At 46.0% G+C, this 121896-nt stretch overlaps 5 protein-coding genes and 1 pseudogene across 8 annotated transcripts; 3 read left to right on the top strand and 3 right to left on the bottom strand.

The window, feature by feature from the left end:
• Positions 1-2640: 2640 nt before the first annotated feature.
• On the bottom strand, positions 2641-33873 carry EIF4E (eukaryotic translation initiation factor 4E). 2 transcript variants are annotated; one of them, XM_080590362.1, is made up of 9 exons: positions 33815-33873; positions 33629-33695; positions 28954-29094; positions 14842-14948; positions 12540-12635; positions 10528-10591; positions 8490-8603; positions 5856-5995; positions 2641-3847 (listed from the first exon to the last, which is right to left on the bottom strand). In XM_080590362.1, the coding sequence occupies exons 3-9, from the start codon at positions 29017-29019 to the stop codon at positions 3733-3735; spliced, it is 702 nt and encodes a 233-aa protein (XP_080446488.1). In that variant the 5' UTR covers positions 29020-29094; positions 33629-33695; positions 33815-33873; the 3' UTR covers positions 2641-3732. The 2 variants fall into 2 exon arrangements, with proteins under 2 accessions (XP_080446488.1, XP_080446487.1); XM_080590361.1 differs by lacking the exons at positions 28954-29094; positions 33629-33695; positions 33815-33873 and adding an exon at positions 23473-23623.
• Positions 33874-33968: 95 nt separating this feature from the next.
• Positions 33969-60549, top strand: METAP1 (methionyl aminopeptidase 1). 2 transcript variants are annotated; one of them, XM_080590357.1, is made up of 11 exons: positions 33969-34166; positions 43023-43074; positions 45985-46094; positions 47405-47465; positions 48730-48821; positions 49648-49731; positions 51103-51241; positions 52190-52321; positions 54913-55056; positions 56726-56791; positions 58045-60549. In XM_080590357.1, the coding sequence occupies exons 1-11, from the start codon at positions 34053-34055 to the stop codon at positions 58203-58205; spliced, it is 1155 nt and encodes a 384-aa protein (XP_080446483.1). In that variant the 5' UTR covers positions 33969-34052; the 3' UTR covers positions 58206-60549. The 2 variants fall into 2 exon arrangements, with proteins under 2 accessions (XP_080446483.1, XP_080446482.1); XM_080590356.1 differs by having other exon boundaries at positions 33970-34166; positions 45982-46094.
• A 2347-nt stretch (positions 60550-62896) lies between these two features.
• Positions 62897-72259, bottom strand: LOC308194419 (alcohol dehydrogenase class-3). The gene is made up of 9 exons (XM_080590355.1): positions 72201-72259; positions 70492-70593; positions 69747-69888; positions 69077-69164; positions 67721-67940; positions 66878-67138; positions 65943-66078; positions 65098-65236; positions 62897-63248 (listed from the first exon to the last, which is right to left on the bottom strand). Exons 1-9 carry the CDS (start codon positions 72210-72212, stop codon positions 63224-63226), a joined length of 1125 nt encoding a protein of 374 aa, XP_080446481.1. The 5' UTR covers positions 72213-72259; the 3' UTR covers positions 62897-63223.
• Positions 72260-82159: 9900 nt separating this feature from the next.
• Positions 82160-87881, top strand: LOC308194421 (alcohol dehydrogenase 1-like). The gene is made up of 9 exons (XM_080590358.1): positions 82160-82802; positions 83619-83720; positions 84328-84469; positions 84761-84848; positions 84957-85176; positions 85296-85556; positions 85858-85993; positions 86527-86665; positions 87229-87881. The coding sequence occupies exons 1-9, from the start codon at positions 82785-82787 to the stop codon at positions 87251-87253; spliced, it is 1131 nt and encodes a 376-aa protein (XP_080446484.1). The 5' UTR covers positions 82160-82784; the 3' UTR covers positions 87254-87881.
• Positions 87882-94976: 7095 nt separating this feature from the next.
• On the top strand, positions 94977-100843 carry LOC308194423 (alcohol dehydrogenase 1-like; annotated as a pseudogene). The gene is made up of 9 exons (XR_013956131.1): positions 94977-95975; positions 96792-96893; positions 97293-97434; positions 97726-97813; positions 97922-98141; positions 98261-98521; positions 98823-98958; positions 99489-99627; positions 100191-100843. The product of XR_013956131.1 is annotated as an alcohol dehydrogenase 1-like (transcript).
• Positions 100844-110978: 10135 nt separating this feature from the next.
• LOC308194422 (alcohol dehydrogenase 1-like) lies at positions 110979-115804 on the bottom strand. Its single transcript, XM_080590359.1, has 9 exons — positions 115503-115804; positions 114585-114686; positions 114045-114186; positions 113666-113753; positions 113338-113557; positions 112958-113218; positions 112521-112656; positions 112195-112333; positions 110979-111631 (listed from the first exon to the last, which is right to left on the bottom strand). The coding sequence occupies exons 1-9, from the start codon at positions 115518-115520 to the stop codon at positions 111607-111609; spliced, it is 1131 nt and encodes a 376-aa protein (XP_080446485.1). The 5' UTR covers positions 115521-115804; the 3' UTR covers positions 110979-111606.
• Between the last annotated feature and the right edge of the window lie 6092 nt (positions 115805-121896).

Here is a 121896-nt window from a genome sequence, read left to right as displayed (position 1 = left end):
TACGTAAGAACTTTACTGTAAGACCCGATTAAATGCTAGTCACTCAAAATTGTAGAAACCACTGACTGTTCTTAAGAGGGCAATGGATTCACAGGGAAGTCATCTAAAACTTCATGGGTAGGCAGTCTGAAAGCCCTATGGATTTAACTTGTAAGCTCAACTACGTTGTTTAGTACTCCACAGTGCAGAATGTTCTTCAAAAAAATCTAGTTTTAAATCCATCAGGCCCAGACTTACATGTACAAGAGAAAATGCATGTCACTTTACTAGGCTGAGACAATGCTTTTGGCTTTTAGTAAGGGTCCCATGGAGTCCAGAGAATTTTTCCAAGCCTTTCTGTAGGAAAAGGTAACATTACATTGGATGGAAGCTTTGAGTTCAGTCTAAGGTTTGCTAAAAACTACTAATTCAAACTCCCAGAATTTGGGCAGCTCATTAAAAATTAAGTTTTCTAAGCTACAGACAGCCTGAAACACAAGACAGTGACAGCGCAGCTGGACAAGGGACAATGAAAAGCACTGCATGTTCCAAGACTTACAGTACGCCCAGATGCTGTTAATTCACACATTCCTCATCTTTCCCCCCTTCTTCCCAGGCTATATTTTGGCACTTTCTTACACCTCTTTGAATACAGCAATAGTTTTTTCTTTCCTTGTTTTACTGGTTCTGTACCATATAAAAACACTTCAGAATTGATGCTTCAGACATTTCTTCTTCAGTCTCCTCAGGCTTACTGCAAGAAATTGACAACAGCTACCCATTTACCTAAAAGTTTAATGACATTAAATATTTTGTACAAAACTAGGCATGTAAACAAACTTATGTTTACTACCTCTTTGTTTTATAAGCCTGTGGCTATTTTATTAATACACAGATTGGACAGCTCTCAGCTTTCTCCCACAGTATCCTATAGAACACAAACACCACCATTATATTCAGAAGAACATTATGCAGCACAAAGCTATTTGCAAGTTCAAGAGAACAAGGTTCATGGTCACTTGTTTTTTCTGGCAAGAAGTCACAGGCATCAGTTAGATATTTGATAAAGCAAGTATGTAATTTAATTTTCACTCGAGTCTCCTAGAAACACAGCAATTACTATTTGAGCAACCTCAGCTCAACCTACTGCAAGTTTTCAAATTATGGTGCAAGTCAGCTGTCTGCTTAAATAGGCACAGGCTCAGAAACCTGAGACCACACTGAAAATACCATCAACCACCTTTCTAGATGAACAAAACGCAGCTACCCTGAACAATATTCAGTCTTGTAGTGAAATTAAACAAAAACAATACTCTATCCTTTTCACAAGAGCACTTGGTTTAAACTCAAAGTTCTTTACAAAAGGACAGCACTACCTACGTTTTTGAATTATGCTCTTTTTAGCAAGCCTAGCTACAGCGCTCCCAAATTACAGAGAGCTAGACAAGAAGTTACGTATAGCTAGACAATCTAATGTTACCACTCAGGAAACCAGTTTATCTTAACTTTTCCAAGCATACAAACGTCACTGATTTAGGATGCACACTAGCTTATTAGGAAATGTCAAAGCTGTTTAAGTATTACTTAGCTTGAGGTTGATGATACAGAACAGCAATAGTTTACAGAAACTTTGAGCTTACTTTAATTGAAGAGATGACTAACTGGAGCAGTAAGTTGGAAGACAGGTAGGGCCTACTACAGCCTATGAATGGTCCTATCAAACAAACCCACCTTGCTTAGCACTCCTGCAGAATCAGGGCAGGCAACCAGTTACACCAGAACCCACAGAAACCAGCTTACAAACAGCCTAACAGCTCTGCACCTCCAACATCCATCCTGGTTAGTGACCAATACTGAAGGCATAGTATCATTAGATATAGATACCTACTCTACGCGTTTCTTCGAAATAGATATAAGATATTCAGAAGCTAACGTAATGCCTTTTTGGTATCACCTAATGCTCTACTTAACATATTTCTTAAAAAAAACGTGCAAGAAAGTGTTTAAGTCTATCTATGCAAGTAGAAACACTTCAGTGCCTTAATCAGAGGCAGATTTAAAAGCCTGATTAAACTAAAGCTTCATTACCGCAGTGACTAAACTTGCTTTGAGTTATCACTTAATGACCAAAAAAACTCATACGCACCTGCTTTTAAGTTTAACTAGAGAGCTATATAGCCCTGGCAAGATCCTAAAGGACTAAAAATTAGGATATTAACAACAGCATTAATTTGCTGTATACTCTACTTTTATAAAGAAAAAGCTTCTTACACTGTACTCAAAACAAGAAGTTAACACCATGGCCTCCTCCAAAATTTCCCCCTAATGCTGCATGTCAAACAAACCTATATCTCCCATGGGATCTTTCAGACCAACAAAAGTTTTGTTTCATAGCAAGACATGCGTAATAGCAAACTACCTAGTTCCTCATACTTCCGCTTTGCAGCCACGTCTCTATCTTGTGCGCTTTGCTTGTACTTCATATACTTAGAGTCATTCACTTCAGTGCTTTTAGTGTAGTTACCAGCTTCAACCAAACTGCCAAGTACCTTCAAATTTCTTGGTACGCACCAAAGTCAAAAGAGAAACAGCGCAAACCATAATCAATTAGACCAACCACTAAGAAAAAACAGTAGCCACATCAATATCATTTCACTTTCGTTTAGGGTGCTAGCTAAGATTTATTAAGTTTCAATAAACTATAGCTCCAGACTTATCTTTCTTGGAAGACACTACAACAGAAGCCACAGCAGAGACCGCCTTGTCACAAGAAGTACAAATACTTGCTGTACAGATGGAGGAAAAAAAAGGACAAATCTAGTTGTCTAAAAGACAATTCACTGTACACATTTTATTTACAGTTTTGTACACTGTCTTAATATGAATGGGACCGCTTTTCTACTTGAGCCATTTTAACCAAAGCAAAATAACCTAAGTAATACAAAGTGTTAAAATACAGCATAAGATACAAAAACAGACATACTATTTCTAGTAAGGAATGTAAATTATGGTGTTACATTAAAAAAATCCACAATTATGTTTAGGAAATCACACAAACAGATCACTGATTTGACTGAAATGCATGAATTTGTATCAAAGCTTTGATGTTACAAAAAACCAAAAATTACCAAAGAATGCACAAAATTAATGTTTATTCCACCTTTGTCATATTCCCAGATTCTTCACCAATGTTACATGAGCAAAAACAACTGAAATCAAAATATCACTAATGTTATCAAATAGGGAAAACAAATAAATTAATCTAGCAGCCATCAGCATAGGTTACAGCAAAAGTGATGCTGTATAAAAAAATGCTAGAAAACTGTATGCACCATACTCTTTTCCAAACCAGCAAAATGTTACTGCATACAATGCAAATGTAAAACAGAGTAATTTCCTGCAGGTACAGAAATGCAACTTTTCTGAATACTGTGGATAAACAAATGTTTTTTTTTGTAATAGTAATGTTTCTACCAAGCTATCACAGAGTGGGCCAGGAAAACATTTATGACTCAGGGGGGTGAAGTGTACTAAAATTCTGATTGGTAATGGTTACTTCAGCCAAAATAGAAAAAATTGAACACAGAAGTACAAGACAAAGGCGAATGAGACTTCTCACAAATCTTAGCAACATTTAGATGGAAATCAAATTTAAATGTAGTCCACTCTGCTTTTGAAGAGGCTTTGGTTCAGCTCCCAAATCTCGATTGCTTGACGCAGTCTCCTATGAAAGAATACTCAGAAGGTGTCTTCTTAAACAACAAACCTATTTTTAGTGGTGGAGCCGCTCTTAGTAGCTGTGTCTGCATGGGACTGGTAACCAATCACTATCTTTGGAGGAAGTCCTAATCTTTCCTTGTATACTCTCCTGGAGAACAGAAACAGAACAACAGTTTAAACACAATTCTTAGGAAGGAATTAGTAACAGGACACCTGTTTTCAAGATCTGCTGACACTTCTATGAGAAAATAGTTACCTATTTAGAATCATTTTCTCAGGTATAAAGACTTTAAACAATTTTTCTAGCTTGTTGCATCAAAAAAATCAGCTTACAGTTCTGTATGAACAATAACTTACCATATAAGTTAGGACAAGCTCTTGTCAAAAGAAATATGGTACATAAATATCAAGCACAGGGATTCTGCTGCATTTACGTGAATATTATTAGTATCATCAAGCCATAATCCCACACACACAAGCAAAAGAGCTATGAAAAAGTCAAGGCCCACAGTTCCAGAGGTGATAAAGTAACCTAAATCAAATTAAAAAGCAATTCCCTGGAACACAGTTTGTTACCACTATACACATCACTTGAACAGACTTGCTGTCTTTTCTTTAACTACCTAGAGAAAGCAGGACCCTCCCCCCCCAGCCTCCAGTTCATTACAGCACTGCCATGGGCAGCTACCCAACGAGCTCTAGGAAAAAGCTCAGCTTGGATCTTTGGACTTCAGAGACAGAGGCAGTAGTAGCCCCTTACACGCTGTGTTGCTTAGAAAAGAGTAAGAGATGCAAGCCACTAATGGCTCTAGGTTGCAAGCTCTGACTAAACCACAGTCTGCAGCTGAACAGGCTTGTTCTAACAAAGTTATACACAAAGTTAATTATTTTAACTTACCCTGATCATAATGGGGCAGTTTACAGGACCATAACCTACTCCAATTTTAACTGTTAAATAAAAGCTAGATGTAGCGTCTTTGGCAACGTGACAGCAGGTAGTGGACTGTGTAGTGTCAAGTCTGCGTCAGTTTGCAAAAATCTCAACTTTTGCAGTTCGTTCTCTAACAGAGGTATCTTAGCTGTTTTGTTAATCATTAATGCCATTCTAAAAAGTGCACTCTGATAACCTTACATCAAACCTCGCAGATATTTTCTACCAGCAGAAGAGGTGTACCACAGTAGTTTGTCTATTGTTAATATTGTTAATTACCGTTCACGTCTGAACAAGATTGTACTGCCATTGAATTGTCACTGTGAGACTGACCTCACCAGATTCTGAGGTGCCCAAGGAGGGATGTGTCAGAAGAGCCACCCAATACGTGAGAAGTGTTAGCAAGCTGCTATGCCTGACAGTTAAAGTTTGGCCTAAGACTGATTTGCTGAACTGGAAAGAGCCACTGGAAATATTCAAGAGGCCTTCAATGACAAATTTAACACTAGCTAACTTTGAAGCATTAATACCACAGGAAAAGGAATCCATTGGCTTTAGCAATACTTACTAAATAGAAGAATACCATAGCATGTATCTTCCATAGTAGAGATACATGATAATCTGAGATGGGTATGGTCTTTTACCTACAAAGACTAGAGCATACTATTACACATGCCAAATAACCTATGAAACCCAGCATCATTTTATTTGCTTTATATTTAAACAGACAAAAGAGACAGGAAAACATCTGTAGAGTTTTCTAGCACATCACTATCCAGCTATTCTCCTCCTTCAAATGTAAGGACATCCTGGTAAGTTTAAGACTTACAGCGACCTTCATCTCCTATTTCCAAGCATTGCTTTCCCAATAATAAGCTTACCAACGCTCTATAGTTAGTTGTTAGCCACTGCATGCTGCAACAGAATCTGCGCTATTTACAGGCACTACTTATGATGCCTCATTCTGAAACAAAAATCTTCTGCTAAGATTTGTGTTCAATTCTTGATCATTTCTAAGCTACAGCAAATAGAGTACAGTGGTGCAAAGTTCCTATGTAGGCCCATAAAAACTACAGAAAGCAAGCAATTTTTTACTGAGTTACTTGAATTTGGAGTACAGCTCTGCTCAGGTTACATTTGCCAAAAGCACACATTTAACCAAGTTAACTGGCTTTAAATGCATTGTTACTTCACATTTATCCAAGACGCAAGTGGCATTACTTACCCTATATGCGTAACAGCATCCCTGTTTTCACATTCAGTTGTCCATATTGCTATTTTATCACCCTTAGTTCTAACATTAACAACAGCACCGCACACATCATCGCTGTAGTCATCAAATGACTCCCCAATAAGGCACAGCAGCTACAAAATAAAGATTAACCATTAAAGTAGCAGTTCAAAGTCGGAATCCCACTTCACAGACAAAACACTGTGTACAAGAAGGACTTCGAGGAATATTATGTTTTACTGCTCATAGCCACGTGCCATGGAACAATAACCTTCTAGTTATCAGAGTATCGTATTAAAATTTCAAGCATTACAAGCAATTGTTAACTCAGTTGCAGTAGGGTATCTTCCTCAAGTTTTTCTCCTGTCCTGACACCTGCAAGTTCTGAGAGATGATCATTTATGTCTCCCACTCTCCCAAGCCAAAAACATTAAGAATTAAAGGAATATATTCTTCTTTCTAAAGTACACTTGACACACAGGTAGACAAATCTGAAGTTTTAGTAGTTTACATTCATTACCTGGGAAGAACCTGTGTAAAACTATTTGGGCAATGTGGCAGCTATACAAGATCCAACTTCAATTCTGAAATGTATCAATTCAAAGGCAGAGTCAGACACCACTTTTCATCTAAGTTGCAATCTAATGAAGCATTATTTCCTATCAACACACTGAAGAAGCTTCAACGCTCCCACAGACTCTGAAGTGGGCATCAGTCATTGTGAACAGCGTAGTGCACTTGCAACAATACAAGCATATGAATTACACAAGAATATCCCCACAGATTTCTAATGGCATTGGAAACGGCAAAGGCTGTAACACCTCAGGAACCTCAGATTAAGTTATGTCACTATGCAACTGTGAAAGCGATGCTTAAAGTTTTCACCTTTCAAATCATACAACAAGCAATTTTTAGATATTCAAAGCTGAACTTCTTGTAGTTATCCTTCTGCACACTGAAGTATTTATCGCCAAACGAATACTTGTTTGCTTCACTCGCACATTACACGTTAAGTATACTGCCATTACATTCATTTTCTAGAATTGCTTATGACATTTGGAAATTCAACACTCTTGCAACATATTGAACAAAGCAGGTCTTTCAGCACCCCAGAGCTGCAATGGCTGACTTCATCCAGGCAACAGAAAGTTACGTTTAACTACACACACTTTAAATGTTACACCCAACTGCAGCATGCACATATTCACTGAGTAATGAAAGCCATAAATGTTTAAGGCTAAACCACTCATAAACATTCAAAAATACTCATCAACAGCCTTGGCAGATATATACGCTAAGACGACCACCACACTGAATAAGCACTACAGTCAAGGACATTTTTCATGAACGCTATACAAGAGGAAAAGTCTTCAAGTGATGTTTAGTTTACAGTTAATGGTAAAGATTCTTAGACTTTAATAAATATTTGTTCCAGAGGGAAGCGGTAAAGGAAGAGGCTTTGATTTTTACTGGAGATAGTTACAAATAGTTACTGGAATTAGAAGTGACAGGATTGTTCTAGAGCATTTATCAGTCACCTGGCTATTTGGGCTGTGCCATTACTTGTTAGTGCATAAAAAGCAAAGCCTAAGTCTATACGGACTGTATGTTTCCAATCCACATGAAGTGGCTTTGAAGAGTCAGAATGACAGATATTCAGGTGGAAAGCCCAAATGCATATAGCCCGAGTCTTGTCTATTCATGTAGAATCATAGTGCCCAGTAGTATGATGCCCATCATCCTTTCCTCAAATCACAATTACAGTGAGTAGAAATATCCTAAATGCTCCTGTATTTGGACATCTTTGCTTTGATCCTGAAGGCCATTCTTCCCTTTCAAGAGGTAGAATGCTTTCCTCTCAAACAAACAATCAGGGAAGAAGAGTAAAAAAAAAAACAAAACTATTTCTATGAAATTGCTTTGCATTATACTGCCTGTAAGAGATGCCCCTAGAACTCAGACCTTGTTAGCATCTTTTAGACTACTCTTAGCTGTTTCCTAGATAGTACAGTTGTATTCTTTTCCACAATACATCTACTGCAACACGTATCATCTCTAGAAATATATTTAATCTTCAAAAAAAATCTACCCCAGAACAGATAGTAAAAGTACTTCTTTCCCATTGCTACAGTATACAGGAAGATTTTGCTATTCCTTCTTACCCTAGTGTTAGGACAAGTACAGAAAGAAGAAAAAACAAATCTGAAACTTGTTTCAGCAAAACCAAAACCTGGAAACCATCCACTGGTAAGAGTATTTGTAAAACAAACCATTATCCTTGAGCAGTTAAAATAAGTTTGGGAGTTACGTTCAAGACAAAGTATTACTGATAGCTCTGCAAATATGTCTAGTATACTCTGCAGGAAAAAGTTAGTACAATCATCCTTATCACTGCCCTTTGTAAGAAAGTATTCAGTAACATACAACTACACTGAGCATCAATTGGGAAAAATTGGAAAAAAATCATGCTTCAAGTACAGCCTGTCAATAAAATACAGCCTGCATGTGGATGCTCTGCTGGCAGGAAATTCAAAGTTCATAGTGGCAAACAGCAATAACAGAGCAGTTAAGGTGTTAACTATAAATAAAAGTTTCCTCAGTTGTGACTTTTAAGGCCATAATGCTTACTGTCTCTAGCCAGAAGCGATCAAGGTCACTTCGTCTCTGCTGCTTGGTTAGTGTAATTAGCCATCGGCCTCCTCGCTTGTTTTTCTCATCTTCCCACATGGGTTCAATCCCATCCTGCAAATAACAGTCAGAAGTTAAATCAGATTTGGTTTGCATTTTTCATCAGGAATAACCAAAAGACCAGTGAGAGCTGAAACTGCACGAGAAGAAAAGAAGCGTATAGTTTAAGATTACATACCTGTCCAAAAATGGTCTCATACCAATACCAAAGCTCCACAACAGCTTAAAAAGTACACTTTCTCTAGTGATTTTTTTTTTGTTTCTACAGAAGATTCACAGCTCATGCAGAAGTTCTGGCCACAAAGTATTGCATTAAAAAAAAAAAACTGCAGGAACAGGCAAAGTCAAACACTTACTTTGTCCTCTCTGAAACCAGATAAAATTAGCAGCTACTTTCTGGAGTCCTTATTTTAAATCTTGGACTCGGTGCAACATTGGCCAAGTGCTTCACTTACGTGATGATTACTTTGCTGAAAGATACCCTGGCAGGCTATCTCAATGACTTCCTGCACACACAGGCTGGGAATAAGAGGGTTTTAATTGCTAGGACCACAAAAAAATCAGCAGACCATTTAGAAGCAAGTCGCAGTCTCATTCATGCTTTCCCAATGGCCTGCACTGAATTTAATGACTCTGGATGCACCGATCCAGCAAAGAAGCTAGTTGCCACTCCCACACCAGCAGCTACACTGCTCTTCAGGAAAGTTACTCATTAAAAAAGAAGGTAAATGTCTAGACAGAAATTCAGATAAGAAGTGGCTATTGAGAGCTGCACTACAGAACTTCAGCTGCACATCAATTAAGTGTTCAACATACAGGATGGAGCGGTGCCAGTTCACTTTCTCAAATTTAACACCCTCACTGGCAGCTGCAGAGCTCAAACTTCATCACCTTTAAGAGGAACTCTTATGAGGTCACCACTGAAGGACAACAGCAGATCACTCATAAGCCCACAACAGCTGCCAATTTTATACCTGTTCCACACACTTATTAATAATTAAGTTTTTGCTGATAATATGCAAACAGAATAGACGCACATAAAGACAAGTTTAGGATTCAGACAAAAACATAAGCATGACCCATCTGAAGGGCCCACTGTTTAACATTTACCGGTAACGTTTCTCAGTCACCAAAACCACTGTTACCTCCCAAACCCAAGCATCACCATCTCTTCACTGCCTCAAGCTGCTGGGATTTACAAATTGCATACAACCTAATGAGGAGGCCCAGCCAGTGGCTATGTTTCGTAAGGAAAGGAGGAACAAGGCATCAGTACTTACAGGATCATTTACGTATCGGAATCCAGAAAGGTAGCTGTATGTTAGAAGCACTTGGTAGAGATTAGGATTTAATTTAGAGCTCCAGATAAGATGCCCACTCCAGACAAGAGGCAGGACTTCACATGTAATTTCTCCTCAGCATTTCCTATTTCTAGCTTGAACACTGTCAGGATGCTTTAACTGCCAGCCTCATGTACAATTTCCTATTTCATGCATAAGGAATATAGCACTTAACAGGTGCTGCGAAAATTAATTATAGGAATGTTGTGCACCTGGCTAGGAGCATTCATGCAGAATACCATAGAACATTGCAATCTTGCATAGAGCTCACACATCTTAACTCACTTCACGTGACATTAACTGACAGAGCTGGAAAATCCTTTCCCATCATACAAATTGAGACTTAATTATTCACACAAACAGACCTAGAGTGATGACAAACATAGCTGCAGATTAAAAAGTCTTCATGTTACATGTTAAAGGAATTACTTGCATTTTCAGAACCACTGACTAACCATCTGATTTTCAGAGGGCATGTGTTTGAGAGTTCATAAAAATTAACACTTCCAGGACATCTCCAGCTATGCTCCTACATGTCTGAAGCAAAACATTTGAAAACATTTCAACAGTGTCTTGCTTAGTTGCAAAACTATCGACCAACATCCACAACTCAAGAAAAAAATGGTTAGCAAGCATACCTTAAAGAGCGAGTAGTCACAACCAGGCATTAAATTACTAGAGAGCTGGATATGGTTGTATAAACTATTGGAGGGAAAAAAGCAGGATTAAAAACTAAGCATTACTTTAAAATACAAAATTTTAAGAAGAAATTAAGACATATAACAATAAAAATACAAGAATGAAACATCATTATAGTTATTTCAGACGTAACTCTATTACCTGAGTATTTTTCAGCAGTATAAAAGCATTAGCTCTAAGATGTTCTGGGCTTACAGAAGCAGAATAGAACCTGGTTTATCAACACTTGCTGGGTTCTTATACCATAGTATTTTCCAGAAGTACCATTCCTTCTTCTAAACTTCCTTTTGACGATTATTAGAAACTTAACTCACTGAACTTTCACGGCAACAAAGAAAGTTCTGTGTGCATGCGTATTCTATACCCATAGATGAAATAAGGATAACAATGTACACTTCTAAGGCTACTCTCTCTGCAGAGTTATTTTAAGATGAACATTCAACTTGATCTCTGGTTGAAGACTGTAGGTTAGGTCTGAGAGTTCAAATTGAAATAACTCGAACGGCAAGAACAGGTGACTGAATGAACAAACCAAAGGATACTCAAAATTAAATTCACAGCTATACAATTCAGAGCAAAAAGGCCAAAAGGGCATACAGTCTCTTCTTCTAGCAAGGAGTGGCATGCTTTTGTTTCCTGCACTGTTAAGGTCTGACTTCAGAAAAAGGCCCGTGCACATCACAGCAAATTGCAGTCCAAGACCGACTAACATTCGGTCATGGTCCAGCGCTAAAAAGGAAACTAATTGCTGTGATATCCTAACAACTAGGAATCGGGCACAGGAATTTAAAGAGCAAGTTAGGGATTTACCAGCTTTCCTCCTAAGTTCACATTAACCTTAATTTCTCCCCAAAACACACCTAATTCCCAGTCTGACCACTAGGGAGGCATAAATTCTCAGTTGCTGGTGACTGACTTTATACCTAGACCAGAGTTATCTAAAACCTTAATTTTCCAGAGCGGTCTTGATTATGACCTCAAAAACTTACACGTAACCAACTTTACTGATGAACTTAAAATGATCTGACCTCTCATCACATACCCTGCAAATTACTATTTACACAACCATCAGTCTCCCCCATAGCAGGAATGCACAAGCTGGTTGCAAGAACAGAATCCCACTGCTCTCCCTCTGACTACACTGATACTTGTTCAACATCTTCATCTGTTTCTTCCCTGATGGTGCTAATTTCACTGATGAGTTTAATTATTCCACACTTCAAGACACCCTCTCTCCTTTACTGATGGCATCTGAAAGAACATACGCAACAAGAGCCTTAGGAACCCTAACACTCAAGGTAGCACATAGCACCTAACGAAGATAGAGTATGAAGTACATTTTTCTATTCTCAGTCTCACGCCACTTACACAGAAGATTTTTTTCCCCATATTCCATCATTTCGGAAGGCAACGCCTTCCAAGTCAGCCACCTGAATTTAACTGAAGCAAGCGTTTGGAAAGCGCAGTGCTCCCTTCACAGGCTTTGTTCCTGCTCTTTGAGCCTATCTAATTGTTTTTGCAGACTTGCAATTCAGAATGAAAGTAGCTTCTTCTTTAACCTCTAATAAAATTCTTCCAAGGATGCCATTAATTTTCAGTCTTCCAAGCACTATGCTCCAGATTCAGAAATTCTTGCATATTTGAGGTGAGCCAGCTATGAGAATTTAATGAGTTTACAAATTCAAGTTAGTATGTAGAAAATCACGTGTGTATTATTTACGTCACGTATACCATGTGTAAGCAGTGTTATCAGCATTACAAAGTGCATTTGAAATAAAGAACTTCTCCAACTGCACTTAGTTCAAAGACCCCACCTTCAACGTTGTAAACAAATTTCATCTATATCCGAGGAATTGCAATTAATGGAGTACTTTCTTTGTATGTTTTGACTTTGGTATAAAACTTTGCTAATATATGCCAGCAGCGTGCAGATTGCAAAACCTTTACTTACGCCCAGAAGTCTTCAACAGTATCAAACTTGGAGATCAGACGAAGATTTGCTTGCCAAGTTTTGCTCTTGTCATTTTTAAAAAACCAGAGTGCCCATCTAAAGGGGAAAAGAACATAAAAAAATAGCATCTAGAAATTTAAGCACATTACAAATAAAATTCAGTATTGTGTATTATTATATCCAAATCTCAAGAGATTAGCGTGGAAGCCAATTTTCATCAATAAGCTACACGAAAAACCTCAGTTCTCAAATCTAACTCTGCAAGTCAACAGTATTTGTGTTTAAGTTACGAGAATCATGGTAGAATTGATCACTCCCATTCAGGTATGTACTTCAAATACCTTTGGATCATTTCTGTGACTCAACTTCTAAGCCGCAGATGTTTCTCCTCATTGCCACTGGTTAACTACAGTCTCCTACCACAAATAACCAATTATGATCTAAACCACCATCAACTAGTCAAACCAGGAACACAGCTCCCTTTCCCATAATTTCTTTAGGGAAGTTACAAAACATAATTTTAATAATTCCATAGTTTTAAATATGACATGAAAGTTTCCCAAGCACTCATATACTAAGAGAACATAAAGAAGGAATCTGCTTTAAGCTCGTTGCTAACGGCAACCATCTGTACAAAATCACCAACTTTAGCTCTATTTCAAGAGTTTAGAATTATAGACATGAAGATTAAATTAACATTTCCACCCCATTTTCTTCAACATCATCTCCACTGAGTACAACACGTAGCATAAACTGAACCCTTACACTCAAAGATGTTCTTTAAGAATCTAAAGTGCACTGTCTAAAATGCTGGAACAGGATACCTGAAGAGGCATTTAATAAAACAGGTTTATTTTTCATTTTGATCATTTCAGTAGTCTTGAGCTCACTCAAGTTAGCACTAGAGTAGATTTATCTTCCCAGAGTACTCCTGAAGTTACCTGCTGTCAATCTGTTGTTTTGTGGCCTTTCCTGACACTTCAAACCTTGTCTTAGAAGTTTACCACTTTCTAGTAACAACCCCGTGACCACTTATAAGACAGTGTCAGCGACAATTTAAGCAAAGCACTTACAGGAAAAATAGGAAGGATAAAAGTAGACAGGAGAGAATAAGGGAAAAATGAAACGCACGCAGCACAGCACTGTAGTGCAGCATGATTCTCCACGTTTGCTCAACACTTACAGAAGAGAAATGAGTAAGGGGGCCACTTGGCAGCATGCTCAGTTCGGGGCAGTACTTATCAACAGTAAGTACTGAGGACTCCACAGCAGCTCCTCAGCTCTGCAGCTTACTTCAGTTTGGGGAAAACTACCTCCTAGCTGCTCTGCTTGAAGTGTACACGTTCTCCTGGAGTCGCTTCTGCGCACATTTAAAGGAATTCACCCTGTTAAGCTTAAAGAGATTGCTTTCCTGCAGGAAGATAGTCCAAGTGCAGGTTTATCAAGAAGCTTTGTACTTGAGAAGTCCTCATTGTCTCTACAGCAAAGTCATAAAGCAGTAGCAGCTTACTAATTTAAGAAGCACCTGTTTTTGCATGCTGAACACAGAATTTAGTAAGGAGGGCTTAGATTTTTCAGCATCTTTACTTTCAACTGCCGCTCCATGTTTTCCTCATTAAACAGGAGAATTCAAGTACCTTGCAGCTTTCTCTTTAATGAGACTTTGACACAAACGCATGCATTACTACTTCGCAGGGTTTCTTCTGCTGAGCTTCCTACAGGTAATGACATTGTAACTGCAGACACCAACCACGCAGATGATCCAAGGCTAATAATAAGCTCTTAGGCTGACTCAGTTTCTACAACTTCCTGTTCTAAATGAGAGAAAAGTCGTAAGATGTGAAGAAGCCAGCCCAAGAAGAAATATGAGAAGCCTTTACAACTGCACCTTAATTGCCAGAAGTATGAGGCAGAACAGAAGGACCTTCAGGTCTGCTCAGCAATAACTTCATCTCAGGCATCAGCTTCTTAAAACGTATCAGACAACAAAAGCAGCAAGATCTCCACTTGCCTCCGCCTAAATAGGAAGCCTGTACTTTCTCATTACCTATCTGCTGCAGAAGTTCCTTGCTGCAGTATGAAAACTTAGAAAAGATTTCAACTTCCATGGTAGCACTCTGAAAAGGCTCTAAATTCAAACAGGATCAGATTACATTTTCTCTACACCCTCATTCATTGCAAAGATCTTCAAAACACACTCAAAATGCTGCTAGAAAACAAGTAAGGTAAACAAGACATTTGGAAAGCCACAGACATTCTTCCATCTTTGGCAAGTTTTCCGTCACGCTTCTGTACTATTTACCTGTTTTGTAGTGGATGCTTAATATACTGTTCAGGGCTGGCAACCTCCTGAGTAGGTGCTGGCTCGGTTTTTTCCTCTTCTGAAGGCTGAGGGTTGGGAGTGGTTTCCTGTTTGAAGAAAGGAGATTAATAAGTCCCTTCTCAATTTTTATTGAGGTACCTCAGTTCTTTCAAGTAACTTTAAGACTGCTAAAGCTAAAAATTCCCTCTAATTCATCTCGGACTGGGGGGGACAAATCACACCACAGCAGCAGAATTTGCATCCCTTTATTCTTCGCCATCTGAACGGGTCCAATAATACTAGCTGCACGAATTCACGCTCTGCTCTCCATTGACTTGCTTCCTACACCATTCGTTTCCATCTCTGTTTACTTAACACACTTAGCGCTGTCTCAAATTAAGATGAGTTATTTCAGGAATACACAGTATGGTACGTTATATAGAATATGCGCCTCTAAATTAATTCCCAGAACAATCATGTTTCAGAATGAAAATGTGAATTTTCGGATCAGACAAAGCATCACTGGAAACAGACATACAGTCCTTGCTTATTTAGCAAAAAAAAGGTGTTATTACAAGTCTGAGACGTGACCAGAACTTTCAGGTCTGAAATCAGGTATCATACAAAATGGCAGGTAGCTATCTTTATTTCAATATCACTGCTAACAAAGCTTCAGGCACCAAACATACGTGTCTAAATTATTAGCTCTTGAACACCAAACCGAAATTTAATTACACATATGCTTTACCACAGATTAGGCTGATTCCATGTATTATTTTCTCAAATCTCCAGAGAGTACTAGAGATGTCAAATATACTTTAACACGAAGAAGTGAAATAATATATTCCCTTTGCATGTGAAACCCCTCAAGCTTGTCACTCGAGAAACCACCGTGTCAGGTTTGAAATTCTAATGCCATTCCTTCAGAGCAGGAAACAAAGCGTTTTTGTGAGGCCAACGCTCCCCCAGTTACCATCATCTCTCCCTAATCTGCAGTCCGCACTAGAATATTGCCGACAAGAAATGAGGAATGAAGCTCATTTCCTACAGCTACCAGGAAAAAAAAAAAGCCCATAGAGCTGCACACAAACCACTTCGGTATATATAAATATAAGCCAGTATTAACTACAGCAGGTCCAAAGACTCTAGACATTCCTTAGAGCAGCAACACAAAAGTAGTACTTAAAACTGAACTTAATCTTTGTGGTCTTAAAAGAATAAAGCAGCATACGAGTGGATTAAGGAAATTAGCGGATTAAATCAGTCATCTAATTAAGGGAGCAATTTCCAGTTTATCATCACCGAAGCTGCTGAAAAGTGGAACGGATTTCAAGTGATAAAACCAACACTTCTTAACCTTCACAGGACCAGTTGGCAAACTCTTCAGGTCACATCTAGAGATCTGGCTTAACACGAATTTTCCTTTCATTATCAATGTATCAAGTACCATTAATTAAGCACAGCAGTACGTTTTACTTCAGAGAAATTACAGTTAAGCTCGGGAAAGAAAACCCAAACATGCTTAGTTTAACTAGCAAAGATCTCAGTTCAAAAGCTAACCATAATTTCTGTCACATTTGAGAATGCCTTCGTACACCCCCATGCTCACAGTGAAAAGACTGAAATGAGACGGGCCTAACAGGGGCAGCGACAATTAGGATACTGCTCTGATTTACTCAGTACAAGGGGCAGGTAGTAATGTTTCCTGCCTCTTACGAGAAGAAATGCTTTCTCAAGATTCCCTAATGAGAGCCATCACTGACAAACCCACAGACGCACAGTGTTAAGCAATCTGTCAAATCTTCAGTGTTACAAAAAACTAAACAGCTCTGCAAAAAAGAATTAAAATTTGAAGCACTTGCTGACGCTCTATCTGAATAAAATTCCTAGTGTTAGCCCCGTCTATTTTAATTTGATGCAATCAGATATACACCTTCTCCCTTAAGCACACACGGGATGGTCAATGCACAGCGGCTGTGAAATACACCTAAGAGGTATTTCAGTACCTCCCTTTCAGTTACAGCTTGCATCATACTACAAGAGGTCAAGACATTACCAATAACTACAGGTTAAGTGCTGCCCCATCTGTGACTTAGAAGAGTTAGAGAAAATAGATGTGTAAAAAAAAAATCAGAAGAATCTTATTGGTGTTTTAGAAGTAAACTAAACACAGGATTTTGTGATAATGCTTGTTTTCATTCAGTGTGACATCTAATATTTGGAATTGATTTAGAAGTGCTATTGCACTGAAGATTTACATCCCAAGGACTCTGACAGGTGCAGAGCAACTTCCAAAAAACGCTTTCAGTTGAAAATCTCACTCACATTTGCTCAGAAGATAGCTGTCACCATACAAAGGGTGGATCCTCATGTCTCCCTGGTCACTCCTCTAGAAGTACAACAATCTAAACTGAAAGAATCGATACAAAACTATCGCCATTATTATTATCGCTATTATTAGCCCTGCACATGCTCAATTTCACATTTTTTAATACAAGGCAGTATTAGAAAGAATTAAGGTAGCACCTGCAGACAACACAAGAACCTGACAAGCCCCAGTGCCTGCCCTGTGTACCGATGGTCACCCTTCACAGGTGAACATTTCGGGCTCTTGCCCAAAACAGCACATGACAGCTTGCTGCCACGGCTCAGGATTACACAGCTCCCCTCAAGAACAGAGCCAGCCAGAGGAGGAATTTTTTGAGACCAGGCTGCCCACTGAGGATAGGCACAGCTGCACACACCATAAACTCAGGAACAGGTGTGAAGCTGCAAGCAGAGCTTTCTGGTTGGTCCCAGACAGAAGCTTAAAGCAGCTAATTCGTGCTACCACTTATTTCCCTGTGCTGTCAAACAGAAAACAATTTTTAGCTATTTAACCATACCAGCTCCCATGTCTTTTCATCTCGCATTTATCTCCTCATTCTGACCAAACAAATATTTGTACAGCAAAGCATTTCTCATTAATCAAATACAAAGCATGCAAGTTCACTAACTGGCAAAGTCCCTTCCTTGCGCCCAACCTCTTTCCAGGCACTGAAATTCAACAGCAAGCCCCAAGCAAGCACCTAACACACGTTTTCAATGATTCTGTGGAGACAGCATCACTTAAAGTTATGCTGTATCCATTTTTAACAACTTACACCTTGAAATCTTGCAGTTGCTACACTACTAACTTAAAACCAGACCATCTCTGCCAGCAGTTTCTGGATTTCCAGATTAAAATTCATTCGTAATATTTTATTCTTGCTCATAACCAATGCATCTTTTAACCTAAAATTGACTTTGCGTCTACTATTAAGCTAAGCCATCACTGGGTTTGCTGCTTTTAAAGCAGACGTAATAAAAACAGGTAGCACTACCAGCTAAACTGGAAAGCTTCATACGGCCAATCCTGCTCCTCACGCACAATACAGCACGTAATTAAGAGTGACATTTATTCACTACCCACATGCTTTTTGATGTAGGAATGAGCCTGCAGAAGTCTATGAAACATTCGCCTACTCAGCATTTAATGACTGTGCGTATCTGCACGTTACTTGCCTTCTGACACTTGTCGCTTTAATTGCTGTTACTCATTCCTTCTCCGCGGCGCGTAATGGCCAACATATCAAAGGAAGGTGTGCGTGTCACGGGGACAGGAAGTAAGGCTACTTACTGAAAAGCTGCGTAATCAGGTTTGGCTATTTAAGAGAATCGACTAGCTCTACCAGGTCTCACCCCGTGTTTTCAGGTGCTGCCCAGACCTCATTCTGGTCGTTTAACAACCTACAGGCGTTGGTCAGGAAGTCCAGTTAGAAGAGACGTTCGTGCCCCAGCAGGATGCCACTTCGCACTGCTAGGCATTCCTGCTGAAAGTTAAGAGAATTCAGCTTGTGGAAGAAGCCTGTGAAGTTTTCTTGCATTAAACCAAGACAAGTTACACCCAAGAGGTTCCACCTCCTTGTTTAGGGTTTCCAGCAGAACAAGAGAAATGCACGTTCCGGTCAGCAGGCGTCTAGGTCAAAAGCACATCAGTTATCTCCTGGTGCTTACTGCAGATAACTGCTACTACACTGCACTTAGGATAACAATTCACAGAGTACAAAAACCGAGACCTATTTATATCGAATATTCTGGACAAAAAAAGGGATTTAAGCCCACCCACAAATAAGTATGCATTGTAAGAAAACAAAATAAACGCTGTATTCTTACGAGCAACAGGAACCGAAGGACTGATACCCAACTCTTAGGAAGAATATACAGAGGTAAAAATCCTATGTGGTATGCATATTACTAGATGGCATAAAGGTACCAACAGCAACCTACTTACAAATTAAGCACTGTTAAATAGCTTTCCAGACACCACGACAAATAAATTCTAGGTATGACATAACCAAGGCCTAATAGGGAGCAACTATCCTAACAGCTTACGCTATTACTTAGAACACCACGGATTTTTAGAAGGGCATTCACTGTTAGAACACAAATTACGACATGATTTTAACAGTGACATCCCACCAAATTAGAACAGAAATGCAACACGTGTACAGGAGGACAGGAACAAGAGACTGAAGTAGAAGAGTCACACACTTCCTCCAGAGTTCGAAGGACACGCTTTGTTTTACAGAAAATATAATCTTGGCTTTTAAAAGCAGCGAAAGATTACAGCCCTTTCGACTTCTGAAACACTGGTTACATATACTTAAAAGTATCCATCAGATTTTCAACGTGTAACTCACAATCTTATGACTGGAATTAGTCGAAAGGTTACACCATAGATCAAAACATTTCAGTGTCTTTTTTTCTACCTGTATAAGCAGGCTGCCCTTGTGCTACCGTATCTCATGCCAGTCTGCACACTGCTGCTGCCCTGGCTACTGGAACATGAAATCTACAGGTGGAATAAGATGACTTGTAACACCTAACACTAAATTATATGAGACACTCAGTCAAGAAAACAAAAGCTTCCAAAAAAATGCAGAGAAGAGTTCAGGTGACTCGAGGAACAAGGGCCATCTGTAAAACTTCTCATCTCCCTTCATCCCCACTTCTGCAACAGACACAAGCACACCCCAAATTCCTGTGAGCACACCGAGCCACTCTTACAACCAACTGGAATTGAACATTGGCTGAAAAATTAAGACAATCAATTTTCAGAAATGAATTTAAAACTATTTTATAGCATACGGATGCTTAGGAGATCACTCATCAACCACAAAAAGAAAAACAAAGTCCTGGACATATCACTGGTATGCCCGATTACTGTAAAGCATGAAATGCACACAAGGTACTTGGACAAACAGCACTGGATGCGAGAAAAACTGAGTGCTATTTAAAAGATTATTCATTTGAACAACTGTTCTGCACATCTAGAAAAAAAACACTTTTAAAACGGTAAAACTTCACTGTCTTACATCCACTATATAATAAATGACAAAGTGTCATTTGCAAGCATTAAAAAACCACCTACAGTACACAGCACATTTAAATCCGTAGACCACACTTGTAATACCTTTACAGCACGAACAATTTAAAACAGACCAGGTTTTAGGACTTTAGGAATGAGTGGCTACTTAAAAGTTTCTAGTTTAAAAATAGCTTTAAAGAAAGATTCATTTCATTGAGGAAAAAGTCATTAATTCCCTTTTAAAATCTGTATTTCCCTTTCACACTGCAGGCCGTCTACCAGCATCCTGCATCTGATTTCCCTCTGTCCCCTCAAAATTCACACTGATCTTTACAAAGCTGCTGAAGGGGTCACATTTTGTCACCAAAATTTCCCATACCCTCCACACCTGCAGGTAGTATCAGAAGAAGCAACACGATTCAGTCTCATATGCTATTTTTATGCGTTAGCTTGAAATAAGTTTGAAATTTTATATGCTCTGTGAAATACACTTGTTCATGAATTGCTTTCAGAAAAATGTTTATCTCGGTTACAAATCATCTAACGCCTTCCTTCTTTTACAGTACTATAGGAAGCTTTGTATTCAGTCAGAAAGGGAATTTACAGTTAGGAAGTCAGCTTGTTATTGAAACTCTCAACCAGCACCCGAGATACATTTATCCTGCATTTCAGAAACATGCAGGAACAAGCATTCACTGTACTACACCTGAATACCGTACTGATTTCAGCCACAGCAGGTCACTGACATCACTTCAGCAGAAAGACCTGCTTAAGAATAAGTCTGAAGTTCAACCTGACCTGCATTTAATTTACATACTAACTGTCTGTCACTAATACAAAATAAATACCTTTCAGCATACCTATTTCAGGAGTTATTTTGAACTTCCTAGAACGTCCAGGCTCTACACCACTATGTCTGTAACCCCTCAGAAGTAGTATTATTTCATTTAAAGAAGGAGCAGTTTAGCTTTGAGCCCTACCTATTGATGACTAGTTGTATAAACAATCACTTTTCAAGTTATACGTAACTTGAGTTTCACCTGCATACCTTAGCCTTGAAATGGGGAATTAAGTTCTTAAGAACTGCACTTGCCCAGGTGTAAAGGTAACTGTCACAAAACAAAGCAAATAAGCGCGATGCCCATTTCCAATGTGAGCGATAAGGGATCAGGTGCTCCCATCTGAGTTACTTCCACACAATTTATCCCCACTTGCAAGTTAGCCTCCGCATCGCTACATTTTAGAGTCACCTTTGGTAAACTACTGTTTACTAAAGCGTTACTATTGGTTTTGTTGTTGACTTTGTGGACTTCTGCACGGTGTTATCTTATCACATTTACTCCTCAAAGGCTACAAATACAAGCACACTAATAGGAGACACTTCTGCATATTCTGGCAAATTAATCTGGAACAGTCTTAAAAGAGCAATCATCTGGATAGCACAAGATAAGCTGACAGCCTTAACCTTTCAGTTTTGCAGAGGTTCAAGTTTTCCCTGCAGTGGGGATATAAACCCCTCTGCAGTGGGTTTATATTTACCTAGAACAATCTTCCTGTTCTTCACAACTTCCATGGAATTCCTTACAGTACCCTAACCTCAAGTCTCAATGTTCCTAAATAGCTTCAATGGTTTTTCCAGCCTCTTAACTAGACATAAAATGCATGTTACATTTGAGAACACGCACGTTCTATGAACATCGCTGATTTTAGCAGGACCCTGCATTTAAAAAGAAATGCATTAATGAGTGCTCTGCATTGGCAGAGATACATCTTCACACTAGGGAAGCATTACAGAGGGCTAAGAGGGACAGCTGATACTGCCCTTTTCTTTCACTCCCTAGCCTATTTTCCCCTTTAACTTAATTGGCGAATTGAGGTTACCTTGCAGTTGCACAAAATACTTCTTGCAGTAACTTCTATCATGTTTGCTAAAAAAGTCATCTCTACAAACCTAGGTCCAGATTTTGAAGGTCTGCAAGAATGCTCCCTGTGATCACATGGTAATCAAATCCCTAAACACACACACAACTAAGCTGTTCAATTGAAAATCGCACAGTATTTTTGCAACATCAAGCATCTATGATCTCAGTTACAATGTAGGTCTAACTCGAAGCGTAGGTAGGAGACTTGTGAGCCACCTGAAAGGATAATAAACAGAAATTATTTAAGTAAATTTGAAAATAAACAAGTACGGCTGATATTTGTTTCTTTAAGTCAAGTATACTTTAAATAAAGCAGAATATTCAACCCCTGTGTTACTAAGTGTTTCCCTATCCTCTAGTTTTACTGGGGCAGCACAGCAACTACTGCACAATAAAGTGGATCTGGGGAAGCAAACTTGTTGGGAAATAGTTTAGTAAAATTAGTTATTTTGGGCTAAATAAGGCCCCAGGTGTAGTTTGACATACGATCACATACTTGTGTAAAAATCAATGCAGACAATAGTGTGGAGACAGGCTTGTGCCAGCACCCCGGCCAAGAAAAGTCAAAGCCATGCCTTTAGCGTCACTTCAATTTCTTATGGCCATCAAACTTCCAAGTTATTTACCACAGCACCTGCTGAGCTCCACGACCATCGCTGAGCACCGAGCTGCCGCAAAGGCCTCACCTTTGGGAACGGGGGCCATAACCCAACGATCGCATTTTGGACACAAAACCAAGTGCTTGACCCCGGCCGGCGAGCAGGGGAAGGCTGCTGCTGGCCATTTACCTCACTGCGGGGACGACTCATAACGATCCTTTTGAGAACTGTCAAGCGATTTACAAACGCTGGCGAACTTCAACCTTTCTCGTAAGTAAAAATCGGGGCTCTTGATTTGTTACGGGGGGAAAATCGTGAGAATCAACCCGCTGGAGCACAAGACCACCTCCCTTACAAAAGGTAATAAATTTTTACGTAAGAGCGGCACTGACGGAGCCCCCACCCCCCCCTCTCTCCACACCCGGGGGTCCCCATCCCGGGGTGCCCCCAGACGGCGGGGGGACCCCAACGCGAAGCCCGCCCCCCCCCCCGCCCGCTGCCATGCGGGGCCGCCCGCCCGCCCGCCCGCCGCCGCCGCAACATGGCCACCCCCGCCGCGCCGCGTGAGCCGCCCGGCGCCGCCCGCACCCCCCGGCCCCGGCCCCGGCTCCCACCGGGGAGAAGCGGCGGCGGCGGCCGGGGGAGGCTGAGGAGGAGGAGGCTGAGGAGGAGGAGGCTGAGGGGAGGGAGGGAGGGAGGCGCGCGGCGGCGCAGCGCTCACCGGCTCCACGGTCGCCATCTTAGGTCGGTCCGGCCGCACCAGCCCTGCGGGGCGGGGAAGGGGGAAGGAGGAAAAAAAAAGCTCCCGACGCCATTGGCCGGCCGGCGTCACGTGGGCCCGGCGGCCGCTCGGGGAAGGGGGGAAGGCTGGCGCCGCCGGGAGCCGGGCGCGGCGCGGTGGCCGATGGGAGTTGTAGGCGCGGAGCCCCCGCGTGCTGCCGCGTGGGGAGAGGCGGGAGGCGGCCCGGGGGGTGGGGGTGAGGGCTTCGTGAGCCCCGGCTGAGGCGCTCGGTGCTATAAATCGCTCAGCGGAGGCCAGCCCAGTGCTTTGGATCGCCTGCCTCACTTGTTCTGCGTGCCTCATTTGTTCCATGTGCCCAACGTGCGCTGTTTTGTTCTGCCTTTTGCTCCTCCACATGGTGGATGCGCACCAACATGGTGGGGCTCGCTGAATCAGTCATTACGGTTGGAAAAGCCCTCCAAGATCACCTGGTCCAACCATCCCCCTACCACCAACATCACCCACTAAACCATGTCCCTAAGCACCAGGTCCAACTTCTCCTTGAACACCCCCAGGGACGGTGACTCCACCACCTCCCTGGGCAGCCCGTCCCAATGCCTGACTGCTCTTCCTGAGAAGGAATGTCTCCTCACTTCCAACCTGAACCTCCCCTGGCACAACTTGAGGCCATTCCCTCTAGTCCTATCGCTAGTTACCTGTGAGAAGAGGCCGAGGTGTGCTGGAGAAGGGAAGGGAGGAGTGCTTTCCACCCAAAGAATGAGCCAGGTTTGACAATTAGGGATGCTGGATGCTTAAAGGTTAAGAGTAAGCTGGCAAGCCCTGGACACCTGGTCCGATCACCTAGATCAGGGACTTGGTCAAAGCATGCTGCAGGTCCCCCAAAGCTCGTGTGTGACGGGAACAGAAGCCAGCAATGTCCATCCACTTCTGTTCCCAGCACAGAAATGAAATGTGCCCAGGGTGTGCAGGCGGGGAAGGCACTGGCACATAACGCTACCAATTGAGCACTTTGCTGGCAGATGAAGCACAGAAAATCACGGCTGGCAGACATGTGTCTCTGTCTGGCACAAAACAGACTCTCCGCAGTAATTCAGAGTGTCAGGAATCGTGCCTAGCTCCACGGACGTGCCTGCACAGGGGCACGGGCTGCCAGGGCACTGCGTTGCTTAAGGACAGCTCCAGACGGCTCCCGCCCTCCTGGGGACATTGGTCTTTGTATCCCTAAGCCCCTCCGGCAGTTTAAAGCACTGCGAGGCACACTGGGGCATGCCGTCCTCCAGCCACATGTCTACCACTTGGTGGGCCACCGAACATTTTGGGTTTTAGCAGGTCATGCTTGCACATGAGCTGTGTCTTACAGATGTGTCATATTCCCTTGGTATCTGAAACTACAGAGGCAGGCTGACATCCAGCATTTGTGTGTCAGTAACAACCATAAAGCTAGTTTACTAAAGGGCTGTGTTTCTGGGAGAGCAATCGTGTTTGTTCCTGTGCTCAGAAGATAATATGTCTAAATACAGAATCCTTAGAGATGGGGTCCTCTTAAAGAGAGGAGAAGACATAGGTGAAAGGGCTCTCATTTAAAAACTGAAAGGTCTTGACATTTTGCTGATGTTTTGCTTTTTGTTCCACTATTTTAGCCGTCTCAGTCCCATTCCACTGCCAGTTAGAAGTGTATTTCTAACCACAACTACAGGGGTTGCAGCACCTATATTTTCCCCACCCCTTGGCCCTTGATTAAATAAATTAGGAGTCCTGAGAAATTTATTCCAACCGCTGTGGAAGAAAAACATTGCTTTGCTGTGTGCAAATAGCAGGGTTCAGGTTCTCACAAAATGAGACCTACCACAGCTCAGATTTTTGATGGTTTCACAGGAGATCAAAAGATGTCAAGGTTCCAGCACCCCTAATTTACAAGGAGGGTCTAAAAATTAAATGGAACGATTTTTAGAAATAAGATCTTCACACAATACAGCAGAGCCCATATTTTAGACTGCTGTTCATGATTAAAAATGACACCCAATCAGATGAGCAGTAGAAACACAGCAGTATGAGAGGGATAACACTATGTTTGAGCTCTGAGTTGGTTCCATGGTAAAAGTCTGTAGCAGTGCAGAATTCCTGTGAGCCTCCAGAGAGAGACATTTCAGTTTCCTTCCAAAATGTTCCTGTCACAGAAAGTCTGGTATAGGATCTGCACATCTCCGTTCTGCTTTACCTGCTAGACTTTGTTAGCAAGTAGGGTGTTTTCAGGCTTTGAGACTAAGTTCATTCATGCACATTCATGCAGCATCCCTTTTCTCAGGAACCTAGAAGTGGAGCTACAACTAGAGGAACGGAGGGTTTGTAATTATAGTGGTTAGAATGCTTTCAGTTCCCCCTAGAAATATACCTTTGAAAGCCCTCTGCCTTGAAATCACTTTCCAGAACTAGCACAGTACTGCTCGTCTCATGAGAGAGAGGAAGTAAGACATTACAGTGTTAAGAAAAGAGCAGGTTAAGGAAGGTTACAGAGGGACTGAGCTGCACTTTACTCAGCATTATGACTTAGAAACGGGTATTTAAGGAAGGTGTTGGGAATAGGTGAGAAAAACAGCTGTTTAGCTGTTGTTAAGTAATGTGAGATTGGAAATAAATACTCCAGATGCTGCAGCTAGGCTTGCATTCCCTTATCTGCTCCAAGCAGGTGAGTTCCTTGTACATGCAGTGAGGCTATACAAGCCACTCTTTTCAACATGCAGGTTGACTTCAGGGAATTCAGTACATTTGTAAGGCAGAATTTTCCTCTATGAAGTCATGTTTCTACCAAGTCAATCATACTTATCCAGGTATTCAGCCTGTCAGGCCCCCTATCTTCCATGCAACTCTTTTTACAAGTTGACGTTATATTTGGCATCCTGCATACAACGGGTATCGTTCCATTTTTAAAAGTGTAGTTACACACACCTGCTAGTAACTTCCCTCTGGTCCTAATGGTTTCTTACCGTTCATTTTATCAGATTTGTCCACTCTGTCTTCAAAATCCCTTCCATTTCCAGGAAGGTGAAACTACTGGTGAGTTTCTCACCAAGGTTTCCAGTTTCCTCCTGGTGAAAACTGACTCAAATAGTTTACAAACTTCTCTGCAGTGGCATGTTTTCTTTGAGTACTCCTGTTAATACCATGGTTATCGATTTGTACAGCAGAATTCTGGAAGGCTTCCTGTCTCTAATGACTGAAGAAAGATTTATTATTAGCATTGATTCCTTTTGGAAGGAGCCAATCTTACTGTTTTCTTTCATCTAATCTGCAGGAATCTATGTTTCCTTCTACTTTTTTTTTTTTTCTTGGAGTATTACTGAACATTTTTAAAAGATGTCTTCTTGTGTCTAACAACCTTCCTTATCCTGCTGTTTACCTATGCTGTCTCCCCTTTGTGCGTTCTCAACCCTTCCTTAATAATCCAAGCGTCTATAGACCTTTTGTTTCCAACACATGTATTTTATATCTAGACATAACATTTGTACAATCTACATACAAGCAATGAAGTCTCCTGTACATGTTGTACATCCTTCTCTTGCTGAACAAGCCGCTTTTCCTTGGCATTTCATTATTAGTAAAACTGAGCCAACATTGGGTTAGTTAACTACAGAACAACTCAGTCATTTTTTGTACTCTTCTATAATCTCCCTCTTTAGGCCTGATGTTAATCTCTGCAGATACAATTTCATTTCTAATAATGAGTTTGTTAATTGGATTGATCGGAAGAGCTGCTTTTCCAAACCCAAACTGTTTTTTACGGGGAGGTGTACTTCCTGTCACTCCAATATCTTGACAACAGACAAAAAAAAAATTGCCTGGCTCTAACTCCCATGGGGGCAGTGGTACTTTGAGACTGTTTCTGGAAGAATGTTTCTAGAAGTGCAAGTAAATCCAAGTCCACAGATACACTGGGCCAGCAGAAAAGTACCAGGAAGGGCTTAAAGTACTCAGGCAAATGCCTTGGCTTTAGAACTAAGGATTTTCTTTATGGGACTCCAGACAGAGGGTGTGTATGTGAATGTTTTAATAAAACAATATCTATCACTAGCAAAACCAGTACACAGTCCTGAAGAGAGGCCGTGGTCTCCAAGTCAAGGTTAGTTTAGGGTATAACATTCGACACCTAAAGGTGGTTTAGGGTATCATATTTGATTGCTGTTTCTTTATTACTAGGAGAAGCAATAAAGCTGTCTTCTCCTATATTTCCTTGTGGATCACCGAATAGTCATCGTTTATCATCAAAATGTTTTGGAACAGTAAGTTTTCTGCTGCATTCTTTCTGCCATTGAATTCACGTTAGTGTTATGATTTGGTTTTTATTTAATCAAGGGAGAGGGCTCAATGAAGTAGTGTGTTATCTGCCACCTGGTGTCTCTAAATAAAAACACAACAAAAATATATTGATGTTCTTAATCTTTTATAATACTGTTTTAAAAATAAATACTGAACAGAAATTTCACAAGAAAATAACTTGGGCATGTCTTCCTAGTGATAAAACAGAAATCTAGTACAAAAATAATTCTCTGTATGATGTAGAATGTTAACTCATGGTGGCAAAAGAACATTACCTATTAATTTTGTACATTTAGAAGGTATGTCAATACATTCAGAAGCATTAATTCCTCGCCTTGTGACATGCTCTTGATTTTATATGCTTTATAATGTTTGGTTCCTAGTAATTGTTTACAGACTGTTTAACATGAATATGGTAATTAATGAGCCTTCCTATATATTTGCCTAATATGCTGCTAGACAGATCTGATATTCCATTTTACTTGTTTGGCAACCATGCACATGCTTTGACTGCCTCTGTTTTAATCCTGCCTTTAAGCCTCTTAACATAGATAAAGATAATCCATCCAGAATCCTCTTCCTTGCTGATCATTTTCTCTTCAGCTTTGTTTAACTGTGTGTTTTCATTCTCAATGAACCAAGTGTACAGAACTATGGTTTAGAGCCTTAAGTATCATTTTACTGAAATGTGAATGTGTGGTAACCACCAAATGATACTGATGTCATATTGCATATGGCTGTGTTTGTTTTTCTTATGAGAATGCAGCATTAACCATATAAAGCCCCCTAAAAGACAGGTATGCATACTAGCAGTTTTGAATAAGATAGATAAATATAGTACAACGGAGTTCAGAACATGGCCAAGCAAACAAGTAAGCACATGTTGTGATTTGGTACACATTTTTCTTTGATTTGTTGAGTTAAAGAGGTGCAATGCCTCTAAAGATGACAACAGAAGTTATCCAGCAACTTATAGCAATGAGAGGATTATGAATTACAGTAGTCTTTTCTTTGAATTCATTGACATACGTAAGCAAGATCCTCAAAGTGGCATGGCTACCTTGCACAGTGACATCGTCTTCAAACTAAAAGGAAAATCAACACACAAGGCAAAGAGGTATCATAGTTACATCCACAAAATCATACCTTTTGACGTTGCTTTAGGAAACAAAAGAATGGTCTGAAGTAAAGAAGTGTTAAATGCCTCTTCATTAATCCTTGCGCACTTCAGAGCTCCATCAGTTTTCAGTGGGAATTTAAGTAGCCGTTAGGAACTTCTGTTTCATTCTGCAAAGCATGGCATCAAAGTCAGAGGCATGCAAGCGTAAGCTCTAATTGACTTTCACACCTGTATCTCACTGATTTGAGTGGAAATGCATCAGATCACGCACATCACTGATCTCATCATCTTAGTTTGTTTCTGAAACCTAAAAATAGAAAAAAGTTGTAATGTCTCATAAGCATTGTCCATGCTATCTAAAGTGGAAAGAAAATATTGTTAGTATTTTACTGCTGCTAAGTCTTTTTCTTTATGACCTTGACTTCAGTGACAAAAGCTGTATGAAATCCACATTGATATCAGTATAAGATTCCTGTTGAATTCACTGGACCAGAACTTCACGACTTTTCTTACATTACCATACTACAGAATAAAAGTCTTTCTCACCTCAAGAAACATCTACGGATTCTTCCAAATATCATCAGCGGTGGACTTGTTCTCTTTAAAACCTTTAACTTGGTGGTTAAATAGGAATGCTTTTTATAAAGTATCATTTTATTAAAAAAGATGTAACTTGTTTTCCTTTGTTCTTGTTATATGAGAAACAACAGGTTTCATATACATAGACTGAAAGTTGCTAAGCTTATTGGATACCTGAAAAGTGTTCTTGAATTCAGAGAAAACCATTCTTAAATCACAGCAGAAATTTTGATTCACTGTATGAACACTGCAAAAGGCAGCATTTACTTATTCAAACATAATGAAACTGAAGGATGTGCAGGATCTTCCTTTCAACCACAACTAGAGAAGACACTCTTGGAACTGCCTCTGAATACACCTGCTCCATTACGAATTGTGGTTGCAGTGGGCCTTTCAGTAACTTAATTTGCATCCCCTCTAATGGAAGGAACAAGATTGATTCAGGGGGTTACAATAAATGGCAGCATCTTTTGGCCCACAGAATTAGGCAGACTTTGAAATCCCACATCATTTTTCTTTAAAAAGGAAAAAACGGAGACAGATACTGTTTTAATGAAACTCCGTTAATTTACAAAGAATGTTTATAAAGTCTTTTTTTTTTTTTTTTGTGGTCATCTTTCAAATATTTGTGCTTGTGTGCATTTGTGATGGTTTTGCTATTTCTCTTTCTTACATGCACATACGGATACGTGGAACTGTTGCATTTGGTATGGGAATCCCAGTAAGTGCCTGCGCCATCTGGCCAAGCCATAGTTCATATTTGCATGTGGTCTAGTGCCTGGGTGGTATTTTTTTCATTGTTTCAGCTATCACTAAACAAAGAGTCATTTAATTGGGTCTTCAATGAGCCTAAACAGAAGACTGCTACTATACCCAAGAGCTTCAGTGGGAAAGCACAATTGCCCACCCCCTACTACCACAACGTACAGAAGCAAAATGACAAGGGGATCCATGAGCTAAGGCACTCTCTTAATTAAGTAATGTCAAATTCAGTGGCCATTTTCTTCCTAACCAGCAGCTGTCTCAGTTGCCAGCTGCGCCTGCTTTTCTGCAGCGACTATGTGACCCATGAGACACTGCTGACCTCTCCTCCTGCCCTTGTTTGCTAACCTCACTCACCCAGCCCTGCACCACTTTGGAGGAGTTCTGAGGACAGCAGGAATACAGCGTGGACATAAATCAAGGATCACGAATGGGCTATACAATTTCCAACCCACACGCACCTCTGTGTGTGTTTGTGCGTGACACCGGGGGACAGGCAGCTAGAAGGTGACATGAAAAGCCTGACAGAGAAAAAAGAGCTGTGCTCAAGTAGGGTCACAGCAAAGGTCAGTGAAATTCCCTGGTGAGAGTAAGCGTACCACCAGATAACGGGAAACGGCAGTGGATGGGCCTCCAGGAGGCGTGAATCAGTTCACTTATCAAATCAGAAAATCAGGGCCAAATTGGGAAATCAAAAGCACTGAAACACCACATACGCCATATAATTTTCGTATGGGGAAAATAAGATAGGGCTGTTTAAAAAGCCCTAAAATCACAACAAAAAAAAATCTTAGGCCAAATCTTTCAGAATTTGCTATTCAAGGTTGATCCACAAATGTGGTTTGTGTTATCTCCAAACACTGAGGAGAACAAATAAGTAACTTCATCAGTTCCTCAGTGAGGGAGCTCACTGTTCTAACTACATACATTTTAAAAATTATTAACTTATGCATCATTGGCTTCTCCAAGTAAGCAGTGAAACACTATGCTTTTATTTTGAGCTTCAGAAATGCAGGAAATAAATGAAACGAAGTAGCAGAAGGAACCCTGTCTACTAGCTAGAAAGGGGGTCCTCTTTTATTTTCCTAACCTGCATCATTGTCAACCGCTACAAAATCAGCACAAGCATACACTGACATGATCCCAGTAAGGGTACTGAGAGATACAATTTACTCCCATTTGTGAAGTTATACTCAGACATGAAATTAAATGTGATTTAAATACTCATAAGACGTAGTGAAGTATGCAAAATTACTAATGATGATTATAGTGAAATCTCATCAAGAAGCAAAAGATGGCATTTGAGCGGAGCACACTGGACTAGATCAATCAGAGCGCTTCAGGTTTTTTATACCATGCCAGTGACTTACAGTACTTGTAAACCCTGCTTAGCCAGGTAAACGATGCCTACAGCTCCTTAGGGTTCTTTACATGGCATGAAGTGGCAACTCAGGTGTACAAAGGCATCTGTTCTACGTTGCTTGATAGCTTGATTTGCTGGTTACTTGGCAAAGAAGCACTGATTTTTCATGGGCTGTACACATTGCAATACCTGCTAGCAACATTTATCATGTAAGAGTGATTCTGCCCAATCAATAACATTCTGCTTTAAAAAGGTTAAACCATGACTTTAATAATGGTTTCGACTTGGAATGTGCGAAGTCGGGTTGTGAATGTGTCCTTTAAAGATACTTCATGACGTTGGTTGGTCATTGGTAGCCTATCTCCAGAATCTGGACCTAAATGCTGGCACAACATGAGCTGCATAAATCAATACATAGCTATTTCTACCTGTTGAAGAAAATAAGAGTTGTAATCTTTGTATTTTAAAAGCTTCCTAGGAACATTTACTAATTCACTCTCACACTATTCTCTTTCCACAAAAAAATAGGCTGATATAAATATTATCGATGCTAGAGAAATGAAGGCAAGGATTGTCAGAAGAATTCACAAAGACAAGTGCCCACCTGCAATTACAGCTCAGTAATAGGATATTCCTTTGGTAGTTTGACTGTGCTAGCGCAAGTATTTATCACACAGCAAACCAGGATTAAATCCTGTGTTATCTGTCGCTTGGTCCTGTAACCAGCTGGACTACTTAGTCCATTTTTACCTACTGACATAAGAAAGCAAGTACATCTGTGTGAATACACTTACTCTGATAAACTAGTAGGATATGGTTTTTTGTTTGTTTGGAGTTAGTAAATGAAAACTTTCACTTAACCTCTATGCCTACGCTTTTATTATTATTAAAAAACAGTTCCAGAACACCAAAGGGAATAGAACACAGTATAATTGCAGAAAATCCTGAAATTCTAGCTTGGATTTTGATTTGCACTGTCTGGGAAGTTATCTGGATGCCAGGAAATGGGAATATTTTGTGTACCAAGATCAGGAAATAAATCACTGCCGTTTCATTGAACTCAGTGAAGTTGAAGCAGGCTTCATTACACTGCAAGAGAATCTGATCCTGCAGTTTTGACTGAAATAACAGGCTGTGCTTGCCAGCTAGTGGGAAGACAATAGAGATTTGAACAAGGAGTGGGATCCCAGCACTAATGGCTGGATCTAGCAAATATGTGCTCTGAAGTCTTTTGCAGTGATTCTCCTACTCAACAGACATCTCGCTGTGTTCGTTATAGAAAGCAACTTCCTCTTGACATACAAACCAGTAAGAAGTGTCTCCCATTGATGTTAGAGATATTTTAGTACATACGGAGAATAGTTTTGACATTGATATTCAGAGAACATAAACACGATTAGCTCTATAGGCACAGGTAGTATCTTTTTTGAGATCAACTCATGTAAATGGGAGAATAGATGGGACTAATACATAATAACATATGTATTACTCAAAGATTTTATGTGATATAAACAGATCATTTATCTTTAATCTTTCTCTTTCCAGGAAGAAAACTAGAATTCTTCTGGTAATACCGCTGTGACTCTGCAGACTATTTTTCTAATTTTAATTACTGCCCTACTGAATATCGAATGCGACAGCTTTTTCCCTCCAAATGAGAGCTACGAACACAAGGAATTATTATAGACTACAGAGTCCGACAGACTAAAATCACATACCATAATAAAAAATTTAAGAAGTTATGACCAAAGAATCAAACCGAAAATATAGCCTCACTGGTGAAAAACACAAGGATTAAGGGCCAGGAGCCTCCTTCTTCCTCAGAGCTGGAAACACATGCAGTTGACTCAAGCGCACGTTTCAGGAGAAGCTATACAAAATGTCCAGCACACGCATCTTTGGATCCTGATGAGTAAGGAATGGCAACACCATCCCTTATCAAAAATGCTCTTTACAAATTAATTGTGTGGATGTGGGAGCCTGGTTTCTGCTCTTACCTTTGCCACCGCTTTGCTGGGTGATTTTGTCACTGAGTCGCCAGTCGCTGCGGTTCCAGAAGCCCACCTGCAAGACACACAGGGGCAGCACCTCCACACACCCCCAGTTATTTTTATTTTTCGTTATTTCGGGGGCACCTGGCCGCACGCACGGCGGGACCCCCGTGGGCTAACCCCACCACCTACCTGCCCCTCAGGGCCGCCCGTCGCGGCCGTTACCGCCCTGCGCCGCCGTGGGGCGACCCCGGGAGGAGAAGGGAAGGGAAGGGAAGGGAAGGGAAGGGAAGGGAAGGGAAGGGAAGGGAAGGGAAGGGAAGGGAAGGGAAGGGAAGGGAAGGAGGGCGGCACAGCGGCGGCTCCGCCCGCCCCAAGCCGGCAGCTCCTCCCTCAGCTCGCCGCGCCGCGCCTGTGGCAGGCGGGCAGCATGGCGGCCGTGGAGAGCCGCGTCTGCGAGACGGCCGGCTGCAGCAGCGAGGCCAAGCTGCAGTGCCCCACCTGCCTCAAGCTGGGCATCCAGGGCTCCTACTTCTGCTCTCAGGTGAGGGCAGAGCCCCCCCTTCCCCCCGCGGCGGGGGAATATGGAGGTGGGGGTGTGCGTGTGTGGGGTGTGGGGGGGACCCGTGTGCGGGAGCTCGGGGCTCGCCGCCGCCCCGGGGCTGCTCCCGCTGGGGGAGCGGGGCGCCTCTTCCTTCCTCGTCCCCCGGAGGGTCCCCCCGGGGGTCCCCCCTTGGTTTTGGGGGCTCGGCGGGGCGAAACGAGGCGTGCTCCTGGCGTCCCGCCCCGTGTGCCTCTGCGGCTGCAGCAGCCCCGGCTCGGGAGTCGCGGGGCTGTGGCAGAGACTTGTTGCTCTGCCGAGCGGATTTTCGGTGTCCTCTGGCGAGGTGAGGGGCTCCGAGGGAGGCGGTTCGGTGCCCTACTTTTTATGTGCTTTTAAACGCCTCTGGATGGTTTGCTTTAAGGCTGCCAGACGGGGAGATTCAGGTTAGGCCAGTTGTCATTTAACCATCAACTTCTGCTAAATGTGTTCTGCAGGCCTCAGCTATCCTCATTATTACCTTGGTGGTGATATGGTTAGGTCCATTATTTAAAGAGAAAGGGCTGCCTGATGTCTGAGCATGTCTTTTTTATTTATTTTATTTTAATCACTTGAAAACGCAGAGCAAAATACGTATCTCAAGACTTTGAGCCTTCTGTATGTGCTGTTCCTCTCAGCATCAAGTGAGGAGCTACGATCCAGAGATCGACGGTGCAGCTCCCTGGAAGAAGTATAATTTGGGGTAAAATCATCGAAGTTTTGTAGATATCAGAAGCGTTTAATCGCATCAGCTAGAGTAACTTCCTGATTGAGCAAAAAAAAAAAAAAAAGTCACTTCTGAGTCAGGACACAAACCGGTAGTTAGCGTTTGCATAGGACCTGGGGAAAGCTTTCCACGTGCACCTCACACGCCCACTGCGCGGCTCCTGGGACTTCCCCCTCGAGCCCAAACTGCACCGACTGCAACCCCAAATTGCTGCGGCGGTTCTGTACCTTCGGTTCCCGCGTGGTGCTTCTGGGCGCTTGGTAGGGTTTGCTGGGCGTTTCACCGCGCGTTTTGACGTGCCTGACGTAAAGCTCGTCGTAAACGCACCTTCAGCACGTGCAGGTGTCAGCTGGTGATGACATTGCCACTTCCAACGGCCCGAACAGGCCTGCGTGGGAAGTTCTAGTGATCTCCTCACTCCCCTCTATCCCGTCCCCAGCTCAGCACGTTTATACAGAACGTGGAGATTCTGGTTGTCTATGTATTAGGTTTAATTCTTTTGAAATAGCTGCTACTGCTGTAAGGTAAAATTACCGGAAATATTTATTGGCTTGTTAAAATAGGCTGCTGGATAACTGACTACTTGTAAAGCTGTCTTGTCTGGGCAATAAAATACTGAACTGGGAATCCCGCTTTTCTTAGTTCTGGGAGACCTTGGGTGTTTTGTTTCTCCTCATTCCCTTGATCAGTCAAGTAGGGAGGCATAGCTATTCCCCAAATGAAAGGTACTTTGAAATTTTGGGGTGAAGTGTCTCACAGAAGAGAGAAGGAAGCTAACAGCTGTCCGTTTCCACGATGTGCAAAAGATGTCACGCACGAAGAGAGGAGTCCTCATGTTCAGCCCACAGTGAGGAGCTTCGGTCCCCCTTAGTCTTCTGTATCATCCGATGGAGGAGATGTCATCTTGGGGGCACTAGGTACCATCAGGAAGGTAGGTGAGGTGCCGCTGACAACTGGCTGGCTGTTTATACACGCACTGAGAGGCTTATCATTGCTCAGCAGGAAATTTTCAAAACCAGGAAATTTTCTCTGAACTTCCAGCGAGTTTCAGCCAATAGTGCTGGAATGGTTAGCGTTTGGGAAACTTTTCCAAAGGTTTCTCCTAAGCGGTTTCCTTTCCATTGAGGCATTACACACATGAAAAACTGTTTGATAAGCTAGTAAGTGGAACTGGGATGTTAACTCCATGGCGCAGCCTGCATACCTAAAGGCCTGTTCCTGTCCCCTCCCTCCAAGGCTGCAGGTTTCCACCCATTCCATTAAGCTGGACCTGAGTCTTTGGTGAGCCATTACGTGCGTTTTTAGGATTTCACTTTTTTTTTTTTTAATGGAGCAACAGCAGTTGCATTAAGTTTTCTGCTAATTCAGCTTCCCACGGCTTTGTGCTGCAGGATCAGAGAACACCGGTGCTTCAGGACGGTGCAGCCTGAGGGCAGGCATGTCCATTGCACCCAGTTTGGCATAGCTGGAAAGTCAGCCCCTCCTTTTTGAACACAGAGGTGTCAGCTACACCCATGCTGCGTGCTACGGTAATTAACCTGCTTGAAGCCTGCAATAGCTTGTTCATACAGCCAAAGCTCCGATAAGAGCTAAAATCAAATTTGTGGGAGTTCATTTCTCTAGTGCTGAGAATAAACTATAGAAAAGTGTGAACTACTCTAAAAGGTTGATAATGTTTTGGATTGTAAGTAGCAATTTGTTAAGAAGAACTAAAGTGGGTAGCATAGGACTGAGAATCTTAGTGTAGTGAGGAAGTAATCTTAGGATTTATTAAACATTATTTTTCAGCACTGCACATAGAGAATTGGAGTGAACTTTTCATGTAAATTGTACCAGGACAGCGATTTCCCTGGTGGATTTATCATTTGTGCTTATCCTTTCCTCGGTAAAGGGCATTATTCTAGTCATTTGTTTTCCCCCTTCTATATCAAAAAGAGGACATCTCAACAACATGCCCTGGAAATGCTTTCTCTGAAGTAATGTGACATCCTCGGAAAAGCCTTCGAGCCACGCCATTTGACCTGGGAGTGGGGTGTTGTGCACCTTGTCACCTGGGCACGCCGTTGAATGCTGGGCTTGGGGTGGGTTGGGGTGGAAAAGGGGCTGAGGATGCCGAGTTCTGCCCTAACAGTGGGGTTTTGAACTGGTAACAGAGGCGAGGTAAAGACAGCTCTTAGTAGCAGAGGAACTTTAGTAGTGTGTTGAATGCTGGCATTTTTTTTTCTTCCTTTCAGTCCAAGGGATAATGAGAGGGAATATTCTACTGAGGAATTCTGTCTGCTATTAACCTTTGATATCGTCTTCATTTAGCCTAGTAAATCAGGTCCTGTCGCCACCAGCTATCTTTCACTGTCTTGCTTTCTCTTTTGTAGAGACTTGCAACAGCATTGCATGGGTTTATCAGCATAATAGACTCAATTACTGTATCTCCTGAATGTAGAAATAACACAGATGTCCAGCGTGGCATCTCAAGTGTGGTGTTGCTCTTAGTAAGATGAATTTGCAGTTGCAAAATCTGCCTTGTTAGGTACGTGTCACTTGTGTGTAAATTATATGTAGCGTACACAAATAGTTGGTGCTTAAATGCACAATTTGTATTTCTTACATGACTTCTGCAAGCTGCTGAATGATAAATGGAGAAGTAGTAAAAATTCTTGAGATCTCCAGTTACTACTTTCCTATGAGCCTTCTATTTATAAATTGATGTCTTACTAATAATTTTGTGTTGCTTTGATGAAAAATTCCTCTCTCATACTAGTTGTGTCTGTGTAGGTGTCTCGGACTAAACAGAGCCGCCTGAGATTTTCTGTCGGAATGGACGGGATCCTGATGCGGGGCGGTTTCCCCATCCCAATTCAGAAGTATCTATTTCCAGGCACAAAATGGAATCCTTCCCCCGTTGTAAATTCAGTGCCCCGTGCTGCCTTTTTTTCCTCTCTGAGATGTGGAGGCCACAGGCGGCTTCTCTGAGCTGTGCACCCTGCAGCATCTCTCAGGCAGTGGTGGGTACCCGCTGGGGTGCTCCTTCCAGCTGGGACAGGGGCTGACTTTTTAAATCTCGGTGATGGGAAAGAAGCTCTGCTTTGTTCCCTTGGTGGCTTTGCTTATTGGCTTATTCCTTTCTGGGAGGGATGTTGTCACTGGTATTCAGACCTGGGCCCTTGACAGCGTTGAGTTCTCAAGGTCACAGTAATTTAAGAAAAATTGGGATCTTGAAGAGAGCAGTGGTCCCCCCACATACGCTTTGCTGTTTCCTTTCACCTTCAGTGTGCTTGGGTTGGGCAGCAGGGAGCTGTGGGCCTAGAGGAAAGTATTTTCTGCCCTCTCTCGTGTCAGACCATAGGACATAAGTGCCATATTTCATTCTTGGTTTGCTGTTCTTTGCTGCGCCTAAAATAGGCTAGAACCTGCTGCTTGGATCCAACTGCAACAGATATGGCTTTCTTTTGGTATAAATGGCACTCTGCAGATGCTCCCTTCTAGGTCTTTTGACAGATTCCCGTTGCCAGGAAGCTGACATTTTTATCTGCTTGTAAATCACCAGAAATCCCTGTGCCTGTGGTCAGCGCCTGGTTATTGTTGAGACACGAATGCAGAGCGCTCGTAACTTGTTGAAGGTCAGCTTCAGGCTCCCAGGCAGGCTGTCTGAGCTGGGTTCGATGGACCGAAAGGCCCGTCCAGTTTGAATTTCTCTTGCTGGTTGTTCCTTCACTGCTCCCAGAAGCCCCACGTGTACCTCAATGGTTGAAGAGCTGTGAAATCCAGTCCCTTCCTCCAAGGAAGGGCTGAAATCCTGTCACCTGGGAGCCAGGAGTCTCGGGCTGAGATCGGGCTTAGATGAAAGGCAAGCAAGCTCTGCTGGTACCATGATGCTGCGTGTAGGTGCTTCCCTCGAACCTGCAAGCATACTTTCAGCTCATCTGGAAAACAGACTAGTCCCAGGTGCTGCCCAGGTGTGTTGAGTTCTGCAGGCAGCTTTTCAGGCCAGCGGCAGCATCTTCTGGTCTCGTACGGCACCTAGAAGAACAGAGCCTGGCGTGCTAAAAGGCGCCTGTTTCAACATCTAACGCAGTAGCAATCGCGCCCCTCGAGGCACTTGTATTTACGGATAAGATGTAAGGCTAATCTGTGTCGTATTACATACACAGCACCGATAACCTGATATTTTTCTTAAGCTAAATGCCACACTTAAGGGTTTTGTTTGGTTTGGTTTGCATACCTTAAAGGTGGTTTGGTTAAAAACTAGTTCTCGTTAAGTAAAATCACGCGATCTTGGATTAAGCCCGAGACAATTTTACGTTCCAGAGGGCACTTTAAAATTGTATTTAAAAAAAAAAAATCGCTCGGAATATTTTTAAATGCACCGTACTGCTTGGCACCGTTTCCTAGACGTTTGCCTAACTATTACAACTCAGGGTATAATGACATGCAGAGTGCCAGCCAGTCTGTCCCCACAGTCTCAATTCCAGCTGTCTTTTTTGCTCTGGAATATGTCTTTCTGGAAATTCAGCTCCGTGCCTCTAAATGGTGAGCACAGTGAAGTCAGGAATGAGCTGGAGTTCCCAGAAGCTGTCCGGCGCTGGGATTTGGGCAGTCTCGGCGTACCTGCTGTCAGGTGTGTCTGCAACATTGGATGCCAGGTTGTGTAAAGCAGCAGTACCCGAGGGGACGGGGAGCCTGGGGAGAAAAGCACCAGCCCTAAGGATGGAAATCGCTGCCGGGGAGCTGGCAGAGCGCGCTTCGGGCGAGCTGCTGCCTTGCAAGGATTGTTCAGAAACCCAAGAAATGAGGATGTCTTGAATTCTGTGTTGCCCACGCTGCTTCCTGTACTTGGGCAGTTTATTTAAAGCTAGTTTGGGTATGTCTGTGCCGCACAGAGGTTTGTAGTGTAGATATAGCCTAATCTTGGTCCATTAACCCCCCTTTTCTTCTCTGGCATTTGACATCTGTTATGTTTTTCTGCCTCTTAATACAGTTGCATGGATTCCTGGTTTCCTGCTGGTACTGTAAAAATTACAATTAAAATTTGAGAAAAAAAATCTTGCAAAGTAGCTCAGTAACTAATTTAAAGGATGTTTTTTTTGTTGTTTTTCTTTCAATGGCTGATTTTTTTTAAGCCGAAGGCATTTGGTAGTGACCTCTGTGTTCGCACAAAAATGCCCTCTACTGTAAAACAAATTCCACCAAGCTGCATGCTTCTGTCAATATGTCATCCAGGAGGTGTTGGACTGAGTCCTTAAGGTGAAAATCATAGAGAAATAGCTTGGCTTCCACGAGCTGATCCAGGAGGAGCCTTTCCAGAGTGTAACGTGATTGCGTTACCTTTCGGTAAATGCACAGGTTGTGGCGAACGTTGGATCGAGCTCGTCTCTGAACACAGAATCAGCGGGGTTGGTTTCAGCATGGCTTGAGGTCAGAAATGTTGTTAAAGGTTTAAATATGTTAATGGGCTTTAGCTAAAAATTGCAATCGAGTTTCTCTTGCTGACAGCCTAGCTGTACGCAAGATTGCTCTAAACAAATGAAGGACTCCCCTGCCCACTTCCCTCCTGCCACCGCTTTTTTTCTTTGTCCCATGCGTTTGGCCTCTCGCTTTGCACAGTCCTCTTCAGCGTTTCCGAGTCTGTCCTGATTGCTACGTGAAAAACACATGCAATAGAAAGATCAGTGCTCTAAGTGACAGGGGTGGGATATTAATATCAGAAATACTAATGGATATTGTAACGTTTGAAATCAAATCCAGGAAGTCTTCCTCATGGCTCATGGCCAAAGTCATGTTATTCCTGTGTGCTTTCCCTCGGAAGCTAGTTAATGTTTTCAAACGTAGCCATACAAAGCCATGTCTTCCTTTCTTTTTGTCAGTATTAGAAAAGAGTCGTGTTCACTTCTTCATTTTAATATTGAAATTCACTCTGGGTATTTTGTTTATTTAGTTATTGACAAATTTCTGTCTTGATCTGTATGTGGCATAGGAACATGGAAGACTCATTAGAGGCAGGAACGATAATAGGAAGATTGAAGTAAGTGTCTCAGCAGAGAAAGCTCAGCGAAAGGCAGAATTTTCTCCAGAAAACTCTCCACAAAGTGGCCCGGATGGTGGGGCAGAGTGGCTTTCTTCCGTGGCTTGTCAGGAAGCCTGCTGTGTAGAAGGTGAGGGTGTTTGAAGCACGCGGTGGCACGTCGGTAGTGCTTTGTAGCCCCAGCTACGATTCTCCAGCCTGCGAGGTGACAGCTGCCGTGTTTTTATCTGAAAGCACCGAGGCAGAGCTGTGCAGACACGCGCGGGGTGGCGCCTGCTCGGTAAGCTCTCCAACACAAATAGTTCGTGTGTACCTGCTCAGTCCGGCGCTCACGGGCGGCGTGTGACCGAGCCTACACAAAATGGATGGCTCGGTGGGTGCGCAGGGCATCCTCCGAGAGCCTTCCAGGAGTGTCAGCCCAACGCAGAGGCATTCACTGACGGCACGCTGCGCGTGGCACGGCCTGTGCTCACGGAAATGTTCTGGGCTCGCCGCGTGTGCTGGTTGCAGTTGGCGGGCGCGCAGGTAGTGCGCGTGTCTGGGATGTCTGGCTAAAACCTTCCCCCTTTCCCTCAGCTTTCCAGCAAGCGCGGCACAAAGGTCTGCGTGTGCAGCAGGTTATACGAGCGCGACAATAAAACCTTCCAGTGCTCGCTCAGCGAGAAGCCCTGTGAGCCTAACGCGTCGGTTTCCAGGCCTCTCGCTGTCCCACCCATTACGCAGCACCGTGACGATAGCGGCAACTTCAAACGCTGCTGCAGAAGACAGCGAAGATCTGGTGTTGGTCGTGAGGGCAGCAGGGTTTCTTTGAACGCTGGCACGCTTGTGCACCGCTTTACTGCGGTCTTCTGGACGCAATTTGATGACCACTGGTTGCAGACAAGGTGGGGAGAAGATGGCTCTGCGGGAGCAGCCGTGAAGCTGGGGCAGAGTTTGGCACACTGGGCTTAGTTTACAGATCCGTGTTGGGTTGGGCTGGTGTTGTGTATGTTAGGCTCAATCACTCGTTGGCTCTGGGCAGTATTTTTATGATGATGTTTCAGCCACTAGTATTGTCCTTCCTATTGGAGGTAAACTTCCTGCCTGTTTCTTCAGAACAAGTTCAGCATTATTGTAAATAACCAGAATTAGCAGTTTTCTAACAGTTATTTTGTGTACGCGTAGCCATCGAATTTGACTTCTGTCTATAAAAATAATCAATTTCCTAATTGGCATCTTAAAGGATCACCTTTAAATGCCTACTTCAGCAGCTTTTCTGTTTCCATCTCTCATTTTTCATGTCTTTCCCTCGCCTTAATCTTCCTTTACTCTCCTCCAGCTGCCAGGCGTTTCCACCTGCCCCTTTGCTCATTCATTATTCACTGCATGAACTGCTCTGTATGTGCTTGGGGGAAAAAGGGAAAAACACAAACTCCTTCACGTGCGCTCTTTTCTTGCTTTCCATTTCAACTTCGTTTTGTTTCTGTTGTTGTGAGTACCATTTCCCATTTCCATTCGGTAGCTCTCGGTATTTTTCCCCACCTTAATCTCTTTAATTTGTTCCCCTGTGATCACGCTGATTGACCTCCGTTGCTTTCTCATGCTGGGGAAGGAGGCAGAAGGGATGCAATTAGCAGGAGGAGATGGCTCCTTGTAGGAGCCAGGGGAGGATCACCCTGCCCACTGCAACGCCATCGCATTAGGTGTGGAGATAGACCAGGTGAACTCGTACCTCTGTGTCCCTGAACAGCACAAAGTCTCAGCCAACGCGGGCCAACCGTGCTGTTTAATTACTCTTCAAATTGATAAGGGGACAATATTTAGTAGATAGGATTAGAGCAGCGTGTTTCATTTGGATGGGTGCATCTGTTTGTCTGTGCTTTCTGACTGTTTTGGCTCATTAGCTGTTGAAAGTGGTATTTTCTAGTGCAGAGACTGGCAGTTAAAGTGGCATTTGCTGCATGTTGCTACAAAGGTTAGTAAATTCCATATTTTAGTATTTTAAAATACAGTTGCTTCTCAGTTTCGTGGGAATGATGTGTCTGTCCAGGATAAGGCTACTTAAAAAAATATTTTTTTTTCTTTGCAATTCTAGGAATGCTTTAAGGGAAGCTGGGCTACTCACAAGTTATTACACAAGAAAGCAAGTAAGTTTTTTTTTTATTGTCTGTTTTAATATTCTGTTCTGACTGTGCCTATAGAAAACTGTTCCTTTTTGTGAATTTACTCCCCCTTCTAATTCAGCATCATCGTGTTTTATTTAATGCAGTTTCACAATAAAGCGCGTGTGTGTGAGTATTGGCGGTAGAGCAACACAGTGCAATTTGCTTTGTATCTTTCCACACGTAAATGTGCAGCTGTGTCTGGAATAGCGTGTCCAGTCCTGGGCTTCCCAGTACAGGAGAGGTGTGGATGTACCAGAGAGAGTCCAGCAAATGGCCGTGATGAGGGCCAAGGGGCTGGAGCATCGTTCCTGTGAGGAAAGGCTGAGAGAGCTGGGGCTGTCCAGCCTGGAGAAAAAAAAGGCTCAGGAAGGATCTCATTCATGCGTATCAATACCTGGTGGGTGGGTGCAAAGGGGCTGGAGCCAGGCTCTGTCAGTGGTGCCCAGTGCCAGGACAAGAGGCAGGGGGCACAAACCAGAACACAAGAACCTCCCCCTGAACACCAGGCAGCACTTCTGTGCTGTGCGGGTGACGGAGCCCTGGCAAAGGTTGCCCCAAGAGCTTGTGGTGTCTCCCTCCTTGGAGTTCTTCAAAAGCCTCCTGGATGTGGTCCTGGGCAGCCTGCTCCTGTTGGACAGGAGGACCCCCACAGGTTCTTTCCAACCTCAACGTTCTGTGATTCTGTGCCAAGAAACGATAAGGATTTTTCCAAGATATCTGGCATTGTGTTCTGCATATCTGAAATTGTGCTCAGTTCCTGGCAATCTGCAGATTTGAAATTTTACATTTTTACTCTGAAATGTATCTGAGACCACATGCGGTACAGAAATCCCTATTTCTGTTCCATTTTTGCCTAACACATTCCTTGAGCCAAATTACCAGTTGTGTGAAGAGGAAAATAGAGATCCTGACACAGAGGACAAAGAGAACAATAAATCATGACGGTGAGGCCTGTAAACGTGTACCAAACTTGTACCATCATAGCGTTTTGATGCCTGATGGAGTAAGAGGCAGTAATGTTCAAAAGGCTTTAGTGAAGCTTTTTGATTCGGTGCTTGCTGGAATGCAAGCATGCCAGTCAGAGTGCAGCCAGTCTGCATATTTAGGGTGTTTCCCCTCTGGGGAAAAAAATGAAAATGGTTTTGTGCACTGATGCTACAATTGGTAGGAGGATGCATTGTAGCAAGGATTTTGCTCAGTTTAGTTGAGGATCATAAGAATATCTATCTGTATGTCCTAGTTACAGCTGGTAGCTCTGGTACGGAAATACTGCTGGACTGGTAGTCTCTCTCTTACTTGAGGAGTTGAAATAATCCATAAGTTTAAAACCAACCTGAACAAAAGAGAAAGTAGTCCCCAGTTCTGCACCTGCCCTCCCCAGCCCAACTTCATCAAAGGAGAGCTGAGATTAAAAAGTGGCTTGGCAAAAAGCCAAGTCCTCATGTCACTTACCTCCTTCTTTCCTAAAACCCAATAAAACCCCTTTTTCTGTGATAAATATTGCATACGGTTAATAGCCAGGAGTAGCACAGACACAAATGTTTTCCCTCTTTCTGCCTTCCCGTTGTAGAGTTCTCATAGTTCACACTTGCGTTCTGTATGACATTACTCTGCACCTGCATGAACATGAAATTGTGTTCAATATAATAATTCTGGTAATCCTCTGGGTCAGTCCTCTAATCCAGTCCTCTAATGGTATTGATGATACCACCAAATCCACGGTCTTGTTGGCTTCCTGGATAACCGCAGGATAAGCTCAGCATGAGTGGTCTTGGTTCTGGTAGCCCTCAAGTCCTCAGTGTCGCAAATTACTGAAGCATCTCAAATATGCCTTCGCGATAACTTTAGATTTTTAAATTATTATTTCTCAGTGGTTCGTCTAAACTGAATGTCATGTAGGCAGGTGGCTCAGAAGTCAGCCATGGAGACTGAGAAATTTATACTAGGGCTTGCTATGTTAGAGTTCTTGCCATTTCTTCGTTCTTGTGAGATATGAAAAGGGAAAACAAACTTAAGCTATCAGGTTATGAGTTAAAGATTAACGCTGCCATACTCTTCCTTTACCCTTGCCTCCTCTTTCCAAGTAAATCCTTTTTTTTCTTCCTTTTATTTTTCCCCTTTTGGAAATGCCCAGGATCAACTTGCTTCAATCCTCCACTTAAAAACCATCAATCTGCTCTGTTAGGTTAGTGTTATTAGTGAATAAACGCCGTCACTGGACTGAATCAGATGCGAGTTTCACTAGGTTAAGAGAGCCGGCACCTGCGGCAGATTGAAACCATCTTGTAAGGTGCACATACTGCCTGAAGGGGCTGCACCTACACTTTCTGTAAAAGATCTGGAGGGGCAGCGGGCTCCCAATTTAAAACTAATTGTTGGATACCCTCCCGCTCACCCCAGGTCATTTCTGTCACTGAATGCCAGGAGAAATCACAGAAAAGCAGTCTTCGTCTGCAGTGCCGGGTTGCTAATTGAAGGGATAATGAGCGTTTCTGTAGAAATATGCTCATCTCCCAAGAATGAAAAGAAGCACAGAACTATGTTTTAGAGCTACAAGTGAAGAACGACTCAAATAGCTATTACACTGTCTTTGTGCCTACAGTACTGCTGTCCCGACAATCCGCAGTTTGCTAATGAGAAAAGATAAGGTTGGCAGGCTGTGATTTTTTTGAATGTGAAAAACTTAATCAAAAAATAAAATGAGAACTACTGCCTACACTTTTATGTATCAGTAGTATCAAAACCAACAGCACCACCAACAAAAAACACCAGAATGAATGTCAGCTTTATCTATCGTAGGTTGCCTTCTGGACCCCACGGTTCTTGGTAGGACTGATTTTGCTGTCGTTTTTGTTTGTTTGTTTTGTTTTGTTTGTTTTTTCTTTTCAGAAGATGAAAAAGCTAAACATGAAGTTTCCTCTTGGACCCTGGAAGGTGACGTTAACACAAATCCCTGGTCTGGTTATCGATATACTGGGAAACTCAGGCCACATTACCCCCTGGTAAGTGTTAAGTGGCACTCTGTACTCCAGCACTGGAGGAAAAGGTGCAGGTTACATTCTGTAACAACTGATGGACCAGAATTCCTGACCTGATTGCCTTCCATATTTTAGCTGAAGGAGGAAAGCTTCTTTATCAGTCTGAACCTTATGGGAAGGACATGTATGACTGTTATTATTGTGGCTCATTTTTAGTTAACTTGATCTAGGTCTCGGTATATTTTAAAATGAAGCAAAAGTGAGAGAGACGTGCATCAGTTCATGCCTTTTGGCTGCATGTTTTGACATTTGTTCTGCAAAAAGCTGCTGATAGTTAAGATGGTGTCTTCTAGCTGTCTGCTGCTCTTACCAATAATGGAGCAGTCTGCTTCAGAAAAAAATCAGTGGGTTAATTTAGAATTTAAATAAATAGTTTGATATAATTGTATATAAATGGTTTGAAATAACCCGGTGAATAAGCTGATGAAACAGAGAATACAGTAACTCCCAGCACTGGAGTGGTGAAGGACAGCTGAGGTCAGTAACATCTTCAGAGTTGAAAGGTGGGTTTAGAAGACAGCCTCAGTATAGCTGTATTTTTAAATTAGTACAAGTTTGCAAGTGGAATAAGTCAAAACTTTTACAGAATTAATGGCATTTTATTTACATGTGTCTTTTCTAATTGGCCTCTATTAGAAATCCTGCCCCTGTGGCATCCTCTCCATAGCATCTGTTACGGGCTCAGAGAAGAGACTAACAGAACCTGAGCCCATGTGTATGTCTTTGTGTCATTGGAGAATGTTGGTTTTGTTTTTTTTTTTTTTGGATACGTCACTGGCCAAGTAATTTACTAGTGTTACTGCTGAGCATTTGCTTTTTTGTCTCCTGACTCCTGTAGGATTGATGTATATGAAATTATAATAAAAAGTCCTAATAAATAAGGAGATGATTAAAAATAACAATCTTGTTAAAATACACTAATAATCATAGAGAGGAAGGATGTGCCTGGAACAACTACATTTGCAGTCTGGGAAGTGCCAGAATAAATGCTACAATACATTACAAAACTATTTATTTGACAGGCACAAGTTTGGTTTTATAAAGCTGTGAAGTTGGCTATTAGAGGGTGTATCATATAAAAGCAGTAAAGAGTAACAGGAGATTCTGTGAGAAATGGAGATTGGAGCTGTTTTGGACTGTTTGCATACTTGCGTCTTTTTCTGTGTGGAATTAGCCATGTTTCAGTGTGTTTGATTTTATTGTGTGGGTCTCTGCTTTTGTGGCTCTAGTATGTATTCTTGCAATCTAACTAGCTTTGACTATGATTTATTTAGACACCAACGAGACCTGTGCCAAGTTATATTCAGAGACCAGATTATGCTGATCATCCACTAGGTAACATGGAACAAATCACAGTTATGGCGTGTCGTATTTGCTTTTTATCTTTCCTTTGATTGAAGAAGCCTTTAATGCATGAAGGAGATACTGGAGAAGGGAATCTCTTCTTTTGTATGTTCTTCTCATCTACTTCTTTTCCCTGCCCCCTCCATTAACTTACTGATTTAAAAGAATAAAACTAAAAATGATTACAATTTTTCTTTTTTTTTTTTTTTTTAAGTCTGAAGTTTGTAATGAGTTGTCTTTCAGAGGTGTTCAGGGAAGAAAAGACAAAAATACACAAGCTGTGTTCCTGTGTTTAACTTCATAACAAACAGCAAAGATAGCAAAAGTTGGCTGACACAGATGAGGTTTGATAAGCCATTGTCAGTGGCATTTTGGAACTGTGTTGTAAAATAACTAAAACAAACAAAACCCCAGTAAGCAACACCCAAAAGAAAACTGATGATTTCCAGCTGTTTTTAGACAGAGAGAGGATAGATTCAAAATTACTTGCTTATTGGTTTGTTTGGGTATTTTCCCCTTTTTGCATTGGTGTCGGTGATTTGTGTTTCTCAAAAAACTGCTAAAAAGCCTGTTGGAATTATTTTTAAATCTTCAATGGGTCTTTAATTGTACTTTATAGAATGTAAACATTTAAACAGCACAAAGTATTGGTTTTTGGAGGTCCTTCAACTGTAAAACTGAATTTGCACAGAATCTCATAGGAAGAACTTTAGAAGTATTTGTCACATGATTATTGCAGTAGAACTACTTGGTCCCTTCCAACCCAAGCAATTCTATGATAACTAGATATAGTCATATGCTTACATAATACTTTAATAGCAGCTTTAGAATATTATTTATTATAATATTGCTTATTATAATATATTATTTATTATAGGTAATATTATTTGTTATCTCCAAGGTAGCTAAAAAAAAAGACTTTTCTATGAATAAAATACTTCCCTTCAAAGTGTAATCTTAAAGTTGTGTTTTGTGAGAGTGTTTTGACTGACTGGGCAAGTGAATGTAAGTGACTGGGCATCCTGAACACGTTTGGACATTACGATGTTGTGGAAGGCTTATGAATTCAAATTAATCTGGTTAATGTTGATTATGCTATAACTGGTGGGTTTCTTATTTTAGTCTCTGGTGAGAAAGTATATATTTTTATTGCCGTTGGTAAGCTAATTAAGTTCCGTGATTGGACATGTGTAGCAATCGTTCTTCCATGTAATTTTGTTTGTTTGTTTATCCCCCCCCTCCTTTCTTTCCCCAGGAATGTCTGAATCAGAACAGGCTTTAAAAGGAACCTCTCAAATAAAAATACTCTCACCTGAGGATATAGAAGGGATGCGGGTAGTGTGTAGGGTAAGGAGGTTTTGGTTTTCATTACAAAGTGCCTTTATTCTTTAAAAATATATAGTTATTTTACCAGTTTGTGACAGCATACTTCAGAGTTCAGACTTTCAAACCATTTTTGAGCACTGAAAAATAGTTTGGGAAATCTCATATTTTCTTTCTCCTTGTGACTCCAACTTGCAGTGAATTATTTTGCAAGCAGAAAGATGACTTTTATCTGTTTTCTGGCATTGTTGTTACTAGTGAGAAATAGTCTGTGGCTGAAATGTTGTTACTGTTAGGAATATATTTTATAGTGCATGAATGAGAACAGAATTTTTTCCTCTCCTAGAGTTAGTGCCAAGTAAAAACTAAAAAGCAAAACCAAAACAGTGCCCCATTCCTGACAATTTTGGAAAGAGTTGTTCTATCAAAACCGATCAAACTTTGAATTGTACTTAGGTAGTTCATGTATGTGGTGTTTGACAAAATTGTGATCCAGTGCTGTCTGGACATGGTCCTGGGCAAACAGCTCCAGGTGGTCCTGCTTGAGCAGGGGAGTTGGACCTGATGGCCTCCAGAGTTCCTACATTCCTCGACCGTTCTGTGATGCTGTGAAATCTTAATAGTAATCTTAATGGGGTATTTTCAACTGGGGTGTTTTCAAAATATTTTCAGATGTCACCGAGGTGACTCAGTAGTATAAACTGCAGGCATCTTGAAGACTTTCTGTAGTCCCAGTCTACTCACCTTTCCTAGCAATCTCAGTGTAGCTGCAGAAAATGAGTTGCTAACCTTCCAAGGAGTAGCCCTGGTCTCATTTTTAAATCAGTATTTTTTGTTTCCTTATTTGCAGCTTGCTAGAGAAGTACTGGATGTTGCTGCCATGATGGTGAAAGCAGGTGTGACTACTGAAGAAATTGATCATGCTGTCCATTTAGTAAGGTTATTTTACTGTTCTTCTAGTGTTTTTAAGTGATTTCTTCCCTCTCTCTGTTTTGGAATGAGTGTTGTGGGGTTTTCTTCGTTGCATGAATTCCTCTTCTTTATTTTGAACTGTTTCTCATTTTGAAGCTAATAGGTAGAGCAGATGTTAGAAGTATGTTATAACACGATGCTAGATTCAAAATAAGCCCCCAATTAGGAACTGCTGGGGCTCTGGATCAGCTCCTTAGATGATTTCCAGCTTTAGGCTCCCTCTGAGTTTCCTCACGTGTTTTCTCTGTTAACATCATGTATTTTTTTTCTTGTAAACCCTTCTGGGTTCCCGATACCACTATTTAAAGAGCATCATATGTACGTCATGGACTTTTGTGCCCAGTGTTGTTAGTTAAGAAGTACAGAGGAGAAAGTTCAGTTATTTGTGATTGGGAATCAGAACTGCAGAGCCTGAGATAGAATTGGGATGAGGTGTTTGATGCAGTCAGGTGAACTAAAGCCCCAGTCTAGCAAACTATTTGAAATGCATATTCAAGTATTTTTGTGGTTTGCCGATTCATAGGTAAGTTGAGTTGTGTAATATTCATTTTTCTTAGCTGTGCTTTCTAGAAGGTGTTTAAACTGATGGTTGAGGGATACCGATCTGCATTGTGGAGAAGGCCAGGATTTTGATGTAGATAGGTCTGCATTTGCAACTGTTGAGCTGAGATTGAGGCACTTCCTACGGTTTAACTAGGCCTGAGGTTTCTGGAACTGCATTAAACTTAAATGGTAATATACTCTCCCTCCAACTTTTGGAAACTTTTGCGTAGGAGATTGATACTGACTGAAATTTTGCAGTTTTAAGACAGTATTATTTTTCCATAATTGCTCGGTATGTCTCTTAGTATGTATATGTCAGTTTTGCAAAAATCACAGGTTAATAAAGTGAGTGCAAAGGAAGCAGCATAGGGTTTTAAAGTTGGGGAGTAAAAGAATAGTGCTTAATATTGTTTTGTCAAGATTGTGGCTTTTGCAAAAACATTAAGAAATCTTAGGTCAGGTGCTTAAAAACAATCACTGAAAATGACAGTTTTCTACCTGAATAAATATTCCCATGCATTGTTTTGAACCTGAATATTTCAGCATTCATAGTTGAACATAAAAATTAATAGAAACAAAATGAAACTAGCCTTACTGTCTTCCTGTTAAGAAATGCAAAGCAGAACAAAATACCTTAATGCCAAAAAAAAAAAAAAAAATGCTCAAAAAGTCTTATTTTCAGGAGCCACAGCATTTCAAAATATCATTCTTACTGTAAGTCTGTTGTGCTTATGTTTTTTCATTGTACAAAACTCGCTAATACAATGTGTAATTGTATTTTCTAAATTAGGCTTGTATTGCAAGGAATTGCTATCCTTCCCCTCTGAATTATTATAATTTCCCTAAGTCATGTTGTACATCAGTGAATGAAGTGATCTGCCATGGAATTCCTGATAGGAGGCCATTACAGGAGGGGGATATTGTTAATGGTAAGTGCTATGAAAATTTAACTTCTACATTTTTAACCTTCCACACTTCTACCTTCTACCAGTTTGTGTGCCAGGGCTGCACCTCAGCACTAGAAAACACCTTTTATAAGAGGATTTAGTAATATCTTTGTTATATTTATATTTGTCAAGAGTAAGTTTATAACTTTAAGTTGATGACCAACTTTACACGCAAAGGAAGTCAGTTTTGCTGCTATATAGTCATAAGCTCTGATTTTATGGTTTTTAAACTTAAGCTGTTTTAAGCATACCCCTTCTCATTCTTGCTGTTTGCCTGATACTGAATGTTTAAATAATTTAATTCAAAAGAAAAACGTTTTAAGCCATCTGGTGTATTTTTTCTTAGGAACAATATTGGAAAATTTCTTTGTATTTAATGTTCACTAAAAAACTTTACCTTTTTGGCTGGAAACAATGGGTTTTGGCATTCTGATTACTGCAAATATGTGACTTATTATTTTAAATGTGCATTGAAAGTACTGAAGTTAAAATATGGCTTAAAACATGATTACATTCCTACTTTAAATTTAATTTCCTCCTGTTAGTGCTGGAGCTAGTTCTAAGGAAATATTTTAGCCAGGTAAATCACCATGGAGTAAAGAGCATCTGTTTCTTGTTTTTATATTTGCCTAGAAAACCAATCATAAGCTTGCCATGGCTGTATTGCACAGGTGGATTTTTTTTTCCATTTTATTTTTTCTTAAATCATTGAGCAGTGAAACATTATCTTAATAGTTAATTCTATAAATTCTACAGGATAAGTGTCAGAATTTAATCTGCTGGAAGAGTTGATATGCGGAATTCTTCACAATTAGAGAAATAACTTCACAATTACAGTAACACATTGTATGTGGTTTTTGTCTTTTCACAAATAGAGAAGCAGTGGAAAATACAGTGGTAGTAGTATGACGTGTCTGGTATTCTTTGCAGTGGATATTACTGTCTATCGTAATGGCTACCATGGAGATCTGAACGAGACGTTTTACGTTGGAGAAGTTGATGAGGGTGCAAAGAGGCTTGTCCAAACAACGTATGAGTGCCTAATGCAAGCCATCGATGCAGGTAAATGCTTTTGCTGAGGCCTGAAGGATTATGGTTTTGGTTCTCAAGCTCGAGTGCTCACATGTGTTATCCCCTGGGAATGAATTTTGTTGCAGAACACAGAAGTGTTAGTGTGCGTCACTAGCAGATGATGTATGTTGTATAACACAGTGATTGTTCAAACCGTACGGTTCTGTGGGTGGTGGTTGCAACTTTTATTTGAAACGTGGGCTGACAAGGGAAATGTAACTGATGCTGAGGTGATCCACGTGTGCTGATATTTACATGGAAATAGCCTTTTTGGGCTACTAGATGAATAAGACGTCCTTGATTTGAATTGTTTAGGGAATGTAAACAACAAAGTATGTTTTGGAAAACCGGAGTATGGTTTTCTACTTTTCTATCACACATGGCATTGTAAAGTGAATCAATAAGATAAAACATTGTTTGAAGACTTTTAAACTCAACCCTTTACTCCCATAAACTTGATGGTTATTTTATAAAGCTAATTAGGTGCTTAGATTTTAAACTTTGGGAGTGTGCTGGGGAAGAGAGATCTATATCCTTCAGTACCTGCAGGACTTTGATTATGTTGCTTATAAATATATTAAATGTATTAAATATAATTCGGGACACCTTCACTGAGACATACATAGAGATAGAAAGGTAGTTAGAGAATGCCGTGTTCCACTTTATTCACAAATGAATATACCAAGTTCTCTTGGACAAACAGGGAAAACTAAAATCTCTCAAGCCCCTGCAAGTAATTGTATCCTCTGCATATTGTATATCCTGTAGCTTCTTAGAATCCCCAGTAAAATTTACTCACTTCATGGTCTCTGCAAGCTGAAGTTTACGTTACTATATCTGAAGGCTTTAAACATGCATTTAATTAAATGCAAAAAAATAATAGTGAGCTTACTTTGGTTAATAATTTGGAGATAGCGAACTAAACTGCAAAGACAAAAATCCATGTGAAAGATATCTTGCACACCTGTTGTGTGAGTGAGAAAATACTGTAGAGTTGAGCTGTGAAGGACATAGATTATTTATGTGGGATTACTGCTCTGGAAGGAACACTTAATTTTCCAGAGCTAGACCTAGATTGTTTATCTTTGCTCCTGTAGTTTATTTTTATAGCAAATGTTAAATACATTGTCTCCTATCTTTCATATCCTGGCTTTGATGTGTAAACTACAGCGGTTCACTCTTGCGTTCGTTATACCGATATGTAAATTCTCAGTATAAGTGTTTTTTTTTTTACTAACCTTTCAGATGATGTAACAATTTTCAATGTCTTTCAGCCATTCCCTGCTAACAGGAATTCTAGCAGCAGATGTCTCATTTATAGCAAAGGGTTGCCTCTGTCCTGGTCACGCCATCATAAATTTGGGGTGTTGGACCAGCAGAGCCCTAACTAAGGGAGTTGTGTCAGAGAGCACAGTAGAGAGCTCCTTGTTGCGTTGCACTGAGCTGCTTGGAATTGTGAGGCCTGAAGTTATTTCACAACTGTTTAGTATAACACCAACAGATTAACTTTTTGTCTTCGTCACCGTGTCTGCCTTATATTTTGGGAAAAGCATGCACATTCCGATAGTAAGCCAAATTTCTTGTTATTTTCTGTAAGTTCAGTAAGCTGAATTTATAAGCTATAGTTGTTCACATTAGCAGAGAAGTGAACTACGTGGCTTGCTTTATGCAAGCTTTTAGCTGTGTATGCGAACTGTTCAGGCTTATTCTGCTTAACATGGCTCCACTTAACCACCCAAGGTCTGACTCCTGAAAGAACAGCATATATTCAGGGAGTTGTGAATGATCTTGAAATAAAATTTCCTTTTTTTTTTTTTTTTTTTTCTTTTTTAGCTGCTCAAGGTTGCTTTCAGTATGCAGCTTCATTAGTTGATAGATGAGGCATCGTTGCTTTTATGGTACTATCAATCCCTTGTGCTCGAAGCGAATTCTTCACACCATTTTCATCAGTGGCGAATTACTTAATTTTCAAGGCTTCCCTAAAGGACCATCAAAAATGTTAGCCCTGCATATGAACATTCTTATTTGCTGTAGCTTTGCCATTAAAAACCGAGCCTGAGAGTAGAGATAACCGTTTTATCTTTTTTCCTTTCTTGGTTCTTCACCTATAATCGTTTTCCCTATTAATTTGTGTGCACTTTTCACATAATGGAGAGATAAGTACATATTAAAATACAGTTCATACATTCATTGAAAGAAGCACTGAAACTCTGGATATGAAAAGTTGCCAAGCGTGTTGAAAATCTTTTGTCTTTAATTTCAAACTTCAACATCCTTTTAATATATGAGCTCTTATGTCCATGAAAGGAAAAAAGGAGTGTTCTTGCGAAGGAGTTTCTCTCTTTCTCCCTCACTTTCTATTTTATATGAGACGGTTTCCTCCCTTTTTCACGTTATTACACTCACTCACGTACTTGGTGAATTAAGTGAACATAGTGGAGGGAGGAGGTTGCATACTAGAACAGATGGGCAGGCAAGCCAGGAGTGTTACGGAGGTGATCTTAGCCTGAATGGTATTAGATGGTTACTTATGTTGAAAGAAAGCTCTATAAACTTGTAACTGTATCTTTTTAATTTTGCAGTAAAACCTGGTGTTCGGTATAGAGAACTGGGAAACATTATTCAGAAACACGCTCAAGCAAATGGATTCTCGGTCGTTCGGAGCTACTGTGGGCATGGAATCCATAAACTTTTCCATACAGCCCCTAATGTGCCACACTATGCCAGTGAGTATTCCCTTTGTGTTGTCCTGCAGACAGAATATGCTTTGCAATGAGCGCACCCAATTTATTTCTTGCTTATATTTTAATAAAATAGCATGTTGCCTGACAGCCATCAAGTTAGCATGTGTGCACTTGTGAGATATTTTTCTGAAGTCTGGACCACGGAGTGCTTTATGAAACTAAGCAAGGTGTCTTGTGTCACGTACTGAGGCAATCTGTGCCTACGCTGATGATTAGCCCTCACCTGAACTAGTTAGTGGTCAACATTCTGGCATGAATTCCCAACTAATCCCTCAGACATCAGCCCTTGTCTGCCCTGAATAGGCAAATGTTTCCAGCAAGAAGGTGTAAGTAAAAGCTTAATGCCGTTTCCAGATGTAAATAAGTGTTTTGAATGGTGTAGGCAGGTGGTGTGCCTGAGTCTGGATCCTGTTATATTTTGCTTTTCTCTATTTGAGTGTTGTGGTGTTCCTGGAAAACTTTTGTAGTATGTGGTAGTGGAGGAGGGACCTGCTGCCCCCACAGGTTCTCTGCTTTAGTTTTTGGAAATGGCAATGTCCCTATGATTTTGGCAGCAGGACTATGAGACAGCATCCACAGAGACAAAGGAGAGAAGCTTAAACATGAGTGGACTATTAAGGATAGGAGAAATGCTGTGAAACAGTGATAAACAATTCACACCCGCTTCAGCTGCATAGCTCCCCTGGTAGAACCTCTGTTTCCTCAGATGTGATGGATGCCTCCATCTTCCCATATCCCAATGAATTTTAACACACGTTATAATTGTAGATTATAATTCAGCAATCCCTGGCTTATCAGGGATTGCTGAAAATCAGTTCTGTAATAAATGATTTTTCAGAGAACAGAGAAAATCTGTTAATCAACAGGTATGAATTCATATTATTTAAGTTTTGTGATGTAAAATGAAGAGAAAAGGCTGCCCAGAGAAGCTGTGGATGCCCCATCCCTGGAAGTGTTCCAACCCTTCCAACCCAAGTCATCCTCCAATTGTAAGAGAATCTGGACTCTGGAGATGGAGAAGCATTTTATGCCTCCACATGAATGCTTTTGGTGAATCTAACATCAGAAAGTTCCAATGTTGGAAACTTTTTTTTCTTTAATGTTACTTAAAGTAACGTTACTTAAAGAAATGTAGCATTCTCATCCCAAGACTACCACGACTTCTTTAGTATTCCAGAGTAATGAGAATGTCTTTCATAAACGGAATCATGGGATTACTTGACCATTAGCCTATTTTGAAATTGATTGGAACTAATGGTTCAGTGGAACCAGGTTAAGAGGTCTTCAAGCCTGCTCTGAATATCTGAAATACTTCATATTTTTCCTGAATTTCTAAATTGATGTGTTTCATCATGGAAGTATGCAGGACTGTTCCGTTTTTACACAATTGGGGCTGAACTCCAGAGAAAGACGACAGTTAATTTCAAGTTCCTTGAGTAAATATTGCAGTGTTAGAGCATGGAGAGAAGGAAAAAGGACTAATGGAAATTTCATTATAAAAACTAATGGACAAGTGAACTGGTCATCTTTGAAGAGCTTTTTTCATCTTTGAAGAGCTTCACACTGTTCCTCCTGTCTTCTCTAAGACAAGGATTCGTTTATTACCTAAGATGGGATAAATTTTCTAACTTGATTGTTTACTTTATTGCAGAAAATAAGGCGGTTGGAGTCATGAAGCCAGGTCATGTATTTACAATCGAACCAATGATCTGTGAAGGTAAGTGTGGTGGTTTTACTCAGGTGGGCGACCGAGCTCCACCACAACCGCTCTCTCACTCCCCCTCCTCAAAGAGGAACAGGGAGAAAATACGATGAAAAGGGCTCAAGGGTTGAGATAAGGACAGGGAGATCGTGCAGTAATTATTGTGACGGGCAAAACAGACTCAGCATAGGGAGATAGTAAGATTTATTGCCTATTACTAACAAGCTAGAGAAGCGAGAAACAAAGGAAAGAAACCAAAAGCACCTTTCCCCCCATCCACCCTCTTCCACCTCCTCCCCCCAAGCGGCACAGGGGAACGGGGGAACGGGGGTTATGGTCAGTCTGTAGCGCTTCTTCTCCGCCGCTCCTTCTCGGTCACTCTCGTCCCCTGTGCTGTGGGGTCCCTCCCACGGGATGCAGTCCTCGCTGAACTGATCCGGCGTGGGCTTCCCACAGGCAGCAGCTCTTCAAGAACTGCTCCAGATATGGGTCCGTACCACGGGGTCCATCCCTCAGGAGCAAACTGCTCCGACCTGGATCCCCCACGGGCAGCAGCTCCTGCCAGGTCACCTGCTCCTGCGTGGGCTCCTCTGCACAGGCTACAGGTCCAGCCCGGAATCTGCTCCGGCAGGGGTCTTCCACAGGCCGCAGCCTCCGTCGGTGCAGGTCCACCTGCTCCACCGTGGTCTCCTCCACGGGCTGCAGCATGGAACCCTGCTCCACCATGGTACTCCATGGGCTGCAGGGGGACAGCCTGCTTCACCATGGTCCTCACCACAGGCCGCAGGGGTCTTCTGCTCTGGTGCCTGGAGCACCTCTCCCCCTCCTTCTTCCACTGACCTTGGCACCTGCAAGGCTGTTCTTCACTCCTCTCACTCTCCCAGCTGCTGTGTGGCGCAGCATTTTTTTTTTCCATGTCTTAAATCTGCTCTCACAGAGGAGCAAAACAACATCCCTTATTGGCTCGGCTCTAGTCAGCAGTGGGGCCCTTACCTAACATGGGGCAGCTTCTAGATTCTTCTCACAGAAGCCACCCCTATGGCCCCCTGCTACCAAAACCTTGCCACGTAAACCCACTACAGTAAGCAATTTGGCAAAAGCCAAAAATCACTAAATTAAACTGATTCTGCATAATGCCTTAATAGAGTAAAAGGGTTACTCATATTTACTCTTAAGAAGCGATGGAATAGGATGCTGGTCCTATTCTTTTGGGGGAACTAATATCTGGTATTTAAATGATGAATTTTTGATTTGTTTAATATTTCTAGGTGGTTGGCAAGATGAAACATGGCCCGATGGTTGGACTGCGGTAACAAGAGATGGAAAGCGATCTGCCCAGTTTGAACACACTCTTCTGGTCACCGATACAGGCTGTGAGATCCTCACTCGGCGGCTGGATAGTATTCGTCCCCATTTCATGTCCCAGTGATAGTCTAGACTGAGCAGGTGGATCTGAACGATACATTTTTTCTTTTTTTTTGGTCTCTGTTCTATGCATTTTTTAAGAGTACAGAATAGAGAGGAATTTCATCATTTACTTTGTTCTCACTGATTGTAGATAAGAGAGGAATACGTTGAAGAACCTGACCCAATGTCTGGTAAAGCAGAGAAGAATTTAAAGAATTTTCTGCTTTCCTCCTACCTACAACACTCGTTCTATATTTTTCTTTTTTCTTCAATTATCTCTTTTGCACTTTTCTTCCAATTAGACCTGCAGTTGCTTCTGTTGCCGCCATGATATTAGCTAGAAAAGCGTGGGTAACCTTTCCCACTGGGACTTTGGGATCCAGGTTTTTTTTTCACTACTTCAGTGTGCCCTGTCTCTCTTGGTGTGAGCGGCACCTGAGATTTTAAGCATTTCTAGTTCCAAAGACCTGCTCCTACTTCTGCAGATACTGTTCTAATGGGCTGGGCCTTGTTTGCTTATCAGTTGAGAAGTGGGTGAGGGGAGAGAGACATGCATGTTGCCAAGAGTAGGTGACTGTTACCTTTAATTCTGTTCCCATCTCTCTGCTGATGGCCTCTGTGGTTATTATGACTGTAGTTGACACGCTATGTTAATGGCAGGGCTTCTTTTACCAGAGATTGATAGTATGGGCTTCCTACATGGAAAATTACTGAATTCAGTCTTAAATGCAGCCCCCTGGAACAAGCCACCTCTCTGCGGAGCAGTGCTTGCAGGCAGTCTCCTGCTCCGAACGCTTGGTGAAACTGATGTATCAGACTTGGCTAGGGAAAGGAATGAAACGAGAACCAAAAAGATCCCACGAGAAATGAGATCCCTGCGTGGGTCAGCTGTGGGACATTTTATAAAGGTACATCCACAGTAGCTGTGGGGGATTGGATTTGCAAGACTTACAGTGAGATGAGTATATTCAAAAGGCTGAGTGTGAGAAGACAAAACATCTTCAACGCTGTTTTTTTTTTCTTTTGCTTTTGGTAGTTCTAAAACAGGTCTTTTTCCCCCAGTCAAGCAATTGAGAGAGTTTCGTGGTTTTGGAAAGTCTTAGGGGGACACAGGAAAACAGATCTTTTTCCTCAGACTTTATAGAGTGGGCAATCTTACAATCAACATACACTTCTCTATCGGTGGGTCACAATGAGCTGGGAACTGTCACCTTAACAAGCGTGGATTAAGCCTCTGTATTCTCTCTACTTTTTCTTTTCCCCTGCCCATTTCCTTTCCATTGTCTTTGCTGAGGGGATTACTTTTTCTTTTCTTCTCTGAATCGTAATGAGTTTTTTTTCAGACCCCATTGCAGACTTAGAAGTCTTACACCACTGTAATGCAAGAAATAGTCAAACCAATGCAGACATAAAATCATACCATCACGGGCATAAAACACACCTTTTACCAAGGTGTCTGGTGAATTTGTTGCCACATTAGACCCAAGCATGAGGTACTGGATCCCCTTGGCTCCCCTTGGCACTGCAGAATTTAGGTGGGGAAAAGGGGTTAGTGCTTCACAGAACTGGACTCACACGTGTACTACCAAATACCAAATTTACCAGAAAATGTCTTCTCTGCCCTGAGTGCCTCAGACCTCCGTTGCTGTAAGAGTTCCATTGCAATGTTTTCATTACCTTTATTATTATTTTTAATTATGCAGTAAAGTGACCTGAAATGATGCATATAGAGTGCGTGTGCGTATGCGTGTGTGTGTGTATAGATTTTAACAAAACAGACTGTAGTACTCTGAGTGGAATTACCTGTGTTGAATGAAATGTCATGTACTGAGGTGATGGCTATCCTGGAGGTTTGCCTACCATATCACTCACTTGAATGGTTACAGCGGTCTTGCCTTTTCTATGTGCGTGTGTGTGCACGTGATGGGGGACTTCAGTTTTGGTCTATAAAATAAAAGTTGCAGCTGCTTTTAACAGAAATTACATTTTCGTGATCCAAAACCGGATATAGCATTCTCAATTATATCCAGGATTGCTTGCACTAGCGCAAGCCTACTCGTAGATGCATGCAGCCAGTTCAAAACCAGTCTTCAACCTGTGCATGTGTAACCTGAATACCTCTTTGTTGTTGCACCGATACAACCAAATTCAACACTGCAAGTTTTCAACACAGGTAATCTACGATGCTATGCATTTCTGCCTATAAATTGAAACCACAGCAAGGAAACTGTTTCTATTGAGTTCATACTATTGCGGTATTTTTAAACAAGTGAAAAGTTTGATGAACATCTACACCTGTTCTTTGAACATGAGGTAACACATCAGCCTGGAGAACAGAACTTATTTAATAAAAATATTACAAAAGACCTTTTTCACCTATCTAGCTGTAGCCTTGCTTGAACGTTATATATTGCACTTGTGCTGACTGGATGTGGGAAATTGTGTTTGATTTTTGCAGGAATTCCTATCTACTTCAAAAGAAAAAGCAACACAATTTTAACTTTCTGATGGTGCTTTTTAGAAGTCGTTCACTCTTACCAAAAACACAAGTGTGCAATTTGTTCCGAAACAACCTCTGAAAGTATTTTCCCGTTACTATCATCTCCAATTCCAAAATTACACGTTATAGTGTGAAAACTGTTCATGCTGTTTTTGCAAATTGGCATGAATATTTAAGGAAAGATGATGTGTTAGGTAATGCTGAATAAAAGTAACAGCATGAGGCCAGGGAACAAGTGCTAGTTCAGTGCTGCTGCATTTTCACGTGACAGTCAGCAGAGTATACATGCATTTCACATGCAGTCATTTGTTGGAAACTTTTGGTCACTGAAGTCCTTGCATGTGGCAAGATAGTACAATTTCATGCAGTACCTCAATCACCAAGCATGAGGTGTAAGGAAGAGCACTTGTGTTAATGAATCCCTCTGTTAGCCGAGCAACTACAAAGAGATTAGTTCAAAGATGCTTCATTTAATCAACAGCTTTGCAGAACAAAGTAGTCTGAAAAGTCTGCAACCCAACAGCTAGGACATCAATTCTTCAGCCTGGGAAGAAACTAAGTCTTTGAACTGAACTCTTGTATTGCTAAATGTCTTTGTTTTCCTACCCTGGTGTTACAAAACTAGCTCTCCATGAACAGGCTAAGCTGCAGGTTCTCCAGAGTAAGAATGTAATCCAGACATCATAATGGTATGGTCATGATTTAGTATGTGTAACCCAGAGGATCAACTGTTACGGTGCACGTACTTAAGTTCTGTTGCATCCAGTTGGGAGGGTGGTTTTGCGAAGGTGCTGAGCTAATACCGTATTGATATAACCCTGTAGTTACGGAGTGCCCTACTGGGAACTGCTTATTAACAGTAAGGTTTTTTTTTTTACCTAATTCTCTAATGCTCAGCCAGTATTTCTGGAGCTTATGAGGTACTGAGAATCACCTCACTGCTGCGTGGGAGGGCTTTGCTTTCCTGGTAGAAATTCCCTTATTATTTCTTCTAGTTGCTTAACATTCAATTTTCAAAGACATTCAACAGGAATTAGATTTTTGTTGTTTGCTGTGACTTAAATGAAGTTAGGAATAAAGCTACCTCAACTATTTTCAGAGTGCTCTCAGGGTAACTTTCCAATATAAAATGGAAAAGATGTAAGTGTCCCAGTTGTATAGCAGTGTCTTGAGGCAAGGCAATTATTAGAAGAAAATTTGCCTCTCACCACTAACGTGATTACTGTTTGCTTTGAGAGTTTTCTGAACAGTTGCTTTGACCAGTCTCCCTTTAAGAAATGAAATCCCTCCCTTAATGAGTATGTTTGGCTTTTCATGTATGCAACCGTATTTTAAACGGGGTAGTTTTTCCACCTGTTTGCAGCCTGTTTTCTCCCTCCCATTTTTCTGGACCTGCCATGCTGCTTCTTCCAGGTTTTGATGCTAAGACATTCTATCCAGTCGGGTCACATCAAGTATAGTTAAGGGGAGAAAAAAAAAAAAAGCCCTGCAATTTCAAATTAAAACACACAACGCTAATAACAAAAACACACACCACAACCCACCCTGAAGCCTTCCTCAGTCAAGGCCTTTTACTCTTCTTCCCGTGATCCTCACGAGGAAACTGCTGCTCTAACAGTAATATTCCCTCCTTCAATGGATTGATTCTATTTCTGACCAATTAAAGATAACAATCCCAAGTTAGATTTGTTTTTTTGTTTTGTTTTTGCAGTACTGTCGGTAGGCTTCTTCAGTTGCCAGTAAGTTTAAGGAAATGACAAAACTTTCTCTGTGCTACTGAAGTCTTGGAGGGGACACCACTAAGGCAAGCCAGTGGAGCGCTCCTCTGCTCTCATCTTCAGAATAGGCCTGCCTGCAGCCAGCGTAAGGAGCCAGATAGCAAATAAGGCAGAACAGGGACTTGAGTGCCCAAGCAAACACAGGTACACCTGGACATTTAGGTCATGCATCCAACCTGTCTGCTCTGCTAGGTGGCTTCCAGGGAGAGCTGGATCCTTCACAGTCCTAGAACAGCCTCAGAAGCTTGAGGGCTGTTGCAGTTCTTGCCCCTCTCGCACTGCAGTTGCAGCACACGAGTGCTGCTTCTCAGCACAGCTGTGCACAGCAAACTGCCTGGTGTAATGAACCCCCCATCATTTGCTACTGACTCTGAAAAATGCTCTTCCTCTATTATAATAAATATACAACCACAAGAATGAAACAGTGACACAGCCTTCAGTGTCTTTATGCTCTGTAATTCCAACACTCTGTTTAGCAATAAGCTTTTATTAAGTAGATTGAGTTAAGCATTACTGAATTTGAGGAACAGGTACAGAAATAGAAGTTCCAACATCAGGGTTAATTATGTAACGCTCCCCAGTGGTTACTGATTGTTTTTTCAGAAGAAATGGTTATTTAATATTCATCGTGATCACCCTAAAACGTATCATCTTCCTTGTCCTGGTGAGTTTGCATTTACCTGATTCTACCCTCTATCAGAAACTCCATTATAAAAGGACAGTTATCATGTGGCTGGCCGGCAGGAAGGTCCACGTTTGTCTCTAAAACTTTAGGACTGTTCGAATGCTTAAAATGAAAAAAAAAAAAAGAATTACAAATATGTCCTTTTTCTCCCCTCCCTCCCCTTCACTGTTGAGACATACTCTCACTTAACTTCAACTTCTTATAAAAATGAAATTATACCTATAATAAATATTTATTTAAAATCCTGCCTAAAAATGTGTTGCTAAATGCTCATTATTCATTTTTAGTTCCTCCCCCAAAAAGCTGTACTTAAAATGTAAGCCTTTTCAAACTACGTGTGTCAGTTTTCAGTAACTACCCAAGAATATTGATTATGAAAAATCAATATTTACAGGATTTCCCTCTTTTGGCTGCTTGGAGAATTTTAAGTAGCTTTCATTATTACTTTCATAGGACATAATCATTTTGATGATTTATTCCTGCATGAGCATAAGATTTTGTAACTGGGTGAGGGGATCAACTGCTGGAATAAATTTGCATAGATGATGCAGTGTTTCAAATTTGTAAAAGGTACAAATGTGGTTAATGTTAACTGACTTATCCAAATTAGGAACACAGATAAAGTATCAGATAAAGTATCAGATAAAGCAGAGAAAGTAATTTTTGAGGAAGTTGTAATATCAGTATGGACTGAGGTCAAACAGAAAGACTGTAGTGGATTCTTGCAGTAAGGCTGGTACCTATTTACCCACGTGCAGGTAAACCAAAGTATGGACAGAGATTCCTGCATTCATGTAAATACGTAGAAAGAGAGAGTCTTTTTTACTAGAGCACTTCCTTGTCCACTATCTGATTCTTTCTTGAAAACACCTTCTGAAGAAGGATGCAACCTGGACTGCTGATAAGCTGGTTTCTATTCTAAGGGACACCGGTAGCTATGCCAGTCTATGAATTTCCAACAAGTTACAGAGCATCTCAATAAAATTCTTATTTCAAAGAGGCCTGCACTTGACACAGCAGAACAAACTTTAACATTTCTCAGGTTAAAACTGACTAATCCTTTCGCCTTGGATTTTAACCTGCAGATGCAAATCCTGCCAGAGCATCCCCAGGTAGTCTCTGTTTTCCTTCAAGCACATCCACACCTGTATCTGTACAGGGCTTCACAGGCGTCACCCAATATATCCTCTGATGAGTATACCCTACGCTTTGAGCCTTGTGCTACTGCTGCAAGCCGATCACAACCGCTACGTAGTCTACTGCTATGAGGGCAGCAAGGCTCAGTAAGCATCCAGCAGGTTTTTCACCATCTGCAGTGGATGGCAGAAGTTTGCAGTATGAACAGTCTAAACTGCTGTTAACCTTAATGAAGACAGAAGCTGCTGTAAAAGCGATCTGGCCATATTAGGAAGTACAAACTTGACACGTTGGTGTTCTACCCCAGTTCAAACTAGAGAAAAGTATATTAAAAAAAAAGTATATTTGAAGATCATTCTAAGTTACTGTTTCTGCTGGTAATCTGTCCTAAATAATTGTTTGAAAATACACTGAAATCTACTATTTAGTTAACAGCTAAATTAGACTAATAGCTTAATGACTTGTAAAGATGTATTTGTGATAACTCTCCTTCAATCTCTCTACATTTATTTTTTTAAGGAGGAATGTTTAAGCAATGCTTTTGGAAATGGAAAGCTAAGACTGGCTTGTCCCCTTTATCAATTTTACAGACCTGCATATTTCCCTTAGACATTGTTGCTTGTTTTTCACTCTCTGCCTGTGTTCCGGCATGCGGCTAGGAGCTCAGAGAATGTGCATTTGTCTCAGAATAAAAGTGCATGGTACCTATCAGCTCTTATCCTACCTGTTTAAAACATGACAGTGGGCAGGGAACTTGTATTTTGACACTGTCCCATCAACAAACATCTACACCTTTCAGTATTATGAACATTACCTCTTTCCTGTATGCATCAGCTCAAAGGCCTCGTTAATTTTGTCAAAAGGCAGGGTGTGAGTCACAAATTCATCCACTTTGATCTTTTTGGACATGTAGTCAGTCACCAGTTTAGGCACATTGTCTACGCTCTTCCAGCCTGAAAGACAGTGAGTGTGCATTTGTTTTTGCCCTTTCCACCCACCTCTGTACAAAGAGGAAGGAAAACATACAACCCTTATACGGGTTATCATCTGATAAATGTGAAAAGGAACCGAGATTGGTGTTTGTTACTCCTGCTCTACTCAGGCAGTGAATAAGGAATGTATGAGGGCAGCTAGATCTGGCAAGGGCACACATTATCCAGACACATTCGTGCACTAACCTTTCACTAGGTATTTCCACATTTGGCATAGAGCAGCCCTCACCTGGGAAAGCATGCACTAGCATCTCTATCAGCCCCTTGTGGCTCTAAAAGTCTCAACAGGTTTCTGGTTTGACAGCAGAAAAAGTCTATCAAGACTTTGTTGCTTTTTATTTTCAAGTTCTTTTATAAGTTCCCATTTTAGCCCCGCAATTTGCTTACTGACTAAGCAACAAAAACATCTTTTGAGTTCACATCTCCCCAAAGACCAGGTCCTTTACTGCATCCCAAACCTTGTGCTAATAAGAAAGCAATCCCACTATACCACTGCTATAGAACTGACTAGCGGGTGGTTATGTTCTCTCTTTGAAATACATGAGATCTTGTATTTCATGTGTTTATTTCAATGTGTTTATCTGTAGCCGGTCTGTAGGTATATTCTATGTCCTTCCCGCATTTAACCCAGAGCAAATTACTTTTATCCCCAAACCAAAAGAGTTACCTCCAAACGCGGTCCCTTTCCACGTCCGCCCAGTTACTAGCTGGAATGGCCGCGTAGAGATCTCCTGACCAGCAGCAGCTACTCCAACGATCACACTGACTCCCCAGCCCTTGTGGCAGGCTTCCAAGGCAGCCCTCTTCACAGAAGAACGGGACAAAACCAGATCGTTTACTGCTAATGTTTATGCTATCTAGACTGGCACAGGTTGCACTTCTTCTCCCCCAGTTAATGAATCGCCACATTAGTGTTTAAGGAACAATAAATCCCCTGACAATTATGTTAAGTTTCCCATTGGTTCAGACTCCTTATACTGTTAAGGATTGCTCTTTTTATATCCCATCTGGCTTCCAAAAAAGCCACTCCCCTAGAAGCTGGGATAAACTGTAAGCAGAGACAACGTAGGCCATGTTACGGACAGATTAGAACTGCTATCGTCATTCCCGAAAGCCTCGCCTTACATTCAGCAACACTTCTGTGATTCTAAAAGTTAAATTCATTATCTGGGGGAGAAGGGAGATTCTGAGCAGTCCTTGAGATTTTACATTTGTTAATTATCATAATTATTATAAGCAAATTAATTATAAGTAAATTATATATTGTACGTTGTACAATACATTTTATGTGTTTTTTGTTAATTTTTCAGCAGCTGAATACTCAGGATTTCAAAGACAGAAAAACTTATGTGAAGAAACAGAATTTTAATAATTTATAATTAGTTAATAATTATATAATTAATAAATTGTTAATAATTTAATAATTAGGGTTTGATGTAAATTGTCCTTTTTAGTCACAGCAGTTATCACTACTATTAAAACAAAAATAGCATGGCACGTTTCCTGTAACAAGCAAGCAGCTCGGTTTCCTATGTAGCTGAACACCGAAGTGGCAACCAGCTCTGCCCTCCCTCCAGTTGCTGCTGTTACGCGCTCACTCACCATGACTCCAACGTTACCAATGCACTCAAAGGAGTAGTCTACGCCACCGTCGGTCATTTCAACCAGCACCTCCTGGATGGGCTTCTTGAAGTCTTGAGGGTTAATGCACTCGGTAGCTCCAAACTCCTTGGCTTTGGCATACTTATCCTTGTTAATGTCAATGCCAATGATCCGGGATGCTCCCGCAACTTTACAGCCCATAATAACTGCCAGCCCCACTCCTCCTAAACCAAAGACAGCACAAGTGGAGCCAGGTTCCACCTAGGTGAAGAAAAAGCCATAAGCAACAGAGAAAATTCTTCCACATGAGTGAAAAACACAAGTCTGTTACGAAGAAAATGGGGGGGTAAATATATATGGCTACAAGACTTTATCGCTTAGATAAGGCAAACTCTATGGAAAGTTTATAGAAAACCTCTTTACGTGCTAGGCTTTCCTTTTTGCCCAAAGACTTGACTTCCGTAACCTGCCCTAGCCCCATGTGTGCTCACCTACTGTCTCTCTCTCTCACCCTGACCTTCAAAACTACCAGAATGACTTGCACCAAGATTAAGATGAGTTGGAAAAGTAATTTCAGGAAAAGTGAAGTTGGTATTAAAAGAGATGCAGGATCTTCTACATGGATTTTGTCTCACCCTCTAATTTTCTCCTGACCTGATCTGCCCTTTATGGAAGTTTGAAATTCTTAGTTTAATTTCACCAGCTAAAGAGCATAAAAACCCAGAAATTTGGTACATCATGGCTACAGTCTGTATCTAGTCTGTAATCTAGACCCTAAACTGTTAGTGTACTTTGGCTCAGGCACAGTTACACAGAAAAGCCAGAGACAACCGCAGCTTTTACCTTGGCAGTGTTAACAACAGCCCCATATCCAGTAGAGATGCCGCAGCCCAGCAGACACACTTTATCGAGAGGTGCCGCAGCGTCTATCTTAGCCACGGAGATATCAGCAACCACCGTGTACTCCGAGAAGGTGCTCGTTCCCATGAAGTGGTAAATCTGCTTTCCTTTGCAGGTGAATCTGCTGGTACCATCAGGCATGAGTCCTTTCCCTTGAGTAACTCTTAAGGCAAAGACAGGAAAGTAGAGTCAGTCTTAAGCAGTAATTACTCTCACTAGACAGTATTGTGTAAGTAGCACAGGGATATAGTCGCATAATTGCACCGTAATTTTTGGAACATTCCAGTAAACCCATGAATTTACAGAAATTAGACACTAGTCTCCTAACAAACACTTCACGGTGTTAATTCCTCCAAGGAAGCATGGAAAGAATTGGGAGTTTATCAGCACGTTGACCCTGTTAGCTACCAGTGCTAACTGCTTGTGCCATGGTACCACACTCCCGTCTTCATTCACCTCCTTTAGTCTACTTCCCTCGAGCAGCAGCCATCAGTTATGTCCCTGGGTTTTTGGTTTCGCGAGACCGTTTTCTTCAGAATGGGATCTACGCTTAAATCACGCTTACTTTTTCATAGTGATTTAAATAGTATGTCCAAACAGCGGTCACATTACTACTATGGCCTGTTGCTGGCGGAGTGGCAGCACAATTGGGTTGAAACAGAGAACCTCCAGCTGAAACTGGGGCACAGTAACTTTACAGGCGAAAGGTATGAATGATAGCTCTTAGTTAATGAAAGGAGATGCAATATTCCTGGGGGCTGAAGACAGTGACCAAAGCCAAATATTCTCCTTGATTACAGAGACTCATCAAAGTACCACTAGGATCCACTTAGTGCATGCAAGCTAGACAAGCCATTAAACGGTATTAATGGTATATCAGTCCCAGCAGTGGAGAATCCTTCCTGGCTGAGATTTACCATCCCTATTGCTTATTGGACCCAGCTGCAAAATCAGCAGAGAAGCATGTATTAAGGAAAAAGAGCTCTCTCTATAACTCTGTACCTCTCAAAGCCTTCAGTGTTTGCAGCAAGAGCTAAATTCCCTGAAGTATTTCCTTTAAGTATGGATTAAATATAGAGCCAGAGCATTTATGTTTTCAAAGCTGTGGAAACAAGCTACCAGCTTACACCTTTACAAACGTACAAACAAAGAAACAGATTTATTTAAGAAGAAATCTTAAGGAAGAATGGAAAGTAGTGTCTGACTCCTTAAAACATGTACTTTCTTACTTTTGATAACTAGAACAGGTATACGTTGAACAAATACTATATTGTGTGTCAAGATAAAAAGCATACAGACCTTATCTTTTGACACAGATTAGTTTTAGGATTCTTGCAGAATTTGCACTCGCCACACTGGGGGATGTATAGAGGGATAACGGTATCCCCTAGAGAAAAAAAAAATAAAAATCTGGCTATTACTGAGTCAAGCAAGGCATAAAGAGAGAAGTGGAGTTATTCAATTTGTATGGCTTTTATGTGAGCAACTGTTCATTTAAAACTGTTCATTTCTTTTTACAGTCTGCTTACAGTCCAGAGTAGCGCTATTTATAGAGAGTGCTAGATAAAACACTTTTTCTCATGTCTGAGCAGACAGACAATCAGAAGTTTATCATTCCAGAACAAATAGGAACTTACTGTAAAACAAAACAACCTCAAACCAACAGTAACACAATTGTTTAAGTTGTTTAAAAGAACAGATAACAACTTTTATTTGAAAAAAAAAATCTTCTAACTATATCGATCCAATTTCAAGCAAGAAATCTGGAGTTTTCCAATCTTTAAACTGAGTGTACATTGCATAGATTAGTATTATTCCTCAGACAAAAGAAATTTATGCAGACATTCAGAATAAAACATTATATCCTGCAATATAGCAAGTGAGTGGCCCAATTTGACAGTTGCCATTATAGTAAAGTCACACTTTTAAGGAAGTCAGAAAACTTGTAAGATGTCAGGTATTTTCTTACCCGGCTTTACTTTTGTTACTCCTTCCCCAACGCTCTCCACGATTCCTGCTCCCTCATGACCCAAAATCACAGGGAAGCATCCTTCAGGATCAGCACCACTCAGTGTATAGGCATCAGTGTGACAGACAGCAGTGGCAACTATCTATAAGTAAATAAATACAAATATATATATATATAAATATATATATATAAGCCGAGGTATCTTGAAGAATAGAATAGTAGCATAGATTTAAATATTACCTTTTGGTTGGTCATTCAGAAAAATCGCCAATAGGAGTTTGCCAATCCTAGTAACATTTGTGATACAGCAAGCATACTTTCACTCCTTGCACAGCACAAAGTATATATCACACTTCGACAAAAAGGAAATTTGGGGGATAGTGCATCTTTTCTTATTCCACCAACTATGCCCTGCTGTTGAAAGGGGTAGATGATGTCATCTTGTTTCCTCAGGCAAGAAATCTGTAGTCCAAGTCATCTCAATGCAGGCTGGGTTCCCGGATTTGAAATAATCAACCCCCAAGACTAGCTATGAACTTTAGACCAGGCTCTGGACTGAGACCAACAGAAATCAAAAATGTTTTCCATAAACAGAAGATCTAAATACCATAATTTTCTTCTCTGTAAAACCGCTGAGATACTAATGAACTAATGCTATCCATTCAACGTGTATTCTGTTGGTAAACAGCTTTAATACTCAGTCTCCCAAAATATAATGGATACAGTTAAAGATTGATATAATTACCTTGATGCGGACTTCATGAGCTTTTGGTGGAGCAACCTCCACCTCCTCAAGAGAGAGAGGTTTACCTGCCTCCCAGGCAACAGCAGCCCTGCATTTAATAACCTAAAAGACATCAACAAGAAAAAGAGAGGACATCTGTTAAAATAATTCTTGTTCAACCAGGCAAGGAAATGAGAGAAAGGCTACTGGCTTTTGGAAAGAATCCCAGATCTGAACTACATCATTTCAGCACAAAGGCTTAATTGGTCTACGTTTGCTCCCAGAAAGCCGAGTAAATAAACCAAGATCTGAACTTTGAATGTTATTCTCTTATTGAGCAAAAGTATAATAAACCCAGGACCGTTTGGGACATATACAAACACCGCAGTGAAAGGAACAATAGGAATGGAGAGATTGCATAATAAAAACTGTGGTTTAAAATAAAACAGGCATTCATGTAAGAGGTGGCCCTTGAGCACAGAGTGCTCGTTTAGAAATTTGGAAAGCAAACTGGAATTCACGTAACAGTCCAAGACCCCCATATTAAAGGTGGGCTTCTTGTTCCATAACAGGATGGCTTCTGAGTAGGATTTCAACAAGAACATGTGCACACACATGGCTGGTGTGCAGAGCCTGACAGCGGGGCACAGGGACTGGAGAGATCCTGCCGTAGGGTTTCTGGCAGTGAGTTGTGTGCTAGCACCTCCACAGAGCCCGCACAGCTTTGTGCGAGCAAACTGGTGCTCACTGCTCCCAGCAGGCTGCTCTGCAACCACTCCTGACCTCCCAGGAAGCTTTTCAAGACAAACGGTGCAGAGTCTGCAGCGTGTGGAACTGGGAAGCCCAATCCGATCACCAGCCAGGCATGCCCCGGGGTGGCTCTAAGAGCCAGCATCACAGCCACGTAGCCCAAAGCAGGCTCTGGAGCTGCCATTGCTAGATGTCAGCTGTAAGAAGCACAGCTCCAAGTCTGTCCCGCCGAAGAAAATGGGCTTTGCCCTCTGCCGGGCATGTTCTCCTGCAAATGCAATGGTTTCTTGCTGGCCACTCGGCTGAGTCGTGGGACCAAGCTGACGGCCTCACTGGTACAAACCCCAGCAGGGAACGCCATCCCTGCCTCGCCTGTCTTGGAGCAGACCCTCGGTGATCCACTCCAGGACAGCACCCAGTGGTTTGGGTACTCCTGTCCTACAACGGGACGGTATCCCCCAGAGCTGGCTACCAGCCTCACTGCACCCCAAACAGCAGAGCAACGTGCAAAAATCGCTGAAACGACTGCTGCCGACCCAAAAAGGCCCGAAACCTTATAAACCCCAGCAGAGCAAGCAGGGATTGCTCCCGGTCCAACTGGGGCCAAATCCCCTTTGCTCTGCTTCTCGCTACCTGGCCGAACGCCGCAAAACCGCACCAGGCGCGACGCTGGGGATTTCACCACAGAAATCTGAACTGGCTGCTGGGATGGCGACGGCCGCGGGTGCACTCAGCCCGCAAATCCCCAAATCCCATTAATTTTGTTGCTAATCGAGGCCCCCCCAAAGCCCCAAATCCCATTATTTCTGTCGTTAATTGAAGCCTCCCGGTGCTGGGGCGGGGGGGGGGGGGGGGTGTGAGGGTGGCACAGCGCGACCCCGCCAAAGCGCAGTGACACGAAATGGAGGGGGACCGGAGGGGGACCGGGGGGGGACCGGAGGGGGACCGGAGGGGGACGGGGGACCCGCACACCGCCTCACCCCGCTCGCCATCGCTCCGGACGGAAAAGGAGGGCGATCCCGCCCCCCTCCGAGGCGGGCACGCGCATGGCCGTTGAGAGCCATTGCGGGGGGTTGAGGAGGGGCGGGGAGATGGCGGGTTCCTCCCTCAGTACCTCCGTCCGTCCCTTCGCTGCGACCCCATGGCAGGGCGAGGGTCTCCATCCCCCGGTCCCCGTCAGGCGCCGGCCCCTGAGGCGTTGCGGGGGGGTGTGCTGAGCCTCCCCCCCCCCCCCGCCCAAGTACCAGGAATCAGCAAGTGCCACTGGTAGGCAGTGGCACCAGCTTGCTGAAAGGTAGCATGGATTTTTATGGCGTAAATAATAACTACAGTATTTAATGACATAACGGCAAGTTGAACATGAGTCCTCAGCGTGCCCTGGCAGCCAGGAGGGCCAGCCGTGCCCTGGGGTGCTTTGGGCGCAGCACTGCCAGCCGGTCGAGGGAAGGGATTGTCCTGCTCTGCTCTGTGCTGGTGTGGCCTCACCCCAAGAACTGAGTGCAGTTTTGGGTGCCACAGTATAAGAAAGACATAAAACTGTTAGACAGTGTCCAAAGGAAGTCTGTAAAGGCTAAAGCTTCCTCACAAGGGGAGCGGAGGGGCAGGCGCTGAGCTCTGCTCTCTGGGGACAGCGACAGGACCCGAGGGAACGGCATGGAGCTGGGACAGGGGAGGGCCAGGCTGGGGGTTAGGGAAAGGTTCTGCACCCAGAGGGTGTACTCTTGATCACCCCTGCTTTGTCAGTGCTTCCAAAAAGCCTCCAAGCATTCTGGTTAGCTCAACTCCACGGGTGCTCAGCTTTTGTTAGTGGCCCTATCACTGATGTTCTGGAAACTGCAAGTGCTGATTCTGGTAGATAAAAGCATAAGTACCTAAATCATAACTCCATTAATCATAACTTCTTAATGCTCAATGTCCAATTTCAGAGATAAATGTGTTGTTTTTTTTTCATTTCCCCTTCCCTTGCTGTTTTGTCGTGTTGTCTCTAGGGTTGCCTTCTACTCTTGGAAGCCCGTGGATGTGGTATATGGTTTTGCAGCTTTCTTTCTATTCTCTGAACCATGCAAGTAAATCAGGTCACCGCACTGAGCTGTTGACTGAACTATATATGCTTTGTCATGTATGTTTCAGGTTTATATGGGAAAGGTCTGTAGGCAAGGGCTCCCAGTGCTATTTTATTTCCTATGTTGGGTTGGTCTTGGTCTCTCATATGTTATTCTGGTGGATGTTTCGCACTAGTCAGTGTTGGGAAAAGAGGGGGGCTTGGACGCACTGTGAGCATGTGGGAGAAAGGCCTGGCAGTTGTGTTTTTGCTTGGAGGGAGTTCTCTTTTCCATGTTGCAAGGGGGAGGGAGCCCAAAACAGCTAGGGATCTGCATGACTTCTTTTTTTATTATTTTTATTTTTTGAATTGTATTATTGTTCATCTCCTGGAGGCAGTGCTTTTTAGCAAGGTGTTTCTGTACCTTAGTTTGGCTTTGAAATGCAAGGAGATCCAGGGAAAGAAGTCTCTTGCAAGCCTGGCAAACAGTATGTGCTGGAAGAAACTGCAAGTGATCTGCCAAGGTGTTCATCCTTGGGCAGCCCAAGTGCCAAAGGGAGAAACAAGGAGTGTGCCAGCATTGGAACAGGAAGGTGGCAGCACTGTAACTGCTGCCTGCCACCTCGCACTGCTGAACAGAGTGGCGAGGTGTGGATGGAGAGGAGGGGACCGACACACCTACCTGCTGGAAAAGCTGAGATGCCCTCAGGGAAACATCACCTGGTTCATTTCCACAAACAGCATCAGTGCTAGATTGCCCCAGAGGTATTTTTTTCCCCCATTAACACAATTTCCCAAATAAGACCAATGTGATTTAATAATTTTGATATATTTCATTAGATCAACCCTGCTGAGCCTGTGATAACATGTGCCCTCATTCTGCAAGTTCCCGTGTGCAAGTGGAACAGGGCAGATCTAGAAATTTCAGCTGTGACTACCTGAGTAAAGCAGTCTTTTTGTGGGGCATTGCTCTCCAAACCAGCCTTCTGAATTTTGATTTAGGCTATCCTACCTTCTCCTATGAAGTACTGGAAGATACCTTTTTAGCATTCAAAAGAATTAGAAACTCGTATTGTTCTTCAAAGCAACAATTTATTTCTGTAAAATACATCTATAGCTGAGAGAGGAAGTTAGGAGAATCTTATCAAGTAGAGATAGAGCGCTGACAGTATTAAGCTAGGATGCTACTTAGTGTCTTTGCTAACTATGGTGCATTGTGCAAATTAACTAAAGCAAGAAGCCATGGGCCCCTTACCAAGGTCAGTCTCCTAATAAGAGTGTGAGCCTATCTTAAGAAACTGGTAGAAACTGGTCCTGCGGATGGACAAGAGCCAAGGAGCAACTGAGTCTGCAGAAAGACAAGAGGTCAACTAGCGGTGACGAGGAAGAGTCATCAACCTTCATCCCCACGAACCCCAACGACCACAACCAGGAGACACTGCCCAAGTGCAGATGGGAGGAGTTTATGGAAATGACTCCTTGGAACTAATTTTAATATGAAGCGGGACAGGTTATGAATATGTATAGGCTTATTGTGGAACTTCATGCATATGTAACTCTTTGCTGCATATAACTGTGGCAAGTTGCTGTGTCAGGACTACCCCCCCCCCCCGTGCTGCCCAGCACTGAATAAACATACTTACTTTACAATCTTACTGATTGTGGAGTCCGTTTTCCGCAAGTCATAGCTGCTTGGAAAATGGAAATATTTAAAAAATAAAAAAAAATTCTTTTCATGTGAAATACTCAAAGCTGGTTGATATTTCTTTGGATAGTCCCGAGTGAATTATAAAATTCTGCTTTTGTAAATACAAATATAAATTTAAAACATTATCTAATACTTCAAAAAAAATGGTTGTTTGGAAAGGAATGTTTAGAAGAGTAATTTCACTATAGTGAAGTATAATACTAAAGCATGCCAAAGTAAAATAACTTCTCAAATCAAAGGTCCATGCTAATGTAGTGTATTTAAATACTGAAATGTTTAAAATAATCATGAATTTTTTTTCAGTAGAGATGCAAGAAGCTTGGATAGTGAATGATTTTTAGTATTTTAGGAACGAAAATGAGTCATCTGGGGATGTTCATGGTTAATATTTTTAGCTCTTTGATTTCCAAAAAAATAAAAATAAAATAAACCACAAAGGATGGTTCTTTTATGGGTTGATTCTAGTATATTGATGCATATACCATTCAAGAGAAATCAGAAGGATAAAAATAGGGGAAGGGTTATGCTGATAATTCCTTGCTCATACTTGACAGCGTCTTCTTCTGATACATTCATATAAATGTCGTTGTTAGTCCTTTGTTAGTGCCCGTGCCCGGGGCGAGCCTGAGCCACGGACGTCTGCTGCGGGCAAATGGTGGTCCTCGTGGAAATCCAGAGCTTCCTGCCTGGCCAGAAAAAGTCGATCAGCAGCACACAGAGAAAGTGGTAGGAGGTAACCGCCAGGTGGCACTGCTATAATACCAGTACTCTGCAGCGCTTAACAATTTTTCACACGAAGAGTACAAAATAACTGGTAAAGTGCAAGTTATAATTGACTCAAGGCAGACTTATTTTGTAGCAATCAAATTTTGTTTCCTCAAAGTTTATTTGGAGGAACTTGTAGTGTTTTCTAGGAAGCGGACTGCTGAAGCTCAGTTAAAACATAATGAGTTCTTGTGGTGTCATCTTAATTACCTGTAGCCTTAATGTTTTATACTTAAAAAGTAATGAAGAGAATTAAAGGTGACTTTTACAGCAGGGCAAAGTGAGTTCTGTGTGCAAACATGACTGTAAACTGGCAGCAAGATGGGATTTGTTAACCTTTAATAACTCATTTGTGTGTTCATGATGTGCTGTGTAATTGCTGACCGTACTGAGGGGTTTCCAGAAGCTCAAAGGGCTGTTGACTGGGATAAGAGTTGCACAAAAAAGGTCAAAAGGCATTAGGTGTATGATGGTCCAGCCTACCCAGATCCCTCTGCAGAGCCCTCCTACCTCGAGCTGATCAACACTTACGCCTAACTTGCAGAATAGCACTCTGGAAACTTACTGAGGGTGCACTTGATCCCCTTGCTGAGATGAATGATAAGGATATTGAAGTGGCCCCAACACTGACCCATGGGGGACACCACTAGTGACCGGCCTCCAGTTGGATTTCACTCCATTCACCAGAACTACGTAGGCCTGGCCACACAGCCAGTTTTTAATCCAAGAAAGCATACAACTGCCCAGGCCTTGAGCTGCCAGCTTATTCAGCAGAATGCTGAGGGAAATGGTATCAAAAGCCTTAATGAAGTCTAGGTAGGCCACAGCCACAGCCTTTTCCCCATCCATTGAGCGCATTACCTTGTAGAAGGAGATCAGGCTGTAAAGCAGGACCTGCCTTTGATAAAGCCACGATGACTGGGCCTGATCACCTGGTTGTCCTCCAAGTGCTGCGAGATGGCACTTGAGATAACAAGCTCCATGAGCTTCCTTGGCACCGAGCTCAGACTGACAGGCCTGTAGTTTCCTGGATCCCCCTTCGGGCAGTTCTCGAATACATCAATGAGTGCCCTTTGGGCAGATCCTCTCAGAGACTTTTTTTCTCCAGGCTGGACAGCCCCAGCTCTCTCAGCCTTTCCTCACAGGAGAGATGTTTCAGTCCCTCAGTCTTCCTCATGGCCCACTGCTGAACTCTCTCCAGTAGCTCCATATCACTCCTCTACTGCGCAGACCAGAACTGGACATGGCACTGCAGCTGTGGCCTCAACAGTGCTGAGTAAAGGGGAATGATCACCTCCTTCAGCCCTTTGGCAACGCTTTGCCTAACACAGCCCTGGATACCATTACCTGCCTTTGCTGCAATGGCACATGCTGTCAGCTTAGCTATGGTGTCCACTGGGATCCCGAAGTCTTTTCCTAAAAAGCTGCTTTGTAGCTGGACAACTCCCAGCATGTCCTGGTGCCTGGGGTTGCTCCTGCCCAGGTGCAGGACTTTGCACTTCCCCTTGCTGGATCCAATGAAATAGACAGGTTCTGCCTCTGCAAAGCTAAGAAACAGCAGTTCAACCCCTGTGACAGGCCCTGCAGCTGTTCCAACCCCTGCAACGGGCCCTGCAGCAGTTCCAACCCCTGCAACGGACCCTGCAGCCATTTCAGGCCCTGTGACAGGCCCCAAAGCTGGGCCAGGGAACCAAACTGGACCAGTGTCAGTTGCCTTGTATCCAAGATGAAACAATGGATGAAAAAGTCAGGTATTTTAGAAAGCGGAGGAACTCCTACTCAGGCTGGGGAGGAAGAAGAAAACCAGGCAGGCTACTACAAAGTGGCTGGGCCATCAGAGGAACAGGAAGACAAAGAGGAAGATATCATAAAAGCATCAATAGCTACCCAATGCCTGTCCCAGGATGAGCTACAAGATATGCAAAAAGATTTCATTGTCCAGGTGAGCACCTTGTCACCTGGCTGCTCTGGTGCTGGGACAGTGGAGCCAATACCCTGGTATTACATGCCAGGCAGCTGGGATCCCTCTCTAGGGAAGGGGGCATTGACAAAGCGATTGGAGAAGGAGCACAAATCTTCACCATCCTCTAGAGGATGCCTCATCCTGGAAGTGTTTAAGGCCAGTTTGGAAGGGGCTTTGGGAACTGTGGTCTAGTGGAAGCCTTGTGCAGTCAAGGTCAGCTACCCCCAGGACAGAGACCCTGCAGCCTTTCTGGACACCAGAGCTGTCTGAGCACCCCTGTGGGGACAATCGCTTCCTTTTTGCTGCCTGGGCTGTCTCCACCTGCAAGTGTGGGCCTGGTGCTGCTCACGTTTCTGCCACAGAGCCCCTCAGAGAAGACGCAGGCTTCATCTTCTCTACTCCCTCCCAGCAGGCAGCTGCAGGCAGCTGTCAGGTCCACCCCTGAGCCTTCTCTCCTTTGTGCTGACCAAAGGAGGTCCCTCAGCCTGCCCTTGTATGCCGTGTGCCCCGGCCCCTCACTCCCTCATGTGCCCTGGGCTGGGCCCACTCCACACCCATCAGTATCTTTCCTGTCAGGGGGAGACCAGAGGGGGATCCCGGAGCCCAAGTGCAGTCGCAAAAATGACACCAAAAAGCAGAGAGGAAAGTGGATTTACTAGTTTTTATTATTGTTTTTGTGGTTGTTGTTGCTATGTATTTTGTTTATTATTTTTATTATGATTATTTTATCAGTTTGTTGCCCCGTCCTGGGAAGAGCTGGTAACCAAGCGCCTTGAAGGGTCTTTACGCTGCACTCCCATGCTGCTTCCTGGCAGGCCTGAAGGCTTCTGCTTCTGCAGAGGAACAGCTCTCTGCGTGCCCGTTTTGAGGGATCTGCTGCTGTTCTCTGTGCACCGCCATGCAGGGCGCGGGTTCGTCTTCAAGCACCTCTTGGCAGCCTTCTCGTCCTCAGACCGAGACACCCCACGCCAGGCGTGGCCTTCGGAGGGCTTCTCCTGTCGCCCGGTGCAGCAGCCCAGAGGAAGCTGAGTGCGCTCTTGCCCAGCGCTCGGGACTCCGTGCAGAAGGGGTGACACCTCTCCAGGAGAGGTGGGGAGGGGGGACGGGGAGACGGGGACAGGGGGTGGGAGAAGAGGCCATCGTGCAGGCAATCCTGCGTGATGGTTAAGGGATGGCCTCTTCCCCCTATCTGCGGAGGCGGAGGCAGGGCCGGGAGTACGGAGCGGTCCGGGCGGTTCTGCGATGGCGATGGTGGTGCCTCGCTGGTGGGAGCCCTGGCACGATGGTGTTGTGCCACACCAGATGGGCTGGAGGTGGATCCACCTCCATCGGCTCTTCCTCCTCCACAGGTGGATCCACCTCCATGGGCTCCACACCAACCGCCACGGCCGCTCCGTCTCCACTGGCGCTCCTCCGCCTGCCCTTCTTGGGTGCGGTGACCCAATTCACTTTGGTCCCACGAAAGGGTGGGCACCTTTCAATCCATGCTCTCTTAAATCCAACCATGGTTGGATGTCGCTAGAGATGCTAGGATTCCAGCTAGCGGTGTGCCAGGCGCAGGGGCTTATATAGGCCCCAGAACAAAGGGGGGCGGGCAGATGCCCTGTGACATCGGGAGAGTTCTGTGATGGCCGCCATGATGGTGCGCCACGCCCCAGGCCCAACATGGCCGTGTTGGGAGGGGGCTTCTGCGGCCTGAAAGAGGCCCTCGTGTGGAAGGAGGATGGTCAGGGGGGCTGGGGGCCCCTTTCCTGGGGGTGTCTCTCCCGGGCCATTTTGCTTCCCAGAGAGACAGGCTGCCCCTTGGGCACTGTGACTGCCCTCTGCCTCCCCTCGTGTGCCCTGGCCTCCAGCCCCCTCCTCATCCCATGCCTGGCGTTCCTGTGCAACAAGATGGTGGCAACAACATTTCGGGAAGGGCAGCGGTCCTCCATTAAAACCCAACCTGTTACCGCCACCTTTCCCAGCAAGTGGCACAGCCCCCCATGCTTGACAGGAGCTTGGATGGGGCAAATCATGCAGATATCCCACATGTGGGTAAGGGTGGCACGGCCAGCCTGCACCAGGTCTGCCAGCAGTCAATCAAAGCCTTGCTGGTATTCAGTTGGTGTGCAAGCCCTTCCTTGCCGTCCACAGCACCTACCCCTGCCCCTGGAGTGTGAGGAGGTGCCTTGAGCCCAGTGGGAGAGAGGAGCAGAGGGACTTGCCTTGTCTAGGCTGCTGTGCCAGCACAACTCAGGGAGTCTGTTGGAGGGCCACTGAGGTGTTTGGAGACTGGAGTGGGGGGAAGAAAGATGGGAAACTCTGAGGTCCACCCTTACTCTCTTCTCTAGTGCTAAGAAGAAACCTTCTCACCACTTGTGTGGCTTCTTGCTTCCTCCTTTGGAGAAAGAGCCCTCCCATCTGGCTTGAAGTCTTCCAAGTAGCTTCTGAATGAGAGCCTTCAGACCGATTTCCAGGGAGAAACTCTTGTCTGCCTAAGACACTGGCCCAAAGATGCCTTTGAGGTACACAAAGGACACAATGACATCTGGGAATACCCAGAACAGCTTTACTGTGGTCAACCTGTGCTGAGGTCAACATGAACTATGCTTGATGGGGATACATAAGCGGCCTTGTGGGATGAGGGGAGAGCAGCAAATGCCACTGACTGCCGTGAGGGTTTTGGAAGAGCCACTTGAAACTTGTACCTTCATGAAGAGGCTGCTTCCATGACATGGAGCAGGAACCTGGATGCTGAATGTCAGACTTTTTGATCAAATGAGTCAGTCTATTTAAACCATAACCAAACCAAGCCAAAAAAGAGCAGTGCTTTGGCAGGCCCAAGCATTTTGGAGCTGTTCTGCGTTGAAAGTGTAAAAGGAGTCAGCCCCATCCACGTTCTCCTAGGAGTTTCTTCAGAGTCTGTTCACAGGATCACAGACTGAAAGCCAAAGCCCCGTTAGAAGTAAATTTGGCCAGGGACAACAAGAGTAACAAGAAGCTTCTAGAGGTCCATCTCTAGGTGATAAAAGGAAGGCAAAAAGGAAAAGGAAAACTGTGGGCCCTCTCCAGAAGGAAACGAGACACCTGGTCACCTGGTCACCTGGTCACCCAGGATATGGAGAAGGCTGAGGTACTCAATGGCTTTTTTTGCCTCAGTCTTCACTGGCAAGAGCTCTAGCCACATAGCCTGGGCACCAGAAGGCAAAGGCAGGAAGTGGAAGAATGTTCAACCACACCCTGTAGCAGAAGATCAGGTTTGAGACCAGCTAAGAAACCTAAAGGTACACAAGTCCATGGAACCTGATGAGATACATCCACAGGTCCTGTGGGAACTGGTGGATGTGATTGATAAGGCACTATCCATCGTATTTGAGAAGTCATGGCAGTCTGGTGACGTTCTCACTGACCGGAAGAGGGGAAACATAACCTCCATGTTTAAAAAGGGAGAAAAGGAAGACCTGGGGAGCTACAGGCCAGTCAATCTCACCTCTGTGCCTGGCAAGATCACGGAGCAGATCCTCCTGGAAATTATGCTAAGGCACATTGAAAAAATAAAGGGGTGAATGGTTACAGCCAGCATGGCCTCACTAAGGGCAGCTTGGGCCTGACAAATCTGGTGGCCTTCTACGATGGCGTTACAGCATTGGTGGATAGGAGAAGAGCAACTGACATCATCTACCTGGACTTTTGCAAAGCATCTGACGCCATCCCCCATGATATCCTTGTCTCTAAATTGGAGAGACACTGATTTGACGGATGGACCACTTGGTGGGTAAGGAATTGGCTGCATGATCACGCTGAAAGAGTTGTGGTCAACAGCTCAACATCCAAGTGGAGATCAGTAATGAGTGGTGTTCCTCAGGGGTCGGTATTGGGACCGGCGCTGTTTAGCGTCTTTGTCAGTGACACGGGCAGTGGGATCGAGTGCACCCTCAGCAAGTTTGTTGACGACACCAAGCTGTGTGGTACAGTCAACATGCTGGAGGGAAGGGATGCCATCCAGAGGGACCTGGACAGGCTTTAGAGGTGGGCCTGGGCAAACCTCACGATGTTCAACAAGGCCCTTCAAGTGCAAGGTCCTGCATCTGGGCGGAGGCAACCCTAAACACAAATATAAACTGGGAAGAGAATGGATTGAGTACAGCCTTAAAAGAAGGAGCTGGGAGCGTTGGTTGATGAGATGCTCAACATGAGCTTCCAATGTGCACTTGCAGCCCAGAAAGCAAACCGTATCTATGGGCTGCATCCATTAGGACACGACAACACTGTGACCCACCGATTTCCTACGGGTATACCTGTATATAACTTGCACATTCTATAAATCCTTATTCACAGGAAATCCTACACCATCAGCACTCAGGCAGACCACACACCTCCCCAGGAGGCTTCACAAGTGCAGAAGTGGCTCCCAAACCTGGAACTGGCTTCTTCACCTCAGCTGCTCCCTTGGCTGCCCATCCTTGCTTGGGCCCCCAGCAGTTCCCACACATCCTACACTTTGAGCAAGCCCCACACCTCAGTGGAAACAGATCTGAGAGAATGGAGGGCGCTCGCAGAAGGGAAACTGCTTGCACAACTGGTTGCAAAGTTACATCAATGTGTCCTTGGAAAATCCTCCCTTCCTCACACGCTCTTCTCAGTACCCAGGGGAAAAGAGCTGTGATACCACAGAGAGCTAAGACTTACTCCAAAGGCCAGGCGTGTTTATTCACCATACCGTGTTTTCGGGGTCTTCTTTCCTTCTGTAATTATTAATCCTTTCACAAATAGCTGGGGGTGAGCTGCTGCGCGGCCAAAGGTTGCCCCTTGGCAAGGAGGGGAAGCCCGAGCGGTGCTGTGAGTCTCCTCCCTCCACCCCGGCCACCAGCACCTGGAGGCTGCGCCTTTCAGGGGGCACAGGGGACTCCCTGCTCGCAGGGGAACCTCCCGCTCTCCGGCGAGCTCTGGTCCCTCGCCAGGACGCCCGCCGCGCTCCCTGCTTCACCCTTCAGCCGCAGCCGCGGGGCCAGGAGCGCTCGGGGCCTCGACGCGAGGTGCAGGTCCGGCCAGACAGACGGCAGCTCACCTCCAGCCTGCGCCGCTGCCAGCTCCTCGCACACCACATGGCCACTGCTGGAAAAGTAAGGACACTCGCTGCTTTCTCCCTTTCCCCCTTCCCGTGGAGATGCTCCGGGAATGGCTCAGCCTGCACATGTGCGCTGCGCACCACCATTGCCCTGACTCCCCCAGCTCCCCCAAACCTCTCGGCACCGCGCGAGCCTCGGCTTTCATTCAGCTGCAGCTTGCCAGGACCTGAGCGAGGTTCTGGGCTCTGCGTGTCTTCTGCCCCTCAGCTCAGGGCTGAAAACACTGAACCAGGAAAGCACCCTCCTGCTCAACCCCACCCGGCACTCCTGCTTTAAGGGGATACAAAGCTCTTTGGTGGGGGAATAGCCAGCCACACTCGGCCCCTGCCTCCTGTAGCGCTGGGCGGCTTCCTAGACTAGACGGCCTGTGCCTGACGTGGCTCCAAATCCTGCAGCAGCATCTCTTTACCTGCTTCTGCTCGCTGCCACACACGGTGATGCTTTCAGCAGGGGTGGGCTTTCCAGCAGCCTTATCCCGGGGAAAACCAGGCAGCTGCTTTGCTGTGGATGCACCCTGGCTGCCAGCTGCCCCCCTGCTCCAGACCCCTCGCTAGACACACGGGGTGGGATCCAGTTTCCTTCCACGCCTATTGAGCGTCGCTTGGCTTTGCATGCAGTGGGGCACCGCCGTGTTCCCGCTCTCCCACCGCCCCAGCAGGTCCCCAGGGAGCGCCCAGGGCAGTTGTCCAGCTCTGGCAGCACGTGTGTCAGCGTGCTGCCTCGCACCGCTTTACGCGCTCGTCCGACAACCTTCCCCGCCCCAAGCCGAAGGCAAAGCTTCCCAGCAGCCTCACCCCCCTCTCCTTCCAGGTTATCCGATGCAGAGCTGCTGTTGCCTGGGCAGTGGGCAAACCACTCTCTCTCGAGGAGGTGGAGGTTGCACCTCCAAAGGCGCGTGAAGTCCGTGTCAAGGTAAAAGCGAGGACTGCCAAGCACGAATGCTAGCTGCAGTTTCTTTTAGGGAAAAGACCGATAATCTGATTAAATGCAAACCATTTTGGAACGTGACAGCTTGTAGGTAAAGGCACAGACCTATGCACGGCAGTGCTCTGGGCAGGTGGACTGCTCACACCTGGCAGTAGCTGTCCGATGCCCTACCTGTCACAAACATCTCCCCAGCTTTTGGCACTGATGCTATTCAGGTCAACAGAAAAGGACAGTCTTCACTGGATTATCAAATTCAGTATCAAAACAGTGCAAAGGGCAGCAATTTGTTCTCTCCTGCTAAGTTACACCATGCTATTTCAGACGCAACCGCTCAGGACTACCCATTCCCAGAAACCAGAGACCCAGACAAATGCCACCAAGTAATCCCCAGCCCCTGCAGCACAGTGCAGAGGAAAGCCAAGCAAAGCCTTCAGCATGAGCAGAAGGGCTTGTTCATGGCGTGGGCACAGTCGTACTAGCATGAGGCAGCAGCACCAACCATGGTGACACCAACAGAAATTACATCTACCTGCTGGCTTCAAAAAAGACCAGGCTCCCTCTATAGCTCACCTGCTCTTTCCTCTCCAAACAGATAGTGGCCACAGGGATCTGTCGCACAGATGACCACGTTCTGGAAGGTGCCTTTCCTGATATAGATTTCCCAATCATCCCTGGCCATGAAGGAGCTGGGATTGTGGAGAGCATTGGAGAAGGAGTGACCTCTGTGAAACCGGGTAACCAGCTCACACCCAGGACTCAGCTCTCAAAGCCCATGGGGCTGCCCAGAGCTCGGAAATGCCCCCAGCAGCCTGCAGCCATGACTGGCTGCACACCAGTAGCACTGGACCACCACACACACTTCCCTCATCTGTCCCCCAAAGCGCCCGAGTCGGGCTCTCAACATTTCCTGCGGACAGAGAAAGCAGAGGGTCCGTGCCAGGCTGCTGCCATCAGGCGCTGTGACAGGCAGCACCCTCCAGGCTGCCGAGCGAGAGGCGCCTAACGCTGGCTCTGCTTTGTTGCAGGAGACAAAGTCATCCTCTTTGGCCTTCCTCAGTGCGGGGAATGCTGCTTCTGCAAGAATCCTGACTCCAACTACTGCCTGAAGTCACAGTGAGTTTGCTTCCCTTTTCCCGTTACCCACGCAGGCTCGGCTGTCAGCAGTTCTGCCACACGTGAGTGCTTTGTGTGATGAGCGACACGTGCACGTGCTCCCAACAGCCTCTCCGTGTCGCAGTGCCTGCTGCCCGACAAGACCAGCAGGTTCACGTGCCGAGGGAAACAGATCCACCACTTCCTCTGGATCAGCACCTTTGCAGAGTACACTGTTGTGCCGGAGTTCACCCTTGCCAAGGTAGCTGCCGCTGCCCCTCTGGACAAAGTCTGCTTGCTGGGCTGCGGTTTCTCCACAGGCTACGGGGCTGCCATCAACACCGCCAAGGTTGGTATTCAGCCGTGTCAAGAATGAGCACCCCGCAGCCGCCTCCGCACCCGCAGAAATGCTCTGCCACAGAAACCTCCTCCTCCCGCGGGAGGCTGACCCGACCCCATGTCGTGCAGGTAAAACCGGGCTCCACCTGCGCCGTCTTCGGCCTCGGAGGAGTTGGCCTCTCCGTTGTCATGGGCTGCAGGGCGGCCGGGGCTTCTCGCATCATCGCCGTTGACATCAACAAGGAGAAATTTGCCAGGGCCAAGGAGCTGGGAGCCACCGAGTGCATCAGCCCTCGGGACTTCAAGAAGCCTGTTCAGGAGGTGCTCACCGAGATGACCGGGTACGGCGTGGACTACTCCTTTGAGGTCATCGGGACAGCTGATACCACGGTATGTGGTCTTTTATCACACGTGCTCCTTCCCAGATCATTCACAGCATCCCATCCGGGCACATTTCACCACAGCATGAGCTTTCTTGCCTGGTGCCAGCGCTTCTGGGCTTGTCTTTGCCCAGAAAGGCAATCTTCTGGCTTGGGGAGAAAATAATGTAGGAGTCTCAAACCAGGACGGTGCTTTCATAATCTGTTACAGAAAAGAGAGTCGGTTTTTAGATAGCAGTGAGTGGCAGACAACTGAAAAGAAAGAATGCATTTCCCATAATTGTGTCTGATTCCCTTGCCTGTCCCATCAGACTGCTGCCCTGGCCTCTTGCAATATGAGCACTGGTGTCTGCGTGGTGGTTGGAGTATTACCTTCTGGTTCAGTGGTTCCCATCGATCCTTTGCTTCTGCTAAGTGGCCGTACCTGTAAAGGGACTCTGCTTGGAGGTATGAAAGTAAGGGAAAGATTTTAGACATTTCAGTCTTGTCCTTCCACAGTAATCCCTGAACTGTCTGTAGAACAGTTACCCTCTGACGGTAAATATATATATATATATATACACAAATAATTATAAATAAAATAAATAATAATAACTAAAAACAAATTATATAGATATATACACAAATAATCATATATAAAACCATACATATATACAAAGAACCCCTCCCTTGACAATTCCTTTTCCCAAGTCACAATGTACTCAGCGGTAGGGCAGAAGAAACTTTCCCTCGTAGTTGTTATCCAGCAGCCCCTTGGTCACTGGGAACGTTTTGAGCTTGGAAAGACTCAGAAACTCTCTTTGAGTTGTTGTTGCTAAAAGGTCAGCAAAGCCTGGTGGAGATGCTGAACTCCTTGTCTGCTCCTGCGTTCATCTCAGAGGACTCTTGATAGACTTTGGCACCAGACAACGCCACCGTCGTTCCCTCTCAACAGCATTTCTCCAGTCACTCACTGCGGGTGCTTTCTCCCCCTTCTCTAGGCTGGAAGATGAGAGATGCCATCCCCAAACTAGTCTCCAGCTATCTGGAGAAGAAATTTAACTCTGACTTGCTGATCACGCACACGCTGCCGATGGCTAAAATCAACGAGGGCTTTCAATTGTTACGCGCGGGCAAAAGGTGAGGATGTGACTCGCAGGAGCGAGGCGCGGCGAGCACGGCCTCCGTCTGGCAGGGCAGCGCTCCAGGACTGCGGGAGGCAGCGCCCGGCTCGCTGCCCTCACCCAGCGCCCAAGCACTGCCAGCAGGCAGGGCCCTGATCCGGGCGGTGGGAGGCCCTGCTGGAAGACGGAGGGAAGAGGCTGCCCTGGGCACAGGGACTGCTCCTCCCCGGGGTTCAGCTCAGCAGAGACCCTGCAGCCCCGGCACAGCCCCTCAGACCCCACGCCTCGCTGCGGCGTTCGAAAGCACGGGGCAGGCAAAGCGGAGTGAGGAGGAAGGGGCGTCCGTGGGGACCTCGCAGCAACCGCAGAAGGGGGGAAGACTGTGCCTTCACACTGACGCACAGGAGCTGCGGGGCGGGACGGGGGGCCTTAGGCGCTCCCTTCAGCACCCTCGCTGAGTTCAGAGAGGCTGGGCGAGAGCTGAGGTGGCCGGACCCAGCCGCACCCGCCTGCCCCTCTGCCTGCTCCTGAGCACTGCGGCAGCACCTCCCTTAACTGCTCCCTTCTTCCCCCTTCCAGCATCCGCACCGTCCTGCTCTTCTGAGGGACGCGGCCGAGGGAGGACGAGCGCGGTCAGCAGCCCAGCAGGCCCTCGTGGCGCAGGCCCTGCTCTCGCACCGCCTCCCTGCGCGGGGCACAAGGAGATGAGCACGAGGACCTCGACGGCTCTGGTGCTGCTGCCTGTGCTCTCACACCCTGCGAGAGCTGCAAGGCCGCCTCTCCTGAGGAAACACGTGCACAAGTAAAAGCTTTCCTCAGACGCTCCCACGCAGTGCTGTGAACAGCAGGGGCCCCAGGGGGCAGGAGGAGCTCTGCCTTGCACCCCAGGCCCCGCCATCTCACCCCTCCTCTCTGCACTGGGCAACTTCCTTTGCCCCCTCCCCTGCGGATGCCTCCGAGCTGTAAACATCTTGCATGCAGACACAGCAAGCACCTTGCATGCTGATGCATGAAATGCCTTGCACGCTCACGCACCACATGCCTTGCACGCTGACATAGCAAATGCCTTGCAGGCTGACACGCCAAAATGCCTTGCATGCTGATGCACCACATGCCTTGCACGCTGATGCACAAACCAGCTTACTTAACATCTTGCAAGTTTGTTAAAAACTGCTGTGGGGGAGATAAAATAAATAAATAAAGAGTATCAAAGTAATTAAATCACTTAAAAACAGAGCTCGGATTATTCTTGAGAGACCACGTACATTAGCTCTTTTTTCCAGTGCAGCATCAATTTTCTGGATCATTGCTGAGAGAGAACTTGTGCTTAAAGGCCTCCAAGTGATGATCTATTCCATTATCATTTCAAAGTGCAACATACTGTTAAAGTATAACGTCCTTGGAGAGAACACACCTCTTGCTCAACCTCATAGCCACTTTTTGTGGCCCCAAAGACCATTATTACGTCCCTCTCCCTTATCCCCATGAAGCACTTCCTTGCGTCCTGACAACTGCATCCCTGTTTCCACAGCCAAACCACATAGCAGGGGGTTGCCAACTCTTGCTCACTTTGTCATCCACTACTTCTTGCGGGCAGTTTTCTGCATCCTACACTGGTAGTGTAACATCGTTACACTTGCACACCTAGAATTTCGCAATTACTGCTATTGAATTGCATCCCAATTCTTTAAAAGCACCTCTTTCCGTGTGCTCGGAAGTCTCTTGCTATCTGCATGTTTAATGAGCATACTCCAGTCTGACCTGGAAGTCACTCGGTAAGAGATATTAACTAGACTCAGACGACAACAGAACCTTGACAGACCCCATTCAACATATCCTGTGAATCAGACTAGCAGATACCAAATAACTAATCTCTCAATAAGGCTTACCACCAATAATTTCCCCAAGTGGCCAGAATCGTAGCATGGGGAGCACATACAGAATCCTGACACAAATGCTCTTCAAGATGTACTTCAGGATGCAGATTCTGGCACAGGGGGACACTTGGGTTACCTGGCATCACATGAGGCCATCAGTCAGGCTGACGGTAATCTCCCTTCACATTTTTTAAAGCCCTACCACAAAGCAACCTCATGTTTGGTTGATCTGTTGCCAGTGTGCAAGTTTTAGCTTGGGGTTTAAGTTATACACATCTCTCATCAGACCACATTTCTACCAATCAATAAAAATTATAACGATTCTAATATTTCCTTATTAATACTTCCATAGCTGGACCTGTATTGGATGGGAAACTTTTAACATTAGAAAGATCAAAATGGTCAGAGATGACTGCACGTGCTCTTACACATCTGCAAGTAGAAGCGTCCTGTTTTTACTTCAGTATATATGCAAACAACAACAAGTTCTGCCCAATTCTCTTATTCTGAAATGAATAAGACAGATAGTAAATCCACACGATCTCCTTAAGACAGCAAAGTTCTCTCCTGCCTCGTGAATCACCCATTCCTAACTCCCTCAGTGTCCTGACATGTACCACGCATTTCTTAGCACTTCAAAATTTGGCACATGAAAATAAAGTCACCTATGAGCTGTGACAAACAAAAATGGCTTCTGACCATTACTTCTGTTCCCAGTCCGCTGCTTATGGGCTGTACTGCTCTGAACTTCAACTAGGAAAGTCTGGGTCTAGCCTGAGAAACACGTACTCCTAAGTAATTACACCACTAACCTGCAAAGCAGCAATCTTTTGCGGTGGGAATTATCTCCCTATGTGGACAGAATTTTTATTCTTTGATAGCCTCACAAGACTATACATTATACCTGGTTCAAAATCAGCTGAAGACAAAGAGCTGTAATTCCATTCAGCATTTTGGAAGCGTTCAATTAACTGCTGACCTTACTGAGTGACTGTGCTATGCTTGCAAGTTATACCACACTGTTGTCAAATTTCAGCACCGTTTGTGTGCCTTTTTAGATCAACACAGCTTGTAAGATGTTTCCAAACTAATAGTCTTTAGTCTGAGTGAGTTTTCTGTGACATCCTTCAAGTTAACAAACTCATCTTCAAAAAAGAATGGAGTATTGGTTTGTAGTCACCAGAGCCATACATCCAAACCAAGAAACAAGCAGTTCAAAATAAATATTGCATGGGCATTTGTGTAAGAACAGCAAAATTGTGTTAGTACAACTTCGACATTCAGTTGCGCAGAGCCTGCCTGCAAGAGAATTTATGCACATTTTCTCTTGTAACTACCATAGGTCTCAAACACTCAGTCTTGACTCCAAAATGTGCTTGCGCCAGAGCTTCCATGTGGCTACAGATGTCCTTCAGCATACGTGCCCTGCAGAGCAGGCAGGGAACACACCGACTGAATGGCAGTGGGACTGTTCCCGGAGTCCACAGTGGAAATTGTACTGGGAGTCACTGTGGCTTGCTTTGGAGAAAAATGCAAACAGTAGCAGCAAAAATCGCACGATCCCCCTTGCATTTCTCAGTGATCCAGTTCTTCTCCAATCCATGGCACCACTTTCATACTCCTCACATACCAGTGTGGTTGGCTCCATATGTTCCACATGGTTGTGCCACGGCACGTTCAGGTGTATTGGATGGATCACTGCCAGAGGTGATGGTGCCCCCTTTAAAGCCCCTGTTACTGCCACCCTTGACTATGGCTTGCCTCAGATCCTTCCCTGCCACTCCTCTGCCACTATCCCTGGATATGGCATCTGCCTGTTCTGCAGCCATGCCTGGTGAGCCTTCTCATGGACTTTCAAGCTCCCTCACACCTGGCACACACAGTACATCATACAGGGTAACTCAGGATATATTGTGGAAAGAGTTATCATGAGATGAACAACCACTCTTCATCTGAATTTTGTTTTCTTGGGCTGCATGATTCTCAAGGCATTGAAAATTAATATCATCTGTTTTGCACAGCATTCCCTCCCAATTTTCATAATAATAATAAAAAAAATAGACATATTAGTCACCTCTGACAAAGAAACTTGACAAACGTGTTGACTGTACGCAACAACTTTAGGGAGAGAAATCATAGAATCTTGGAATCAGAGGGTGGTCTGTGTTGGAAGAAACCTTAAAGACCATCCCACTCCAACCCCCTGCAACGAGCAGGGACACCTTCCACTAGAAAACCTTATTCAACGCCGCATCCAACCTGACCTTAAGCACTTTCGGGGATGGGGCTTCTCTGGGCAACGTGTTCCACTGCCTCACCACCAACGGAAGTGTTTAAGGCCAGGTTGGATGGGGCTTTGGAAACCATTGTCTAATGAAAGCTCTCCCTGCTCATCGCAGGGCAGTTGGAACAGGGTGGTCTTTCAGGTGCCTCCCAACCCCAAAACATTTTGTGAGCCCAGGACACTAACACCCAGCCTTGTGCACTCAAGGTCAGCTACCCCCAGAACAGAGACTCTGCAGCCTTTCTGGACACCAGAGCTGTCTGAGCACCCCTGTGGGGACAATCGCTTCCTTTTTGCTGCCTGGGCTGTCTCCACCTGCAAGTGTGGGCCTGGTGCTGCTCACGTTTCTGCCACAGAGCCCCTCAGAGAAGACGCAGGCTTCATCTTCTCTACTCCCTCCCAGCAGGCAGCTGCAGGCAGCTGTCAGGTCCACCCCTGAGCCTTCTCTCCTTTGTGCTGACCAAAGGAGGTCCCTCAGCCTGCCCTTGTATGCCGTGTGCCCCGGCCCCTCACTCCCTCATGTGCCCTGGGCTGGGCCCACTCCACACCCATCAGTATCTTTCCTGTCTGGGGGAGACCAGAGGGGGATCCCGGAGTCTAAGTGCAGTCGCAAAAATGACACCAAAAAGCAGAGAGGAAAGCGGATTTACCGGTTTTTATTGTTGTTTTTGTGGTTGTTGTTGTATTTATTTATTATTTTTATTATGATTATTTTATCAGTTTGTTGCCCCGTCCTGGGAAGAGCTGGTAACCAAGCGCCTTGAAGGGTCTTTACGCTGCACTCCCATGCTGCTTCCTGGCAGACCTGAAGACTTCTGCTTCTGCAGAGGAACAGCTCTCTGCGTGCCCGTTTCGAGGGATCTGCTGCTGTTCTCTGTGCACCGCCATGCAGGGCGCGGGTTCGTCTTCAAGCACCTCTTGGCAGCCTTCTCGTCCTCAGACCGAGACAGCCCACGCCAGGCGTGGCCTTCGGAGGGCTTCTCCTGTCGCCCGGTGCAGCAGCCCAGAGGAAGCCGAGTGCGCTCTTGCCCAGCGCTCGGGACTCCGTGCAGAAGGGGTGACACCTCTCCAGGAGAGGTGGGGAGGGGGGACAGGGAGACGGGGACAGGGGGTGGGAGAAGAGGCCATCGTGCAGGCAATCCTGCGTGATGGTTAAGGGATGGCCTCTTCCCCCTATCTGCGGAGGCGGAGGCAGGGCCGGGAGTATGGAGCGGTCCGGGCGGTTCTGCGATGGCGATGTTGTTGTCTCGCTGGTGGGAGCCCTGGCACGATGGTGTTGTGCCACACCAGATGGGTTGGAGGTGGATCCACCTCCATCGGCTCTTCGTCATCTGCAGGTGGATCCACCTCCATGGGCTCCACACCAACCGCCACGGCCGCTCCACTGGCGCTCCTCCGCCTACACTTCTGCTTGTTATCCATAAACGAATTGGACCCACCAAAAAGCGGGCAGCTGTCACCCCAAGACCTCTTAAGTCCAACCATCGTTGGCAGTCGCTAGAGATCTTGGGAGATCAGCGAGCGGTGTGCCAGGCGCAGGGGCTTTTATAGGCCCCAGAACAAAGGGGGGCGGGCAGATGCCCTGTGACATCGGGAGAGTTCTGTGATGGCCGTCATGATGGCGCGCCACACCCCAGGCCCAACATGGCCGTGTTGGGAGGGGGCTCCTGGGACCTGGTGACATCAGGAAGCCTCTGTAATGGCGCGCCACGCCCCAGGCCCAACATGGCCGTGTTGGGAGGGGGCTTCTGCGGCCTGAAAGAGGCCCTCGTGTGGAAGGAGGATGGTCAGGGGGGCTGGGGGCCCCTTTCCTGGGGGTGTCTCTCCCGGGCCATTTTGCTTCCCAGAGAGACAGGCTGCCCCTTGGGCACTGTGACTGCCCTCTGCCTCCCCTCGTGTGCCCTGGCCTCCAGCCCCCTCCTCATCCCATGCCTGGCGTTCCTATGCAACAAGATGGTGGCAACAACATTTCGGGAAGGGCAGCGGTCCTCCATTAAAACCCAACCTGTTACCGCCACCTTTCCCAGCAAGTGGCACAGCCCCCCATGCTTGACAGGAGCTTGGATGGGGCAAATCATGCAGATATCCCACATGTGGGTAAGGGTGGCACGGCCAGCCTGCACCAGGTCTGCCAGCAGTCAATCAAAGCCTTGCTGGTATTCAGTTGGTGTGCAAGCCCTTCCTTGCCGTCCACAGCACCTACCCCTGCCCCTGGAGTGTGAGGAGGTGCCTTGAGCCCAGTGGGAGAGAGGAGCAGAGGGACTTGCCTTGTCTAGGCTGCTATGCCAGCACAACTCAGGGAGTCTGCTGGAGGGCCACTGAGGTGTTTGGGGACTGGAGTGGGGGGAAGAAAGATGGGAAACTCTGAGGTCCACCCTTACTCTCTTCTCTAGTGCTAAGAAGAAACCTTCTCACCACTTGTGTGGCTTCTTGCTTCCTCCTTTGGAGAAAGAGCCCTCCCATCTGGCTTGAAGTCTCCCAAGTAGCTTCTGAATGAGAGCCTTCAGACCGATTTCCAGGGAGAAACTCTTGTCTGCCTAAGACACTGGCCCAAAGATGCCTTTGAGGTACACAAAGGACACAATGACCTCTGGGAATACCCAGAACAGCTTTACTGTGGTCAACCTGTGCTGAGGTCAACATGAACTATGCTTGATGGAGATACATAAGCGGCCTTGTGGGATGAGGGGAGAGCAGCAAATGCCACTGACTGCCGTGAGGGTTTTGGAAGAGCCACTTGAAACTTGTACCTTCATGAAGAGGCTGCTTCCATGACATGGAGCAGGAACCTGGATGCTGAATGTCAGACTTTTTGATCAAATGAGTCAGTCTATTTAAACCATAACCAAACCAAGCCAAAAAAGAGCAGTGCTTTGGCAGGCCCAAGCATTTTGGAGCTGTTCTGCGTTGAAAGTGTAAAAGGAGTCAGCCCCATCCACGTTCTCCTAGGAGTTTCTTCAGAGTCTGTTCACAGGATCACAGACTGAAAGCCAAAGCCCCGTTAGAAGTAAATTTGGCCAGGGACAACAAGAGTAACAAGAAGCTTCTAGAGGTCCATCTCTAGGTGATAAAAGGAAGGCAAAAAGGAAAAGGAAAACTGTGGGCCCTCTCCAGAAGGAAACGAGACACCTGGTCACCTGGTCACCTGGTCACCCAGGATATGGAGGAGGCTGAGGTACTCAATGGCTTTTTTTGCCTCAGTCTTCACTGGCAAGAGCTCTAGCCACATAGCCTGGGCACCAGAAGGCAAAGGCAGGAAGTGGAAGAATGTTCAACCACACCCTGTAGCAGAAGATCAGGTTTGAGACCAGCTAAGAAACCTAAAGGTACACAAGTCCAAGGAACCTGATGAGATACATCCACAGGTCCTGTGGGAACTGGTGGATGTGATTGATAAGGCACTATCCATCGTATTTGAGAAGTCATGGCAGTCTGGTGACGTTCTCACTGACCGGAAGAGGGGAAACATAACCTCCATGTTTAAAAAGGGAGAAAAGGAAGACCTGGGGAGCTACAGGCCAGTCAATCTCACCTCTGTGCCTGGCAAGATCACGGAGCAGATCCTCCTGGAAATTATGCTAAGGCACATTGAAAAAATAAAGGGGTGAATGGTTACAGCCAGCATGGCTTCACTAAGGGCAGCTTGGGCCTGAGAAATCTGGTGGCCTTCTACGATGGCGTTACAGCATTGGTGGATAGGAGAAGAGCAACTGACATCATCTACCTGGACTTTTGCAAAGCATCTGACGCCATCCCCCATGATATCCTTGTCTCTAAATTGGAGAGACACTGATTTGACGGATGGACCACTTGGTGGGTAAGGAATTGGCTGCATGATCACGCTCAAAGAGTTGTGGTCAACAGCTCAACATCCAAGTGGAGATCAGTAATGAGTGGTGTTCCTCAGGGGTCGGTATTGGGACCGGTGCTGTGTAGCGTCTTTGTCAGTGACACGGGCAGTGGGATCGAGTGCACCCTCAGCAAGTTTGTTGACGACACCAAGCTGTGTGGTACAGTCAACATGCTGGAGGGAAGGGATGCCATCCAGAGGGACCTGGACAGGCTTTAGAGGTGGGCCTGGGCAAACCTCGCGATGTTCAACAAGGCCCTTCAAGTGCAAGGTCCTGCATCTGGGCGGAGGCAACCCTAAACGCAAATATAAACTGGGAAGAGAATGGATTGAGTACAGCCTTAAAAGAAGGAGCTGGGAGCGTTGGTTGATGAGATGCTCAACATGAGCTTCCAATGTGCACTTGCAGCCCAGAAAGCAAACCGTATCTATGGGCTGCATCCATTAGGACACGACAACACTGTGACCCACCGATTTCCTACGGGTATACCTGTATATAACTTGCACATTCTAAAAATCCTTATTCACAGGAAATCCTACACCATCAGCACTCAGGCAGACCACACACCTCCCCAGGAGGCTTCACAAGTGCAGAAGTGGCTCCCAAACCTGGAACTGGCTTCTTCACCTCAGCTGCTCCCTTGGCTGCCCATCCTTGCTTGGGCCCCCAGCAGTTCCCACACATCCTACACTTTGAGCAAGCCCCACACCTCAGTGGAAACAGATCTGAGAGAATGGAGGGCGCTCGCAGAAGGGAAACTGCTTGCACAACTGGTTGCAAAGTTACATCAATGTGTCCTTGGAAAATCCTCCCTTCCTCACATGCTCTTCTCAGTACCCAGGGGAAAAGAGCTGCGATACCACAGAGAGCTAAGACTTACTCCAAAGGCCAGGCGTGTTTATTCACCATACCGTGTTTTCAGGGTCTTCTTTCCTTCTGTAATTATTAATCCTTTCACAAATAGCTGGGGGTGAGCTGCTGCGCGGCCAAAGGTTGCCCCTTGGCAAGGAGTGGAAGCCCGAGCGGTGCTGTGAGTCTCCTCCCTCCACCCCGGCCACCAGCACCTGGAGGCTGCGCCTTTCAGGGGGCACAGGGGACTCCCTGCTCGCAGGGGAACCTCCCGCTCTCCGGCGAGCTCTGGTCCCTCGCCAGGACGCCCGCCGCGCTCCCTGCTTCACCCTTCAGCCGCAGCCGCGGGGCCAGGAGCGCTCGGGGCCTCGACGCGAGGTGCAGGTCCGGCCAGACAGACGGCAGCTCACCTCCAGCCTGCGCCGCTGCCAGCTCCTCGCACACCACATGGCCACTTCTGGAAAAGTAAGGACACTCGCTGCTTTCTCCCTTTCCCCCTTCCCGTGGAGATGCTCTGGGAATGGCTCAGCCTGCACACGTGCGCTGCGCACCACCATTGCCCTGACTCCCCCAGCTCCCCCAAACCTCTCGGCACCGCGCGAGCCTCGGCTTTCATTCAGCTGCAGCTTGCCAGGACCTGAGCGAGGTTCTGGGCTCTGCGTGTCTTCTGCCCCTCAGCTCAGGGCTGAAAACACTGAACCAGGAAAGCACCCTCCTGCTCAACCCCACCCGGCACTCCTGCTTTAAGGGGATACAAAGCTCTTTGGTGGGGGAATAGCCAGCCACACTCGGCCCCTGCCTCCTGTAGCGCTGGGCGGCTTCCTAGACTAGACGGCCTGTGCCTGACGTGGCTCCAAATCCTGCAGCAGCATCTCTTTACCTGCTTCTGCTCGCTGCCACACACGGTGATGCTTTCAGCAGGGGTGGGCTTTCCAGCAGCCTTATCCCGGGGAAAACCAGGCAGCTGCTTTGCTGTGGATGCACCCTGGGTGCCAGCTGCTCCCCTGCTCCAGACCCCTCGCTAGACACACGGGGTGGGATCCAGTTTCCTTCCACGCCTATTGAGCGTCGCTTGGCTTTGCATGCAGTGGGGCACCGCCGTGTTCCCGCTCTCCCACCGCCCCAGCAGGTCCCCAGGGAGCGCCCAGGGCAGTTGTCCAGCTCTGGCAGCACGTGTGTCAGCGTGCTGCCTCGCACCGCTTTACGCGCTCGTCCGACAACCTTCCCCGCCCCAAGCCGAAGGCAAAGCTTCCCAGCAGCCTCACCCCCCTCTCCTTCCAGGTTATCCGATGCAGAGCTGCTGTTGCCTGGGCAGTGGGCAAACCACTCTCTCTCGAGGAGGTGGAGGTTGCACCTCCAAAGGCGCGTGAAGTCCGTGTCAAGGTAAAAGCGAGGACTGCCAAGCACGAATGCTAGCTGCAGTTTCTTTTAGGGAAAAGACCGATAATCTGATTAAATGCAAACCATTTTGGAACGTGACAGCTTGTAGGTAAAGGCACAGACCTATGCACGGCAGTGCTCTGGGCAGGTGGACTGCTCACACCTGGCAGTAGCTGTCCGATGCCCTACCTGTCACAAACATCTCCCCAGCTTTTGGCACTGATGCTATTCAGGTCAACAGAAAAGGACAGTCTTCACTGGATTATCAAATTCAGTATCAAAACAATGCAAAGGACCCACCAACCATGGTGATACCCAAAGAAATAAAAAAAAGTCTACTAACAGACTACAAAAAAGACGTGGCTCCCTCTATAGCTCACCTGCTCTTTCCTCTCCAAACAGATAGTGGCCACAGGGATCTGTCGCACAGATGACCACGTTCTGGAAGGTGCCTTTCCTGATATAGATTTCCCAATCATCCTTGGCCATGAAGGAGCTGGGATTGTGGAGAGCATTGGAGAAGGAGTGACCTCTGTGAAACCGGGTAACCAGCTCACACCCAGGACTCAGCTCTCAAAGCCCATGGGGCTGCCCAGAGCTCGGAAATGCCCCCAGCAGCCTGCAGCCATGACTGGCTGCACACCAGTAGCACTGGACCACCACACACACTTCCCTCATCTGTCCCCCAAAGCGCCCGAGTCGGGCTCTCAACATTTCCTGCGGACAGAGAAAGCAGAGAGTCCGTGCCAGGCTGCTGCCATCAGGCGCTGTGACAGGCAGCACCCTCCAGGCTGCTGAGCGAGAGGCGCCTAACGCTGGCTCTGCTTTGTTGCAGGAGACAAAGTCATCCTCTTTGGCCTTCCTCAGTGCGGGGAATGCTGCTTCTGCAAGAATCCTGACTCCAACTACTGCCTGAAGTCACAGTGAGTTTGCTTCCCTTTTCCCGTTACCCACGCAGGCTCGGCTGTCAGCAGTTCTGCCACACGTGAGTGCTTTGTGTGATGAGCGACACGTGCACGTGCTCCCAACAGCCTCTCCGTGTCGCAGTGCCTGCTGCCCGACAAGACCAGCAGGTTCACGTGCTGAGGGAAACAGATCCACCACTTCCTCTGGATCAGCACCTTTGCAGAGTACACTGTTGTGCCGGAGTTCACCCTTGCCAAGGTAGCTGCCGCCGCCCCTCTGGACAAAGTCTGCTTGCTGGGCTGCGGTTTCTCCACAGGCTACGGGGCTGCCATCAACACCGCCAAGGTTGGTATTCAGCCGTGTCAAGAATGAGCACCCCGCAGCCGCCTCCGCACCCGCAGAAATGCTCTGCCACAGAAACCTCCTCCTCCCGCGGGAGGCTGACCCGACCCCATGTCGTGCAGGTAAAACCGGGCTCCACCTGCGCCGTCTTCGGCCTCGGAGGAGTTGGCCTCTCCGTTGTCATGGGCTGCAGGGCGGCCGGGGCTTCTCGCATCATCGCCGTTGACATCAACAAGGAGAAATTTGCCAGGGCCGAGGAGCTGGGAGCCACCGAGTGCATCAGCCCTCGGGACTTCAAGAAGCCTGTTCAGGAGGTGCTCACCGAGATGACCGGGTACGGCGTGGACTACTCCTTTGAGGTCATCGGGACAGCTGATACCACGGTATGTGGTCTTTTATCACACGTGCTCCTTCCCAGATCATTCACAGCATCCCATCCGGGCACATTTCACCACAGCATGAGCTTTCTTGCCTGGTGCCAGCGCTTCTGGGCTTGTCTTTGCCCAGAAAGGCAATCTTCTGGCTTGGGGAGAAAATAATGTAGGAGTCTCAAACCAGGACGGTGCTTTCATAATCTGTTACAGAAAAGAGAGTCGGTTTTTAGATAGCAGTGAGTGGCAGACAACTGAAAAGAAAGAATGCATTTCCCATAATTGTGTCTGATTCCCTTGCCTGTCCCATCAGACTGCTGCCCTGGCCTCTTGCAATATGAGCACTGGTGTCTGCGTGGTGGTTGGAGTATTACCTTCTGGTTCAGTGGTTCCCATCGATCCTTTGCTTCTGCTAAGTGGCCGTACCTGTAAAGGGACTCTGCTTGGAGGTATGAAAGTAAGGGAAAGATTTTAGACATTTCAGTCTTGTCCTTCCACAGTAATCCCTGAACTGTCTGTAGAACAGTTACCCTCTGACGGTAAATATATATATATATATATACACAAATAATTATAAATAAAATAAATAACAACAAATAAAAAAAATTATATATATATACACAAATAATCATATATAAAACCATACATATATACAAAGAACCCCTCCCTTGACAATTCCTTTTCCCAAGTCACAATGTACTCAGCGGTAGGGCAGAAGAAACTTTCCCTCGTAGTTGTTATCCAGCAGCCCCTTGGTCACTGGGAACGTTTTGAGCTTGGAAAGACTCAGAAACTCTCTTTGAGTTGTTGTTGCTAAAAGGTCAGCAAAGCCTGGTGGAGATGCTGAACTCCTTGTCTGCTCCTGCGTTCATCTCAGAGGACTCTTGATAGACTTTGGCACCAGACAACGCCACCGTCGTTCCCTCTCAACAGCATTTCTCCAGTCACTCACTGCGGGTGCTTTCTCCCCCTTCTCTAGGCTGGAAGATGAGAGATGCCATCCCCAAACTAGTCTCCAGCTATCTGGAGAAGAAATTTAACTCTGACTTGCTGATCACGCACACGCTGCCGATGGCTAAAATCAACGAGGGCTTTCAATTGTTACGCGCGGGCAAAAGGTGAGGATGTGACTCGCAGGAGCGAGGCGCGGCGAGCACGGCCTCCGTCTGGCAGGGCAGCGCTCCAGGACTGCGGGAGGCAGCGCCCGGCTCGCTGCCCTCACCCAGCGCCCAAGCACTGCCAGCAGGCAGGGCCCTGATCCGGGCGGTGGGAGGCCCTGCTGGAAGACGGAGGGAAGAGGCTGCCCTGGGCACAGGGACTGCTCCTCCCCGGGGTTCAGCTCAGCAGAGACCCTGCAGCCCCGGCACAGCCCCTCAGACCCCACGCCTCGCTGCGGCGTTCGAAAGCACGGGGCAGGCAAAGCGGAGTGAGGAGGAAGGGGCGTCCGTGGGGACCTCGCAGCAACCGCAGAAGGGGGGAAGACTGTGCCTTCACACTGACGCACAGGAGCTGCGGGGCGGGACGGGGGGCCTTAGGCGCTCCCTTCAGCACCCTCGCTGAGTTCAGAGAGGCTGGGCGAGAGCTGAGGTGGCCGGACCCAGCCGCACCCGCCTGCCCCTCTGCCTGCTCCTGAGCACTGCGGCAGCACCTCCCTTAACTGCTCCCTTCTTCCCCCTTCCAGCATCCGCACCGTCCTGCTCTTCTGAGGGACGCGGCCGAGGGAGGACGAGCGCGGTCAGCAGCCCAGCAGGCCCTCGTGGCGCAGGCCCTGCTCTCGCACCGCCTCCCTGCGCGGGGCACAAGGAGATGAGCACGAGGACCTCGACGGCTCTGGTGCTGCTGCCTGTGCTCTCACACCCTGCGAGAGCTGCAAGGCCGCCTCTCCTGAGGAAACACGTGCACAAGTAAAAGCTTTCCTCAGACGCTCCCACGCAGTGCTGTGAACAGCAGGGGCCCCAGGGGGCAGGAGGAGCTCTGCCTTGCACCCCAGGCCCCGCCATCTCACCCCTCCTCTCTGCACTGGGCAACTTCCTTTGCCCCCTCCCCTGCGGATGCCTCCGAGCTGTAAACATCTTGCATGCAGACACAGCAAGCACCTTGCATGCTGATGCATGAAATGCCTTGCACGCTCACGCACCACATGCCTTGCACGCTGACATAGCAAATGCCTTGCAGGCTGACACGCCAAAATGCCTTGCATGCTGATGCACCACATGCCTTGCACGCTGATGCACAAACCAGCTTACTTAACATCTTGCAAGTTTGTTAAAAACTGCTGTGGGGGAGATAAAATAAATAAATAAAGAGTATCAAAGTAATTAAATCCCTTAAAAACAGAGCTCGGATTATTCTTGAGAGACCACGTACATTAGCTCTTTTTCCCAGTGCAGCATCAATTTTCTGGATCATTGCTGAGAGAGAACTTGTGCTTAAAGGCCTCCAAGTGATGATCTATTCCATTATCATTTCAAAGTGCAACATACTGTTAAAGTATAACGTCTTTGGAGAGAACACACCTCTTGCTCAACCTCATAGCCACTTTTTATGGCCCCAAAGACCATCATTACATCCCTCTCCCTTATCCCCATGAAGCACTTCCTTGCGTCCTGACAACTGCATCCCTGTTTCCACAGCCAAACCACATAGCAGGGGGTTGCCAACTCTTGCTCACTTTGTCATCCACTACTTCTTGCGGGCAGTTTTCTGCATCCTACACTGGTAGTGTAACATCGTTACACTTGCACACCTAGAATTTCGCAATTACTGCTATTGAATTGCATCCCAATTCCTTAAAAGCATCTCTTTCCGTGTGCTCGGAAGTCTCTTGCTATCTGCATGTTTAATGAGCATACTCCAGTCTGACCTGGAAGTCACTCGGTAAGAGATATTAACTAGACTCAGACGACAACAGAACCTTGACAGACCCCATTCAACATATCCTGTGAATCAGACTAGCAGATACCAAATAACTAATCTCTCAATAAGGCTTACCACCAATAATTTCCCCAAGTGGCCAGAATCGTAGCATGGGGAGCACATACAGAATCCTGACACAAATGCTCTTCAAGATGTACTTCAGGATGCAGATTCTGGCACAGGGGGACACTTGGGTTACCTGGCATCACATGAGGCCATCAGTCAGGCTGACGGTAATCTCCCTTCACATTTTTTAAAGCCCTACCACAAAGCAACCTCATGTTTGGTTGATCTGTTGCCAGTGTGCAAGTTTTAGCTTGGGGTTTAAGTTATACACATCTCTCATCAGACCACATTTCTACCAATCAATAAAAATTATAACGATTCTAACATTTCCTTATTAATACTTCCATAGCTGGACCTGTATTGGATGGGAAACTTTTAACATTAGAAAGATCAAAATGGTCAGAGATGACTGCACGTGCTCTTACACATCTGCAAGTAGAAGCGTCCTGTTTTTACTTCAGTATATATGCAAACAACAACAAGTTCTGCCCAATTCTCTTATTCTGAAATGAATAAGACAGATAGTAAATCCACACGATCTCCTTAAGACAGCAAAGTTCTCTCCTGCCTCGTGAATCACCCATTCCTAACTCCCTCAACGTCCTGATATGTACCACGCATTTCTTAGCACTTCAAAATTTGGCACATGAAAATAAAGTCACCTATGAGCTGTGACAAACAAAAATGGCTTCTGACCATTACTTCTGTTCCCAGTCCGCTGCTTATGGGCTGTACTGCTCTGAACTTCAACTAGGAAAGTCTGGGTCTAGCCTGAGAAACACGTACTCCTAAGTAATTACACCACTAACCTGCAAAGCAGCAATCTTTTGCGGTGGGAATTATCTCCCTATGTGGACAGAATTTTTATTCTTTGATAGCCTCACAAGACTATACATTATACCTGGTTCAAAATCAGCTGAAGACAAAGAGCTGTAATTCCATTCAGCATTTTGGAAGCGTTCAATTAACTGCTGACCTTACTGAGTGACTGTGCTATGCTTGCAAGTTATACCACACTGTTGTCAAATTTCAGCACCGTTTGTGTGCCTTTTTAGATCAACACAGCTTGTAAGATGTTTCCAAACTAATAGTCTTTAGTCTGAGTGAGTTTTCTGTGACATCCTTCAAGTTAACAAACTCATCTTCAAAAAAGAATGGAGTATTGGTTTGTAGTCACCAGAGCCATACATCCAAACCAAGAAACAAGCAGTTCAAAATAAATATTGCACGGGCATTTGTGTAAGAACAGCAAAATTGTGTTAGTACAACTTCGACGTTCAGTTGCACAGAGCCTGCCTGCAAGAGAATTTATGCACATTTTCTCTTGTAACTACCATAGGTCTCAAACACTCAGTCTTGACTCCAAAATGTGCTTGCGCCAGAGCTTCCATGTGGCTACAGGTGTCCTTCAGCATACGTGCCCTGCAGAGCAGGCAGGGAACACACCGACTGAATGGCAGTGGGACTGTTCCCGGAGTCCACAGTGGCAATTGTACTGGGAGTCACTGTGGCTTGCTTTGGAGAAAAATGCAAACAGTAGCAGCAAAAATCGCACGATCCCCCTTGCATTTCTCAGTGATCCAATTCTTCTCCAATCCATGGCACCACTTTCATGCTCCTCACATACCAGTGTGGTTGGCTCCATATGTTCCACATGGTTGTGCCACGGCACGTTCAGGTGTATTGGATGGATCACTGCCAGAGGTGATGGTGCCCCCTTTAAAGCCCCTGTTACTGCCACCCTTGACTATGGCTTGCCTCAGATCCTTCCCTGCCACTCCTCTGCCACTATCCCTGGATATGGCATCTGCCTGTTCTGCAGCCATGCCTGGTGAGCCTTCTCATGGACTTTCAAGCTCCCTCACACCTGGCACACACAGTACATCATACAGGGTAACTCAGGATATATTGTGGAAAGAGTTATCATGAGATGAACAACCACTCTTCATCTGACTTTTGTTTTCTTGGGCTGCATGATTCTCAAGGCATTGAAAATTAATATCATCTGTTTTGCACAGCATTCCCTCCCAATTTTCATAATAATAATAAAAAAAATAGACATATTAGTCACCTCTGACAAAGAAACTTGACAAACGTGTTGACTGTACGCAACAACTTTAGGGAGAGAAATCATAGAATCTTGGAATCAGAGGGTGGTCTGTGTTGGAAGAAACCTTAAAGACCATCCCACTCCAACCCCCTGCAATGAGCAGGGACACCATCCACTAGAAAACCTTATTCAACGCCGCATCCAACCTGACCTTAAGCACTTTCGGGGATGGGGCTTCTCTGGGCAACGTGTTCCACTGCCTCACCACCAACGGAAGTGTTTAAGGCCAGGTTGGATGGGGCTTTGGAAACCATTGTCTAATGAAAGCTCTCCCTGCTCATTGCAGGGCAGTTGGAACAGGGTGGTCTTTCAGGTGCCTCCCAACCCCAAAACATTTTGTGAGCCCAGGACGCTAACACCCAGCCTTGTGCACTCAAGGTCAGCTACCCCCAGGACAGAGACTCTGCAGCCTTTCTGGACACCAGAGCTGTCTGAGCACCCCTGTGGGGACAATCGCTTCCTTTTTGCTGCCTGGGCTGTCTCCACCTGCAAGTGTGGGCCTGGTGCTGCTCACGTTTCTGCCACAGAGCCCCTCAGAGAAGACGCAGGCTTCATCTTCTCTACTCCTCAGCACAGGTTGACCACAGTAAAGCTGTTCTGGGTATTCCCAGATGTCATTGTGTCCTTTGTGTACCTCAAAGGCATCTTTGGGCCAGTGTCTTAGGCAGACAAGAGTTTCTCCCTGGAAATCGGTCTGAAGGCTCTCATTCAGAAGCTACTTGGGAGACTTCAAGCCAGATGGGAGGGCTCTTTCTCCAAAGGAGGAAGCAAGAAGCCACACAAGTGGTGAGAAGGTTTCTTCTTAGCACTAGAGAAGAGAGTAAGGGTGGACCTCAGAGTTTCCCATCTTTCTTCCCCCCACTCCAGTCCCCAAAACACCTCAGTGGCCCTCCAACAGACTCCCTGAGTTGTGCTGGCACAGCAGCCTAGACAAGGCAAGTCCCTCTGCTCCTCTCTCCCACTGGGCTCAAGGCACCTCCTCACACTCCAGGGGCAGGGGTAGGTGCTGTGGACGGCAAGGAAGGGCTTGCACACCAACTGAATACCAGCAAGGCTTTGATTGACTGCTGGCAGACCTGGTGCAGGCTGGCCGTGCCACCCTTACCCACATGTGGGATATCTGCATGATTTGCCCCATCCAAGCTCCTGTCAAGCATGGGGGGCTGTGCCACTTGCTGGGAAAGGTGGCGGTAACAGGTTGGGTTTTAATGGAGGACCGCTGCCCTTCCCGAAATGTTGTTGCCACCATCTTGTTGCACAGGAACGCCAGGCATGGGATGAGGAGGGGGCTGGAGGCCAGGGCACACGAGGGGAGGCAGAGGGCAGTCACAGTGCCCAAGGGGCAGCCTGTCTCTCTGGGAAGCAAAATGGCCCGGGAGAGACACCCCCAGGAAAGGGGCCCCCAGCCCCCCTGACCATCCTCCTTCCACACGAGGGCCTCTTTCAGGCCGCAGAAGCCCCCTCCCAACACGGCCATGTTGGGCCTGGGGCGTGGCGCGCCATTACAGAGGCTTCCTGATGTCACCAGGTCCCAGAAGCCCCCTCCCAACACGGCCATGTTGGGTCTGGGGTGTGGCGCGCCATCATGACGGCCATCACAGTACTCTCCCGATGTCACAGGGCATCTGCCCGCCCCCCTTTGTTCTGGGGCCTATAAAAGCCCCTGCGCCTGGCACACCGCTCGCTGATCTCCCAAGATCTCTAGCGACTGCCAACGATGGTTGGACTTAAGAGGTCTTGGGGCGACAGCTGCCCGCTTTCTGGTGGGTCCAATTTGTTTCTGGATCCCAAGCAGAAGTGTAGGCGGAGGAGCGCCAGCGGAGCGGCCGTGGCGGTTGGTGTGGAGCCCATGGAGGTGGATCCACCTGTGGAGGAGGAAGAGCCCATGGAGGTGGATCCACCTGTGGAGGAGGAAGAGCCGATGGAGGTGGATCCACCTCCAGCCCATCTGATGTGGCACAACACCATCGTGCCAGGGCTCCCACCAGCGAGGCACCACCATCGCCATCGCAGAACCGCCCGGACCGCTCCGTACTCCCGGCCCTGCCTCCGCCTCCGCAGATAGGGGGAAGAGGCCATCCCTTAACCATCACGCAGGATTGCCTGCACGATGGCCTCTTCTCCCACCCCCTGTCCCCGTCTCCCCGTCCCCCCTCCCCACCTCTCCTGGAGAGGTGTCACCCCTTCTGCACGGAGTCCCGAGCGCTGGGCAAGAGCGCACTCGGCTTCCTCTGGGCTGCTGCACCGGGCGACAGGAGAAGCCCTCCGAAGGCCACGCCTGGCGTGGGGTGTCTCGGTCTGAGGACAAGAAGGCTGCCAAGAGGTGCTTGAGGACGAACCCGCGCCCTGCATGGCGGTGCACAGAGAACAGCAGCAGATCCCTCGAAACGGGCACGCAGAGAGCTGTTCCTCTGCAGAAGCAGAAGCCTTCAGGTCTGCCAGGAAGCAGCGCAGGAGTGCAGCGTAAAGACCCTTCAAGGCGCTTGGTTACCAGCTCTTCCCAGGACGGGGCAACAAACTGATAAAATAATCATAATAAAAATAATAAATAAATACATTACAACAACAACCACAAAAACAACAATAAAAACCGGTAAATCCGCTTTCCTCTCTGCTTTTTGGTGTCATTTTTGCGACTGCACTTAGACTCCGGGATCCCCCTCTGGTCTCCCCCAGACAGGAAAGATACTGATGGGTGTGGAGTGGGCCCAGCCCAGGGCACATGAGGGAGTGAGGGGCCGGGGCACACGGCATACAAGGGCAGGCTGAGGGACCTCCTTTGGTCAGCACGAAGGAGAGAAGGCTCAGGGGTGGACCTGACAGCTGCCTGCAGCTGCCTGCTGGGAGGGAGTAGAGAAGATGAAGCCTGCGTCTTCTCTGAGGGGCTCTGTGGCAGAAACGTGAGCAGCACCAGGCCCACACTTGCAGGTGGAGACAGCCCAGGCAGCAAAAAGGAAGCGATTGTCCCCACAGGGGTGCTCAGACAGCTCTGGTGTCCAGAAAGGCTGCAGGGTCTCTGTCCTGGGGGTAGCTGACCTTGAGTGCACAAGGCTGGGTGTTAGTGTCCTGGGCTCACAAAATGTTTTGGGGTTGGGAGGCACCTGAAAGACCACCCTGTTCCAACTGCCCTGCGATGAGCAGGGAGAGCTTTCATTAGACAATGGTTTCCAAAGCCCCATCCAACCTGGCCTTAAACACTTCCGTTGGTGGTGAGGCAGTGGAACACGTTGCCCAGAGAAGCCCCATCCCCGAAAGTGCTTAAGGTCAGGTTGGATGCGGCGTTGAATAAGGTTTTCTAGTGGAAGGTGTCCCTGCTCGTTGCAGGGGGTTGGAGTGGGATGGTCTTTAAGGTTTCTTCCAACACAGACCACCCTCTGATTCCAAGATTCTATGATTTCTCTCCCTAAAGTTGTTGCGTACAGTCAACACGTTTGTCAAGTTTCTTTGTCAGAGGTGACTAATATGTCTATTTTTTTTATTATTATTATGAAAATTGGGAGGGAATGCTGTGCAAAACAGATGATATTAATTTTCAATGCCTTGAGAATCATGCAGCCCAAGAAAACAAAAGTCAGATGAAGAGTGGTTGTTCATCTCATGATAACTCTTTCCACAATATATCCTGAGTTACCCTGTATGATGTACTGTGTGTGCCAGGTGTGAGGGAGCTTGAAAGTCCATGAGAAGGCTCACCAGGCATGGCTGCAGAACAGGCAGATGCCATATCCAGGGATAGTGGCAGAGGAGTGGCAGGGATGGATCTGAGGCAAGCCATAGTCAAGGGTGGCAGTAACAGGGGCTTTAAAGGGGGCACCATCACCTCTGGCAGTGATCCATCCAATACACCTGAACGTGCCGTGGCACAACCATGTGGAACATATCACCTGTATGATGGACCAAGGGAAACCAGCTGATGTGATTTTTTTGGACTTCAGCAAGGCTTTTGACACGGTTTCCCATAGGATCCTACTGGACAAAATGTCCACCATACAGCTAAATAAAAACATCATACGATGGGTGAGCAATTGGCTAACGGGCAGGGCCCAAAGGGTTATGGTAAATGGGGCTGCGTCAGGCTGGCAGGCGGTCACCAATGGCGTCCGTCAAGGCTCCATTTTAGGGCCGGTACTTTTCAATATTTTTATAAACGATCTGGATGTAGGAATAGAAGGTATTTTGAGCAAGTTTGCTGATGACACCAAACTTGGAGGAGTTGTGGACTCGAATGAGGGTGGAAAGGCCTTGCAGAGGGATCTGGATAGGTTAGAGAGCTGGGCGATCACCAACCGCATGAAGTTCAATAAGAGCAAGTGCCGGGTCCTGCACCTGGGACGGGGAAACCCTGGCTGCACGTACAGACTGGGCGATGTGACGCTAGAGAGCAGCCTAGAAGAGAGGGATCTGGGGGTCGTGGTTGACAGCAAGTTGAATATGAGCCAGCAGTGTGCCCTGGCGGCCAGGAGGGCCAACCGTGTCCTGGGGTGCATCAAGCACGGCATCGCTAGTAGGTCAAGGGAGGTGATTGTCCCGCTCTACTCTGCGCTGGTGCGGCCTCACCTCGAGTACTGTGTGCAGTTCTGGGCACCACAGTATAAAAAGGACATGAAACTGTTGGAGAGTGTCCAGAGGAGGGCTACAAAGATGGTGAAAGGCCTGGAGGGGAAGACGTACGAGGAACGGCTGAGGTCACTGGGCCTGTTCAGCCTGGAGAAGAGGAGGCTGAGGGGAGACCTCATCACAGTCTACAACTTCCTCGTAAGGGGGTGTCGAGAGGCAGGAGACCTTTTCTCCATTAACACCAGTGACAGGACCCGCGGGAACGGGGTTAAGCTGAGGCAGGGGAAATTTAGGCTCGACATCAGGAGGGGGTTCTTCACAGAGAGGGTGGTTGCACACTGGAACAGGCTCCCCAGGGAAGTGGTCACTGCACCGAGCCTGTCTGAATTTAAGAAGAGATTGGACTGTGCACTTAGTCACATGGTCTGAACTTTTGGGTAGAACTGTGCGGTATCAAGAGTTGGACTTGATGATCCTTAAGGGTCCCTTCCAACTCAGGATATTCTATGATTCTATGATTCTATGATATGGAGCCAACCACACTGGTATGTGAGGAGCATGAAAGTGGTGCCATGGATTGGAGAAGAATTGGATCACTGAGAAATGCAAGGGGGATCGTGCGATTTTTGCTGCTACTGTTTGCATTTTTCTCCAAAGCAAGCCACAGTGACTCCCAGTACAATTGCCACTGTGGACTCCGGGAACAGTCCCACTGCCATTCAGTCGGTGTGTTCCCTGCCTGCTCTGCAGGGCACGTATGCTGAAGGACATCTGTAGCCACATGGAAGCTCTGGCGCAAGCACATTTTGGAGTCAAGACTGAGTGTTTGAGACCTATGGTAGTTACAAGAGAAAATGTGCATAAATTCTCTTGCAGGCAGGCTCTGTGCAACTGAACGTCGAAGTTGTACTAACACAATTTTGCTGTTCTTACACAAATGCCCGTGCAATATTTATTTTGAACTGCTTGTTTCTTGGTTTGGATGTATGGCTCTGGTGACTACAAACCAATACTCCATTCTTTTTTGAAGATGAGTTTGTTAACTTGAAGGATGTCACAGAAAACTCACTCAGACTAAAGACTATTAGTTTGGAAACATCTTACAAGCTGTGTTGATCTAAAAAGGCACACAAACGGTGCTGAAATTTGACAACAGTGTGGTATAACTTGCAAGCATAGCACAGTCACTCAGTAAGGTCAGCAGTTAATTGAACGCTTCCAAAATGCTGAATGGAATTACAGCTCTTTGTCTTCAGCTGATTTTGAACCAGGTATAATGTATAGTCTTGTGAGGCTATCAAAGAATAAAAATTCTGTCCACATAGGGAGATAATTCCCACCGCAAAAGATTGCTGCTTTGCAGGTTAGTGGTGTAATTACTTAGGAGTACGTGTTTCTCAGGCTAGACCCAGACTTTCCTAGTTGAAGTTCAGAGCAGTACAGCCCATAAGCAGCGGACTGGGAACAGAAGTAATGGTCAGAAGCCATTTTTGTTTGTCACAGCTCATAGGTGACTTTATTTTCATGTGCCAAATTTTGAAGTGCTAAGAAATGCGTGGTACATATCAGGACGTTGAGGGAGTTAGGAATGGGTGATTCACAAGGCTGGAGAGAACTTTGCTGTCTTAAGGAGATCGTGTGGATTTACTATCTGTCTTATTCATTTCAGAATAAGAGAATTGGGCAGAACTTGTTGTTGTTTGCATATATACTGAAGTAAAAACAGGACGCTTCTACTTGCAGATGTGTAAGAGCACGTGCAGTCATCTCTGACCATTTTGATCTTTCTAATGTTAAAAGTTTCCCATCCAATACAGGTCCAGCTATGGAAGTATTAATAAGGAAATATTAGAATCGTTATAATTTTTATTGATTGGTAGAAATGTGGTCTGATGAGAGATGTGTATAACTTAAACCCCAAGCTAAAACTTGCACACTGGCAACAGATCAACCAAACATGAGGTTGCTTTGTGGTAGGGCTTTAAAAAATGTGAAGGGAGATTACCGTCAGCCTGACTGATGGCCTCATGTGATGCCAGGTAACCCAAGTGTCCCCCTGTGCCAGAATCTGCATCCTGAAGTACATCTTGAAGAGCATTTGTGTCAGGATTCTGTATGTGCTCCCCATGCTACGATTCTGGCCACTTGGGGAAATTATTGGTGGTAAGCCTTATTGAGAGATTAGTTATTTGGTATCTGCTAGTCTGATTCACAGGATATGTTGAATGGGGTCTGTCAAGGTTCTGTTGTCGTCTGAGTCTAGTTAATATCTCTTACCGAGTGACTTCCAGGTCAGACTGGAGTATGCTCATTAAACATGCAGATAGCAAGAGACTTCCGAGCACACGGAAAGAGATGCTTTTAAGGAATTGGGATGCAATTCAATAGCAGTAATTGCGAAATTCTAGGTGTGCAAGTGTAACGATGTTACACTACCAGTGTAGGATGCAGAAAACTGCCCGCAAGAAGTAGTGGATGACAAAGTGAGCAAGAGTTGGCAACCCCCTGCTATGTGGTTTGGCTGTGGAAACAGGGATGCAGTTGTCAGGACGCAAGGAAGTGCTTCATGGGGATAAGGGAGAGGGATGTAATGATGGTCTTTGGGGCCATAAAAAGTGGCTATGAGGTTGAGCAAGAGGTGTGTTCTCTCCAAAGACGTTATACTTTAACAGTATGTTGCACTTTGAAATGATAATGGAATAGATCATCACTTGGAGGCCTTTAAGCACAAGTTCTCTCTCAGCAATGATCCAGAAAATTGATGCTGCACTGGGAAAAAGAGCTAATCTACGTGGTCTCTCAAGAATAATCCGAGCTCTGTTTTTAAGGGATTTAATTACTTTGATACTCTTTATTTATTTATTTTATCTCCCCCACAGCAGTTTTTAACAAACTTGCAAGATGTTAAGTAAGCTGGTTTGTGCATCAGCGTGCAAGGCATGTGGTGCATCAGCATGCAAGGCATTTTGGCGTGTCAGCCTGCAAGGCATTTGCTATGTCAGCGTGCAAGGCATGTGGTGCGTGAGCGTGCAAGGCATTTCATGCATCAGCATGCAAGGTGCTTGCTGTGTCTGCATGCAAGATGTTTACAGCTCGGAGGCATCCGCAGGGGAGGGGGCAAAGGAAGTTGCCCAGTGCAGAGAGGAGGGGTGAGATGGCGGGGCCTGGGGTGCAAGGCAGAGCTCCTCCTGCCCCCTGGGGCCCCTGCTGTTCACAGCACTGCGTGGGAGCGTCTGAGGAAAGCTTTTACTTGTGCACGTGTTTCCTCAGGAGAGGCGGCGTTGCAGCTCTCGCAGGGTGTGAGAGCACAGGCAGCAGCACCAGAGCCGTCGAGGTCCTCGTGCTCATCTCCTTGTGCCCCGCGCAGGGAGGCGGTGCGAGAGCAGGGCCTGCGCCACGAGGGCCTGCTGGGCTGCTGACCGCGCTCGTCCTCCCTCGGCCGCGTCCCTCAGAAGAGCAGGACGGTGCGGATGCTGGAAGGGGGAAGAAGGGAGCAGTTAAGGGAGGTGCTGCCGCAGTGCTCAGGAGCAGGCAGAGGGGCAGGCGGGTGCGGCTGGGTCCGGCCACCTCAGCTCTCGCCCAGCCTCTCTGAACTCAGCGAGGGTGCTGAAGGGAGCGCCTAAGGCCCCCCGTCCCGCCCCGCAGCTCCTGTGCGTCAGTGTGAAGGCACAGTCTTCCCCCCTTCTGCGGTTGCTGCGAGGTCCCCACGGACGCCCCTTCCTCCTCACTCCGCTTTGCCTGCCCCGTGCTTTCGAACGCCGCAGCGAGGCGTGGGGTCTGAGGGGCTGTGCCGGGGCTGCAGGGTCTCTGCTGAGCTGAACCCCGGGGAGGAGCAGTCCCTGTGCCCAGGGCAGCCTCTTCCCTCCGTCTTCCAGCAGGGCCTCCCACCGCCCGGATCAGGGCCCTGCCTGCTGGCAGTGCTTGGGCGCTGGGTGAGGGCAGCGAGCCGGGCGCTGCCTCCCGCAGTCCTGGAGCGCTGCCCTGCCAGACGGAGGCCGTGCTCGCCGCGCCTCGCTCCTGCGAGTCAGATCCTCACCTTTTGCCCGCGCGTAACAATTCAAAGCCCTCGTTGATTTTAGCCATCGGCAGCGTGTGCGTGATCAGCAAGTCAGAGTTAAATTTCTTCTCCAGATAGCTGGAGACTAGTTTGGGGATGGCATCTCTCATCTTCCAGCCTAGAGAAGGGGGAGAAAGCACCCGCAGTGAGTGACTGGAGAAATGCTGTTATTATTATTTGTATATATATATATAAATATGTATATATATATTTCCCCTTAGAGGGTAACTGTTCTACAGACAGTTCGGGAATTACTGTGGAAGGACAAGACTGAAATGTCTGAAATCTGTCCCTTGCTTTCATACCTCCAAGCAGAGTCCCTTTATAGGTTCGGCCACTTAGGAAAAGCAAAGGATCGATGGGAACCACTGAACCAGAAGGTGCCTCACCAACCACCACGCAGACACCAGTGCTCATATTGCAAGAGGCCAGGGCAGCGAGCTGATGGGACAGGCAAGGGAATCAGACACAATTATGGGAAATGCATTCTTTCTTTTCAGTTGTCTGCCACTCACTGCTATCTAAAAACCGACTCTCTTTTCTGTAACAGACTATGAAAGCACCATCCTGGTTTGAGACTCCTACATTATTTTCTCCCCAAGCCAGAAGATTGCCTTTCTGGGCAAAGACAAGCCCAGAAGCGCTGGCACCAGGCAAGAAAGCTCATGCTGTGGTGAAATGTGCCCGGATGGGATGCTGTGAATGATCTGGAAAGGAGCACGTGTGATAAAAGACCACATACCATGGTATCAGCTGTCCCGATGACCTCAAAGGAGTAGTCCACGCCGTACCCGGTCATCTCGGTGAGCACCTCCTGAACAGGCTTCTTGAAGTCCCGAGGGCTGATGCACTCGGTGGCTCCCAGCTCCTTGGCCCTGGCAAATTTCTCCTTGTTGATGTCAACGGCGATGATGCGAGAAGCCCCGGCCGCCCTGCAGCCCATGACAACGGAGAGGCCAACTCCTCCGAGGCCGAAGACGGCGCAGGTGGAGCCCGGTTTTACCTGCACGACATGGGGTCGGGTCAGCCTCCCGCGGGAGGAGGAGGTTTCTGTGGCAGAGCATTTCTGCGGGTGCGGAGGCGGCTGCGGGGTGCTCATTCTTGACACGGCTGAATACCAACCTTGGCGGTGTTGATGGCAGCCCCGTAGCCTGTGGAGAAACCGCAGCCCAGCAAGCAGACTTTGTCCAGAGGGGCGGCGGCAGCTACCTTGGCAAGGGTGAACTCCGGCACAACAGTGTACTCTGCAAAGGTGCTGATCCAGAGGAAGTGGTGGATCTGTTTCCCTCGGCACGTGAACCTGCTGGTCTTGTCGGGCAGCAGGCACTGCGACACGGAGAAGCTGTTGGGAGCACGTGCACGTGTCGCTCATCACACAAAGCACTCACGTGTGGCAGAACTGCTGACAGCCGAGCCTGCGTGGGTAACGGGAAAAGGGAAGCAAACTCACTGTGACTTCAGGCAGTAGTTGGAATCAGGATTCTTGCAGAAGCAGCATTCCCCGCACTGAGGAAGGCCAAAGAGGATGACTTTGTCTCCTGCAACAAAGCAGAGCCAGCGTTAGGCGCCTCTCACTCGGCAGCCTGGAGGGTGCTGCCTGTCACAGCGCCTGATGGCAGCAGCCTGGCACGGACCCTCTGCTTTCTCTGTCCGCAGGAAATGTTGAGAGCCCGACTCGGGCGCTTTGGGGGACAGATGAGGGAAGTGTGTGTGGTGGTCCAGTGCTACTGGTGTGCAGCCAGTCATGGCTGCAGGCTGCTGGGGGCATTTCCGAGCTCTGGGCAGCCCCATGGGCTTTGAGAGCTGAGTCCTGGGTGTGAGCTGGTTACCCGGTTTCACAGAGGTCACTCCTTCTCCAATGCTCTCCACAATCCCAGCTCCTTCATGGCCAGGGATGATTGGGAAATCTATATCAGGAAAGGCACCTTCCAGAACGTGGTCATCTGTGCGACAGATCCCTGTGGCCACTATCTGTTTGGAGAGGAAAGAGCAGGTGAGCTATAGAGGGAGCCACGTCTTTTTTGTAGTCTGTTAGTAGACTTTTTTTTATTTCTTTGGGTATCACCATGGTTGGTGGGTCCTTTGCATTGTTTTGTACTGAATTTGATAATCCAGTGAAGACTGTCCTTTTCTGTTGACCTGAATAGCATCAGTGCCAAAAGCTGGGGAGATGTTTGTGACAGGTAGGGCATCGGACAGCTACTGCCAGGTGTGAGCAGTCCACCTGCCCAGAGCACTGCCGTGCATAGGTCTGTGCCTTTACCTACAAGCTGTCACGTTCCAAAATGGTTTGCATTTAATCAGATTATCGGTCTTTTCCCTAAAAGAAACTGCAGCTAGCATTCGTGCTTGGCAGTCCTCGCTTTTACCTTGACACGGACTTCACGCGCCTTTGGAGGTGCAACCTCCACCTCCTCGAGAGAGAGTGGTTTGCCCACTGCCCAGGCAACAGCAGCTCTGCATCGGATAACCTGGAAGGAGAGGGGGGTGAGGCTGCTGGGAAGCTTTGCCTTCGGCTTGGGGCGGGGAAGGTTGTCGGACGAGCGCGTAAAGCGGTGCGAGGCAGCACGCTGACACACGTGCTGCCAGAGCTGGACAACTGCCCTGGGCGCTCCCTGGGGACCTGCTGGGGCGGTGGGAGAGCGGGAACACGGCGGTGCCCCACTGCATGCAAAGCCAAGCGACGCTCAATAGGCGTGGAAGGAAACTGGATCCCACCCCGTGTGTCTAGCGAGGGGTCTGGAGCAGGGGGGCAGCTGGCACCCAGGGTGCATCCACAGCAAAGCAGCTGCCTGGTTTTCCCCGGGATAAGGCTGCTGGAAAGCCCACCCCTGCTGAAAGCATCCCCGTGTGTGGCAGCGAGCAGAAGCACGTAAAGAGATGCTGCTGCAGGATTTGGAGCCACGTCAGGCACAGGCCGTCTAGTCTAGGAAGCCGCCCAGCGCTACAGGAGGCAGGGGCCAAGTGTGGCTGGCTATTCCCCCACCAAAGAGCTTTGTATCCCCTTAAAGCAGGAGTGCCGGGTGGGGTTGAGCAGGAGGGTGCTTTCCTGGTTCAGTGTTTTCAGCCCTGAGCTGAGGGGCAGAAGACACGCAGAGCCCAGAACCTCGCTCAGGTCCTGGCAAGCTGCAGCTGAATGAAAGCCGAGGCTCGCGCGGTGCCGAGAGGTTTGGGGGAGCTGGGGGAGTCAGGGCAATGGTGGTGCGCAGCGCACGTGTGCAGGCTGAGCCATTCCCAGAGCATCTCCACGGGAAGGGGGAAAGGGAGAAAGCAGCGAGTGTCCTTACTTTTCCAGAAGTGGCCATGTGGTGTGCGAGGAGCTGGCAGCGGCGCAGGCTGGAGGTGAGCTGCCGTCTGTCTGGCCGGACCTGCACCTCGCGTCGAGGCCCCAAGCGCTCCTGGCCCCGCGGCTGCGGCTGAAGGGTGAAGCAGGGAGTGCGGCGGGCGTCCTGGCGAGGGACCAGAGCTCGCCGGAGAGCGGGAGGTTCCCCTGCGAGCAGGGAGTCCCCTGTGCCCCCTGAAAGGCGCAGCCTCCAGGTGCTGGTGGCCGGGGTGGAGGGAGGAGACTCACAGCACCGCTCGGGCTTCCACTCCTTGCCAAGGGGCAACCTTTGGCCGCGCAGCAGCTCACCCCCAGCTATTTGCGAAAGGATTAATAATTACAGAAGGAAAGAAGATCGTGAAAACACGGTATGGTGAATAAACACGCCTGGCCTTTGGAGTAAGTCTTAGCTCTCTGTGGTATCGCAGCTCTTTTCCCCTGGGTACTGAGAAGAGCGTGTGAGGAAGGGAGGATTTTCCAAGGACACATTGATGTAACTTTGCAACCAGTTGTGCAAGCAGTTTCCCTTCTGCGAGCGCCCTCCATTCTCTCAGATCTGTTTCCACTGAGGTGTGGGGCTTGCTCAAAGTGTAGGATGTGTGGGAACTGCTGGGGGCTGTCCTGGTTCCAGTTAGGACAGAGTTAATTTTTCCTCATAGTAGCTGGTAGGGTGCTATGTTTTGGATTAGGATGAGAAGAGCGCTGATAACATGCTGATGTATTAATTGTTGCAGAGCAGTGTTTACACCAGGCCAAGGACTTTTCGGCTTCTCGCTCTGTCCTGCCAGCGAGCAGGCTGGGGGTGCAGCAGGAGCTGGGAGGGGACAGACCCAGGGCAGCTGACCCAAACTGGCCAAAGGGGTATTCCATACCATCTGGCGTCATGCTAAACAATATATAGGGGTGGCTGGCCGGGGTGGGGGGCCGGCTGCTCGGGGATAGGCTGGGCATCGGTCAGCGGGTGGTGAGCAATTGCATTGTGCATCACTTGTTTTCTTACACATTATTATTATTAATACTATTATCATTATCACTATTATTATTATTATTGTTATTATTATATTCCTGTCTTAATAAACTGTCTTTATCTCAACTCACCGGCTTCACTTTCCCGTTTTTCTCCCCCATCCCAGAGAGAGAGGGGGGAGGGTGAGCGAACGGCTGTGTGGTGTTTAGCTGCCAGCCGGGTTAAACCACAACAGCCCTTTTGGCGCCCAACGTGGGGCTCGAAGGGTTGAGATATCGACAAATTTGACCAGAGAGTGTTAAACTAAAATTGGTATAAGTATTGGACCTGCTTAATAGTTGCTAGTCACGATGTTGATTGCCTTAATCTCCAGTCTGCTGTACCTGTATTCCAAATTGAGTTTTATAGTGCGTTACTTTCTGTATGTGCTCCCTGTTGCACTGTTTATCCTTTCCGGGCCCTGGTTTAAGATTGTTATGGTACTGTGCGGTGTAGCAATGGCTTATGAAATGATGAAATATCTGGTCACGACTTTAACCTGGTATTTGTACTCAGCACTGACGTCGACTCTATACTTTGGAACCCATATCTCGGAAACTATTAGCAATTACACCTATTGCCTGTTTTCGTTAGGGAGCCAATCTGTGAAGGGGACAGGGGAAGACATGTTTCCCTACCTGTTCACTCTCCCTTTCTCCTTCACCACCCTCTTATCCCCCGAGCTAGTTACGGTGGTTCTCCGAGATGTTGAATATCCTTGGGATACTCAGACCAGCCTGCTCTTGTTGTTATGTCTCCTGAATGCGCTTCAGATTTTGTGGAGGGTTAAACAACTACTTAGGAATCTCATCCGGAGATCTGTCTTGAGGCGGGATAGTTGCGAGTGGCAGGGAGTGTGGGAGGATATGGGCAGGTTTCTAGAGCAGTGGTCACCTCCAGTGTTTTGGACATTCACCCCTGAACAACTGCAAAATCCTAAAAAGCTGGCAGAATGCTTGAAAAAAAGGTGTCATGACTCTGGCAGTTCCAAAGTGACACAAATCACTGTAGCGTGCTGGGGTCTGGCTTGTGCCTATCGAGCTGCAATTGATGCTACTAGCAACCTAGCTCCAGCTCCAGCTCCTGCAGCCGCTCCAGCTCCTGCAGCCACTCCAGCTCCAGCTCCTGCAGCCGCTCCAGCCCCTGCAGCCGCTCCAGCTCCAGCTCCTGCAGCCGTTCTGGCTCCTGCAGCCGCTCCAGCTCCAGCTCCTGCAGCCGCTCCAGCTCCCGCAGCCGCTCCAGCTCCAGCTCCCGCAGCCACTCCAGCCCCTGCAGCAGCTCCAGCTCCTGCAGCTGCTCCCACTCCTGTGTCTGGGTCAGAGAAATGAGCTGTAGCAGTGCAAGTTGACCCCGCAGAGGGTATTCCAACCCCTGTGGCAGACCCTGTGTCTGGGTTAGAGAAACGAGCTGTAGCAGTGCAAGTTGCCCCTGTAGACAAGGTGAAAAAATGGTATAGAGGCTCAGGTCGTTTAGAACGCAGACAGTCTTCTGCTAAGTCTGGGCGTAGTGAAGACGAGGCTGGGCCATCAAAGGTGCAGGAGACTGAAGATGAGGATGAGGATGTCGAAAAATCAACAGTAACTACCCAGACTCTATACCAGCGTGAGCTACGAGATGTGCGACAAGATTTTGGTCGCTGTATAGGTGAGCAGCTTGTCACCTGGCTGCTCCGGTGCTGGGACACGGGAGCCAATTATGTGGAATTAGAGGGCAAGGAAGCCAGGCGGCTGGGATCCCTTGCTAGGGACGCATGCATTGACAAAGCAATTGGAGATGGAGCACGACCTCGCAGCCTCTGGAGGCGTCTCCTGTCAGCTGTGCAGGAAAGGTATCCCTTCAAGGAAGAACTTGTATGTCTACCAGGCAAATGGACCACCATGGAGAAGGGAATTCAGTACCTGAGGGAATTGGCCGTACGGGAAGTCATTTATAAGGACCTAGACGACGCACAAACATCCGCAGATCCAGATGCAGTCCGGTGTACACCACCCATGTGGCAGAAGTTTGTACGGAGTGCACCATCATCATATGCCAGCTCATTGGCAATACTAGCCTGGAAAGCGGAGGAGAATCCCCCAGTGAATGACGTGGCTAAATTACTCCGGCAGTACGAAGGAAATCTCTCCTCTTCCCTACAGGCCTGTGTCTCGGCTGTGGAGAAACTCTCTGAAGAGGTCCACCAACTTAAAGAGAATTTATCTTCCCCTCCACCTGAACGAACCAGTGTCCACCAGCTAAAAGAGAATGCTTTGGAGAAACTTTCTGAAAAGATCCACCAACTTGAAGAAAGATTATCTTCCCCTCCACCTGAACGAACCAGTGTCCACCAGCTAAAAGAGAATGCTTTGGAGAAACTTTCTGAAAAGATCCACCAACTTGAAGAGAGATTATTTTCCTCCCCACCTGTACAAACCAGTGTCTCAGCTATTAGGGGTAAACGTTCATCTATGCAAGGAAGACAATATGGTGGGCACACACACCGCGCCACCCTGTGGTTTTACCTACGTGACCATGGAGAGGACATGAGAAAATGGGATGGAAAATCTACTGCGACCCTAGAGGCACGGGTACGTGAATTGCAAAGGAAAACAATTGGGAAAAAGGAGTTCTCTGAAAAGTTTGCTGCTCCAACTTCCAGCAGGCAGTCCTTTAAACACAGAAACGAAGATTCTGACCAGGACTAGAGGGGCCCTGCCTCCAGCCAGGGGGAGGAAAGGGACAATCGAGTTTATTGAACTGTGTGGATTCGATGGCCTGGCACGTCAGACGCACAGAAGTATAAGGCTTTGGTAGACACCGGTGCACAATGTACTCTAATGCCATCAAGCTATAAAGGGCCAGAGCCCATCTGTATTTATGGTGTGACGGGGGGATCCCAGCAGTTAACTGTATTGGAGGCTGAAGTGAGTCTAACCGGTAATGAGTGGCAAAAGCACCGTATTGTGACTGGCCCAGATGCTCCGTGCATCCTTGGCATAGACTATGTTAGAAGAGGATATTTCAAGGACCCAAAAGGGTTCCGCTGGGCTTTTGGCATAGCTGCTTTGGAGACAGAGGACATTAAACAGCTGTCTACCTTGCCTGGTCTCTCAGAGGACCCTTCTGTTGTGGGGTTGCTGAGGGTTGAAGAACAGCAAGTGCCGATCGCTACCACAACTGTGCACCGGCGGCAATATCGCACCAACCGAGACTCCCTGAGTCCCATCCATAAGCTAATTCGTCAACTGGAGAGCCAAGGAGTGATCAGCAAGACTCATTCACCTTTCAATAGTCCTATATGGCCAGTGCGAAAGTCTAATGGTGAGTGGAGACTAACAGTGGACTATCGTGGCCTGAACGAAGTCACGCCACCACTGAGTGCTGCAGTGCCGGACATGCTAGAACTCCAGTATGAACTGGAATCAAAGGCAGCCAAGTGGTATGCCACAAGTGATATCGCTAATGCATTTTTCTCCATCCCTCTAGCAGCACAGTGCAGGCCACAGTTTGCTTTCACTTGGAGGGGAGTCCAATATACTTGGAATTGGCTGCCCCAGGGGTGGAAACACAGCCCTACCATTTGCCATGGACTGATCCAGTCTGCGCTGGAGCAGGGGGAAGCTCCTGAACACCTGCAGTACATCGATGACATCATTGTGTGGGGTGACACTGCAGAAGAAGTTTTCGAGAAAGGGAAGAAAATAGTCCAAATCCTTCTGAAGGCCGGTTTTGCCATAAAACAGAATAAAGTTAAAGGACCTGCACGAGAGATCCAGTTTTTAGGAATAAAATGGCAAGATGGACGTCGTCAAATCCCAATGGATGTGATCAACAAGATAACAGCTATGTCTCCACCAACTAGCAAAAAAGAAACACAAACTTTCCTAGGTGTCGTGGGGTTTTGGAGAATGCATATTCCAAATTACAGTCTGATTGTAAACCCGCTCTACCAAGTAACCCGTAAGAAGAATGCTTTTGAATGGGGCCCTGAGCAACGACAAGCCTTTGAACAAATTAAGCAGGAAATAGTTCATGCAGTAGCCCTCGGGCCAGTCCGAACAGGACCAGATGTAAAGAATGTGCTCTACACCGCAGCCGGAGAGAATGGTCCCACCTGGAGCCTCTGGCAGAAAGAACCTGGGGAAACTCGAGGTCGACCCCTGGGGTTTTGGAGTCGGGGATACAGAGGATCTGAAGCCCACTATACTCCAACTGAAAAGGAGATATTGGCAGCATATGAAGGAGTTCGATCTGCTTCGGAAGTGGTCGGTACTGAAGCGCAGCTCCTCCTGGCACCCCGACTGCCGGTACTAGGCTGGATGTTCAAAGGAAGGGTCCCTTCTACACATCATGCAACTGATGCTACATGGAGCAAGTGGGTTGCACTGATTACTCAGCGGGCTCGAATAGGAAACCCCAGTCGCCCAGGAATCTTGGAGGTGATTATGGACTGGCCAGAAGGCAAATACTTTGGGATATCATCAGAGGAGGAGGTGGTTCGTGCTGAAGAAGCCCCCCTGTACAACAAGCTACCGGAAAATGAGAAGAAATATGCCTTGTTCACTGACGGGTCCTGTCGTATTGTGGGAAAGCATCGGAGATGGAAAGCTGCTGTATGGAGTCCTACACGACGAGTTGCAGAAGCTGCTGAGGGAGAAGGTGAATCGAGTCAGTTTGCAGAAGTAAAAGCCATTCAGCTGGCTTTAGATATTGCTGAACGAGAAAAGTGGCCAGTTCTCTATCTCTATACTGATTCATGGATGGTAGCAAATGCCCTGTGGGGGTGGTTACAGCAATGGAAGCAGAACAACTGGCAGCGCAGGGGCAAGCCCATCTGGGCTGCGGCATTGTGGCAAGATATTGCTGCCCGGGTAGAGAACCTGGTTGTAAAGGTACGCCATGTAGATGCTCATATGCCCAAGAATCGGGCTACTGAAGAACATCAAAACAACCAGCAGGTGGATCAGGCTGCTAAGATTGAAGTGGCTCAGGTGGACCTGGACTGGCAACATAAAGGTGAATTATTTATAGCCCAATGGGCCCATGACACCTCAGGCCATCAAGGTAGAGATGCAACATACAGATGGGCTCGTGATCGAGGGGTGGACCTGACCATGGACACTATAGCACAGGTTATTCATGACTGTGAAACATGTGCTGCAATCAAGCAAGCCAAACGGTCAAAACCTCTTTGGTATGGAGGACGATGGCTGAAATATAAATATGGAGAGGCCTGGCAGATTGATTACATCACACTCCCTCAAACCCGCAACGGCAAGCGCCACGTACTTACAATGGTGGAAGCAACCACCGGATGGCTGGAAACATATCCTGTGCCCCATGCCACCGCCCGGAACACTATCCTGGGCCTTGA

This window comes from Anser brachyrhynchus (genome assembly GCF_964034855.1).
Source record: "Anser brachyrhynchus genome assembly, chromosome: 4".
NCBI classification, from domain to species: Eukaryota; Metazoa; Chordata; class Aves; order Anseriformes; family Anatidae; genus Anser; species Anser brachyrhynchus.
This window is presented reverse-complemented; position numbering and strand designations above follow the sequence as displayed.

Coding starts and splice junctions, on each gene's coding strand:
- LOC308194419 (XM_080590355.1), bottom strand. Junction 69,165..69,746: donor AGTAACAAAAGTAAAGCCGG/GTAAGAAAATAC, acceptor TTTTTTCTCTAG/GGGATACCGTTATCCCTCTA. Junction 63,249..65,097: donor CTGATGCATACAGGAAAGAG/GTAATGTTCATA, acceptor TTTCATTTTAAG/CATTCGAACAGTCCTAAAGT.
- EIF4E (XM_080590362.1), bottom strand. CDS start 29,019: ATGAAGAGGCATTTAACACTTCTTTACTTCAGACCATTCTTTTGTTTC. Junction 8,604..10,527: donor GTGACTACTCGCTCTTTAAG/GTATGCTTGCTA, acceptor TGTTATTTGCAG/GATGGGATTGAACCCATGTG. Junction 3,848..5,855: donor GATGCTGTTACGCATATAGG/GTAAGTAATGCC, acceptor TCTGTTCTCCAG/GAGAGTATACAAGGAAAGAT.
- METAP1 (XM_080590356.1), top strand. CDS start 34,053: ATGGCGGCCGTGGAGAGCCGCGTCTGCGAGACGGCCGGCTGCAGCAGC. Junction 47,466..48,729: donor TTATGCTGATCATCCACTAG/GTAACATGGAAC, acceptor TTCTTTCCCCAG/GAATGTCTGAATCAGAACAG. Junction 48,822..49,647: donor GGATGCGGGTAGTGTGTAGG/GTAAGGAGGTTT, acceptor CCTTATTTGCAG/CTTGCTAGAGAAGTACTGGA.
- LOC308194422 (XM_080590359.1), bottom strand. Junction 113,754..114,044: donor AGTGACCTCTGTGAAACCGG/GTAACCAGCTCA, acceptor GCTTTGTTGCAG/GAGACAAAGTCATCCTCTTT. Junction 111,632..112,194: donor TTGTTACGCGCGGGCAAAAG/GTGAGGATCTGA, acceptor TCCCCCTTCCAG/CATCCGCACCGTCCTGCTCT.
- LOC308194421 (XM_080590358.1), top strand. Junction 84,849..84,956: donor AACTACTGCCTGAAGTCACA/GTGAGTTTGCTT, acceptor TGCTCCCAACAG/CCTCTCCGTGTCGCAGTGCC. Junction 85,177..85,295: donor CTGCCATCAACACCGCCAAG/GTTGGTATTCAG, acceptor CATGTCGTGCAG/GTAAAACCGGGCTCCACCTG.